This window comes from Xenopus tropicalis, chromosome 7, assembly GCF_000004195.4.
Source record: "Xenopus tropicalis strain Nigerian chromosome 7, UCB_Xtro_10.0, whole genome shotgun sequence".
Classification (NCBI taxonomy): domain Eukaryota; kingdom Metazoa; phylum Chordata; class Amphibia; order Anura; family Pipidae; genus Xenopus; species Xenopus tropicalis.
In genome coordinates, this window is record NC_030683.2 from 77,243,901 (window position 1) to 77,388,079 (window position 144,179).

The 144,179-nt window shown below is 40.6% G+C and overlaps 1 protein-coding gene across 4 annotated transcripts; it reads left to right on the top strand.

Moving 5' to 3' along the window:
- Nucleotides 1-14,392: 14,392 nt before the first annotated feature.
- On the top strand, nt 14,393-71,578 carry LOC100495331 (NXPE family member 1). Of its 4 annotated transcripts, XM_031906152.1 has the most exons (7): nt 14,393-14,464; nt 59,696-60,706; nt 63,419-63,515; nt 63,608-64,290; nt 66,137-66,198; nt 69,501-69,719; nt 70,251-71,578. In XM_031906152.1, exons 3-7 carry the CDS (start codon nt 63,429-63,431, stop codon nt 70,784-70,786), a joined length of 1,587 nt encoding a protein of 528 aa, XP_031762012.1. In that variant the 5' UTR covers nt 14,393-14,464; nt 59,696-60,706; nt 63,419-63,428; the 3' UTR covers nt 70,787-71,578. The 4 variants fall into 4 exon arrangements, with proteins under 4 accessions (XP_031762012.1, XP_031762013.1, XP_031762011.1 ...); XM_031906153.1 differs by lacking the exon at nt 59,696-60,706 and having other exon boundaries at nt 14,413-14,464; XM_031906151.1 differs by lacking the exon at nt 14,393-14,464 and having other exon boundaries at nt 58,696-60,706.
- The last annotated feature ends 72,601 nt before the right edge of the window (nt 71,579-144,179 follow it).

The window sequence follows — 144,179 nt, forward strand, 5'->3', positions numbered from 1 at the left end:
GGTCACAGGATCACAAAAAGGGCTTAAAGGAGAAGGAAAGGCAAAATCTATTAGGCACACTATTAAATAGTACTACTATTGCTGTGTAAAATCGCCATATTCCTGGCCTGCCTAATGAAAGATTTACAGAGATACACATGCTAGAACTTACATGCTTGTTTCAGTGAACGGCGCCGACATCTTATCCAGCGTGTCTCTATGGGCTGAAAAGCACAAGCCGGCTCCCTGCTCCTGTCACAAAGTTTCTGCAGCTCCACAAAACCCCCCCGCTCCTGCCACAAATCCCCCCTCAAGCTCCACAAACCCCCGCTCCTGCCATAAACAATCGGCGCTCACAGCACCAGCCGGAACCCCCCTGAAAGGAGAGAATTCCCTCCTAATTACCAATTATTACCAAATCAGGACCAGGAATCAGGCAAAGTAGTTTATTGCAAGACCGCGGGAGACAAGCCCAACAGACAGCCGTTTGCTTATCCATTCTAGGGGTTGTCTAATTTGCTCAAGCGAGTGACATAGCTTTTATACCTTTCAGGATGTACATTTTGAGCATGCATACATTTCCATATATGGTCTCTAAGAACAAGATGTCAGTTACAGTAAATGGTCACCAATTCTGATATTTGGATAATCTCTTACATTTAAAGTAAATGGTCCCCAATTCTGGTATCTGGATATTCTCTTACAGTTACAGATATTAATAACACTTGTGAGACTTATCATTACGCATGTCCTTGACCACTTGTGAAATGTATGTAACACTAACAAGGTGTCATAAGCTAGATCTTGTGCAGGCCGTTAAACACTTTTGTATACATTCAGGAACTTACATGCAGACTCAAAGTATTAACTCTTTGGTATCTCAATTTCCCTAACACCCCCCCCTTCCCCCTCCTCCTGCTGCTGCTGCTTGTGAGAGAACTCGGCAATGCTGCGTTGCCATGGCAACCGGACGCTTCTGCTCTCTGCCCATGCGCTGCCTGTAGAAACGAGTCCTCAAGTCCTGGAAAAAGCGAGGCATTATGGGAATCTTTTCTACCCAGCTCAGCGTTTTTTTTCTCTGTTTGGCTTCTGATCTTCTGAACGGGTGAAGTATGGGGAGACTTAAGGGCACTATTGAGACAACTGAAGGTATGCCTGCAGCTTGAAATTAACTCTTTATTAGCCTTTCCTTCTCCTTTAATGAACAAGCAACCAGGGGTTTCCAAGTGGAAATAGCGATTAGCTTTTATGTATGCAGGAATATAAATAATAGACTCAAATTTATGGTGGTCAATACAGGAGAAGCCATTAGATTCCTAATTCTGAGACCAAAGAGAGAGCGTAACAGGCAGGACACCCCTATTCTACCTGGACTAATGGGTGTTTGAAAAGAAACCCACAAGAGATCTTTTACAAAGTGTGTCACAGCCGAGTTCTAGAGAGGTTCTGACAGATACTATGAGCTATAGATTTAAGTGTTATTCAGATACAACAGACCCTCAGTTAGTACTGTCATAGGGAACAGTGTCTGGTTAATCACCTTTGCTGTATCCCTGAAGATCTGAAGATGTTCCCAGCTCACACACTCAGTGTCTAGTGTTAGTACGGTATCCACAGTTCACATAATCTCTTGTGAATAGAGCTTTAAAATGCACATATTGTCTCTCATATTGGAAGCATCTACCTTGTTTTAATGATCGTGGGGTTTTTTTTTAGAAATCACCCATCCCTAAGAGGTCAAGAAAGGGTCCTCTCTGTAATCTGACCCACAGGAAGGCATGATGGTATATAAAAAACAAGCAAAATAAAGAAAAAATATGAAATAAAGAACCAAAAATTGTCTACATAAACTGGTATTAAAAGACCACAAGAAATGACAAGATTAGGTTCATGGAAAAAATGCGTAGAGAGTAGAAAATTAATAGAAATAACAAAAGCCTGTATGTTACCCAACCACTTAGATTGTAAGCTCTATGAGGCAGGGACCTCTTTTCTACTGTGTCTCATACCACATGGCACTTACACCCTTTGTATTTATATATATATTTATTATATTTATTTATTATAATACTTGTCCTCCCTGCGTGTAATTTTGTACTTTGTAAGATTGTACAGTGCTGCGTACCCTTGTGGCGCTTTATAAATAAAATTATACATACATACCGAACATACAAAAGCAAATTAATAACAGAAATTGAAAATGTGTAATTATAATGTATATAAATAATGTATTTTCAAAACTAAACACATGGACAGTGAGCTTGGGTAATGACAGTTATGTCATTGTCTGGTATAGGGTGAAAGACATAATGGTGTAGACCAGTGCTTTCCAACTGGCGATCCCCATCTGTGTGACCCCCCCCCACCTGTCTGGCTGCTGTGACTGTCTACCTTTGTGTTAGATTTAAATGGTATCAGTACTGAGATTAACTGTCCTCCTGAGTGGTTCACCTCAGATTCATGCTGTAATCCCCCTGTATTGTTTAAACATGTAGTCCCCTGTGCTGTTCACACCTTTTAGTTTTTGCATTGTTCACCCACTGCATTTTTCACACCTCAGGCTCAGACTGTAAGCACCCATATTGTTCACCTCTTCAAACCTCAGACTGTAGGAGCAGTGCCAGTATTGTGTCACTGTATGCTACCTCTGTGTGCCATACACACATAGGGCAGGCACAGTATGGCACACACAGGAAGCACAGGGGAGGTATAGTATGGCACACACAGGCAGAGTATGGCACACACAGGCAGCATAGGGCAGGTAGAGTATGGCACACAAGGGCAGCATAGGGCAAGCAAAGTATGGCACACACAGGCAGGTTAGGGCAGGTAGAGTATGGCACACACAGGCAGCATAGGGCAGGAAGAGTATGGCACACACAGGCAGCATAGGGCAGGCAGACAAGAAGTCAGATACCTGATGAACATATTTACATAAAAGGTGACACAAAATGCTGTGTTTCTTTTGATAGAGGATACAGTGCATCTTTTCTGTGAGTGCTTATGGCTGTATTTACATGGACTTTTCTGATATAACTTACTTAGTTTTTACCTTTCCTTCTCCTCTAATGTGGGCATGGTCTTGTGATAACATGGGTGTGGTTTAAAAAAGGGGAGTGGTCAAACTGGCTTCCATTAGTGGCCCTCCATTATGTATGCTAGAGAAATTCCAGGCCTCGGCCCCACAGAAGTTGGACAGCAATGGTGTAGACCAAACACTACTGTTTCAATAATGAAAGGAGTAAAACCCCAGCTGATTGTCATATAATGTTTCCAGGAAATTAGATACACAGTGTCATCCTCACATGGGGTGTTGATTTTATATCAGACACCACCTAACATGTACAAGCTTGTGAGTACAATACCATTTCTTTATATTTACTTAAAATTATCAGCACCCAGGTGGTTTATATGCTTTGCATTTGAGTGTTTCCAGAGTATTGCCTTTTAGTATTATCATTTTGAAAGTGGCACATGTAATGGCCCAGTATTCTTTTATTTCATTTTCTATTTTCCAGAAACTCACTTTCTGCCTTTTAATCTCTTTTGTCTTAATCCTGAACCCCTTTGATTCCCCTCTTTATTATAGCATCGACAAAGATTGTGACATGCTAATTGAGGAAGGTCATTCAAGGGAAAAAATCTATCTTTTAAATGAAAAAGAAATATTCCCTTTGAGAATTGATCAAGATCCTCCAAGCCTAGATGAATGGAGGGCCATTTCTGGAAAACATTGGTTATATCTATCTGATAGATGGAGAAAAGCTCAAAACAAAATGCGACGGGACTATGTTGTTGGTAAGATTTTCCCATATTTACAAATGAAAATTATATGTATACAATGCTTTTTACATGGTTGCACAAAAACAGATTTGTATTCATCTTACTTTCTTCTCCTCTAATACTAGAGCATTTCCAGAATCACCCATATGATGAGGCACAAATCAAGCAATTCATTGATCTGCAGCAGTGGAATTTTAACTTACCACGGGTTAAAGACATTGCCAACAAACTAAGAGCTCTATGACATTAAAGAAGGACATCTTGGAGATTGAAGGTTTTTTTGTTTGTTTTTTTCTCCCAGCATAAGAAACAATTGGCTGTTTTGTTTTGTTTTGTTTTCACTCCTTCTGTTGATAAATGTGCATTTTATTATACTTTATATATTATATTTTATCATGGCTTCTCATCATTTTAAATAAGTACAAATGTGTCGGGCCTGAATTCCTGCAAATGTGCAAACTGAGGTGGGAAGGGAGAAGACATGAGGGTTGATTCACTAAAGTGCTATAAGCGTTATCGCATGCTTTTTTGCATTAAAATTTAAGCGAAAAAAACGCACGATTTGCTAAAGTATTATCGCATGCGCTGTCGCATATAGCGTACGTTAAATAGCGTGCATCCAAATGCGTTAATTTTACGCATACCGCATGATCCACAAACACTTAGACGCGCTAAATATCACATTAGTCTATGCGAAAATTAACACCTACTTGGGGCAGGCGGTAATTATAAAAAAGTACAGTTCATGAGCTTTTGGCAACACAATATGGACTTTGCAGTGTGATTTATTCAAGTATGTGTTGCCCCTAGAGTGATGTAGCCTCCAGTTTGCAGGGAAATGGTCATTAGCATATGCTAATTAGGATCGGGAAGGGTTAAAAGTTAGCGCGCGCGCCAGGGCTGAAGATTCCCCCCCCCCCCATTTTAACCCTTTCCAAATACTAATTAGCATATGGTAATTTATGCTAATTAGGATTCGGTTCGGCTGGGACCGTGGATTCGGCCAAAACTGAATCCATCAAAAAAAGGCTGGATTCGGCACGAACCGATTCCGGGATTCGGTGCATCCCTAATAAATAGCACTCGTTTTATCACGCTTTAGTGAATCAACCCTATGGAGTGCAGACACAAGCAGTGCCTAAGTCTAATTGCCTGCTGCAGGTTTAACAAACTACACAAGCTCTACATTAAATACAAAATAGATATATAGATCACGTACTCAGACCTTTATCAAGATACCTTATAGTGCATACAAAACCCCTTTGAATAACCAGCACTAGAGTTGGCACCAGTTACATCAGTGTGATGTCATTCTCTTCCCACAAGTGAGAAAATATTAAGTAAAAGGAAAAATCTAAACATATAAGCAGAAATAGCAATAGACTGCCTTATCATTGCCAACTGCCCATTGCAAAAAAAAGGAACCAGTTACCATATAAAAACTGTCAAGTTAAATGTACAATCACAGTAAGGGGTCTATTCATTATGCTGTATAAAATGAAACGGTGTAAAAAGCTGTGTAAAATGGATGAAGAAGTTTGTCATCTGAAATTTCCCAGGAATTGAGGCCATGGAACCTTCTGCATTTAAAGTAGATACCTCTTGCCAGTTTCAATTTTCTTCTTCAGACACAAACTCAGAACATTTTCAAGGGACACTCCAGATGTAACAGAGGGTGGTAATTTGAAAATGATGAAATATTTTATCAATTATTGAAATAACGGGAACTGGACTTATAGTTACATGATTTACATAAATCAACTTCCAGGGTCTTCTTTGTCCATAATGTTCTTACTTTAGGTAAATTAAATGTGGAATTCTGTTCTAAATAGTGAGACATTTTAAACAAATGTTCATTTGATGTGATGTTACTTGTAAGTTTGAACAGCTACATTTTGAATGAGTTACACTTTTAAAGGGAGAACAAATGGTTTGCTAAATGTGAAAATCAATTAAAATCTTAACAGTAGCTAGTCTCCTTTTAACTAGGGATGCACCGAATCCCGTATTCAGGCTAAATCCAGGCTTTTTTTGAAGGATTCGGTTTCAGCCGAACCTAGTGTCGGACTGGCCCACAGGTACACCGGGAGAAATCCTGTTGGGCCCGGTCCTGCTGGGCCCGGCTTACTTTAAATTACCAGTTTTCCTTCCTGATGGCCCCACTGACGCAGCCACAGCTGCCGCCGCACTCCTTGTCACCTTGCTGGTCCCCCCACCACCCTTAATGCTGTCTCTTTGGTGGGCCCCTGCCTTTGGAGCTGTCATTATGCTGATCCTTCCACCATCTGTCTAGTATGGGAAAGATGGCCGTGCGTTTCACAGAAGAACGCACAACCCTCTTTCCCATACAAGGCAAGCGGTGGATGGCCCAGCAGAGCGACGGCTCCGAAGGCAGTATGGGGCCCAACAAAGCGACAGCGTCAAGGATGGTAGGGGGCCCAGCAAGGCAACTATGTAATGTTTCTTCATTTCTTCTGCCCCCCCCCCACTGCCTGCACAACCATTCTGCATGGCCCCTGCTGACATCCCATTTATTTTGCTTGCCACCCCCACCACTCTCCTTATCACCCTGCTGGGCCCCCCCACTGCCCTTTCTATCACCCTGCAGACCTTCTATTTTTGCAGTGGGTCAGGTAATGTTTTTAATACATTATTTTTCTTGCTCCTACTGGCATGTGGGGTTTATTTGTTTATTTCCATTTTATGAAGTGATATGGCTTGTGTGGAATTAATATGGTCATTACTAACATGGCTAAGATTACGTTTCTCGTTGTTCATTTCTTAGTGGCTTGTCTGGGGTTAATATGTTTTATGGCCATTTCTTACTGGTATGTCTGGGGTTAATTTGCTCATTGTCCATTTCTTACTGGCATTTCTGCAGTTAATGCTTATTATCCATTTCTGCAGTCATTTTATTTGCATGTGTGGGTCATTATGCCTACAGGGTGTGGCAAAGAGCCTAAAAATGTTGGCAACATGTTAAGCACAGTGCATTTTTTGAGGTCCCAAGCTTTATTTTCACTTTAGGCCCCATATTATGATGAGACAGCCCTGTCGTTTATATAAATAGTGTGGGTTGGGTGGCAACAGCAGCAGTCACAGCAGCTGTGCTTATGGGTTTGGTGGACCCCTGGAGTGAGATTTTTTGGTGGGCCCCAGGTACCCCAGTCCGACACTGGCTGAATCCATGGTCCCTGCTGAACCAAATTCGAATCCTAATTTGAATAAATTTGCATATGCTAATTAGCATTTGGAAAGGGTTAAATGGACAGCGGGAAAAATTTCGATCCTAATTAGCATCCGTTAATTTGGATTCGGTTCGAGATTCAGCAGAATCTGTCAGGGTGGGTTTGGCGAAACCCAAAAAAGTGGGCTCGATGCATCCCTACTTAAAACAGAGCAGACTCAAAAAAGTACATGAGGGCTACAAAGACAAAAGGGTTTATAGTTGGTTAATTGGGGCTCCAGATAGATTACAGAGCAAACAGCCACATACGATAATTCAGAAACCCCACTTTAAAGGAGAACTAAACCCTAAAAATGAATTTGTCAAGAAGTAATGATATAGGTTGTTACATTTGTCACAGGAGCTCCCCATCTTGGATTCTTGTATTTCAAAGAAACAATTATTGATTAATTATTATAAAATGCTTTGGGACATGGATGGATTGATTCTAAAACAAATCAATTTTTAACAGTAGAATTCCCTAGCATTCCAGTCATCTACACACACACACCCTAAATCTTTATCAGCCCCTTCTGGGCGTCCGATAGTGTGCCTCATAGGTTCTCTCATTAAACCCCTATAGGTTTATTTGGACACCTACCTACAACCTCTAGCTCTACAAGATTCAGATTTCTTAACCAATTTTATTTACAATGTTCTGGCACAGCAATGGGTGCATCCATAGCACCATCGCATGCCGATATTTTTATGGGTCATTTTAAACAACAGTTTTTTTCTAACCATCCACAGAATTAGTTCTATAAACATTTTATTGATTACCTATTCCTGTCAAGGCATGGGGCACTTATTGACTAATTTGTTGACCAGATAAACAACCAGATATCTGGCTTTCACTTGAGTACAGCAGTGTACAAGTCAATTTTCATGATCTCATCATATTTCTGGTGGACTAACAAATTGGCACTAAACTATTTGGAAAGGACACTGACCGGAACAGTATTTTACATGTATCTAGTTTCCATCCCAGATCTCTGGTTAGAAGAATTCCTTATTCCCAATTTTTGAGTTATGAAATAACGCATCTACTGCAATAGCAATGTGAGGTCATAAACCTTTATTGCATTAGATCTACAGGGCCAGATTTAAAAAATTGTGCGGCCATAGGCCCCTCTCACTGTTGCATCCCCACCCCCCAGCCCACACTTACCGCTGTTCACACTGGTCTCCAACCGCTGCTGCTGCAACTTGCTCTCGCGTAATCCTCTTCACTGGTGACTGGGTGGAAAGGTGGGAAATATAAATATCTTTCAAAATCTTCCACCCAATCCCTAGTGAAGCTGCAGCTAGCAGGTGCCATGCCATCCCCAGATTTCTGCCACCCTAGGCCTGGGCCTTTGTGGCTATATATTATAGACTGTGGCCTGGAAAACACACTAGGCTGGGTGGTGGTAAATCAAAGGGGCAGGTTATTAAAGACACCAATACTATGATTTTCAATTTAAGTCAACATGTGTTCACACAGGGTGAAGTGTCACTTCTCTCACGCGGGCTATCATTTGTGCCTGTTACTAAAAATAATTCTTTTGACTTGAAGGGTGACCTCTTTAGTTTTCAGTGTAAATTGAAGCTAACCCAGTCCATCCCTGTGTAAGTGTATTAATATGTTTATAACAATAGCCTGTGCCTACCTCCATAGCAGTGGGGGTGGGGTAGAGGGAAGTTATAGTACACGGAACAAGCACAGAATTTCCTGTAAGGAAAACAAACAGCCAACATCTAAGTAAATTAGGAGATTACTAACAATAGCCTGCATCTACCTCCATAGCAAGCTGGTGATGGCCAGATGACAACATGAGATCTAAAACAAATACAAAGTCTACAAAATATATTTACTTTGTGTATCTTTGTATGTGTCTAATTTCACCATTACATATCCAGCACTATGAATTTGCAAATGAAGATCTGTATGCTACAAATACATCTATCAGTCAATCTATCATCTATATTTTATCTATCAACATATTATTTCTTGCTGAAAAACTTCAGCCAGATCTCTGACTAAACAAAAGTTCTGTACCCACTTCGATGTCCTTATTTGCCACCAAAAGTGTGGTGTCATTAAAGTGATACTGACACCAAAAAATTTCTTTTAAAAATATGAACCTACTTCCAAACCTACCTATAGGTCATGCTAACTGTTTTTTCCTAAAAGTCCTGTTTCTCTACATAAATCCTACTGAAGATCCTTAACCCGTCTGTCTGTCAAAAGGACTACGTCATAAACTGGGAGGATTCAGCTTGCCGTTTGCTTCAAAGAGTTCTCCATCCCTCCCTCCCTCGCTCCTTGCATTGTGAACTAGATAGCAGGCAGGCTTGACCTTTCCATTGCCTGCCTACTTCAAAGGGCTGCCCCCCCTTTCTGCTCTTCGCACAAAGAATTTAAATAGCTTTCCCATGCCTACCTGCCTGTCTGCTTCTCCCTTCCCCCTCCCCATTACACATAGACAACGGAGCTGAGCTTGTTACTGGCTAAAAGCAGAAGTGGCATTGCAGGTTTGTGATTGGGCATATTTATTCACTTGGGAGGCATTTAAATTAAAACCCGGAAGAGGGGGAACAAACATGGCTGCTCCGTGGGTCTGTAATTCGTGCTACCAAAGGGAAAAAACTTTGCAGATTTAGTTTATAAGGAATTGAAAGCTGATACAAATTAAAACACAACAGCAGGTGTAAAAAAAATTTTTTTAATTGGCTGTCAGTATCACTTTAAGTAAATATTTCATGATGGGTTCAAGGCTTGGATTTTTCTGGGAATGGTTAAATGGTTCCCCCATAAGTTGTCAAAAGTTGACTGTGGCAGGGACAAGGAACATTTTGGGCATTGATGCAAAGTCTTTTGTCCAAGAAGAAGTACAAATACCTCATCAAGTTCTGCTACACTGGCCTCATCAGTCATTCAAAATTCTTGGCTGGAATGACTGACCCACAAACACAGTCTTCTTTTTCAAACTCCTGAATTTTGTACCTTGTTTTGTTCATCAACAATGTCTAGTCCTGGACACTGCTGTGTGTTGGTCCCCTCTTTTCTGGTCATTTCTGGTCTCTATGCAGGATCTCCTACTCTGTAGGGATATGCTTGAACCAGATTATTAGTATGTAGTTCAAGAGGCTGGAGCTTGGCTTTTTGTTCTTGTTATGTGCTTAAATAAAACACAAACAATTTATCTGTACTGATGTATAATTGGACAGGAAAAAAAGATTTTGTTTGCTGCCTCCATCTGTCATAAAAATAGTGTGGACTTCTAAAATCTCTTTGGATTGCTTCAGAGTAGGGCCAGTCATGTCAAGTCACACTGGAAAATTAGTTACATAGTTACATAAGGTAAAAAAGACCTCAGTCCAACAAGTTTAACCCTTCCAAGTGAACCCAGCACACACAAACCTATACTAACCTAAATACTCACACACATAAACCATAAATACCAACATCAATAATAACGCTACCATTAGTGTATAACTCAAATTTATATTATTTATCAAAGTGCATAACTTTGTACATTTAACCTCATTTTCCATTTTGCTGCCTAGTTTTTCAATTTTGTCAAATAGCTCTGCAAAGTGGCAGCATCCTGCATGGAATTTATCGTTTTGCACAATTCAGTATAATTCGCAAAAATAGAAACAGTAGGTTTTATGCCCACCTCCAGGTCATTAATAAACAAGTTAAAAAGCAAAGGACCAAGGATTGATGCCTGCAGTACTCCACTACACTAGCCCAATAAGAAAATGTTTCATTTACCACCACTCTGTGCAATCTATCCTTCAGCAAGTTCTTTATCCAAGTACAAATAATATGTTCCAGGCCAATATTCCTTAATTGTATTATTAACTTTCTTTGCAGTGCTGTTTCAAATGCTTTTGCAAAGTCCAAGTAGACGATATTCACTGCCATTCCAGTGTCGATGTTCCTGCTTACCACCTCCTCATAAGGCAATTAAATTAATCTGGCAAGATCTGGTACGCATAAAACCATGCTGGCACAAACTTATAGTATTGTGATTTGCAATGTATTTCTATACTTATACACCTTCCAAAAGCTTTCCTACCACTGATGTTAGACAAACAGGCCTATAGTTTTCAGTCTGAGAACTGTATTCCTTTTTTAATAACTGAGCCACATTGGCAATTCGCCAGTCGATTAGCACCATGCCAGACCCAGGGCCGGTCCTAGGCCGATTGGACCTATTGCGCCCAATCGTGCCCCACGCCAATGGGGGGCCCCCCACTGCATTAAGAAACAGGAGTTTGTACTCCCCCTCCCTTTCATCCACAGACATTGAGGCTCCAGGGTTCATTTCTCCCCGATGAGTTATTTTAAAAAGAAAACCTGTACACAGACATTTACCTCTTATCTTCTCTACACGAAAGGAGAACTCCTTCACAGGGGGCTGTGCTGAAATGCTGATTGGACACGTTTGCAGGGCATGAACTTTAAACGTCTGCACTCACCGTCTTAAGGTGGCCATACACGCACCGATATTATCGTACGAAACCTCGTTTCGTACGATAATCGGTGCGTGTATGGCATGTCGGCGAGTCGACCGATATCGCAGGAAGCTGCCGATATCGGACGACTCGCCGATCGGACAAGTTTGAAAATTTTGATCGGGCGCCATAGAAGGCGCCTGACCAAAATTCTCCCTTCAGAGCTGAATCGGCAGAAGGAGGTAGAAATCCTATTGTTTCTACCTCCTTACCTGCCGATTCAGCCCTGAATGGTGTGTGGCGGATCTTACGATGTTTCGTGCGACCGATGGTCGTACGAAACATCGTCGGATCGCCACGTGTATGGCCACCTTTAGGGCTCTGGCACACGGGGAGATTAGTCGGACGCGACAAATCTCCCTGTTCGCGGGCGACTAATCTCCCCGAGTTGCCATCCCACCGGCGAACATGTAAGTCGCCGGTGGGATGGCACACGCGGCGGCTCGATTTCGGCAAATCGCCGAAAATGCCTCGCGAGGCAACTTTGGCGATTTGCTGAAATCGTGCCGCGGCGTGTACCATCCCACCGGTGACTTACATGTTCGCCGGTGGGATGGTAGTTCGGGGAGATTAGTCGCCCGTGACAAGGGAGATTTGTCGCGGGCGACTAATCTTCCTGTGTGCCAGAGCCCTTTAAGGTGGCCATACACGTGGCGATCTGACAATGTTTCGTACGACCATCAGTCGCACGAAACATTGTAAGATCCGCCACACACCATTCAGGGCTGAATCGGCAGGTAAGGAGGTAGAAACAATAGGATTTCTACCTCCTTCTGCCGATTCAGATCTGAAGGGAGAATTTTGGTCAGGCGCCTTCTATGGCGCCCGATCAAAATTTTCCAACTGGTCCGATCGGCGAGTCGACCGATATCAGCAGCTTCCTGCGATATCGGTCGACTCGCCGACATACCATACACGCACCGATTATCGTACGAAACGAGGTTACGTACGATAATATCGGTGCGTGTATGGCCACCTTAAGGCAGAGCATGCACATCCCCCTGTGAAAGAGTTCTCCTTTCATGTAGATAAGATAAGAGGTAAATGTAAGTAAAGTCCGTGCACAGGTTTTTTTTTTTTTTTAAATAACACAGCAGGGAGAAATGAGCCCAGAGCTTCAATGTCTATGGGTGGAAGGGAGAGGGGCGTAAAAGCTCTTGTTTTTTAATGCAGAATGGGGCCCCTTATTTGGCATTCTCATTTGATGGATGGCTCTATTAGTGGATAAGGACAATGGTACACGTAGCATAATTTCCACCTTAACTGCAGGAAAATGCGGGAGTAGGAATTTTCCAGTGATTATGCTTTGTATGAGCCATTTCCCATTCTCCTTGATTAAAAGCAGCACAATTCATCAGGAACAGCCCCCTAAGTTTGCTCATAGTCTGTACAGAGAGATACCATAAAACTATGGCAGCATAGGGATTCCCCTGTACTAAGCACAATTCACCAGGAACGGCCCCCTAAGTTTGCTCCATACGACGGCTACATAAACGCTGCTCTGTTCTGCTAGTGTTGGGTGAGTCTGGCAATGGGAGTACACTGCAGGGCAAATTACATTCTTTCCATGGGCATGGCATGGAAAGAATGTCCCATTTTTTGTCCCTATTCAAATTTTTTAAATGTTTGGAGGTATGCCTGCATTAAGCACAATTCAATTTCTGAAAAACTAGAAAACTATGACAGCTTAGGGAGTCCCCTGTACAAAGCATAATTCACAATGTACTAAGGGGCCCGCAAAAATGGTTCCAATTGTGCCCCGCAGTTGGTAAGACTAGTGATGGGCAAAATGTTTTGCCAGGCATGGATTCACGGCGAATTTCCATATTTTGCCATTGGCGGATTGTTTCGCAAAACGGATGAAAAAAATTGCAGCGGAAAAATTCGCTGTGCGTCCAAAAATTGGCACGCGTGTCAAAAGAATAATCGTGTGTCAAAAAAGAATAGTCACGGGCGTCAAAAGAATAGCCGCGGATGACAAAAGAATAGCCGCGGACGACAAAAGAATAGCCGAGGGCAACAATTTTTTTTTAAGCACGTCATTTTTGCCGTTTCGCAAATCTTTTGAAAGATTCGCAAATTTTTGGGCTAAGCGAAACGGGACAGATTCGCTCATCACTAGGTAAGACCGGCCCTGGCCAGACCTCAATGAATCGTGAAAAGTTTTGTGAAGAGGTTTGGCAATCACAGAGCTAAGCTTGTTTAATACCCTGAGATTAATACTATCCGGTCCTAGACCTTTGTTAACCTTTACATGTTTAAGTCTCTTTCAAATTTCCTCCTGAGTGACCTATGCATCAGTAGTTGTATTGCTAGAATAGGGTCTATTAAAATGCCTTGATTAGCTGGCTCCTCAGTTGTGTAGCCTAATGAAAAATAAAAGTTCAAAGTGTCTTTTTTCCTGTTCTCATAAACCAACTGTCTCCCCTGTTTCCTGGTTCCGCACCTTGCTTAATTTTTTTACTATTTACATACTTAAAAATAATTTTGGATTCTTTTTAATCCTAGGTGCAATACCCCTTTCCATCTCTATTTTTACTGGCCTGATAGCTTTTTTGCATGGTTTATTTGCTGCCTTGTACCTGATAAAAGTTTCTGCTGTCCCAGCTAACTTGAATATAACTTGTATATATCAAAGCATGTGCATTTTGGATCACATAAATCAATTATAGAAACACAGATACAAACCCATTGTTAGCAGTAGCACATAGCATATACAGTACTGTGAATCTGCAAGTTCAGAAAGGCTTTGTGGAAAGTTATGTGGATTTTACTGTAAAACTCTCATTTTACAGATAAAAGCAGGTTGACAACTAGGAAACTTTAAAGCAAACAGTGCTCTAGTTCATGTTGTTTAACCTGAACACCACCCACAAATTACTCTGTACTTTAACTAAAGTTGCAACAACGGCAGAGCTATTTGCACTACTGAGAGAACACATTATCTTAGGCAAGTGACACATACATAAGGTGAGTTGTACTTACAATGATCTGTTTTTTTACATTAAGAGATTAAATATTATTGGTAATCTGCAAAAAATAAAAAAATGGTTACTTGACAAAACAGTCTTGAACATACTGTGGTGTATAATTGTGTTATATATTTTACATGTTTTATTTTAGCTCTATTGATCTTACTTATTAATTATGTGGAAAAATATATAAATTTTAAGCATGTAAAGTAGTGCAGGTCAAATGATATATTAAAAAAAAAATTTTTTTCTCTTTGTTTTCCTTTCCCTTTTTTTTCTTCATATTTCTCCATCTGCATTTTTACTTAAATGGAAGTACCATCTCTTGTTTGACAGTTCCAAGATCTGTTGGTCCTGTTTATTTATTTAATTGTCAGTGATATTGAAAATGCTCAGTGTGCTCTGGACTGTTGTTGAGAAGATAAGTTTAAAAGGGACCTATCCCCCAGGCATAAAAAAATTGTATAATAAAAATCATTTTCTTAATTCCTCAGTGATTCAGACTCTCGGCCCCTTGGCCAAAGGATCCATCTGCTCATTGCTGTGACAAGCAATGCCCCCAGTTCCTTCTGGGAGATCTTAACACAGGCAGGTTGCCTTCCTTCTCTGTATGCTTCCTTACATTTTCACTACTATTAAATACCTTTTCACAGGACAGCCTTCCTATGGAGAGTTAGCCAGGCCACTGGATTGGATTGTCTAGCCTGCCTTTTCCTTCCAGAACACTATAGCTTTCAGGGCCAAAGAGCAAAATCATATAATTAAAGAAAACATTCTGTTTAGCATCATCTTTCTTAACGCTTACATCTCCCACTTTGAATAACTTAAAGTGCAAACTCACCTTTTGACACATTTCTTTGGTTTCTCTCTCACTATAGCACAAAGCTAATTGAACTACTGAGAAAGCACATTATCTTAGCTAAGTGACACATACACAAGTTGACTTTCTTGTTTTTTCCAGGTCTGTATGCATGTTTTGACAGTAAAAAGCAATTTCTGAATTGCTTGTTTCGAACATTTGTTTACCTATTACTGAAAAGATTTTTATTCTGCCCAACAATCTATACGCAAAAACATAGTGCAGAGAGGCACACATAGCTTGATACTCCTTCACTTAATAATATATGCATTTCAGTGGTATTTTTAAATAATTATCATTATTATTATTTATATAGCGCCATCAATTTATGCAGCGCTTTACAGAATAGAGGGGTATAAAAGACATAATAGTTAACAAATATAAACAATTCACAAAAATGTTTTGCAGTTACATTGGATGAGGATCGGAGACACTAGGGGGAGGGCCCTGCTCGCAAGAGCTTACATTCTAAAAGGGAGAGGTGAGACATAAGGTCAGGGTAACTAGCATGGCGGAGTTCATGTAGATGTGCAAAGTGAAAGTAAGTGTGGAGTGAGAGGTGAAAACCAGTGTTTAGGTTATAGGCTTGAGTGAAAAGGTGAGTTTTAAGAGCCAGTTTAAAGGCTTGGAGAGTCTGGCAGTGCCTAATGGGATGGGGAAGAGCATTCCAGAGGATTGGTGCAGCACGTGAGAAGTCGTGGATGCGAGAGTGAGAGGAGGTGATGAGTGAGGAGAAGAGAAGGAGGTCAAATGTAGAGCAAAGGTTACGTCTGGGGGTGTACTTGGGGATTAAGGTGGTTAAATAGAGTGGTGCGGCACCAGTGAGTGCTTTAAAGGCGTATACAATGATTAAATATGTCAGTACCACATCCATTCATACAACTCTCAAAAGTAACTTGCTTTTTAACTTGTTTATTAATGACCTGGAGGTGGGCATAGAGAGTACTGTTTCTATTTTTCATGATGACACAAAATTGTGCAAAACTATAAGTTCCATGCAGGATGCTGCCGCTTTACAGAGCGATTTGACAAAATTAGAAAACTGGGCAGCAAACTGGAAAATGAGGTTCAATGTTGATAAGTGCAAAGTTATGCATTTTGGTAGAAATAATATAAACGCGAACTATGTACTGAATGGTAGTTTGTTGGGGGGTATCCTTAATGGAGAAGGATCTAGGGGTTTTTGTTGATAACAAGTTGTTTAATTCCAGGAGGTGTCATTCTGTGGCTACTAAAGCAAATAACGTGCTGTCTTGTATAAAAAAGGGCATTGACTCAAGGGATGAGAACATAATTTTGCCCCTTTATAGGTCCCTGGTAAGGCCTCACCTTGAGTATGCAGTGCAGTTTTGGGCTCCAGTCCTTAAGAGGGATATTAATGAGCTGGAGACGTGCAACTAAACTGGTTAAGGGGATGGAAGATTTAAACTATGAGGTGATACTGTCGAGGTTGAGGTTGTTTTCTCTGGAAAAGAGGCGCTTGCGAGGGGACATGATTACTCTGTACAAGTAAATTAGAGGGGATTATAGGCAGATGGGGGATGTTCTTTTTTCCCATAAAAACAATCAACGCACCAGAAGTCACCCCTTTAGATTAGAGGAACGGAGCTTCCATTTGAAGCAGCGTAGGTGGTTTTTCACGGTGAGGGCAGTGAGGTTGGGGAATGCCCTTCCTAGAGATGTGGTAATGGCAGATTCTGTTAATGCCTTTAAGAGGGGCCTGGATGAGTTCTTGAACAATCAGAATATCCAAGGCTATTGTGATACTAATATCTACAGTTAGTATTAGTGGTTGTATTTATAGTTTATGTATGTGAGTGTATAGATTGGTAGGTGTGGGTTAGGTGTGCTGGGTTTACTTGGATGGGTTGAACTTGATGGACACTGGTCTTTTTTCAACCCTAAGTAACTATGTAACTATGTAACAACTGTCTCTATGCGTTACATGACACCTTAGTAATGTTATCACACTAATCCCACAGCATTCCGTGAGCTTCAAGTGTCACCTCTCTGAGGTGTGGACTTCCCATACCAGTTACTTCAACTCAAGCAGCTGCTCGGATGAGTACTGAAATGTCTCAAATTATTACTCAGCAAGTCCAGTTGCTTTAGATTTATTTATATTAGATATATCATGACCTGGATGAATGAAAATCTTCATAGTCGGTTTTTTTAATGTTATACAGTTTTTTGATATATTCATATTATATTCATTCCACATTGGCACTTACATTTAATTCTAGCAGTATGGCACTTTCACTTTTATCTAAATGCTAATTGAAACTACCTACCAATGATTAGCTTCAGCCAATTTTATACCTTATTAACATATAATTTAATAAGCCTAATAATATGTTTCCATGACATCTCATGTCTTTCTTTTACAGACGCAGCTTTTGCTGCTTTGGCTCTGCAAGAAAGGCATTGCTATGACAATGTGCTTACTGATTTCTTCTAAACAGTGAGCAGTCATTAGCTATGTTGGGATACTGCTTTAACGTGATTTTAAATGCTTGACTAAAACTTGCATTATTTAGGTGTTCAATGGTAATTTATAATGTACACTTCACTATAATACACATATATGTTACATAGTTACATAGTTACATAGGGTTGAAAAAAGACCAGTGTCCATCAAGTTCAACCCATCCAAGTAAACCCAGCACACCTAACCCACACCTACCAATCTATACACTCACATACATACACTATACAACCACTAGTACTAACTGTAGATATTAGTATCACAATAGCCTTGGATATTCTGATTGATCAAGAACTCATCCAGGCCCCTCTTAAAGGCATTAACAGAATCTGCCATTACCACATCACTAGGAAGGGCATTCCATAACCTCACTGCCCTCACCGTGAAAAACCACCTACGCTGCTTCAAATGGAAGCTCCTTTCCTCTAATCTAAAGGGGTGACCTCTGGTGCGCTGATTGTTTTTATGGGAAAAAAGAACATCCCCCAACTGCCTATAATCCCCTCTAATGTACTTGTACAGAGTAATCATGTCCCCTCGCAAGCGCCTCTTTTCCAGAGAAAACAACCCCAACCTTGACAGTCTCACCTCATAGTTAAAATCTTCCATCCCCTTAACCAGTTTAGTTGCACGTCTCTGCACTCTCTCCAGCTCATTAATATCCTTCTTAAGGACTGGAGCCCAAAACTGCACTGCATACTCAAGGTGAGGCCTTACCAGGGACCTATAAAGGGGCAAAATTATGTTCTCATCCCTTGAGTCAATGCCCTTTTTTATACAAGACAGCACTTTATTTGCTTTAGTAGCCACAGAATGACACTGCCTGGCATTAGACAACGTCTGCCTGGCATTAGACGTCACCATTTAAGAACCACCCCTTTAAGAGGCCCAACACCGGGTTAACTATCAGGAGGGTGTGGGTTGGACATGGGGGTGTTTAAGAAAGGGAAAGGGAGGTTGAACTGGGTGGAGCGTAGAAATAGAGCTATACGTGTGAAATGTTTGGGATTCATCTGTTTTCCTGAGACAAAACGGAGGGTTTGAGCAACATACTTATTAGGTGCTAAGTAAGCCAAATTTTATGTATTTTGGGCTGCCTTTGGGACATTTTATTTGTAAATTATACCTACTCTGTTCTGTGGAACTTTTGATTGCTGATTTCTGTTGCCCTTTTTGCTTCTAATGAAGCCTTTTGGAGTTAAAAATAAACACATGCCTCCCAAATGTTGCAATTTTCACAGGATAGTCCCTTTTTTAACAGCTCAACCTGCAGTCCTGGATTCTTACTGAAAAGGCCCTCATTTCTCATTTATTTTCTGCGCTGAATGCTAAAAAACATACAAACTTAATTAAAAAGTAGCTTTTGGCAGAGAGCCCAGAAATCTTAACAAGCTATACCTGCACTTAGATACATTGTTTCCCAAACTTAATTAAATAAGTGGACTTTTGTCAAAGAGCCCAGAAAGTTAACAAGCTACACCTGCACTTAGAAACAATTGTAACTAATTAGCTAAACCGGTCTCTTGGGGGAACTGAGACTTGCAACTTGAAGGGCAATTTCAGCTTTTTTTTAATCAAAACTGTAATAACACATAAAACCTAAAGCTCTGACTGGTCCCAACATGATGGAGTGGGTCACCACAGACCAGGTTCCTCCCTGTTGACCTACAGCACTGGGTGAGTCATGGGGACCCCAGAACTGCAGAGCAGTTGGTAGAGATGGTTGAGCGGTACATAGTGACTGAGGAATTGCTTACTCCCCACAACTGCTGAGAAAACCAACTCAGGAGAGAACCTTGCCACCTGGGGAAAGTCTTCCTCAGTATCCTGGAGTGAGTGTGAGAGAAGGGCAGGTGAAGACAATTCTGCACTAACAGGGGGCACAACCAAGTTCATTCTCCCCACATAAAGAGGGCAGTGTGCAATATTGGAGTTGTCAAGCCTGGGAGCACGCTAAAGCCCATGCAGTGTGGGGCTCTCCAGAAACTTCTGTTATACAAAGAAAGTTTACACTGCCCGCCCTGACTTATCTGAAGAGCAATTTGAGTGTATTGTCTACTTCAGTTAGGCTCTATTCAAGGCTCTCTTGGATTCAGGGAGCGTAGTGACCCTTGTACTGGACAGTGTGGTTGGTGAAGTCGGACCTGCAAACAAATCCCTTTGGATTGTTTGCATTCACAAGATACCAGGTCCTACACACTAGTCCCAGTGTTGATTGCCGTTTCAGGTGGCAATTTTGTGCATGAGGTTGGGGTGGTGAGTAATCTCTACCCCGTTATAGTGGGATGTAACTTTCCTAAATTTTGGGAGTTATGGGAAAGTGTAGGGGAGAAAACCACTGACTTGAGGGTGGAGATGGGGCCCCCAGGCCCACTTGATGTTGTCATTAATATGCCAAGTGATGATAAAATGACTGACAAAATGATAATGTGTCATAGCTCTAACCTCTGAGAGAAAGTGAAACTGTTATTGACAGTCCCAGTCCAAAGACCATGTTGCCCTCTGAGGGGGGGATTTATCCCCATTACAGGTAATGCTGGGTGATGATGGTGAGGATGATGAGGAAGATTCACCCCACCCTGTATGTCCTGGTCTGGGTGTGTCAAGGGGAGGGCACTGCCCAGATGTGGGATCCCACTTTAGTTAATGCCAGGGAGTAAGTTGTGGTAATAAATGGTGTTCCTCGGGACCCTGGGGCAGATAAACCGTGGCCTCACTTTGCTATCAATCAAACTCTATCAGGTCACCAAGATCCGTGAGGAAGTCATTGAACAGCTATTGGTTCCCCAGCCCTACAGGTGGATGGTACTCCATCTTGTGCACACCTAGGGGCAGTAAAGATCAAGGCATGAGTTATGGACTGGTTTTACTGGCCAGGTTTGAAATCCAAAGTAAAAGGCTCCGTCTTCACATTTTTGTAGGCCATTGGTGCCCTTGCCCATTATTGAGGTACCATTTGAGCATATAGCTATGGATTGGGTAGGCTTCCTGGTAAAATGTTCCTGAGGGCATCAGTACATTTTGGTGATTCTTGACTTTAAGGAATGCTTCATCTAAACCATTGCCCATGAGTTGCTCCAGATGTTCTCCAAGACAGGGTTTCACCCCATTTATGTCCAAGGTATGGCAGATGTATGCAGATTATTTCATGTTAAACAGTTATGCATCTCTGTCTACCATTCACAGATGGATGGGCTGGTTGAGTGCTTTAAAAAGACTCTAAAAATCATGCTTAAGCGAGTAATACAAAAAGATGGTAAAGACTGGGATTGTCTATTGCCTGCACTATTATTTGCGATATGTGAGGTACCTCAAGCATCCACAGGTTTCTCCCCATTTGAGTTGGCGCAGGCCCCGGGGACTACTTGATATCATAAAAGAGGCTTGGGAGAGTGAAGCTACTTACCACAAAGGTGTTTTGGAGTATGTTTCCCAAATGAGGGAAAGAATTTCATGGATGATGCCACTGGTAAAGGAACATTTGCGGAGTGCCCAAGTGGTGCAATGCCAGGTATACAATCAGTCAGATAAGATGAGGCATTTTCAGGTGGGGGATAGAGTGGCAGTACTGATTCCCCATGTGGAAATCAAGTTCTTGGCCAGATGGCAGGGCTCATTTGAGGTTGTAGAGAAAGTCAGCAAGGTGAACTACAAGGTTCACCAACCTGGCAAGAGAAAGCCCTATCAAATCTACCACATACTGTACATTTTTAAAACTGTGGAGAGACAGGGAACCAGTGACTGCTCTAGTCGGTACAAGTGAATGGTTGAGGCCAATCATGTTGATACCCAAGCCCAATGGAACTCTGTGATTCTGCAATGATTTCTGGAAACTCAACAAAGTTTCCAAATGTGATGCCTATCCCATGCTTCGGGTAGATGAGCTTATAGAGAGGTTAGGTCCTACCCGTTATATCACCACCTTGTGTTGGATAGATTTAGTAATATAATACAACTTCTAATACAGACATATAAGTGCAGGCTCACTTTAATACAATAGCAGACTCACTTGTGTCTAGGGGTATGATGATAATCTTCAGGCTCATAATATTTTATAAAAGTAAAGTTCAATGAACAGGGTACGGCATAGCTATTACTTAATCCAGGTTCAATTACATATATTAGCACAAAGAGGGAGACAAGATGTTAAACTCTGTTACCCTAAAAACCCTACTAACCTACTAAGTGTAGATATCTAGACATCTATGCTCAAATTGCCTGGAAAAACCATTCCTTCCAGGATAAGCGCAGAGTTGTTACTTGCTTTGATGTTTGATAACCCCAGCTGCTCTATATCCCCCCATGTAAATGTAGTTACCTGTTTGCAATACAATGTGCAATACAACTGTTCGTTCAGTTGTCTAGACTTATCATCTAAGCAACATTTGCTAAATATGCATCCTGGATTACTAATTAATGTATATACAGATTTTACTAAACACACTACTTACACCTTGAACCTCACAATGGGGTACTGGCAAATCCCCCTGACCCAGGCAGCAAAGAAGAATTATCCAGCAAATGGCATTCTCCACTGCCGAGGGCCACTTTAGTATAGGAGAATGCCCTTTGGTTTACAGACAGCTCTCACAACGTTCCAGACGGCTATGGATTAGCTTTTACAACCCCAACAGAGGTACACATCGATCTATCTGGCCGATATTGTAATTTTGATTAGGGGCTGGGAGTCACATCTTCCCAAATCCAGGCAATACTCAACTTCCAAAGAATGGGTGGGTTCATGGTCAACCCAGAAAATGCAATAGGAATGGAGGAGGCCAGGTAACTAGGGTAGATGCTGTCCAGAACTGGCCCTTCCCTAAAACCAAAAAGCAGGTACATGCATTCCTGGGATTGGTTGGGTACTACCGAAGGTTTGTACCCAATTTTGTCACCATAGCGGTCCCATTAACCGACCTGACTAAATGTAAAAAATCTAGGCCTTCCTAGAACTCAAGTCTGCCCTTTGTCATAACCCTGTGCTGGTGGCTCCCAATTTCACAAGGGAATTTATGGTCCATATGGATGCTTCTGATATATACTGGTGCAAAAATGGAGACTACCATCTAGTTTAGGAATTAAGACGATGGGATTGGACCACTCACTGCATGATTTTTCTACTACCCCAAGCTCTAGCATTTAGGGTTCTTTAATTTAACTTTATACCAGGCTCAGTTACAATATCCTATTTTATCACAGTGGTGTGCCCTGGTAAATCATTATTTTGCTTTGCTGCAAAAATCTTTTTCCTTCTGCCTCTGACTTGGCAGCAGGGTCTCAGATTTTTTACCTCTGGTATTAAACTATCTGCTGTTTCTATAGGGAAATTTACAGCAGCTAGAGACTCACAGTCTTTTCAGGGCTTAATTACCTTTACACATACCTCCCAACATTTTAAAAGTAGAAGGAGGGACAAGAACATCTGCTGTGCGTAGTGCGTCAAAAAATTTTCAGGCCATGCCCACTTTGTGGCCGCGTCCCCAAAACAGCCCCATTTTCCACACCTGAAAAGCACAACATACACAAAGTGCACCAGGAGACAGACAGAGTGGCCCCAATCATTTTATGACATATTGTGGCCCTAAGGATTTCATTATGCACTGTGGCACCTGTATATCATGACAGACTTAGTGTAGTACAAGCATCCCATGCTACATATCAGCATCTCTAATACCCATTTCTAAACATTTAAAAACTCAGAAAATCACCAGAGCTGTATGAAGCCCATCAGTACAAAGGACACAAAGACATTGGTATCCAGGGCCCCCTAAAACACTGGTATCCAGGGCCCCCCTAAAACATTGGTAGCCAGTAGTGATAAGCGAATCTGTCCCGTTTCGCTTAGCAGAAAAAAGGTGAAAAATTCGCGGAACGGCGAAAATGTTGCGCATAAAAAAAATTGTCAACTGCAGCTATTCTTTTGTCGTGCGGCTATTATTTTGTCACCCGCAGCTATTCTTTTGTCGCGTGGCTATTATTTTGTCACGCGGCTATTATTTTGTCGCTCGCGGCTATTATTTTGTCGCTCGCGGCTATTATTCTGTCGTGCAGCTATTATTTTGTTGCCCACGGCTATTATTTTGTCGCCCCCGGCTATTATTTTGTCACCTACGGCTATTATTTTGCAACAATTTTGGGACGCGCAGCAAGTTTTTCAGCGGCAAATTTTTTCATCCGTTTCGCGAAACAATCCGCCAATGACGAAATGCGGAAATTTGCCCCGAATCCATGCCTGCCGAAACATTTCGCCCATCACTAGTAGCCAGGTGTTACGTTTTTCATTGGTGCCAGGGCAGGGACCCCCTAAAACATTGCTAGCCAGCCCAGGGCCCCCTAAAACATTCCTGGTCCTCCCCCAGTGTCCCCATACTATGGGCTGCTCCCCACTGCAGCATCCTCCAGCTCCCTCCCAGCGTCCTCCCCAGCATCCTCCAGCTCCCCCCTTAGCATCCTCCAGCTCCCCCCTTAGCATCCTCCAGCTCCCTCCCAGCATCCTCCAGCTCCCCCTTAGCTTCCTCCAGCTTCCCCTTAGCTTCCTCCAGCTCCCTCCCAGCTTCCTCCAGCTCCCCCTTAGCTTCCTCAAGCTCCCCCTTAGCATCCTCCAGTTCCCCTTTAGCATCCTTCAGCTCCCCATTAGCATCCTCCAGCTCCCCCCTATCATCCTCCAGCTCCCCCCCTAGTATCCTCCAGCTCCCCCATAGCATCCTCCAGCTCCCCCCTGGTATCCTCCAGCTCCCCCTAGTATCCTCCAGCTCACTCCCAGCATCAGCCCCAGCATCCTCCAGCTCCCTCCAGTGTCCTCCCCAAGATCCTTTAGCTCCCCCACAACGTTCTTCCGAAACATCCCCCTCCTTCCTGCGGCTCCCCCTGCTCCCCCCACCATCCGCCTACTGTGTTTGCCTGCGTCCCCCGGCTCTTCTTCTCCCCGTGACGTCACACCCACGTCTCTCGGGAGCGCCGCTTCTTCTGCACCGCATTCACCAAATGAACTGAGCGGAAAAAGCAGAAGAAGCGGCGCTCCCGAGAGACGCGAGTGTGATGTCACTGGTAGAAGAAGAGCCGGGGGACACAGCCGAAGGAAGCGGGATGTTTGAAGACAAATCCGGTACTGCGGGACAGGGTGAAAAAATCTGTACTGTCCCGCGTAAAGCAGGACAGTTGGGTTTACTCTTCCCAGGTTAATGCACCCTGTAATTGACGTCTCCTGCCTTTTCTACAAACTCCAAAAGTTTTTGCCATGTTGCTAATAATTAACTTTCTACTTTGGAAACAAGAACTAGTAATTGGATTAAAGGTTCTCACTGTAGCAGAACTATTATACACTAGGGATTGGGCCACCTGATCCACTTGTAAATGCTCTCTTATAATAGGCATAACCTTTTGAATTCTATCCTGCATTTGACTGATATGGTCAATTACACTTTTAAATGTGGTGGCTCCCTGTTCCCAGGTCTCCTTGGCAATATGCAGGAGACCCCTTGTGTGTCTCCCATACATCAGAGAACCCAGTGGAAGCTTGGGGCACCTCTCTTATGACAATCATGAGGAATGGCAACCAGCAATCCTAGTCCTTGCTATCTGTAGACACAAAACTCAAGTCTCCTTGCAAGTCTGTTTAGAGTCTTTCACTGGTTTTGCTACCACATCAGCTTTCTTTTGAATATTTTCTACCCTTTAGTGGCAGGTGCTACTTTACCTATGCCAGGAGCTATTTTTTAGCTGAACAGTCTTGAAGAAAGCTCTCCAATCCGGGCGCCCCGAGGCTGCCGCGTTTGTTGTGCCCCCCTCCCCACACTTGCATACAGAGCAGTGGGGAGAAGTCCCCATTGTTCCAATGGGAGCAAAATTTCAAGTAATTTGGTCCCCCAAGTTTGTGCCACCCTAGGCCTGGGCCTTTGTGGTCTCTCTACAAATCAGGACCTTTACTCAAACAGGGCTACAATTTGATCTGCATCAGCTGGATCAGCTTGGCCTGAAAAGCGTGGTAGCTGCACTGGTAAGGCATGCAGAAAACAATCAAAAACCACTCTTTTCACAATCACTTCAGGGTTTGCGCATCCCAACAGATTTGCCAGATTGTGTGAAGAAGATGGGAGTGTCAACTCTGGTCTGGCGATTCTAGATGAGGCTGATCTCTCTAACAGCCGGGAGACAAGTTTCTCTAGTAGTGGTGGGAAGGAGAGCAGAGCTAGGCCTAAACAGATGGTGGTTACAGGGAATTCGATCATTAGGAAAGTGGATCTGTCAAGCGGATCGCTTCAACCGAACAGTTTGCTGTCTTCCTGGTGCCAGGGTTCAGCATGTGGTTGATTGGGTTGACAAATTATTGGGAGGGGCTGGGCATGACCCGGCTGTCTAGGTACATATCGGTACTAACGATAAAATGAACGGTAGATGGAGGACCTTAAAGAGTGAGTTCAGGGATCTAGGCTCTAAGATTAAGGAAAGGTCCTCCAATGTAATTTTTTCGGAAATTTTGCCGGTGCCACGTGCAAGTTTAGGGAGACAGCGGGAGCTTAGGGAGCTAAATGCGTGGCTAAAGTCTTGATGTAGGAAGGAAGGGTTTGGGTTCCTAGAACACTGGGCTGACTTTTCTTTGGGGTACAATCTATACAACCATGATGGATTGAACCTCAATGGAAGGGGGTCTGCTAAGCTAGGGGTGAGAATGGTTAAGAGGCTGGAGGAGTGTTTAAACTAGACAAGGGGGGGTGAGCTAAAGTTTTATGGGAAAGCTAGTGTAACTAGCAAAGGGTTGTGGGGGAGGAGTGAGGGGGGCATATAGTTTATCAGATAAGGAGCTTCCATTGTTACAAGGGAAACAGACTAATTTTCACCTTAGCTCTAACTCTCCGTTAGCTAATGTGAACATCAGAGGGAGAAGTAATAATCTCCGCTGCATGCTGGCTAATGCATGAAGCTTGCCGGGTCAATTAGGGGAGCTGCAGGCTATTGCATGTATTTAAAATTATGATTTAATTGGTATCACTGAGAACTGGTGGGATGAAAAACGCGACTGGGCTGTGAATTTAAATGGTTATACACTTTTTAAGAGGGACAGAGAGATTAAAAAGGGTGGAGGGGTTTGTCTTTATGTAAAGTCAGATTTAAAGCCATGTAATAAAGACATTACCAATGAAAATGTTGAATCTCTTTGGGTAGAAATTTAATTAGGGCAGAAGGTCACAAAGAAAATGATCATTGGTGTATGCCGCCCTGTATAGATGAAGAGGATGAGATCCAGCTGCTGTTGCAAATGGAGTAGGATTCACAACAGGGTCAAGTTGTTATTATGGGGGATTTTAATTATCCGGATATTGACTGGAGTAATGGGGTGGCTAAGTCATAAAAAGCTAGTAGGTTTGTAAATATGCTAAATGACAACTTTTTATTTCAGGAGGTTCAAGAACCCACTAGGAATGACTCTATTTTGGACCTGGTAATAACCAATAACACTGAACTCGTCTCTAACATTTGTGTGGGTGAGCATTTGGGGAACAGTGATCACAACATGGTCTCCTTTGAGATAATGCTGAAGAGACAGCTCTATAAGGGATTAACTAAAACACTCGATTTTAGATGTGAAGACTTTGCCAGTATAAGGGCATCTCTGCAATGTGTCAACTGGGAAAGGCTTTTCATAGGATTAGACACGAAGGAACATGGAACATCTTTAAAACATTGCTTTGCAGGTATACACAACAGTATATTCCCCTTGTATGCAAGGAGAGGCATCGCAAAGCAAAACCTTTAAGGCTGAATAAAAGTGTTAATGTCGAGGTTGGTAAGAAAAAACGTGCTTTTAAAGCATTCAAGTTAGCTGGGACAGCAGAAACTTTCACCAGGTACAAGGAAGCAAATAAAGCATGCAAAAAAGCTATCAAGCAAGCTAAAATAGAGATGGAAAGGGATATTGCAGCTAGGAGTAAAGAGAATCCAAAATTATTTTTTAATTATGTGAATAATAAAAAAAAGAAGCAAGTAGGGGTGGGAACCTTATTATCACGGGGGGTAAGTTGGTTGATGATAATGAGGAAAAAGCTGAAATGTTATTTTTCATCTGTCTATACATCTGAGGAGCCAGCTAATGAAGGCTTCCATTTTAATACGTCCCGTTCTCAGCCTGAAAACTATAGGCCTGTTAGTCTGACATCAGTAGTAGGAAAGATTTTGGAAGGGGTAATAAGGGATACGGTACTTGAATACATTGCAGTTCACAATACTATAAGGTTCTGCCGGCATGGTTTTATGCGAAACAGATCTTGCCAGACTAGTTTAGTCACCTTTTATGAGGAGGTGAGCAGGAACCTTGATGCTAAAGCATTTGATACAGTACCTCAGCATACAGTACCTCAGACGGTTAATGATTAAACTGAGGAATATTGGCCTAGAACATAATATTTGTAATTGGATAGAGAACTGGCTGAAGGATATATTACAAAGAGTGCTGGTAAATGGAACATTTTCTAATTGGACCAGTGTGGTTAGTAGAGTACCACAAGGGTCAGTCCTTGGTCCTTTGCTTTTTAACTTGTTTATTAATGACCTGGAGGTGGGCATAGACAGTACTGTTTCTATTTTTGCTGGGCAGCAAACTGGAAAATGAGGTTCAATGTTGACAAATGCAAAGTTATGCACTTTGGTAGAAATAATATAAATGCGAACTATCTACTGAATGGTAGTGTGTTGGGGGTTTCCTTAATGGAGAAGGATCTAGGGTTTTTTGTAGATAACAAGTTGTCTAATTCCAGGCAGTGTCATTCTGTGGCTACTAAAGCAAATAAAGTGCTGTCTTGTATTAAAAAGGGTATTGACTCAAGGGATGAAAACATATTTTTGCCTCTTTATAGGTCCCTGGTAAGGCCTCACCTTGAGTATGCCATGCAGTTTTGGGCTCCAGTCTTAAGAAGGATATTAATGAGCTGGAGAGAGTGCAGAGATGTGCAACTAAACTGGTAAAGGGGATGGAAGATTTAAGCTATGAGGTTAGACTGGCGAGGTTGAGGTTGTTTTGTCTGGAAAAGAGGCGCTTGCGAGGGGACATGATTACTCTGTACAAGTACATTAGAGGGGATTATAGGCAGATGGGGGATGTTCTTTTTTCCCATAAAAACGATCAACGCACCAGAGGCCACCCCTTTAGATTAGAGGAACGGAGCTTCCATTTGAAGCAGCGTAGGTGGTTTTTCATGGTGAGGGGAGTGAGGTTGTGGAATGCCCTTCCTAATAATGTGGTAATGGCAGATTCTGTTAATGCCTTTAAGAAGGGCCTGGATAAGTTTTTGAACAAGCAGAATATCCAAGGCTATTGTGATACTAATATCTACAGTTAGTATTAGTGGTTGTATATATAGTTCGTGTATGTGAGTGTATAGATTGGTAGGTGTGGGTTGTGTGTGCTGGGTTTACTTGGATGGGTTGAACTTGATGGACTCTGGTCTTTTTTCAACCCTATGTAACTTTCTGACAAGATGTATTAGGTTATTCATCTGAGACCTTACATATTTGTCAACATCAAATGCCCAGGTGTGTACCTGATGTGCTCTCATAGACATCCTTACACCCAAGTGGGCCAATATTTCTGCTTTCGACTTTAGGTACCGCTTTGTACCGCTATTCAAATCAAAATAAGTCTTTTGGGCTTCACCAGTTAGAAAAGGAGCAATCACTCCACGCACTGATCTGTGGGAAGTTTTTCCCACTCTTTTAAATAGTGTGAGGAAAGCCTCCACGTCATCCTCTGTTGTCATCTTTTGTAATAAGGTGTGCACTCTTTGTAAGGGTTGTGCCCTCCCCACAGCCTAAATTCCTTTCAAAAGCTGACAATTTATCTCCCGCTGCTCCTTTAAGGATATTTGGGCAGCCTCTGCCAGTATTTGATTATTCTGCTGCTGATGAGCATTGGCTTGCTGCTGATGAGCAGTGACCTGTACCAGCTGTTTTATAATTGGCAATTCTTTGGGAAATCACACCAAGATGTCTTTTTAAACTGACAATTTTTATTAGTTTTGTTATCCATGTTGCGTTACATTGTTAGCAAGTTATTCATTACAATATTCTGCATTACTACAGTCATTATTGATTGGTAGCATGAGTGGCAGGAGATTATTGTAAGGCAATGAGCACATGGAAAGAGAAGGAGAATAAAAAGAAAAAGAGAGTTCAAAAGAAATTTAAAAAAAAAAAAAAGGGGGGAGGGAGGAAAGTAAAAAAGAGGAGTAAGTATGAAAACATGAAATCATAACTATTTACAGCAAAGGACAATGTTATAGCGGCTGGGACCTTTTGATTTGGCGGAACAGGGGGTATCTCTTGTTATATTATAATTAGCTATATAACTCTGTGATTAGGCTCTAATAGCCATGAACAGCTGAGGGTCATTTTCATGCAGTAGCCAGGGCATCCAAATTTTGTCGTAGGCTTCCATGTCGTTCTGTAACATATATGAAAGTTTTTCATTGGTGGCTATGCAGATTATCTTTGTTTTCAGGGAATTTAGTGGGAGTCCTGCTTTTTTCCAGTTGCTAGCAATGATCAGTCTGGCAGCCATTAGTATGTGTTGGCTCAGCCTATGTCCTGAGTTTGTAAATCATGGTGGCTTTTTTCCCAGTAGCAGAGTTAGTGGGTCTTTGGGGAACTGTGTGTGGAATATTCTTGACAACATATGGATTACTCAGAATTTCGAGGCAATGTCACAGTTCCACCATATATGTAGCATGGTTCCTAATTCTGGGCATCCTCTGTAGTAGGGATGTAGCGAACATCGCCAAAAATGTTCGCGGACCCGTTCGCGGACTTTAGGCAAAACTCGCGAATATTCGCGAACTTTGTGAACCCCATAGAATTCAATGGGAAGGCGAACTTTAAAACCTAGAAAAGCCATTTCTGGCCAGAAAACTGATTTTAAAGTTGTTTAAAGGGTGCCACGACCTGGACAGTGGCATGCAGGAGGGGGATCAAGCAAAAATTTATCTGAAAAATACTTTGTAAAAAAAACGCCAAAAAATAACGCCAAAAAAAAAACCGGCAAAAAATAACGAAAGAAAAAAAAACGCCAAAAAATAACGAAAGAAAAAAAAAAACGGCAAAAAAAACCGCGGCGAACCCAAAATGGCGAACATCGCCAAAAGTTCGCGAATTTCCACGTTCGCCGGCGAACAGTTCGCTACATCTCTAATCTGTAGCACTGCGGGTTACTGGTTGGGTAAAGTTTGTTCAGTCTGTATGGGACTAGGTACGTTCTGTGGAGGATTTTGATGGAGGTCTCCCTCACTGTTACACAAGTGCTTCCTTTGTTAGCTGCTTCGCTACATTGGGCCCATTGCTTTGTTGTAAGGGTGGTGTTGAGGTCCCTCTCCCATTTTAGCATACTGTTGAGTTTTTTACTGTTTAGTGGTGGTTGATCAGTTTATATAGCAGGCTGAGGGTTCCTGGTTGTAGTGGGGCTTGTCGGCAGATTGTTTCCAATCCTGTGGAACTTATAGTGTTAAGTTCTCCCAGTTTAGCCTGTTGTTGTATAAAGTGCGCTAGCTGTGAAGCTCTGTATTTTTCCTGTGGGGGAGGTTGGAATTTGTCCATTATTTGTACCGTGGTTAGTGGTTTGTTGTGCGCAGTTAGGGAGTGCAGGCTGGTTACTCCTGAGTTGGTCCACCATGCGAATGTTCGTTTAGTCCAGGCGGGAAGTCTTGGTTGTTTATCAGTGGCGTTAATGGGGATGGCTTGGAGATTAAGTGGTGTCTTTGCCGTAGGGTCTGCCATAATTGTAGCATTTCCTTTGTGAGCGGAGAGATGTGTTGCAGACCATTGTAGGGTATTTTCCGGAGCCATAGTATCTGTTGTAGGGAGTAAGGGTAAATGAGGTCGTCTTCGATTTGTACCCATAGGGGTTTGTTATGGCTTGCGTGGGCAGGTGTAATCTGTGCCATTCTGGCTGCCCAATAATATTTCAGTAAGTTGGGGGATGATAGGCCTCCGTTTGTTCTATGCCGATACATTGTCTGCTTTGATTTCCTTGGATGTTTGTTGTTCCAAATGAAGTTATTTATTCTGCTTTGGAGGTTGTGTATGTCCTGAGTGGCTATTCTTATTAAGACATGTGGATGTTTTTTTAAGAATGTGAATCTGCCCACATTCTCAGCCAATTGTGGCTCTTTAGGTAAAGGTGGAAGCTCCTTTCACACAGATAAGAGACAGGTACAATGGGTTTCACAGTGAGATTTGACATGTAAATTGGCCCTTAGGTAAATATCTGTTAAGAAATGGCTTATAGTAGATATCTCCAATCTTTTTAACAAAAAAGGCATGCCACAAAAGTGTAATATTATGATTAAATATGCAAGTGTTAACACCCTATGAATATCAGGGTAGAACTTAGTGTATTTCCTTATAAGGTATGATACCAGTTTTAACATTGAATTTAAAGGTCTACTTGACCCATAGATTGTAGCAATCAATTATAAGCCATATCTTAATGGATATATACCCAAGGGTCAATATACATAGGTGATTGGGGAAGAATCAGCAGTAATGAATATTAGGGCTCTGGCACACGGGGAGATTAGTCACCTGCGACAAATATCCCTTATATATGCTTAAGTATGTTTGACTTATATATCTATGGACTAGAACACTCTGTGGTATAGCAATGTGCATTAACCTGAAAAGTTGAGAGTGGAGAATACTCCATTTTCTCAATTTTTCATATCTTGTTATGTCCATGAGTGCAACAGGATAATGCCTTTGTTTGGTGTGTGTGTATAAAAATAGATAGATAGATAGATAGATAGATAGATAATAGATAATAGATAGATAGATAGATAGATAGATAGATAGATAGATAGATAGATAGATAGATATGAAATAAACACACCACTCACAGGGCTAGATCAAAATGCAAAAATATCCTTTATTGGTGCAAAAAATATATCAACGTTTCGGTCCTGACTCCTGGACCTTTCTCAAGATGCCTCTACTGTGTGAAACCCCTATCTAAATACCTAGAGTTTAAAAAATGGGGCCAAATGACGTCACACCTAGTGGTATATGAAGAAAGTAAAGTGAAGGATTAGATTTAGTGAAGTGAAAAAAATGATGAAAAGCCCCATCAAACAACAGCCAGTCAAGGTGAAACAAATGTCAGAGTAAAGTAACATGTATAGAGAAACCAGCTACTAACATAAACTACAAAGTCGATACATTTAATGACACAAATTCGGTCCTGAGGAGAAGTGCAGAGCAGGATACAGACGATGTTTATTAGAAGACACAATACTAACCAGAAGGAAAGACACCGGCCAGGAAAGCTTCTATGCCCCAGGAACATGTCCCCAAATTTTCATGCCTTGAAGTGATACTGACACTAAAAAACTACTTTTCAAAATATGAATCTACATAAAGTTGCCTATAGGTCACGTTGATCGTTTTTTTGCTGATAGGGCTTCTTTTGTAAGTAATTGTAACTTGATGTCCCCAAACCAGACTGTTTTGCCAACCTGACTGTCCCTTCTCAGCTTGTCAGTTACAGCTTCTAATGCTAACTGACTACTGCTGCACAAATATGGCAGCCCTCTCACAGGGGAACATGGGGGATCAGATAGGTTATGTAAAAGCACTGGACAAATACTTTTAAGATAAATTATAAATAGCATGCAAAGACAATGTTTTGATAGTTGTAAAAAAAAGTTTAGTTTCTGGTGTCAGTATCTCTTTAAGAACAAGCGCGTCTATGTAGAGGCACCAGAGGTAACCAGCCTGGTAACCGTGCAGGAGATAGAGCACGTCATAGTGCCACTTTGAAATTATAGCTGTGGCAGTTCGGGGAAGAAAAGGACCAGTTGGAACACACTGAACGCGATAATAAGTACCTCCCCTCGATACAATCACAGTGCTTGGGGTCTTATAAGGAGAACTGCATCCCCATACAAGTCGACTCTATCCCAAATGAAGAGTTGCGTCCCCTAATATGGGTATGGGTTTATGAAAGTGGCTATAATCATAGTAGGGAGATATGCATCCCCCCGGAAATAAAGATTGAGGGAGGAACGAGCCCCCCTGCCGTAGGTCAATGTAGCACAGGACAAAAATGGTGTGCTTTATATAGCACCATTGAATTAAGGAGAATAGCATCCCCATGGGGTCAAATAAGGAGCAAGAACGGGCCATACTATATAGTGTGAATGGTAGTCAGCAGGATCATCTCTAAAGGGCACTATACGTCCAATAACTCTGCTAATGCACTATATCCGAGGGAAGGCTATAAACATGTTATTTTATATGAAACAATTTAAAGACAAAGTTTCATTCAGTCCTTTCGGACCCACAGTCTGTAAGGTGTAAATCCAGCGTGTTCCTTTTTGTAGTAAAAGTTTATTCCTGTCTTCTCTGGGTAAGGGATGAGCCATTTTCACAAAATGTCTGGTGACTGGTTGTTCCCATGCTTTTTTCTTTTCTTTCTCTGTTTCTTTATCCATGGAATTTGTCTCTTTCAAAAGATTAATGGAGTCCTTTGTAATATCCATGGATTCTTGTTTTGCAATAGCTTTCTTGATTGCTGCCCTGTGGTTTCCAAGTCTCTCTCTTAGTGTAGTTATGGGTTTGCCTACATACATCAGGCCACAGGGACAAATCAAAATATATACAACAAAATCTGACGTGAGCAAAACTACCACCTGTTAATAAAGAATTACGTAAAATACAATTGTTGCATCTGTAACACCCAGGTTTAGCTTTAGGAAGCCATGAGCGGTTTTTAGTGAGAGTAGGAACAATGTTGGTATGTACCAACAAATCCCTAAGATTGGGTCCCCTATGGAATCCAAGAGAAGGGAATTTCATATTACAGAAGGGCAGTTTTTCATCTGAAGACGCCATAGGCCACAACCTTGTAATTGATTTAAGAAGGAACAGACTGCCAGTGTGAAATTGTGAACTGTAAAATAAACTCTGTTCCTGTTTAACCTTGTGTCTTTGATCATGTCTCAGCCAACTTTGTCCAGTCCTTTGTATTTCGTGTTGTAAAAAACCCCAATCATAGCCTCTAGTATTAAACCTTCTGGCCATCTCATCACATTCTATTAGGGCAGTTTGTTCAGAGGTGTTATTTCTGAACACCCTCAAGAATTGGGAGAATGGAATACTATTAAAGGAGAAGGAAAGGCTAATAAAGAGTTAATCTCAAGCTGCAGGCATACCTTCAGTTGTCTCAGTAGTGCCCTTAAGTCTCCCCATATTTCTCCTGTTCAGATGATCAAAAGCCAAATAGGAAGAAAAAACGCTGAGCTCTGTAAGAAAGTTCCCATAATTCATCACTCCTGCACCAAGAGCAAGACCCGAGTACATGCTCAGTTAGTTAAACTATGAGGTAGCTTCCTGTTGATTGGCTCAGATCCACATTCTTAAGGGGGGAGGGAGTTCTTATCATTCTTGTTGGAGGGGGGATCAGAGAGGGGAGAGGGGAGAGAGCTGCGTGTCTCTGGCAGAGGAAAACAGACACAACAAACATTTTGACAGAGAACTAACTCAGTGCAGCATTTCTGTGAGTGCTTATGGCAGTATTTACATAGACCCTTCTGATAAAGCTTACTTAGTTTTTACATTTCTTTCTCCTTTAACCAATGATCTGGGGTGGAAACTAGAAGCATGGAGAATACAATTACAGTCCATCTTCTTACGGTAAAGTTTGGTGCATCAAGAAAATTTACTTGTATGGGGCTGCATACAAGGGATAGTTTGACTTGGTGGAGCAGGTCAATTGAGAACAATCCCAAGTCTATTAAAGACTTGTTGGAACCATGCTAAATCATAAACAGATCATCAATAAAGCTTTTGTAAAAAAAAAATCTGTGGTATGTTGGAAAAAAATCGTTGCTCAAAATTCCCCATATATAAGTTGGCATAAGAAGGAGCCATGAATGCCCCCATTGCCATGCCTAAGCATTGTAAATAAAATTGATCCAAAAATCTAAACATAATTACATTCCAATGTTAGGCGAAGTAATTCAGTTAAAAATTCAGTAAGGGGAGCTCTCTCACCCAATGCGTGTAAAGCCTCTCTACAGATGTCAATTCCAGATTTGTGTGGAATAATGGTACATAAACTCTTGACATCAAGAGTGGCCAAAAGACACTTATCTGGTAATGTTGGTATGGTTTTTATTAATTGTATGAGGTGTTCACTGTCACAGATGTGTCTTGGGCAAGGGGTTGTAAAAACTTGTCCAAATATACTGAGAGGGGTTTTAACAGTGAACCCACAAGTGACACAATCGGGCGTCTGGGGGGGGCTTAAGAGACTTGTGAACCTTAGGTAAATGATGGGAGTTTTTGGGAACTCTACACATAAATATTGTTTCATATTATTGTCAATCCATCCTTGCCATAAGGCTCTGTCCAAGCAATCATTAATAATGCCTTTGAACTTGTTAGTGGGATCAAATGTTAGGAGTGTATACGTGGTGTTGTCACTGAGTTGGCTCACAAGTTCTTTTATATAGTACTGTTTGTCAAGTAGCACAATCCCCCCCACCCTTATCAGCAGGTCTAATTACCAATTCAGTATCTGCTTGTAATGTTTTAATTGCATCTTTTTCATCCCTAGTAAGGTTATAGTTTATTTTAGTCATAGACATTTTGCCATTTTCAATCCTCAACATTTGCCGAAAAGTTTTTAGTTTGGGTGAGTTGGTCCCATGATCAAAATTAGTGTGTGCTTTGTACTTGCCAGGGTGATTACGCTACCTGCATGGTAGTACTCCTTTAATCTTAATTAAATATGTAAATGTATATATAGGTAAAAGCTTTGAAGTGGATCGTTTATCTAATAGTTAAATACTCCTTTCTGCATTTTGGTTTGTGAGCTGCACAAATATCACTCATTCATATCTCCATCCAACAGTGATCACATGTCTCCATCTTTTCATCCCCTCAGGATCTAAGGTCTAATATTGGGGTACCACTGTTATAGTAGTCCTATAGCTTTTCCTTTGTGAAGCTTGAAAATGGTCACTGTGTGTAGCTGCATATAGCAGGAGTCAATTATCTAAGGTCTGATAGTTGCAACTTGAACTTAGCATTGCTAATGAGATAAGACTTAGCTTATACATACTGTATATATAGAGCAAATCAATAGGGGTATAAATGAAGGGAACTACAGGTTTAGTTACCCTTTATTCAGGCAGCCTTCTACAGTTATGGACAGCCCAATGTAGTCCTAATATATATTTGGGTGGAGGAAAGTATTTTCCTGGCAGTTCAGTAACTATGCAGTAGATGTTGGTGTTCTATTCTATAAAAGGGAAAGTCAACATATGATTGGCCTCTTTGGATCCCACTTGTTAAAAAGGGTGGATGGTATTCTGAGCCTTGCCAGAGGCTAGAGTATACCTTACTCTAGAAGTGAGAGTTAGTTTTATGGTAGATCATGGTGAGCAGCCTGATGCTCCTACAAGGTAAGCAGAAGCATTAGGATCCTTGATGTGCCACCCTCAGTATAGGAAAGCAACTGTACTTATCTAGGTGTATATGTGGATCCTCCTAGGTTTTACTTGGAAGGCTGCTGCTTTAGGCTGTACAAGTACAAGTAGACTTGATTACACACTGATTACTGGCCCCTGATGGTCAAACACTTCTAAAAGTTCCATTCATGAGTATATGCTGAATAACTACTAACAGGCTGGTGGCTGGTTGAAACAACTTGCTTATTCATTTCAACAAAAAATGGATAAGTATATTTTATTAACTTTATCCATAATAATTTTGTTATTTAACTGTTGGGTTTAATTCTTTCAAAAGTATTTGCTGTTTATGGTGCTAAATAACAAAGCTTGGTGAACTATAAGGCTTACAGCAGGTTTGCCAGAAGTTACATTCCTTTGTAATTACCCTCAGTTTGAGGTGGGTGGGGTTTCATTAGTTCACCTGAACAGACTGTATAAATAGAACCACTGGCACTCCAGTGGAGCTTGTTCTGGTGGTTGGTGCTCTTTAAGTAATTGCTCTGTAAGTGGAGTTATAAACCACAGGAGTTTAATTGTTTCTATAACTGGGAGAATGATCAGTGCACAGCCTGCTGCATGTATGTGGTTGTGGAACAACAGTTCCAAAGTGAATACCTCTGTTGTGGATGTGAGCAAATTGCCACTTTAGAGGTTTGCGTTAAAGCCCTAGAAGAACAAGTTGCAACACTGCGTTCAATTGTCTTGAGAGGAGTCTCTTGCTCACTGAGCAGGAGCTTGTGGGGTTAGATAGTTTGGGGGGAGGGGAGCAGCGAAAGGATGATAAGGCAGTAAGCTGGGTGACAGACAATCTAGTGTGGGGAAAAGGAAGAGGGAAGCTGCACCAGGGTTTGCGCATCCCAACAGATTTGCCAGATTGTGTTAAGAAGATGGGAGTGTGAACTCTGGACTGGCAGTTCTAGATGAGGCTGATCTCTCTAACAGCCGGGAGACCAGTTTCTCTAGTAGTGGTGGGGAGGAGAGCAGAGCTAGGTCAAAACAAATGGTGGTTATAGGGGATTCAGGGACAGGGTAATCTGTCAAGCGGATCACTTCAACTGAAAAGTTTGCTGTCTTCCTGGTGCCAGGGTTCAGCATGTGGTTGACCAGGTTGACAAATTATTGGGAGGGGCTTGGCATGACCCGGCTGTCTTGGTACATATTGGTACTAATGACAAAATGAACAGTAGGTGGAGGACCTTAAAGAGTGAGTTCAGGGATCTAGGCTCTAAGATTAAGGAAAGGAAATTATAATGGTGCCACATGCATACTAACAGGCTGGTGGCTGGTTGAATCAACTTGCTTTCATTTCAACTAAAAAGGGATAAGTATTCTTTACTAACTTTATCAAAACCATTGTGTTTTTTTAACTGTTGGGTTTTATTTATTTTTTTCATAAGTAATTGTTGTTTTTGGAGCTAATTTACAAAGTTTGTGGGATCCATAGGCGTACAGCAGGTTACATTCCCTTGTAATTACCCTCAGCTTGAGGAGGGTGGGGTTTGATTAGTTCACCTTTACAGACTGCATAAATAGAACCACAGGCAGTCCAGTGAGCTGCTTACTAACAGGCTGGTGGCTGGTTGAATCAACTTGCTTTCATTTCAACTAAAAAGGGATAAGTATTCTTTACTAACTTTATCAAAACCATTGTGTTTTTTTAACTGTTGGGTTTTATTTATTTTTTTCATAAGTAATTGTTGTTTTTGGAGCTAATTTACAAAGTTTGTGGGATCCATAGGCTTACAGCAGGTTACATTCCCTTGTAATTACCCTCAGCTTGAGGAGGGTGGGGTTAGATTAGTTCACCTTTACAGACTGCATAAATAGAACCACAGGCACTCTAGTGGAGCTTGCTCTGGTGGTAGGTGCTCTGTAAGTGATTGCTCTTGAAGTGGGGGCTCTGTAAGTGGAGTTATAAACTCAGGGAGTTAAACACTAAGGGAGTTAAAAACAAGGTAAAACAAGGTATTTACTACAAGTCCTTACACCTTTTTTTGTTTAACTGTTCTTGTCTATGAAGATTCTCATTCATCCAGGTCATGGTATACAGTATCTAGTAGAATTAAGTCTAAAACAACTGGACTTTTCTGAGTTTTTCTTGAAAACGTTTCACCACTCATCCAAGTGGCTTCTTCAGTTCAAATGACTGGTAGGGAATTCCCCGGTATTTAAACTCTTGATGGTAGTAGAGTCACAGACATCCAATCAACAGGGAGGAAGGAAGATGAAAACAAGACATGCCAGAACATCAAGGATCTGTGGGTAAAGAATTTATCAGACAGGGAACTCACAGAACCAGAGAAGGATGTCTTAGCCAAGGGACTGAACTTTGCAGTGGCCCCACGGTATGTACCAGTGGTAGACTTCATCACAGCCACAGAATCATCCATCCACAACAATAAGATACCAGTGGATGAGGCTGAAAACATCCGGTTAAAAGTATCAGCAGCCCTAGCTAATGCTAAAGCTCCCCCTTCCAACCTAAGTCTGCAAGAGAGGAGGGCTCTGACATCACTTGCCAAGGACTCAAGTGTCACCATCCTGCCTGCAGATAAAGGAAGGTGTACAGTGGTACTGAATACATCAGACTACCATGCCAAAGTGTCCACACTGCTCAACGATTCAGACACATATGAGCAACTCAAGAGAGATCCAACAAACAACTACAAGAAGAAGGTTATAGACTGCTTGCAGCACCTTGAGAAGGAAAAGGTCATCAGTCCAGCTTTGTACCGTCGCCTTTACCCAGGTGAAGCCACTCCATGCCTATATGGACTCCCAAAAATACACAAAGAAGGAGCCCCTTTGAGGCCAATTGTCAGCAGCATTAACTGTGTGACTTATAACATTGCTAAATACGTGGCCAACATCTTAGCCCCCTTAGTTGGAAACACAGTACACCACATTCAGAACTCCATGGACTTTGTCAAAAAAGTGAAGGAGTTAAAGCTGGAGAATGATGATACAATGGTGTCCTATGACGTAACATCTCTGTTCACATGCATACCCACTGCCGAGGCAATTGATACAGTGAGGAAACGGCTGAAACAAGACACCACCCTCAGCAGCAGAACAAAGCTGACCCCAGAACAAGTTTGTTCCTTACTGGACCTATGTCTCAATACCACTTACTTCAAGCATAAGGAAGTTTTCTATAGACAAAAACATGGCTGTGCCATGGGTTCGCCTGTGTCTCCAATTGTAGCGAACCTTTACATGGAAGAAGTGGAAAAGAAAGCCCTGGACACCTTCAAGGGAACAACACCAAGTCATTGGTTCAGATATGTGGATGACACCTGGGTCAAAATTAAAGAACGCGAGGTTCCAGCCTTCACCAAACACATAAACTCGGTGGACAAAAACATCACGTTCACAAGGGAAGATGTGAAAGACAGCAAACTGGCTTTTTTGGACTGTGCTATAGTTATCAAAGAGGGGAGGGACCTGGATATTGAAGTATACAGGAAACCCACCCACACAGACCAGTACTTGCTGTTTGATTCCCACCACCCTTTGGAACATAAACTGGGTGTAATTAGGACTCTACATCATCGGGCTGAAACTGTGGCATCCAATGCAGAGGCTAAGGAGAAAGAATATAAACATCTAAAAGGAGCTCTGAAAACTTGTGGGTACCCAGACTGGGCCTTCATCAAAACCAAATCAAAGACCAACAGAAAGACCAGACCTACAAACAGAAGGGAGGAACACAGCAGGCGAAACAACATAGTCATCCCATATGTTGCTGGAACATCGGAAAAACTTAGGCGAATTTTCAACAAACATCGCATTCCTGTGTTTTTCAAACCCAGCAACACCCTGAGACAAAAGCTGGTGCACCCGAAAGACCCAACACCCAAGCACATGAAAAGTAATGTGGTCTATGCTGTCCAGTGTAGTGAAGAGTGCTCAGACTTATACATTGGGGAGACAAAACAACCTCTCTGTAAGAGAATGGCCCAACATAGGCGGGCAAACTCCTCAGGACAAGACTCAGCAGTCTATCTACACCTCAAAGAAAAAGGTCACTCTTTTGAGGACAGTAACGTGCATATTTTGGACCGAGAGGACAGATGGTTTGAAAGAGGTGTGAAAGAGGCCATTTATGCCAACCTGGAAAAACCATCCCTGAACAGAGGAGGGGGCCTGAGACACCGCTTGTCACCAACATACAATGGCGCGTTGACATCCTTACCCCGGCAGTTTCACAACAGTTCACACTTCCAGTCATGTACTTTGAAGGATTAACACCTTCATCAATGAGAATCTTGGTACCATTGTGATTGGATCATACCTTCTTACACCTGTCAGTTTCAGCTAACACCTAACTGAACAAGTTCAATGGAACCATTGTGATTGGATGTCTGTGACTCTACTACCATCAAGAGTTTAAATACCGGGGAATTCCCTACCAGTCATTTGAACTGAAGAAGCCACTTGGATGAGTGGTGAAACGTTTTCAAGAAAAACTCAGAAAAGTCCAGTTGTTTTAGACTTAATTCTACTAGATACTGTTTAACTGTTCTTGTAACTGGGAGTATGAGTTGTAGCAACATTGAAGGTCTGACACCGTGCACAGCCTGCCACATGTATGCAGTTGTGGAACAACAGTTCCGAAGTGCATACCTCTGTTGTGGATGTGAGCGAATTGCCACTTTAGAGGCTCGCGTTAGAGTCCTAGAGGAACACGTTGCAACACTGCGTTCAATCAACAATCTTGAGAGGGGTCTCTTGTTAACTGAACAAGAACTAGTGGGGTCAGATAGTAGGGGGGGAGGGGAGCAGCAAAAGGATGATAGGGCAGTAAGCTGGGTGACAGTTAGAAAATCTAGTGTGGGTAAAAGGAAAAGGGAGGCTGCTCCAGGGTTTGCGCATCCCAACAGATTTGCCAGATTGTGTGAAGAAGATGGGAGTGTGAACTCTGGATTGGCGGTTCTAGGTGAGGCTGATCTCTCTAACAGCCGGGAGACCAGTTTCACTAGTAGTGGTGGGGAGGAGAGCAGAGCTAGGCCTAAACAGATGGTGGTTATAGGGGATTCGAACATTAGGAAAGTGGACAGGGTAATCTGTCAAGTGGATCGCTTCAACGGACAGTTTGCTGTCTTCCTGGTGCTAGGGTTCGGCATGTGGTTGATCGGGTTGACACATTATTTGGAGGGTCTGGGCATGACCCGGCTGTCTTGGTACATATCGGTACTAACGACAAAATGAACGGTAGGTGGGGGACTTTAAAGAGTGAGTTCAGGGATCTAGGCTCTAAGATTAGGCAAAGGTCCTCCAATGTCATTTTTTCGGAAATTTTGCCGGTGCCACGTGCAAGTTTAGGGAGACAGCGGGAGCTTAGGGAGCTAAATGCGTGGCTAAAGTCTTGGTGTAGGAAGGAAGGGTTTGGGTTCCTAGAGCACTGGGCTGACTTTTCCTTGGGGTACAATCTATACAGCCCTGACGGATTGCACCTCAATGGAAGGGGGTCTGCTGTGCTAGGGGAGAGAATGGTTAAGAGGTTGGAGGAGTGTTTAAACTAGACAAGGGGGGGGTGGGTGAGCTAGAATTCCATGGGAAAATTAGTGTAGACGGGGTAGGGGGACTAGCAAAGGGTTGTGGGGGAGGAGTGAGGGGGGCATATAGTTTATCAGATAAGGAGCTTCCGTTACAAGGAAAGCAGTCTCATAATTGCCTTAGCTCTAATTCTCCCTTAGCTAATGTAAACATCAGAGGGAGAAGTAATAATCTCCGCTGCATGCTGGCTAATGTGCGTAGCTTGTCGGGTAAATTAGGGGAGCTGCAAGCTATTGCATGTATTGAAAATTATGATTTAATAGGTATCACTGAGACCTGGTGGGATGATAAATGCGACTGGGCTGCGAATTTAAATGGTTATACAATTTTTAGGAGGGACAGAGAGATTAAAAAGGGTGGAGGGGTTTGTCTTTACGTAAAGTCAGACTTAAAGCCATGTAATAAAGACATTAACAATGAAAACGTCGAATCTCTTTGGGTAGAAATTTCAGTAGGGCTGAAGGTCACAAAGAAAATGATCATTGGTGTATGCTATAAACCACCCCGTATAGATGAGGGGGATGAGGCCCAGCTATTGTTGCAAATGGAGGAGGCTTCAAAACTGGGTCAAGTTGTTGTTATGGGGGACTTTAATTATCCGGACATTGACTGGAGTAATGGGGTGGCTAAGTCAGAAAAAGCTAGTAGGTTTGTAAACATGCTAAATGACAACTTTTTATTTCAGGCAGTTCAAGAACCCACTAGGAATGACTCTATTTTGGACCTTGTGATTTCTAATAATAATGAACTCATCTCTAACATTTGTGTGGGTGAGCATTTGGGGAACAGTGATCACAACATGGTCTCCTTTGAGATAATGCTGCAGAGACAGCGCTATAAGGGAGTAACTAAAACGCTCAATTTTAGACGTGCAGACTTTGCCAGTATAAGGGCATCTCTGCAATGTGTCAACTGGGAAAGGCTTTTCATGGGGTTAGACACAGAAGGAAAATGGAACATCTTTAAAACATTGCTTTGTAGGTATACACAACAGTATATCCCCCTTGTAAGCAAGGAGAGGCATCGCAAAGCAAAACTTTATGGCTGAATAAAAGTGTTTGGGGCATGCTTTTAGGGCATTCAAGTTAGCTGGGACAGCAGAAACTTTCATCAGGTACAAGGAAGCAAATAAAGAATGCAAAAAAGCTATCAAGCAAGCTAAAATAGAAATGGAAAGGGATATTGCTGCTAGGAGTAAAAAGAATCCTAAATTATTTTTTAATTATGTGAATAGTAAAAAAATGAAGCAAGAAGGGGTGGGAACTTGATTATCACGGGGGGTAAGTTGGTTGATGAGAACGGGGAAAAAGCTGAAATTTTGAACTCTTATTTTTCATCTGTCTATACATCTGAGGAGCCAGATAATGAAGGCTTCCCTTGTAATATGCCCAGTTCTAGTAATTTAGCTACTGGCGCATGGGTCACTCGGGAGGAAATTCAAAAGAGACTTGAACATGTAAAGGTAAACAAAGGTCCAGGGCCGGATGGGATTCATCCCAGGGTATTAAATGAGCTGAGCGCTGTGATTGCCAAACCTCTTCACTTTAATTTTTCAGGATTCATTGAGGTCTGGCATGGTGCCGAGAGACTGGCGGATTGCTAATGTGGTGCCGTTATTTAAAAAGGGATCCCGTTCTCAGCCTGAAAACTATAGGCCTGTTAGTCTGACATCAGTAGTAGGAAAACTTTTGGAAGGGGTAATAAGGGATAGGGTACTTGAATACATGACAGTTCACAATACTATTAGTTTGTGCCAGCATGGTTTTATGCGTAACAGATCTTGCCAGACTAATTTAGTCGCCTTTTATGAGGAGGTGAGCAGGAACCTTGATGCTGGAATGGCAGTTGATGTCATCTACTTGGACTTTGCTAAAGCGTTTGATACAGTACCTCACAGAAGGTTAATGATCAAATTAAGGAATATTGGCCTAGAACATAATATTTGTAATTGGATAGAGAACTGGCTGAAGGATAGAGTACAAAGAGTAGTTGTAAATGGAACATTTTCTAATTGAACCAATGTGGTTAGTGGAGTACCGCAGGGGTCAGTCCTTGGGCCTTTGCTTTTTAACTTGTTTATTAATGACCTGGAGGTGGGCATAGACAGCACTGTTTCTATTTTTGCTGATGACACTAAATTGTGCAAAACTATAAGTTCCATGCAGGATGCTGCTGCTTTGCAGAGCGATTTGACAAAATGAGATAACTGGGCAGCAAACTGGAAAATGAGGTTCAATGTTGATAAGTGCAAAGTTATGCACTTTGGTAGAAATAATATAAACGCAAACTATCTACTGAATGGTAGTGTGTTGGGGGTATCCTTAATGGAGAAGGATCTAGGGGTTTTTGTTGATAACAAGTTGTCTAATGCCAGGCAGTGTCATTCTGTGGCTACTAAAGCAAATAAAGTGCTGTCTTGTATAAAAAAGGGCATTGACTCAAGGGATGAGAACATAATTTTGCCCCTTTATAGGTCACTGGTAAGGCCTCACCTTGAGTATGCAGTGCAGTTTTGGGCTCCAGTTCTTAAGAGGGATATTAATGAGCTGGAGAAAGTGCAGAGACGTGGAACTAAACGGGTTAAGGGAATGGAAGATTTAAACTATGAGGTGAGACTGTTGAGGTTGGGGTTGTTTTCTCTGGAAAAGCGGCGCTTGCGAGGGGACATGATTACTCTGTACAAGTACATTAGAGGGGATTATAGGCAGTTGGGGGATGTTCTTTTTTCCCATAAAAACAATCAACGCACCAGAGGTCACCCCTTTAGATTAGAGGAAAGGAGCTTCCATTTGAAGCAGCGTAGGTGGTTTTTCACGGTGAGGGCAGTGAGGTTATGGAATGCCCTTCCTAGTGATGTGGTAATGGCAGATTCTGTTAATGCCTTTAAGAGGGGCCTGGATGAGTTCTTGATCAATCAGAATATCCAAGGCTATTGTGATACTAATATCTACAGTTAGTACTAGTGGTTGTATTTATAGTTTATGTATGTGAGTGTATAGATTGGTAGATGTGGGTTAGGTGTGCTGGGTTTACTTGGATGGGTTGAACTTGATGGACACTGGTCTTTTTTCAACCCTATGTAACTATGTAACTATGTAACTATGTATAAGGAGATAGCGGGAGCTTAGGGAGCTAAATGCATGGCCAAAGTCTTGGTGTAGGAAGGAAGGTTTTGGGTTCCTAGAGCACTGGGCTAACTTTTCTTTGGGATACAATCTATACAGCCGTGACAGATTGCACCTCAATGGAAGGGGGTCCACTTATGGGAAAGCTAGTGTAGACAGGGCAGTGGGACTAGCAAAGGGTTGTGGGGGAGGAGTGAGGGGGGCATATAGTTTATCACAGTGCTGTCCAACTTCTGTGGTACCAAGGGCTGGAATTTTTCCAGCATACATGGTAGAGGGCCGATAATGGAAGCCAGTTTTGACCACTCCCCTTTTTATACCACACCCACTTGAAACCACACACATGACCATACCCATAATAATGGTGGTAGTACAGCAAAAGCCTGCCATACTCTGCCTGCCCTATGCTGCCTGTGTGTGCCATACTCTGCCTGCCCTACGCTGCCTTTGTGTGCCATACTCTGCCTGCCCTACCCTGGCTGTGTGCCATACTCTGCCTGCCCTATGCTGCCTGTGTGTGCCATAATCTGCCTTCCGCTTGACACATACAGGCATAGGGCACACATAGTATGGCACACACAGGCAGCATACAGTGGCACAACGCTGGCACTGCTCCTACAGTCTGCATAATAACTATATATTAAAAAAAACTTTTTAATTGCAGTACCACCTCAGTATATGTTTTTTATAGTGTGCAGGGTTTATTTGTGGGTTTCTACTGCTCCTGAGGTTTGAACTGGAGAACAATGTGGGTGATTACAGTCTGAGCCTGAGGTGTGAACAATGCAGAGAGTGAACAATGTAGGGATTAAAAGGTGTGAAAAACACAGGGGATTACATTTTAAACAATACAGGGGGATTACAGCCTGAATCTGAGGTGAGAACCATGCAGGGGGCAGTTAATCTCAATACTGATACCAGTTAAAGTTTACATAAAGGTAAGCCATCAGAGCAGCCAGACAGGTGAGAGACCACACAGAGTGGGGTCGCAGGCCGCCAGTTGGACAGCACTGGTTTATCAGATAAGGAGCTTCCGTTGTTATAAGGGAAACAGACTAATATTCGCGTTAGCTCTAACTCTCTGTTAGCTAATGTAAATATCAGAGGGAGCAGTAGTAATCATTACTGCATGCTGGCTAATGCACAAAGCTTGTCAGGTAAATTAGGGAAGCTGCAGGCTATTGCATGTATTGAAAATTATGATTTAATTGGTATCACTGAGACCTGGAGGTATGAAAAATGCATATAGGTGGGGGGGATGAGGCCCAGCTACTGTTACAAGTGGAGGAGGCATCACAAATGGGTCAAGTTGTTATTATAGGGGACTTTAATTATCCGGAAATTGACTGGAGTAATGGAGTGGCTAAGTCAGATAAAGCTAGTAAGTTTGTAAATATGCTAAATGACAACTTTTTATTTCAGGCGGTTTAAGAACCTACTAGGAATGACTCTATTTTGGACCTGGTAACATCTAATAATAATGAACTCATCTGTAACATTTGTGCGGGTGAGCATTTGGGGAACAGTGATCGCAATATGGTCTCCTTTGACATAAAGCTGCAGAGACAGCTCTATAAGGGATTAACTAAAATGCTCGATTTTTGACGTGCAGACTTTGCCAGTATAAGGGCATCTTGTGTCAAATGGGAAAGGCTTTTCATAGGGTTAGACACAGAAGGAAAATGGAACATCTTTAAAACATTGCTTAGCAGGTATACACAACAGTATATTCCCCTTGTAAGCAAGGAGAGGCATCGCAAAGCAAAACCTTTATGGCTGAATAAAGGTGTTAGTGTCAAGGTTGGTACGAAAAAAAGTGATTTTAAAGCATTCAAGTTAGCTGGGACAGCAAAACTTTCATCATGTACAAGGAAGCAAATGAAGCATGCAAAAAAGCTATCAGGCAAACTAAAATAGAGATGGAAAGGGGTATTGCAGCTAGGAGTAAAAAAAGAATCCAAAATTATTTTTTATTTATGTATATATATTGTTATCATGAGGGGGTCATTTGGTTGATGAGAACAGGGAAAAGGCAGAAATTTTGAATTCTTATTTTTCATCTGTCTATACAGCTGATGAGTCAGCTAATGAAGGTTTCTCTTTTAATATGCCCAGTTTTATTAATTTAGCTACTGACGCATGGGTCACTCGGAAGGAAATTCAAGAGAGACTTGAACATGTAAAGGTAAACAAAGGTCCAGGACCACATGGGATTCATCCCAGGGTATTAAATGAGCTTAGCATTGTGATTGCCAAGCTTCTTCACTTAATTTTCAGGATTCGTTGAGGTCTGGCATGGTGCCAAGAGAGTGGCGAATTGCTAATATGGTGTCGTTATTTAATAGCCTGAATAGGTCTGTTAGTCTGACATCAGTAGTAGGAATGTTTTGGAAGGGGAAATAAGGGATAGGATACTTGAATACATTGCAGTTCACAATACTATAAGTTTGTGTCAGCATGTTTTTATGCATAACTGATCTTGCCAGACAAATTTAGTCGCCTTTTATGAGAAGGTGAGCAGGAACCTTGATGCTAAAGTATTTGATACAGTACCTCAGAAGGTTAATGATCAAATTGAGGAATATTGGCCTAGAACATAATATTTGTAATTGGATAGAGAACTGGCTGAAGGATAGATTACAAAGAGTGCTGGAACATTTTCTAATTGGACCAGTGTGGTTAGTGGAGTACCGCAGGGGTCCTTTGCTTTTTAACTTGTTTATTAATGACCTGGAGGTGGGGATAGAGAGTACTGTTTCTATTTTTTGTGATGACACTAAATTGTGCAAAACTATGAGTTCCATGCAGGATGCTGCCACTTTGCAGAGCGATTTGAAAAAATTAGAAAACTGGGCAGCAAACTGGAAAATGCGGTTCAATGTGAACATGTGCAAAGTTATGCACTTTGGGAGAAATAATATAAGCGCAAACTTAGTTTGTTATGGTAGTTTGTTAGGGGTATCCTTAATGAAGATAGCAAGTTGTCTAATTCCAGACAGCGTCATTCTCTGGCTACTAAAGCAAATAAAGTGCTGTCTTGTATATAAAAGGGCATTGACTCCAGTCCTTAATAAGGATATTAATGAGCTCTAGAAAGTGTAGAGACATGCAAATAAACTGGTAAAGGAGATGGAAGATTTAAGCTATGCGGTTAGACTGTGGAGGTTGGGGTTGTTTTCTATGGAACAGAGGTGCTTGCAACATGATTACTCTGTACAAATACAGTAGACGGATAATAGGCAGATTGGGGGTGCTTGTGCACGTGCGCTCGCTCGCACCCCCCTCCTGGACGTTTCTGCTTTGCTCAGCACGGCCATGTGTGTGCTTCGCTGTGACTACCCCTCCCCCTTTGCCGCCCCAGCAAACAAACTAGGCGCGCATCCTAAATACTAATAACACTAGCTACACAATCGTACGGTTAATTAAATAGATAAAAATGTAGTGATGAACATCAAGGGCTTCAATCAAAATAGACAATCCATACCGAATAAATTGGTGAGGTCTGGGTGTATATACCCCGGACCTAATACAGTGCAAAGTGTTCTTAAAAGCCCATAAAGTTATGCAGTTAATATAGAGTCAGAAACCGCTCACCAGAATCCAAGATTGGTCCGGGTGCTCAGGGCCCCGAACCCGTAGCTGGAGGGAAAATCTGTATACAAGACAAAGGAGCTCCAAAACACCTCCGGACAGATAAAGAGTTGCTAAAAGCAGACATTTATTGATCCATCTAAAACCAAGTGCCTGACGCGTTTTGTGCTCTTGCGCACTTACTCATAGGCATACACATACAATAGTAGCAGGGATTTAAATAGTGCTTTAAATGATTAACATACAATTAAGGTGACATAAACCCCACCCCTGTAATTTAAAAAAAAAAAAACACGATGGACTGAAAAAACCTGCTTACAACAAATGCAACAGGCAAAACTTCATAAGTATTAATAGGATATACACCTAATAGTTAATAAACACATATTCAATGCAGTATCAAAATTTAAAAATGAAGTCATGGCAATAATTAATAGCAGTACATTAATTGCAATAATTGAATAAATAAGTAAATCAAAATAAACTAACAAATGTAAAATAAGTTAATAATCAAGTGAATCATACATAACAGCTGATATCAAAAATAGAATTAAGGCCATCAGGATGTTGTGTACATAGGATAAATATCCATTTAACCTCAGAACGCAAAAGCCTTGCATACAAGTCAGTACTTCTAACATCCGGAAAAATTATATCTATTACCTGAATCTGTATGAACGATACATCAGAATGGCAACAATGTATAAAATGCCTAGCCACAGGACTATTGCTATTACTAGCAACAATGTGTCTTATATGTTCCCTCATCCTACTCTTAAGGGAACGGGTTGTACAGCCCACATACTGTATTTCACATTTCAAACAAGTTAATAAGTAGACAACATGTCGTGTATTGCAATTGGCATAAAAGTATGTATCATATGATGCCCTAGTCACTGAACTGCAAAAACTAGTAGATTGTTTAATATGGGCACAGGTTACACATCTACGTGCTCCGCAACGGTAAGTGCCTTTAACATTAAGCCATGTAGTTTTAGGGGATTGGGACCTCCATAAAGTGGGTGAGAGTAAATTGCCCAAAGTAGGGGCCTTTCGTGCAACAACATTATGGCCACCCTGTAAAACCACTGCCAAATCAGGGTCATTATAAAGAACCGGAACAAGCTTATTCACTATTCGCCTAATTTGATAAAATTGATTAAAGGTGCCGCCCGACAAGCACACACACTGTACAACCTTGCATATGGTTATCTTATGTTGGATTCGCCTCATTTTCCAGCCCATACCTTGGGCCTGATTCACTAAAGTGCGATAAAATGTGCGCTATAAATTTTACCGCGTCTTAATTTTGGCGATTTATCGCACGATTCACTATAAGCATACTCGCGCTTTTTTACGCGCGGTATTTCAATGCAATAAATAGGGTGCGCGGTATTTTCCGCATGCAGGCTATTTATAGCATGCGCTAATTGTCGCGACAAACCTATCGCATGAAATACGCGACAATCGGCAGCATAAAAATGGCGACATTTTGCCCTGGGAGAGCACAGAGTGCTAAAGAGGTGCTGTATAAAAGTTTATTTGCAAAAAAAACCCCAAAAAATTATAAAAATCTAAGTAAGAAAAAAAAGAAGTGCTTAAAAGAAGTTTTACTATTCAGCAAAATGGGCTAAAGGCAAAATTGTTGGCAGAATATTTGCAAACATTTAACCCATATAGCATATTGATGCTGTTACTGATAAATGTAAGAGTGTAGGGGAAACTACATGAAAGTATAGAATACCATATCAAGGAAGGATAAATAATGAGACATTACTCAGTTCAAAAGTATAAAACTAAAAACTTTTACTTAAAATAAAAAAAGGGGGGGGGAAACTTAGGGCTTGCTGCCCTTGAGTTCCTGAAAGTCCCTCCTGAGTTCAGCAACTTCCCCCTGGAGCTTGGCCAGCTCAGCCCTCACATTGTCCAGGTCCTCCTGCATGGACCGATGTTATGGGCCTTCCTCGGCAGGAGAACCTGGTGGCTGGCATCCGGGGGGCTGGGGGGGGAACCCAAGGGCCGGGGAAAGTGGGCTCAAACTGGGGGAGGAGTAATGGGGGGGGGGTGTCCGGGGCCTCCATGGCCTCCATGGCCTCCTCCGCCTCGGCGGCCTCCTCCGCCTCGTCAGAGTCTGGGGCCTGGCTGGGTCCTGGGTCCTCTGGGGCCTGGCTGGGTCCTGGGGCCTCTGGTCGGGGCTCGGGGGCCGGTGGATGGGCCTCGGGGGCCGCAGGTCGGGCCGCTGGGCCAGTAGAGGCTGGAGGGCCTGGGGTTGGGCCTGGGGAGGAGGCGCCAGATGAAGTTCTGTTAAATAGTATTGCAAGATGTTATTTTGTGTAATATATTATATATATATACATTCATACACCATCATAAATAACGGGGCACCTCACAACAACATTTTTTGGGGGCCCCTCCTCCCACGCCCCCAATGGCCCCTCCCCCTGTGAACCCTCACATTAATACAAAGGACACAAAGACATTGTCAGCCAGGGCCCCCTAAAACATTCGTGGCCCTTCCCAAAATGACTCACACTATGGGCCGCTCCCTGCTGCTTCCCCCCACACCATAAGGAACAATAATACCTGGGTGCCTGTGGCAAAACAAAATCTAGACAGGCATGGGGTGACAGCACACACAGGATTTTGACAAGGAGTCACAAAGATGTGAAATAATATTCAGAGGTTTATTGTGAGCAACGTTTCAGTTCCTCACTGGCATTATGGTTGAACGTGATGGACGTATGTCTTTTTTCAACCCAACTTACTATGTTACTATGTTACTTTCATCATCCCTGACATTTCTTACATTTGTACCTTTAGTTCAAATTACTTGCTAAATCTTTTACTGAACGTATACTGTAAAAGCATAATAAAGTACAATACTTACCTTCTCTAATTTCAGCGACCAGTTCTGGGCTCCTGCGCTTAAGGTCGGACCACAGACGCCGGAGCTGGCGGGGGTCCACATCAAGGGCAAACCCGGTGAGCAAACCTTCTCTTAGCTCAGCCAGGATTGCCCTCTTCCTCTCGTGGACCCCTAAGTCCCCCGGCGGTGGGTGGTCATATCCTGCACACAGGAGCACGCTGATAATATAGCGCCTCTCCCCTGGTAGCAAGTCCGAAACCCCAGGCATGTCCTCTCAGTTTGGTGGCTGCAGGCTCGTTGACACAAAATGGCCCCAAGTCGCACATGTCACTAGATTAAAAAATCGCCACAAAATGTCCGCAAGTCGCATGATTACAAAATCATGAAAAAAAAACAGCCAAAATATACATAGTAATGTATTTTGCGCGACAAAATATTCACCGCTATAGTACTGTATATTTTGGCGAATACATTTTTACCGCTATAGTACTGTATATTAGTAGCGAAATTCCATACATGCCAAGACTTTAGTAAAATTGAGTAAAAAGACACATACTTGAATAAATAACACTGTAAACTGAATTTTATTGCAAAAACTCATTTACTGTACTTTTCTATAATTTTTCACCTGCCTGTAGTAGGTGTTAATTTTGAGTAAAATTGAGTAAAAAGACACATACTTGAATAAATAACACTGTAAGTCCATATTTTATTACCAAAAACTCATTTACTGTACTTTTCTATAATTTTTCACCTGCCTGTAGTAGGAGTTAATTTTCGCATAGCCGAATGCGATATTTAGCGCGCAAAAGTTATAGTGAATCATGCGATCGTATTCTTTTCAGCGCGGAAATTAACGCATGCGGTAAAACTAGCGCGAGAAATACTATGGTGAATCGCGCGCAAATTATCGCGTCATTTTTACCGCAAAAAAGTGTGCGATAATTTTTATCGCACTTTAGTGAATCAGGCCCCTTGTGTTTATTAATATGGTAGTCATGTAAGCACTTGTGAGTGTCCTTTTATTAAATAATTTGATTATTGAAACTTAGCAGTAGCGGCTGCATTTCCCACCCTAGGCTTATACTTGAGTCAATACGTTTTTACAGTTTTCTTAGGTAAAATTAGGTACCTCGGCTTATACTCGGATTGGCTTATACTCGAGTATATACGGTATATAGTTTAGACATAATCATGGAGAGGAATTTGCACATCAAAACAAAAGTTTGAAAAAAATGAGGTTTATTTTTGTCCAACATTTCAGTTCCCTATTGGAACTTTCATCAGGGACTCCAACACCGCACCATAATACACACACTTATAAAGCTGGCTTGGCGCCAAAATCGTTGCTAAGCAACCAGTGTAAACAATGAAGACAAAGACATAAATAAATAAACAAAAACAAAAAATAATAGATAAAGGTGTACAAAGAAAAAATAAAGAGAGAATATATTAATGAGAGAGCTTAAACAAAGAAGCGAATAACACGGACCTCACGTACTGGCAAGCATATCATCAGCCCGGACCGCCGGTAAGTAGACCGTCCTACTTGGACCCCAGCAGTGATGCGCCCCCCTATTTTACGTACAGCCTGGTGCAGGAAGGGAAAGTACCCCTACGCGTTGCTAGGCAACCCCCTGGAAGTGAGCGGACATTCATGTCCGTGTGCTACGGCAGCCACTTCTAATCTCCTGCATATGTACGGGTGCCAGACCGTGTCAGGGGTTTAATCCATACACCGAGCACCACAGTCGATAGCATCTGGATGCCGGTGCTCAGGATTTATTAAAGATATATCCCCCAAATTCTGCATATGCGGTCATGGGGCAGGGGACTTAAGTATGCTCGCGGTGTTGCCGGGTGCAGCACTCACGCGGGGGGAGGTACTAGCATGACCAAGGGGTATGGGATGTGTGGCACCAGGCATAGCTGAATGCTGGAGGGGGCCTGAAGCGGGATACACTTGCTGTCACCATTATAGTGTCCATCCGAGGGAGCACGCTAGTAACCCCAAGCGGGGTAAATTCCAAAGTATCACCAAATGGGGGTATACATAAGGGCACGCCTATTGCCCGGTTATGGGTCGCCATTCTGTGAAAGCTATGTATCCGCATCAGAAGTATGTAAGGACCAAGCAGGGAGAGAAATAAACTGTGTGGAGAGGGTCAAAAGTATATAGTTTATGTATGTTATTGTATATATTGGCAAGTATAGATTGTGTGTGTTGGGTTTATTTAGAAGGGTTGGACTCTGGGTTTTATTATGATGACCACTTCCATTATACTATCATGCTTACATTTGGCACATCCAATGTTACAGTTACATAAGGTTGAAAAAAGACCAGAGTCCATAAAGTTCAACCCTTCCAAGTAAACCCAGCACACACAACCTATCCTGACCTATCAATACACTCACATACATAAACCATGTACACCAAAATCAATACTTAGGGGCCGATTTACTAATCCATGAACGGATCGAAATCATCCAAATGCATTTTTTTTCGTAATGATCTGTATTTTGCAATTTTTTCGTTGTCGTTGCGACTTTTTCGTAAATTGTCATAACTTTTTCGTAGCCGTTACAACTTGAGCGAATTGTCGCGACTTTTTCGTAGCTGTCGCGAAAAAATTGGAAAGGTTTGCCCGCCTTTTACTAGCGCTCAAAAGTTGCGACAATTCGTGCAAGTCGTAGCGGCTACGAAAAAGTCGCAACAATTCACGAAAAAGTTGCGACGGCGACAAAAAAATCACAAAAAATACGAAAAAGTCGCAAAATGTTTGTTTACAATCCGATTTTTTCCCATTCGGTATTCGGATTCGTGGATTAGTAAATCAGCCCCTAAATGTAGAATTGTCCCCTCGCAAGCGCCTTTTTTTCCCAGAGAAAACAAACCCAACCGTGACAATCAAACCTCATAGTTTAAATCTTCCATCTCCTTTACCAGTTTAGTTGTACATCTCTAATCTCTCTCCAGCTCATTAATATCGTCTTAAGGACTGGGGGCCAAAACTGCACTGCATACTCAGAGACCTGTAAAGAGGCAAAAGACAGCACTAGTAGCCACTGAATTAGATTGCCTGGAATTAGACAACTTGTTATCTACAAAAATTGCCAGATTATTCTGTTAAGGATCCCCCAAAACACTACCATTTAGCGTATAACTTATATTTATATTATTTATACCAAAGTGCAGAACTTGTGCTTGTCAACATTGAACCTCATTTTCCATTTTGCTGCCTAGTTTTCCAATTTTGTCAAATCACTCTGAAAAGCAGCAGCATCCTGTATTGAACTTATTGTTTTGCACAATTCAGTATCAGCAGCAAAAGTAGAAACAGTACTTTCTATGCCCATCTCCGGGTCATTAATAAACAAGTTAAAAAGCAAAAGACCAAGGGCAGACCGCTACTGTATTCTACTAACAACACTGGCCCAATTAGAAAATGTTCCATTTACCACCACTCTATGCAAGCTATCCTTCAGCCAGTTCTCTATCAAAGTACTAATATTATGTTCCAGGCCAATATTCCTCGATATTATCATTAACTTTCTGTGCAGTATTGTATCAAATGCTTTAGCAAAATCTAAGTAGATCCCATCCACTGCTATTCCAGCATGGAGGTTCCCTTTTTAAATAACGGCACCACATTAGCAATTCGCCAGTCTCTCGGCACCATGTCAGACCTCAATAAATCCTGAAAAATTAAGTGAAGAGGCTTGGCAATCACAGTGCTAAGCTCGTTTAATACCCTGGGATGAATACAATTCAGTCCCGGGCCTTTGTTTACCTTTACATGTTCAAGTCTCTTTTGAACTTCCTCCTGAGTGAGCTATGCATCAGTAGTTATATTAATAGAATTTGGTCTATTAAAAGGGAAGCCTTGATTGACTGGTTCCTCAGGTGTGTAGACTGATGAAAAATAAGAGTTCATAATTTCTGCTTTTTCCCTGTTCTCATCAGCTTGTGCCTTTGACATTTTGGTGCTCTCACAGAGTTAGTGTCTGGTATTAGAGAACTGCATGTTATTTACCTACGTGTAGAGAGACTCCAGCAGTAGGAATCCATGTGTTAGGGAATCACATATAATGGTTGAGTCACCCAAGAACAGGCTGAATACACCCTCACTCAATCTATATAAGGTGGTGCAGAGGTGCAAATTACTCTGTGCATTAGGAGAAGGAATATGAGAGGGTGTGGGGGTGGTCGTGTTTATGCTACCCCACAACAGGCCAGCTCACGTTGTACCAGCTCACAAATGCAGCAGACAGAAACAGTGGTAGATTGGCTCACCCAGACTACCTCATCTGCTGCAGGCACAAGTGAGTGGCAGGAGGTGGCGTCACCTGTCAGCTCAGTGCTAGGGGACACCCCATCTCCATTATTACTTGATCCTGAGGTGGACTTGGGTCTAGACATCCAGGATATTTTTGAGGAGCAGACAAGAATGGGGGTACATACTTGTCAGATGAGGAGGAGGTAGAAATTGTGGCACAAACAGAACTATCTTCATTGCACACCTATAAATATAATACATTAACTGCAGTGGTGGTGCAAGCCTTCAGTGGGACTGGAAGGGTCCCTACCTTGTAACAAAGCTCATTTATTGTGAACACATTAGATCAACCTTTCGGAAGGGATACACCCTCCCTTCATCAGGATATTTTTGAGCAGAAGACAGGGATGAGGGGTGCATTCCTGTCAGATGAGGAGGAGGTAGAAAATGTGGCACAGCCAGTAGCAGTAGAGGATGTTGGGCAGGGTTCCTTAATGGCAGGTTGGCTGCTGGTGTTGAGGGTCAGGCTAGGACAGACCCCGTGTGATGGCTCAAGAGGATTACAACAGCAATTCAGAGGGTGAATTGTGTGTTGTTGATGATGGAGAGCCGCAGCACGGCTAGGGTGGAAAGGCAGAGTGGTAGCGCTGCACCATCATCCAGTGGCTCGAGCATACAGCTGGAGACCAATAGCCTTTGGCTCCCCAGCCCACCAAGGTAGGCAAGGTTAATTTCCCATATTAAACAGCTCTGTGCTGCATCGCATTGTCAGTGGAAGCGCTGATGTCACTTTTAGCACCAAATTTGAATTTAAATGCTGTTTTCACCTTGTTTCAAGTGCCCAAGCTGGTTCTATGTTTACTGATCTTTGCTAAAGCCTTGTTTTGTTTGCCTTGTTGGTTTTTTACTTTTGCCTGAATATTGACTCCCAAATCTCTGCTGCCTGCCACCAACTTTTGCCTGACTTGACTTCGCCTCCGCCTGATCCCTTTTGTACATTGGAATTCTTCGGCTGTGTGTCCCAATCTGCTCCACCGCAGAAAGTCCAGGGCCCCAAAAGAGAAAATTGTTTCATACTTACCGTAATTTTCTTTTCCTGGCCATCCCCGTAGTAGCATCTCAAAACCCCGGGCTATTCCCTCCTCCCGCAGTGATGACAGAAGGAAAACACCAATTTGCCCTATAAAGCCTCCTCCTCCTTCCTGCTCCATGTCTTAGTAACAAGCTTCTCGAATATAAACACATGGTTAGAACATACAAGGGTCAGGGAGATGCTACTACGGGGATGGCCAGGAAAAGAAAATTAAAAGTATAAAAAAATGTTCTCTTTTCCTGGCCATCCCCTCATAGCATCTCAAAACCCCAGGGTAAGTACCCGAGCAATACAACAGGGGGGGGGGGGGGAAAGAATTAATCACACTAATCAAATTGCTGCATCAAATTTTAATCATGAAGAAACGGCCTTTAGCACGTTTTGGCCAAATAAAGACTCATTATGACAAAACATCAAGTTTGTAATGTCTAAGAAAAGTATTAGAAGAGCTCCAAGTTGCTGCTTTGCAAATCGACTATGGAGCTGCCTGTGCCGCCGCTGCCAAGAAGGTTGCCATACACCTGGTCGAGTGAGCCCTCACCCCTTCCAGCATAGCACAACCTTTTTCTTTGTAGGCTGTCGTTATAGCGGTGACAATCCATCGTACAATGGTTTTGGTAGTAGCTGCCTGACCTTTATGACTGCCTGCTGGAACCACAAACAGGTTCTTAACCTCCCTGACTGACTGACCGAGTTCTGATAATATAGGTTTCCAGACAGTCTCTGACATCTAGACTCCGGTCCAAAGATCTATCTCCACTAGGAGTTTCTGGGTGAAAGGAAGGCAGAATTATAGACTCATTGAGATGAAATGAGGAGACAACTTTAGGTAAAAATTCTGGCATGGTTCTGAGGACAGCTTTCTCAGGATAAAAAACCGCTGATTCTCCTTGCTGAAGTCACGGCTGCTATGAAAGTCATTTTCAGAGTCAAATACCATAAGGAAATTTCTTGTATAGGCACAAATGGTTTAGCTGTTAGAGCTCTTAGAACAAGAGGTAGATCCCAAGGTGGAGCCCGTATCTTGATTGGAGGATGGATTCTTTTGGCAGCTGCCAAAAATTGAATGTCTAAAGGCTCCTCTGCCCATCTCACATTTAGCACTGTAGAAAGGGCTGAGACTTGCACCCGAAGGGAGCTCCATGACAGACCTCTATCTAGACCCGACTGAAGAAATTCAAAAATGTTGCTTATAGAAGGCTGCACTGGATTAAAACCTTGCCGTTGTGCAAGGTAAGAGAGTTCCTCCCCCCAATCCTGGGCTAGGGCATTCACTGCCTCGGCTTGCAGTCATGGTACTCTTGAGAAGAACCTTGCCACCTTTGAGTTCCGTGGGGTTGCCATCAGATCTATGGCCGGAATCCCCCATGTTATCAAATTGAAGACCTCTTGATTCAGTTCCCATTCCATGTAATCTAGAGGACGCCTGGAAAGAAAGTCTGCAGTGATGTTCTCCATGCCCGGAATGTACACCGTGGTAAGATCTTGTAGATTTTCCTCTGCCCACTGTAGGATGGGTTCTATTTCTCTGAGGAGCTTTTGACTCCTTGTGCCGCCCTGCCTTCTCTCATAGGATACGGCCACAACATTGACCTTCTCATCTAAGAACGCTCTTAGAGCCTGCTCTATGGCCCTTAGCTCTAAAATGTTTGAAGGGACATGCCCTAAGTTTAAATGCCAGACACCTTGTGCTGAGTGGCCAAGGCAATGTGCTCCCCAGCCTTCTGCTGAAGCATCTGTGTAGACTTTGATCCAAGTTGGTTCTAGGATTGAAAACCCGTTTAGCAAATTTCTTTCTTCGTTCCACCAACAAAGACTTGTTCTTATTCTTTGTGGTAGAGGAATCAACTGTGACGAATTCTTTTGGTTTCTGTCCCACAGGCTCAGGAACTGGAACTGTAAAGGCCTCATCTTCCACCTGGCCCACCTGACTAGGCCAATGCAGGATGCCATCAGACCCAGAACTTTCATCATGTGTCTTACAATGACGTGAGTTTGCAGACAAATTTTGGAGATCTCGGCTTGTAACTTTACAACTCTCTCCTGGCTTAATTGGATTAAGTTGTTCTTTGTATCTATAAGAGCCCCTAAAAACATTAGAGTTTGAGAAGGGAGAAGATTGCTCTTCTTGTGGTTTATTAACCAACCCAATTCTCTGAGCTTGGATATTGTCAGATCCCGATTCTTCACTGCTTGTTCTCTGGACCAGGATACCAGGAGAAGGTCATCCAAGTAATGGTAAATCCCTAGACCTGCCTATCTGAGCCAAGCTATGGCCACCACGAGAACCTTTGAAAATGTCCTGGGGGACGTTGAGAGACTGAAGGGGACAATGTGAATTGAATGTGCAATGTTCAACAAATTGAAGGTGCAACGTTCTCCAGGCAAATCTCAGGAAGGACTGGTGTTCTACCAATACTGGCATGTGCAAATATGCATCCTTCTGGTCTATTGAAATTAACCAATCCCCACAATTGACTGTTGGCCTAATGGTAGCTAATGACTCCATCCTGAAGGACTGCACCTTTACAAATTTGTTCAATCTTCCCAAATCTAGGATTGCCCGAAGATCTCCAGTTGTTTTTGCTACAAGAAAAAGTGGGGAATAAAATCCCTTTGTTTTCTCCAGGGTTGGAACCCTGATGACTGCCTCCTTCAGGATCAGTTGTTAAACATACTCTTCCATGGTTTGAAAATCTTCCCTGTCCTTTGGGACTCGCAAAAATAGTTTCGAAAAGGTTTTGAAGAAAATTCTATTCTGTAGCCCCTGAGGATTATGTCCAGGAGTCAGTCGTGATTCCTGCCCAGGCCTCTCTGAACTGTAGAAGTCTGGCCCCTACTTTCGAAGACTGAGCAGGCCCCATCTCATGCAGTTTTGTTCTGAGCCTTGGGGTATTATTATTATTATTATTAACATTTATTTATAAAGCGCCAACATATTCCGCAGCGATGTACAATAAGTGGGTTTCATACATTGGACATACAGAGTAACATATAAAGCAATCAATAACCGATACAAGAGGTGAAGAGGGCCCTGCCCAAAAGAGCTTACAATCTACAAGGAGAAAGGGTTGAGACACAAAGTGTGGGAATGGGCATGACCAGAGTTGTGAGAGGTGTGGCACAGGGTATTGCTAAACTAGATTAGGGTAAGCTTCTCTAAATAAATGTGTTTTTAGAAATCTCTTGAAGGCAGAGAGATTGGGAGAAAGTCTGATAGTTTGTGGGAGCGAATTCCAGAGATGGGGGGCAGCCCTTGCAAAGTCTTGTATGCGAGTGTGTGAGGAGGGAATGAGAGAGGAGTTGAGGAGCAGGTCAGTAGAAGAGCGTAACAAGCGGGTTGGATGTTCCTAGAGATGAGTTCAGAGATGTAGGGTGGGGCAGAGTTCTGAACTGCTTTGAATGAGTTATTAGAATCATTAGTTTGAATATTATCCTGGATGTTAAGGGAAGCCAGTGCAGGGATTGGCAGAGTGGCATGACAGAGGAGGAGCGGTTGGAGAGGTCTATGAGCCCGGCAGCAGTATTCATTATGGACTGGAGAGGGGACAGTCTTTGGAAGGGAAGGCCAATTAATAGGGAGTTACAGTAGTCCAGGCGAGATATTATAAGAGAGTGAATAAGAATTTTGGCAGCATCTTGGGTGATAAATTATCGTGTTTTGGAAATATTTCTTAGATGAAAGTGACATGATTTGATAAGTGACTGGATATGATGAGTGAAGGACAGGGCAGAATTAGTAGCGAGTAGTGTTTTTTAGCTTTAGTCGATAGGAGGTAATTTGTTAGTCGGGTTAGAGCAGTTTCGGTGGAGTGTTGTTGTCTAAAACCAGATTGTAGGGGATCCAGGAGGTTATTGTCAGAGAGGAATAGCGTCAGTTGGTTGTAAACTAGGTGCTCAAGTAGTTTGCAGATGAATGGGAGCAGAGAGATGGTTGGAGGTTACTATGATTGGGGGGATCAGAATAGGAGTTACAAGTGCATGTTTCTGTTGGGAGGGAAAGATTCCAGTAGAGAGTGAGAGATTGAATAGATGAGTTAAGGCTTTGAAAAGAGGTTGGCATTGTGTAGAAGTTTGGTAGGAATGGGATCAAGTGGGCAGGTAGTAAGGTGAGAGGAAGCCAAAAGTTTTGAGACTTCCTCTTCAGTCATTGAGGAGAAGGAGCCAAGAAGAGATTGGGTAGCATGTAGGGAGGGAGGTGAATGGTTATGGGGATTAAGTTGTGCAATGTCACTTTGGATGGTGTCAAAAGGTAGAGAAGAGTTGTGCAGGTTTTTTAGAGAGGGAGTTAATGAGTGCAGTGAAGTAGGTTTGTTTAGCTTGGTGGAGGGTGGTATTATAGGAGAGCAGAGCAGATTTGTAGCTGCAGAAATCTGATTCTGACCTTGATTTGCGCCAGCAGCACTCAAGTGTATGTTTTTGGAGGGCTTTGGTATGGAGGGCCAGGGTTGCAGTGGGACCTGTTATCCAGAATGCTCAGGGCCTGAGCTTTTCCGTAATTTGGATACCTTAAACCTACTTACAAATCATTTAAATATTGTTTAAACCCAATAGGATCATTTTACCACCAATAAGGAGTAATTATATCTAAGATGGGATTATGTACAAGATACTGTTCTATTATTACAGAGAAAAGGGAAATTATTTTTAAAACTTGAATTATTTGATTAAAATTGAGAGATGGCCTTCCTATAATTTGGATAACAGGTTTCCAGGTAATAGATCCCATACTTTGGCATTCATTAGTTTAGTATATTTTTGGACTAGTACTAGTGTGTGAAAGGGGTGTTCTTTAAGCCAGAGTTCAATCATTTACACCTTAACATTAATGTTTTTGTACAGCAGCATAATCTGTATAAAGTCCTGGGATAAAAACTTTTTTGCAGCTTATTGAGAATCTCTCTGTATAAACCCCTTGCTTTCTGTAGATGCAAATTTTGTTATGCTTTGAAGGAGGGCTTGTCAGTGGACTGCTTATTTATTTTGTGCACATAAGGATTTGAAGCAGAATAAGACTTAAGTTTTAACATCCCGTTTTAACACATTTAGGGCAAGAAGTGACAAAAACTATAAATATATCCTGGTTGTTAAAACAAAGGGGCACATTTACAATCCACGAACGTCCAAAAAGCGTCCTAATGCGTTTTTTCCATAATGATCTATATTTTTGCGATTTTTTTCGTCACCGTCACGACTTTTTTTGTGAATTGTCGCAACTGTTTCGTCGATGTCACAACTTTTTTGCGAATTGTCGCGGCTTTTTCGTCGCCGTCGCGAAAAAAAAATCGGATTGGTTACAATTTGCTCAATACAAAAAAATCACAACGGCGACTAAAGTCCCGCAAAATACGATAGTTGTGACAGCAATAAAAAAATTGTGCAAAATATGAAAAAAACGCTACGGCGACGAAAAAGTCGAAAAATTTTCCAATCCGATTTTTTCCTATTCGGGATTTGGATTAGTAAATGTGCCCCAAAGAGTATGTTCAGCAGTAGCTTTTTTCATTGAACTAAGGTACCACATAAGGAATATTTCTTGCTCTCTGTATTGAAAAGTATAACAAAAGATATTTGTTGGAACTTAATATTGCTTTGTTTTTTCAGAACCTTCAGAATGTCCAAGACTAAAGTCTGTAGTACCCTTTTGATTTTTGTAGCAACTTTTATTATTAGCTTCACTCATTATCGCATATTATTCAAGGTACGTTCACTATGTGCTACATAGATTACAACTGTTAAGTGATCTGATTAATTAAAATATTGATTTTAACAGTATTATTGCTTTTTGATCAGTCTCTGAAATTTCATTATCAGGATGTAAAATACTCCAAGCAACCTGTTACACCTAGTGACCATGAACAAAGAATAATAGACATATTCAGTTCTATAAACAACAAAATCCCCAGTGTTTCATTCATAAATATTAACCATACAACCAGTGCTAAGAAAAGCAAAGCTTTCATTTTAGATCACCCGAAAGAGTACTGTGTTGGAGACTCTTTAACTATCCAGCTTGATATGTTTGATTATATTGGTAAAAAGAAGACTTATGGAGGAGATTACTTAAGAGCAAGAATTTTTTCACCAAAACTTGGAGCTGGAGCTTCTGGAATAATAAAAGATTTTAAAAATGGAACATACCATGTGCAGTTTAAACTGTTCTGGGAAGGGAACGTACAAATATCCATATTGCTGATGCATCCTAGTGAAGGAGTGGCAGCTTTATGGAGAGCAAGAAATTCAGGTTATAAAAACATTAATTTCAATGGAAAATTTCTTAATAAGTCTAAGGAAGTACAGACAGAATGTGGATTTCATTTGGACTCACAAGAAGAAAAATGTGAATATGTTGCAGCTGAAGAATACTTTTACTGCATCAAACCCTTTGGAGTACCATGTGACGCATTCATTTCAATGAACAGCTACAACCGACCCCACGCTTACCTCACTGAATTGGAGAAAAGTCTGTTTATTAGGTAACTTTTCCCTTGCGTAGTATTTATTTTATTTATAATTAAAAGTACAGTATAAGGTGAGCCCAATTTTTAAAGCATTCAATAATACTTTTACACAACTTTGGCTATTTTTTTTTAACCTCACTATATATATATATATATATAATATATATATATATATATATATATATATATATATATATATATATATATATCAGTCCTGATGGTGTCTGCACTCCAAGGCTTTTAGTATTCTGTGGGGTGCACAGCCAAAATCTGAGTATTTAGCATGAAATAATCCATGGCCAGCACACCCTTAAAATTCAAAAAAAAATTTTATTGAAAACTCATTGTTTAAAAACCAACGTTTCGGTCCTCATTAGGACCTTTATCAAGGACCCTTGATAAAGGTCCTAATGAGGACCGAAACGTTGGTTTTTAAACAATGAGTTTTCAATAAAAAAAATTTTTGAATTTTAAGGGTGTGCCGGCCATGGATTATTTCATGCTATATATATATATATATATATATATATATATATATATATATATATATATATATATATATATATATATATTATATAGAAAAAGGCTGAGGCACACACTTATAGGGATTGCAACCTGGGTGCAAATCAGATAAATAATGTAAATATGTAAAAAATGCTGATGCACACCAGGAAAATTTAATCAAAAAAAGATACTAATTTTATTTAGATTGATGTTTCGGTCCTCACCCGGGACCTTTATCAAATATATATATATATATAAAGAACTTCCATTCGTATATAGTGAAAATGTTTAAATTGTTTGGATTTTATCATTTATCATTTTTTTTCATGACTTTTCTATATGTATAACACAATAAAACAAAAATTGCTTAATGATCATTGTTTAATATCTGTGCCTGGTAATGTCATTTGTATTCTAAAAAAAAAATATATGTAAATATAAAAGCTGAGGATAAAGACGTTTTGCCTTCATATAGTCTAATTTCCTTTTATTTTACAATAGCAGTTTGAAAAGAATGTAAAAATAAAGAACTTTTTTTCCAACCTGCCCATGACTATTACACATAAATGTTACCAAACCTATGCATAACAATACAATATAGAGATAACATATTTATAACTATAACCCTCAATAACCATTAAAATCTACCTGTCAATCATGGAACAGCATAGTGGACAGTCACAGAAATGTGGCATGGGAGACATGGCTGATGGAGTGCATCATTCTTCCTATATAATGACTATTGATTGGATATGAGGAATAAAAATATCTGGAAAATAAAAAACAAGTTTGAGGTTGTTCTGAGAGGTTGATATGATGGTCAGCTTATGGGTCAGGTATGGGATCCCTAATCCGGAAACTCATTATGCAGAAAGTTTAGAATTATGGAAAGGCAATCTCCCATAGACTCCATCATAAGCAAATAATATAATTATTTTTAATAATAATAAATTGACTTCCTGGAGGAGAGGGAAGCATCTAAGTGCTACTGTAAAGTTCTGAATAATAAAACTATTTGCATGCACACTTAAAATGTGTCTATGATGCATTTTATTGTTGAAGTAGACAGACAGCATTGGGTTAAAAAAGGTAAAAATATGCACAACAGATTACTTAATGTTTAGGGGATATGACAAATAATAATAATTCTGAACTTTAAAAAGGTCACTTTGTCCAGATAGTAAAGGGCTATCAATAAAAATTTTGGACGTAACACTACATTGTTACCAACACCCAAACATGGAGGTAACTTTCAATGTGAACAATGTACACTGTATTTGCTTATTCATGCATTTTGTACTGAGATATATATATATATATATATTAATTTTTCTTTTCTATTAAAATGTTATGAAAGATCAAACATTGCTGCAGAAATTCCACAGAAATTTGGAAGCATTGATGTTTTAAGCTGTCAAAGTAAGTTATATTCTTTACTGGCTTTAACAAAGTATAGTATTTAGCAGGGCTGAAATTTATCACTTAAGGACAGGTTAAAAAATGATATAGAACAGTGTTCACAGCTACCATAGTATGTATTGGGGGGTAAGAGTCATTTATATGACTATTATAAACTTTGTTTAACATGTCTGTTCATCATATTTTAACATCAATAAACTTTGTTCAACATGATCAACATTGCTGAACTATGGTACAGGGACATTGTGACTGCTATACAGGTATGGGACCTGTTATCCAGAATGCCCAGGACCTGGGGTTTTCCGGATAAGGGATCTTTCCGTAATTTGGATCTCCACAATTTAAGTCTGCTAAGAAACTTTTAAATACTGAACAAACCCAATAGGCTTGTTTTGCCTCCAATAAGGATTAATTATATATTAGCTGGAATCAAGTACAAGCTACTGTTTTATTTTTACAGAGAAAAAGGAAATCATTTTTAAAAATTAGAATTATTTGCTTATAATGGAGTGTATGGGAGATGGCCTTCAGAACTTTCTGGATAACGGGTTTCCAGATAAGGGATCCCATACCTGTACCAGTTTTTGTATATATGTCATTAATGTACATTTTCCAGTTTAGATGTGGGTAAGAATGTTTAAGAATAAGTTTACTTATTAGAAAAACTATTAAAAGGTTAAATAGAAAAAAATTAAAAGGTGACTAGAACTCTCTGCCTTTACATTGTGCCAAAGAGCAGAATAATATTTTTGATTTACAGTCAATGATCATTGATCACATCCCTCCTGTTAAAAGGGGTGATGATTGTGAAATAAGGGCACTACAATATGAGAGCTTTTGGATCTAAATTGTGTCACCCAAGGGGTTCAATGCCTTGTTTTTCCTTTTGTTTTTTAGAAAATGGTAATAATATTGATCATGTGGGATATTAATAGGGCTGGGTTTTGATGTTTTAAAACCATTTGAGGTATTTTGTGATTTTATTTTGTATACTTTGAGGAATGTAAATGTTTTAAAATGACAGTTTTGACATTGTTACATGAGTCATGTTGTCTAAATATTATTTTCTATAATATCTGTAAAAGACAGCACTTTTTTTCTACCTCTGCTGGCCAACATGGCAAAATGTTAAAAGCCATGTGGAAACCTAGATCTAAAATGCTAAAGCATTTAAACATTAGTTGTTTCTCCTAGGAATTAAGCCATTAACTTGCCACATTCCAAATTTATATTCTGTGTTTTATAAGTACTGATAAGTATATTATAATTATTTAGGAGATGAAAATTTGTTGGATTTTGTTAGGCTCTACACATTGTGCAATATATCACTACACATTTAATATAGCAAGTAAACCTTCACCTTTTTCCATGGCGAATTTTCACAGAAGCTTCGCAAAACAATTTGCCAATGGCGAAATTCGCTGTGAATCCATGCCTGCCAAAAAAATTCGCTCATCACTAATGAGTAGTAGGCACCTCTTTGAGCTCATCATAGTCAGAGAGAACTCTCAGAAAGCAAAAGAAGACAGGGCTTCACACTAGACAGCTGCTTGTAATAGAGGAATGAATTAGGCAGGGAGAAAGGTATGTTATTCTGTGGCTTGTAATTTTAGAGATTAAAAAAAAATAATTAAAAAAAATGTTGTCAATTATGCATATAAAGACATAATTTGCACTTATTGTCTTATTGTTATACTTAAAGTTATATTGTCATACTACAAATTTACTTTGAAACTGTAACTCTTTACCTTCCACTTAACATGTATGCAGCCAAATTGTATTAATTTTTATGAAACATTCTAGGTTTCTCTTCTCTACATGATATTAAATGGGGATCCACTCCCTTTGCAATTTGTTTTCTTATTGTATGAATAATAAATAATGCTTGGACTTCCTAAACAAAATGCTATATTATTATTTTACTGTCCCATATAAACTCACAAGAGTATTATGAGAATTTTACTTGTGGTTTTCATCACCACAGATGATTTTTTCCATAATTAATTAAGCATCTTCATCATATGTTTCTGTTTACTTACAATTTTATCAAGCCAGTCATTTTCTAATCAGTTAAATAATGTAAATACCCATTTATTGGTGGTGGGTTTAATATATGTACTTAATTATGTACTCTAATTACCTATCTTACACTGAATAAACATGGAGTAGCTTCAATTTCCGTAGCTGATCACCAATTATTTATGTATTATATTTGTTATTTCTTGGTGATTAAAGGGGTTTGACAACTCAAAGGGCTATGGGTAATTTATTATATTAAAACTTTTAATAGGACTCTTGTAGATTACAACTGGGATAATATGTGGTTGCAAGAGTGATGGTCTGGCACATTTACCATATGTACAGATAAAGACACTTGGATTTGTGAGTTAAATGCGTCATGACTCGCGATAAACTGAAGAAATTGTGTTATCTTAAGTCGTGTAAACCTATTTAACACATTTATCCTTTCAAAGAGCACCATTGTTTACTTAAGGCAACTCCTTAATTAGACGGGACTTGTGATGCAAATTCCTGTGTTAAATAGGATATGTGAGTTTAGTTTTGCTGTATTAAAGGAGAAAGAAAGGTAAAAACTAAGTAAGCTTTATCAGAAAGGTCTATGTAAATACAGCCATAAGCACTTACAGAAACGCTGCACTGAGTTCTCTGTCAAAAGATTTGTTGTGTCTGTTTTCCTCTGCCAGAGACATGCAGCTCTCTCCCCTCTCCTGCTCCCCCCTCCCTCAAGAATGCTAAGAACTCACTCCCCCCCCCCCTTAGGTATGTGGATCTGAGCAAATCAGCAGGAAGCGGATTCATAGTCTAACTAACTGAGCATGTACAGTACACTTGGTCTCGATCTCTGTGCAGGAGTGAGGCATTATGGGAACTTTCTTTACACAGCTCAGGGTTTTTTCTTCCTGTTTGGCTTCTGATCATCTGAACAGGTGAAATATGGGGAGACATAAGGGCACTATTGAGACAACTGAAGGTATGCCTGCAGCTTGAGATTAACTCTTTATTAGCCTTTCCTTCTCCTTTAAATACACAAACCAAAGTGGCTTCATCTGTATGTGTATTTTAATCAACACTGAAGTTAAAGTATTTGGCTTGAGTGTTAATGCATGTATGGATTTTTGGGACCAGCTGGTGATTGTTATTGCTTCAATTAAGCCTGCATTATATGTTCTCCATACAATATCATAAATGTCACACTTTGCTACTTTACTCACATTTAAATATCTGTTAAAAATTGTTATAATGAATTTATTTCATGCTATGATTAAATTTTATTCTTTCAGGAAACAGTGGAAAAGTAAAGCCAAAATGTTCAGTTGGAATGTATCCACCATTCCCAGGTGGTTATTTTTTTAACAATGTTTGGCATCCTGTGTTCTGCAACCTTTCCACATATGAACCACACTCTCTTGTGGACAAATGTTTGTCTGATAAACTAATTTATCTTATGGGAGATTCAACCATTCGACAGTGGATTGAATATTTACCAAGCATTATGAAAGGCAAGTATTATTAGTTGCTTTGAATGAGATTCCGTTTCATTTACATAATAAAGAAAACTACTGATAGTAATACAAACTTAGAGTTAACACAAATAGTTACATATCCAATGGTTTATTTAAATTCATTATCAGTCTACTTAAAGGCTATATTCACACAGATTTAAATAGACAACTGTTTTGATAATACCAACACTAGTACTATCAGTCTCAACTTTTTTCCATCGTGTTAACAGCATTGGTTTTTAATGGTACCTGTTTTGTCCAAGATGGTCCAAAAAATGTTGAATGCAACCACATATGTAATAAAAGGCACTACATTTGCCCAGGTGCAGAAAATAATAGCAACCAAGATGTTTGAGGTGACCAGTAAAGGTTACCTGCTTAATGGTTGCTGTAGGTAACTAGATCAACTGCAAACTTTTCCCCAATTATTACGTAACCCCAAAGTGTTGTATAACAAGACCATAGAAAAAAAGCATACTGTAATCAGATATCACACCCTTAATGTAAATAAAATCTCTCTTTTTACAGGTCTGAAATTTTTTAATCTTCATGGAATAGGCTGGCATAAGACCCATTTAGCTCTGGACATGAACTTAAATACTTATATTCAATGGAAAAAGCATGGACACCCATTTGTAACTATGAGCTTCTTTACAGTAAAACATTATACTTCTGTCCCTCAAGAAATTGACAGACTTGCAGGAGGCCCATACACTGTTATTGTCATTGCTCTTGGACAACACTTCAGACCTTTTCCTATTACCCTGTTTATCAGAAGACTTCTTAATGTGCGCAAAGCCATAGAACGACTTTTTGTTCGTAGTCCTGATACAAAGGTCATAATCAAATCTGAAAACACTAGAGAAGTAAACACAGATGTGGAGAGATTCAGTGACTTTCATGGCTACATCCAATATCTGTTGGCAAAGGACATCTTCCAAGGACTGAATGTAGGAATCATTGATGCATGGGACATGACAGTTGCTTCAGGGTCTTTTGATGTTCATCCAGCATCATCAGTTATTAAAAGTCAAATAAACATGTTTTTGGAGTTTTTATGTTAATAGGTCAATAATTCAGCAGTTTTATTTATTTTGATATAAAAAATTCTGAGGCTAAACAGCATTTGTAACTGTAAACACATAATATAGATATGTATGTGTTTAGCGTAACTCAACCTTAATCTAATATGTCTTTATATTTTAAAGTTATTATTATATTGCTATTTTAAAAAAGTATATTTTGCTTTGTCTTCTAAAGATTTAGAAACATGCAAAATATGTATCTTTTTAAAATGTTTATCACATATATATTATTTCCTTACAATGGATTTTAATAATATGCTGTTTTTGTTCCAAAGAAATTGAACATTTATCAATTACTGTGGGCTAGATAAAGAAGAATTTAGAGGAACGCTTCTAAACGCATGGATAATGCAATGCAGTAAAGGCTTCAAACATATTTAAACAACCCCTAATCCTATTTTTTTTCCCTCACAGGAACAGATTCACTTTTTCAGTATTGGTAGGCCTGTGTTCTCTGCTGCTTCCCTTCAAACTGGCATACCTTACCAGTGCCGCAGAAGCAGATTAATAATGGTTGGTGATGTCCCTTGTACCCATATTACCTTTTGAAATGTTCCCATACACAGGAATTCAACATACAGCAGAGGGCCTGGGACCCAAGGCCTGGGCTTATGTGGTCTTCTGATAAGTTGGGCTAATTACTGCCTTCCTAAATAAACTATAGATTTTATAGTAAGACTAGTGTTTAGGCAGTCCCAAACTTTAAAGGAGAAGGAAAGGCTAATAAAGAGTTAATCTCAAGATGCAGGCATACCTTCAGTTGTCTCAATAGTGTCCTTAAGTCTCCCCATATTTCTCCCGTTCCGATGATCAGAAGCCAAACAGGAAGAAAAAACGTTGAGCTGTGTAAAGAAAGTTCCCATAATGCCTCACTCCTGCACCAAGAGCAAGACCAAGGGGCTGATTTACTTACCCACGAACGGGTCGAATGGAGTCCGATTGCGTTTTTTTCGTAATGATTGGTACTTTGCGATTTTTTCGTATGTTTTGCGATTTTTTCGGATTCTTTACGAATTTTTCGGATCCAATACGATTTTTGCGTAAAAACGCGAGTTTTCCTATCCATTACGAAAGTTGCGTAAAAAGTTGCGCATTTTGCGTAGCGTTAAAACTTACGCGAAAAGTTGCGCATTTTTCGTAGCGTTAAAACGGATACGAAAAACTCGCGTTTTTACGCAAAAATCGTATTGGATCCGAAAAATTCGTACAGAATCCGAAAAAATCGCAAAACATACGAAAAAGTCGCAAAATATTCGTTTTCAAGTCGGAACTTTTCCAATTCGGGTCGGATTCGTGGGTTAGTAAATCAGCCCCTAAGTGTACATGCTCAGTTTGTAAGACAATGAGTCAGCTTCCTGCTGATTTGCTGATAAATTTAATTGAATGTATCAATTTAGAGTGCTCTGTAGCAAGCAGTGATTATTTAATAGAAACTCATTAACAAAACAGTTCCTTGTATGTATGAAATGGCACAAAGTTTGTACATGCACAATTCCCAAACTTCTCAGCTTAGAAACGACCCTAAAACCTAGAGATTTAAATAGTGACTGTCACATTCTATTTTTCATAATATCTCCCAGAACTTTAAATTAGTGCTTTGAATACTGTAATACTGACTAATTTATAGGCCTGGCTAATCTTCTTGAACACAGGACTCCTTTCTGGGGTTACATTATTTCCATATTTGTTTTGTTTGTTTATTTGGCTTTCTATAGTTACCTTTATGTTTATGATTTAATTTGAGTGGCTACTGACATATGCAGATAAATTGTTTTTACACAGCTGCTTGCCGTATAGTTACTTTAATTTTGATGTTTATTAACAGATAGTTTGTTCTGGAACACTGTTAGATATGTTAAGCAATTTGATTGGTGGGTGTGTAGAGTTGTTTTATTTGTCACAGCCTTCTAAAAGGAAATGTAAAAGGATGCTGATTATCCAATAAGTAAGTTTCACAGGCACATGCTTATATGACTGTTCTATTAAATATTTGTATTATACCAAATTAATGAAGTTTATAGTGATATGCCTCTTTAGACTTTTTGATTCATTGATTTTCCTGTATTCTGTTTTTTTTTTTAAACTACTGCAAAAAAGGTTTGTTTGTTTTTTAAATCTTAAAAAACCATTTGATTGGGCTGCTATGCATATAGGAATAGGTATATAAGTGTCTTTATCCCAAAAAACAAAGAATGGTGCTTAAAGGGGTGGTTCAGCTAACTTTTCATATATTGCAGAATGAATAAGTCTAAGCAACTTTGCAATTGGTCTTCATTATGTATTTTTTGATAGTTTTTTAATTATTTTCCTTCCTTTTTTAAATCTTTCAAATGGGGATCACTGACCCCAGCAGCCAAAAAACTATTATTTTGGTTACAGTTTTATTTTTATTGTTACTTTTTATTACTTATCTTTCTATTCAGGTCCTCTTCTATTCATATACCGGCCTCGCATTCAAACCACTACCTGGTTTCTAATGTAAATTTAACCCTAGCAACCCGATAGCTGCTGAAACGCCAATATGGAGAGCTGCCTAACAAAACTTGAAAATATTTAAAAAACTGAAAAAAAAAAAAAAAGACCAAATATGGAGAGCTGCCTAACAAAACTTGAAAATATTTAAAAAACTGAAAAAAAAAGACCAAATGTAGATTGTCTCAGAATATTACTCTCTACATCATACTAAAAATGAATCTATTTGGATTTTGCCAAAGCATTTGATACCATTCCCCACAAACGACTGCTTTCTATTGGTCTTAGTGAAGTCGTTTCCACATGGATAGAAAACTGGCTACAGGATCGGGTCTATGAATAAGTGCTTTATCCACATAATGCATAAGGCTATGTCTTTTGCTAGCCATAAATAATATTTGCATTTCTTTTACACAAGCCATGGGTTGTCCATGGGATCCATGAACACCTGCTATCTCAGTTGTGGTATGATCCTTTTCTTGCTGTAGGTCTGAGGCATGTGCACGTGGACCCCACTTATACTTTGGTGAGAAATACTTATACACCTATGAGATTATAGACTAAAATGCTTTAAATAAAATAATATTTAAAAACAACAGACTACATTCACTTTACATTTCAGGATGAACTCCTCATCCCACACTTCTCAAGGTATATGACTTTGACTGTACATAATATAATTGGATATATTTCAACATTTCTGCTTGTTTTGTGAGCAGGTTGAAATTTTGAACAGTCTGGGTGGAGGCACCTAAAAGCACCGAACAAGTATTTGATTGCATACCACATCTACCTGAGTGCTGGCCACCAGGTCAGATATATTCTCCTCTTTTATATGCTATATACTTAACATATTAACATGTACACATACAATTTTGAATTATTTTATACATTATTACAAAGAGTAAACTATTATTTTACCAGACTTTATGGAAGTTATATTTTTCATTCTACTACAAAAAAACAGGAGGCCGGATAGTAAAAACAGAAAATGTTACCCTTGTACTAGTCTCCTTACCCCTCTAAAGCTTATTGCTTAAGTAAAAAAAACTAATTCTTACTAAAAAGTAAAATATAGTCTTCCTCTGCTTCTTGGCTATTTTAAGCCTTATGAAACCTTTGCTGTATTTCCTGCTTGTAAAAAGTTTTACTTCTTTCTAACAGGCTGGTGGCTGGTTGAAACAACTTGCTTATTCAGTTCAACAAAAAAGGGATAAGTATATTTTATTAACTTTATTCATTATCATTTTGTTGTTTAACTGTTGGGTTTAAATCTTTCAAAAGTATTTGCTGTGTTTGGTGCTAAATTACAAAGTTTGGTGAACTATAAGGCTTACAGCAAGTGTGCCAGAAATTACATTCTTTTGTAATTACCCTCAGTTTGAGGTGGGTGGGGTTTGATTAGTTCACCTGAACAGACAGTATAAATATAACCACTGGCACTCCAGTGGCGCTTGCTCTGGTGGTTAGTGCTCTTTAAGTGATTGCTCTTTAAGTGGAGTTATAAAGCACAGGAGTTACAAACAAAAGGAGTTAAAACAAGGTACAACATTTGTAATTACTCCAAGTCTTTTTCCTCTATTTTTGTTTAACTGTTTCTATAACTGGGAGAATGAACAGTGCACAGCCTGCCACATATATGCGGTTGTGGAACAACAGTTCCAAAGTGGATGTGAGCGAATTGCCACTTTAGATGCTCACCTTAGAGCCCTAGAGGAACAAGTTGCAACACTGCGTTCGATTGACAATCTTGAGAGGAGTCTCTTGCTCAGTGAGCAGGAGCTAGTGGGGTCAGATAGTTTGGGGGGAGGGGAGCAGCGAAAGGATGATAAGGCAGTAAGCTGGGTGACAGTTAGAAAATCTAATGGGGGGAAAAGGAAGAGGGAGGCTGCGTCAGGGTTTGCGCATCCCAACAGATTTGGCATATTGTGTGAAGAAGATAGGAGTGTGAACTCTTGACTGGCGGTTCTAGATGAGGCTGATCTCTCTAACAGCCGGGAGACCAGTTTTTCTAGTAGTGGTGGGGAGGAAAGCAGAGCTAGGCCTAAACAGATGGTGGTTATAGGGGATTCGATCATTAGGAGAGGGGACAGAGTAATCTGTCGAGCAGATCACTTCAACTGAACAGTTTGCTGTCTTCCTGGTGCCAGGGTTCGGCATGTGGTTTATCGGGTTGACAAATTATTGGGTTTGGTTGGGTATGACCCAGCTGTCATGGTACACAGGGCCACCATCAGAAATCACGGGGCCCCTCACAACAAAATTTTCCGGGGCCCCCTCCTCCCACGCCCTGGCCCCCAATGGCCCCTCCCATCAGTACAAAGGACACACAGACATTGTTAGCCAGGGCCCCCTAAAACATTGGTAGCCAGGGCCCACCAGCATCCTCCAGTTACCCCCCTCCTTGGTCCTCCAGCTCCCGCCCCAGCTCCCACCAGAAACCTCCAGCTCCCCCCCAGAGTACTTCCCAGCATCCTCCAGCTCCCACTAGAAACCTCCAGCTCCCCCCAGAATACTTCCCAGCATCCTCCAGCTTCCACCCCCCCAAGCATCCTCCGGCTTCCCCCCAGCTCCCACCAGAATCCTCCAGCCCCCCCCAGAGTACTTCCCAGCATCCTCCAGCTCCCCCCCAGCTCCCACCAGAAACCTCCAGCTCCCCCCCAGAGTACTTCCTAGCATCCTCCAGCTTCCCCCAGCTCCCACCAGAAACCTCCAGCTCCCCCCAGAGTACTTTCCAGCATCCTCCAGCTCCCACCCCCCAAGCATCCTCCAGCTCCCCCCCAGATCCAACCAGAAACCTCCAGCTCCCCCCTCCCCCCAGAGTATTTCCCAGCACCCTCCAGCTCCCACCCCCCCAAGCATCCTCCAGCTCCCCCCCAGCTCCCACCAGAAACCTCCAGCTCCCCCCGTCCCCCCAGAGTACTTTACAGCATCCTCCAGCTCCCTTCCCCCCAAGAATCCTCAGGCTTCCCCCCAGCTCCCACCAGAATCCTCCTGTAGCTCCCCCTAGTATCCTCCAGCTCCACCCCTAGTGACTTCCTCCGGCTCCCCTCCCTCCACTTCAGCTACTTCCTCTGACTCCCCTGCGGCTTCTTCCTCCCCCCTCCACCCCAGTTACTTCCTCCAGCTCCACTGTGGCTTCCTCCGGCATCCAGCACCCCCACCAGTGACTTCCTTCTCCTGCGTCCTCTTGATATGAGCCGGCTCCCCGCTGCATGTAACACTTAATAAGTTTGCGCACCGTGCGCAACCAATTAAATTTCCCACTGCCCACCAATGAACCAATGACAGGGCCCGGAGTTCTTTAAAGGGGGCCCGAGCTAAAAAACTGTATCAAGGCCGGGACCCCTTTAAAGCAACCATCATCCGGGCCCAGGACAACTGCCTCCCCTGTGCCCCCCTGATGGCAGCCCTGATGGTACATATTGGTACTAATGACAAAATGAACGGTAGGTGGGAACCTTAAAGAGTGGTTTCCGGTATCTAGGCTCTAAGATAAAGGTCCTCCAATGTCATTTTTCAGAAATTTAGGCGGTGCCACATGCAAGCTTAGGGAGACAGCGGGAGCTTAGGGAGCTAAATGTGTGGCTAAAGTCTTCATGTAGGAAGGAAGGGTTTGGGTTCCTAGAGCACTAGGCTAACTTTTCTTTGGAGTACAATCTATACAGCCGTTTTGGATTGCACCTCAATGGAAGCGGGTCTGCTGTGCTATGGCTGGAGGAGTGTTTAAACTAGACAAGGAGGGGGGATGGGTGAGCTAGAGTTTTATGGGAAAGCTATTGTAGATGGGGCAGTGGGACTAGCAAAGGGTTGTGAGGGAGGAGTAAGGGAGGAATAAAGCAGACTAATATTCGCCTTAGCTCTAACTCTCCGTTAGCTAATGTAAATATCAGAGGGGGAAGTAGTAATCTCCGCTGCATGCTGGCTAATGCATGAAGCTTGTCGGGTAAATTAGGGGAGCTGCAGGCTATTGCATGTATTGAAAATTATGATTTAATTGGTATCACTGAGACCTGGTGGGATGAGAAATGCGACTGGGCCGTGAATTTAAATGGTTATACACTTTTTAGGAGACAGAAAGATTTAAAATGGTGGAGGGGTTTGTCTTTATGTAAAGTCATATTTAAAGCCATGTAGTAAAGACAAATCTCTTTGGGTAGACATTTCAGTAGCACTGAAGGTTACAAAGAAAATGATCATTGGTGTATGCTATAAACTGCCCGGTATAAATGAGCGGGATGAGACCCAGCTACTGTTGCAAATGGAGGAGGTTTCACAACTGGGTCAAGTTGTTATTATGGGGGAATTTAATTATCCAGACATTGACTGGAGTAATGGAGTGGCTAAGTCAGAAAAAGCTAGAACGTTTGTAAATATGCTAAATGACAACTTTTTCAGGCGGTTCAAGAACCTACTAGGAATGACTCTTTTCGGATCTGGTAATATCTAATAATACTGAACCCATCTCTAACATTTGTGCGGGTGAGCATTTGGGGAACAGTGATCACAACATGGTCTCCTTTGAGATAATGCTGCAGAGACAGCTCTATAAGGGATTAACTAAAACACTCGATTTTAGACGTGCAGACTTTTACATAGTTACATAGGGTTGAAAAAAGACCAGAACCCATCAATTTCAACCCATCCAAGTAAACCCAGCATACACAACCCACACCTACCATATTATACACTCACATACACACTATATATACAACCACTAATACTAACTGTAGATATTAGTATCACAATAGCCTTGGATATTCTGATTGTTCAAGAACTCATCCAGGCCCCTCTTAAAGGCATTAACAGAATATGCCATTACCACATCTCTAGGAAGAGCATTCCACAACCTCACTGCCCTCACCATGAAAAACCACCTACGCTGCTTCAAATGGAAGCTCCGTTCCTCTAATCTAAAGGGGTGACCTCTGGTGCGTTGATTGTTTTTATGGGAAAAAAGAACATCCCCCATCTGCCTATAATCCCCTCTAATGTACTTGTACAGAGTAATCATGTCCCCTCACAAGCATCTTTTTTCCAGAGAAAACAACCCCAACCTCGACAGTCTAACCTCATAGTTTAAATCTTCCATCCCCTTGACCAGTTTAGTTGCACGTCTCTGCACTCTCTCCAGCTCATTAATATCCTTCTTAAGGACTGGAGCCCAAAACTGCACTGCATACTCAAGATGAGGCCTTACCAGGGACCTATAAAGGGGCAAAATTATGTTCTCATCCCTTGAGTCAATGCCCTTTTTTATACAAGACAGCACTTTATTTGCTTTAGTAGCCGCAGAATGACACTGCCTGGAATTAGACAACTTGTTATCTACAAAAACCCCTAGATCTTTCTCCATTAAGGATACCCCTAACAAACTACCATTCAGTAGAAAGTTTGCGTTTATATTATTTCTACCAAAGTGCATAACTTTGCACTTATCAACATTGAACCTCATTTTCCAGTTTGCTGCCCAGTTTTCCAATTTTGTCAAATCGCTCTGCAAAGCGGCAGCATCCTGCATGGAACTTATAGTTTTGCACAATTTAGTGTCATCAGCAAAAATAGAAACAGTACTGTCTATGCCCACCTCCAGGTCTTAAATAAACAAGTTAAAAAGCAAAGGACCAAGGACTGACCCCTGCGGTATTCCACTAACAACACTGGTCCAATTAGAAAATGTTGCATTTACCAGCACTCTTTGTAATCTATCCTTCAGCCAGTTCTCTATCCAATTACAAATATTTTGTTCTAGGCCAATATTCCTCAATTTGATCATTAACCTTCTGTGAGGTACTGTATCAAACGCTTTAGCAAAGTCCAAATAGATGACATCAACTGCCATTCCCACATCGAGGTTCCTACTCACCTCCTCATAAAAGGTGACTAAATTAGTATGGCAAGATCTGTTATGCATAAAACCATGCTGGCACAAACTTATAGTATTGTGAACTGCAATGTATTTAAGTACCCTATCCCTTATCACCCCTTCCAAAAGTTTTCCTACTACTGATGTCAGACTAACAGGCCTATAGTTTTCAGGCTGAGAACGGGATCCCTTTTTAAATAACGGCACCACATTAGCAATTCGCCAGTCTCTCGGCACCATGCCAGACCTCAACGAATCCTGAAAAATTAAGTGAAGAGGCTTGCCAATCACAGCGCTCAGCTCATTTAATACCCTGGGATGAATCCCATCCGGTCCTGGACCTTTGTTTACCTTTACATGTTCAAGTCTCATTTGAATTTCCTCCCGATTGATCCATGCGTCAGTAGCTAAATTACTAGAACTGGGCATATTAAAAGGGAAACCTTCATTAGCTGGCTCCTCAGATGTATAGACAGATAAAAAATAAGAGTTCAAAATTTCTGCTTTTTCCCCGTTCTCATCAACCAACTTACCCCCCCGTGATAATAAGGTTCCCACCCCTTCTTGCTTCATTTTTTTACTATTCACATAATTAAAAAATAATTTTGGGTTCTTTTTACTCCTAGCTGCAATATCCCTTTCCATCTCTATTTTAGTTTGCCGGATAGCTTTTTTGCATGCTTTATTTGCTTCCTTGTACCTGATGAAATTTTCTAGGAATATTGGCCTAGAACATAATATGTTAAAAATGAACGCACGATTCACTAAAGTATTACCGCGTGTGTTAAGTTGCACATCGGATGCGTTAATTTACGCGCAACCACATGCGTTAATTTTAATGCATGCGTTAATTCACGCGCCGTGATAACAATAGCGCATGATTCACAAACACATAGACAGGCTAAATATCGCATTAGTCTGTGCGAAAATTAACACCTACTTGAGGCAGGCTGTAATTATAGAAAAGTACAGTTAATCAGCTTTTGGCAATAAAATATGGACTTTGGAGTGTTATTCATTCAAGTATGTGATGGCCCTAGAGTGATGTAGCCTCCAGTTTGCAGGGAAATGGTCATTTTCAGTACAGTGACTATTTATATGCGGTGACTATTTATATGCGGCTACTATTTATATACGGCGACTATTTATATGCGGCTACTACTTATATGCGGCGACTATTTACTGTATATGCGGCTACTATTTATATGTGCCTACTATTTATATGCGGCGACTATTTATACGCGGTGTGTTGATTAGCGCATGTACCATCAAATACCGCACGAAAATAGTCTTCGTGACTAAAATAACGCATGCAGTATCGCGCGTAAATGAACTCAAGTATGCTTTTAGTGAATCGTGCATAAGTCGCGAAAATTTCGACACAATAAAAATGTTACCGCATGCTATAAATAGCGCACATTTTAACGCACTTTAGTGAATCGGCCCTAATATTTGTAATTGAATTGTAACTGGCTGAAGGATAGATTACAAAGAGTGGCGGTAAATGGAACATTTTCTAATTGGACCAGTGTTGTTAGTGGAGTACCGCAGGGGTCACTCCTTGGTCCTTTGCTTTTTAACTTGTTTATTTATGACCTGGAGGTGGGCATAGAGAGTACTGTTTCTATTTTTGCTGACGACACTAAATTGTGCAAAACTATAAGGTCTATATGCAGGATGCTGCCGCTTTGCAGAGTGATTTGACAAAATTGGAAAACTGGGCAGCAAACTGGAAAATGAGGTTCAATGTGGACAAGTCTAAAGTTATGCACTTTGGTATAAATAATATAAATGCGAACTATCTACTGAATGGTAGTTTGTTGGGGGTATCCTTAATTGAGAAGGATTTAGGGGTTTTTCAGGCAGTGTCATTCTGTGGCTACTAAAGCAAATAAAGTGTTGTCTTGTATAAAAAATGGCATTGACTCAAGGGATGAAAACATAATTTTGCCTCTTTATAGGTCCCTGGTAAGGTCTCACCTTGAGTATGCAGTGCAGTTTTGGGCTCCAGTCCTTAAGAAGGATATTAATGATCTGGAGAGAGTGCAGAGACGTGCAACTAAACTGGTAAAGGGGATGGAAGATTTATGCTATGAGGTGAGACTGTCGAGGTTGGGGTTGTTTTCACTGGAAAAGAGGTGCTTGCGAGGGGACACGATTACTCTGTACAAGTACATTAGAGGGGATTATAGGTACATAGGGGGTGTTTTGTTTTCCCATAAAAGCGATCAACGCACCAGAGGCCACCCCTTTAGATTAGAGTAACGGAGCTTCCATTTGAAGCAGCGTAGCTGGTTTTTCACAGTGAGGGCAGTGGGGTTGTGGAATGCCCTTCCTAGTGATGTGGTAATGGCAGATTCTGTTAATGCCTTTAAGAGGGGCCTAGATGAGTTCTTGAACAATCAGAATATCCAAGGCTATTGTGATACTAATAGTTTATGTATGTGATAGTATAGATTGGTAAGTATAGGTTTGTGTGTGTGCTGGGTTTTCTTGGAAGGGTTGAACTTGATGGACTCTGGTCTTTTTTCAACCCTATGTAACTATGATAGAGGCAGGTGTCTTTGCTCTTCTGTTCTCCGTTTGCTAATTAAAATGTACATTGTTTTTACTGAAACATTTGTGTTTCAGTGATTCTGGTTAAAGATAACTTTTATATTACATACAGTCTTGCTTTTGCATTTTAACTGTTTCTATTTACATGAAATATTCTATAAGCTGAAGCCTGTACTGATCAGATTCTCAACTACAAACCAGTTTTGCCTTATTTGGGCTTACTAACAGGCTTGTGACTGGAAGTGATGAGCTAATTTTTTTGCCAGACATGGATTTGCAGGAAAACTATGAATCTTTTCTCAAAACTGTGGCAAAAATTCACTGCAACAAAAAAATCACCAAGAAAACATACCCATTGAGTTTAATTTACTTGGAGTGAAAAAAAAAATTTAGCATGTATAAAATAAAGTTGCGCAGTAGGAGTGAGAAAAGTCACCCATTGACTTTAATGTATTTGGAAAAAAAACTCTGGGACTTTTGTGGATATCCACTATGTAAGCTCTTAAAATGGGGTCTCTGTAAGTGGAGTTAAAAACAAAGAATTAATGGGATCTAAGTAAAATGGAGTTAAAAACACAGAAGCTGCAAACAAAAGGAGTTGAAAATGAGGTAAAAAGGTTTGTTTTAACCCTTTCACTGCCAGCCGATTTGGTGCTTCTGGAACCTTTATTGCCAAATTGTTTTTGAACATTTTGTGCTTTTTCACTTTAGGGGAACCTTTAGTTTACCCAGAAAAACCATTTATCATTCAAAATATGCTAGAATTTTTGTCTAATTTTTTTCTATAACAAGATAAAGGCTTCTAAATATGTAAAAAATGAAAAAATGTATAATTTCCATAACACATAAGTGTGGCGAAACGAAATTCGCCGCAAATCCATGCCTGGCGAAACATTTCGCCCATCACTACAAATAAATATTCTCGCCTGCCAACTCAGCTTTTGCAAACATGACCGCATATTGGGCCTGATTCACTAAAGGGCGATAAAACGTGCGCTATTTTTATTGTGCGCTAAAATTTTTACCGCCGCTTAATTTTGGTGATTTTTCGCACGATTCACTATAAGCATACTCGCTCTTTTTTACGCGCGATATTGCATGTGTTATTTAACTCGCGAAGACTATTTCAATGCGGTATTTGCTGGTACATGTGCTAAATTACGCCCGCGAATATTCGCTGCATATGAATGGTGTATATAAATATTAGCCACATATAAATGGTAGCATATAAATGGTATCATATAAATAGTAGATACTTATAAATAGTAGCCACTAGTGATGAGCAAATGTGTTCTGGTTATCTTTAGTGAAAAATTAGCAAATCTTTCGAAAGATCCACGAAACGGCAAAAATGTTGTGCGGGCAAAAAAATTGTTGCTGTGACTATTATTTTTTGACGCTTGTATAAATTTTTGTATGTGCGGTGAATTTTTACGTGGCGAATTTTTTCATGCGTTTTGCCATTGGCGGATTGTTTTGAGAAACGCATCCAAAAATTCGCTGCGAATCCATGCCTGGCGAAACATTTCATCACTTGTAGCCAAATAGAAATAGTCGCGCAAATGAACGCACGCCATGTTAGCCATACACGCCAATACTTGCAGAAAATTACTGTATTAAAAATGAACATTTCGCTGCAAACTGGCGGCTGCGTCACTCTAGGGGAAACACATACTTGAATAAATAACACTGTAAGTCCATATTTTATTGCAAAAAATCATTTACTGTACTTTTGTATAATTTTTCGCCTGCCTGTAGTAGGTGTTAATTTTCGCATAGCCGAATGCGATATTTAGCGCGCAAAAGTTATAGTGAATCATGCGATCGTATTCTTTTCAGCGCGGAAATTAACGCAAAACGGAAAAACTAGTGCGAGAAATAACCCATGCGAAAATGGCGATTTATCGCACGCGATAATACTATGGAGAATCGCGCGCAAATTATTTTGCGTTTTTTAACGCAAAAAAGCGTGCGATAATTTTTATCGCCCTTTAGTGAATCAGGCCCATTATGTGTTGTAAGACTTCCTAACTGTACTGAAAAAAAAAACATATATCTTTGGAAAGTACACATTTTTATTAATTCAAAATTGGTAAAGACATCTTTTTACACCAAACTACAAAATGGCTTGTCTAAGCTTAGCAGTTTTCATTTTATTAAATGCTTTAGTAAAATCTAAATAAATCACATCAAATGCCACCCCATTGTCTAGGTTTCGACAAACCAATTACATTTGTAAAACAATGCAGACATAAACTCAAAGTATTGTAATTTTAAAAATTTAATAGAAAATACAAAAGACTCCAAGTCTTAACCAGATTTTTCTTTTTACTTGCACAATCAAACACCTCATAGCAAATAGTTCTGCAATTTTCATTAACCCTCTCTCTCTGTGCTTTTTCTCATTTCTACTTACACTTACACTCCTAACTTTCTCTTCCTTTTTCCCTTCTGGAAACCTGCCACATCTTTATCAAGACATAACATTAACAGTAATCCTTCACAAACACCCCTTACACTTTTGTCTGTGCATGTATTTACAATTATATGCTCCAAAGAGCAAAACCAAATTAATTTCCTAAACCAAAAATCACATTTATAAACACGCAAAATATAAGCTATTTTATATTGGGAAGGCAAGGCAAAAAATGTACCAATTAACTAGTTGAGGCTATCTCTGAATATTCAGTCCCAATCTAATGAATAGCAGTAGATCACTTTGAACTCAAGGAAATCAACAGTGTATTATTGACTTGGGGGAGGGTATTATGAGTAATGTATCAGTGTTTGCAGATGACACAAAACTCTGCAGACCAGTCAATTCTATCCAGGATGTGAAATCCCTGCAGCAGGATCTTGACCAACTGGCAATCTGGGCAGCTAAGTGGCAGATGAGATTTAATGTGGATAAATGTAAGGTCATGCACCTGGGATGTAAAAATATGCAAGCCCCGTATACCCTTAATGGGACTGCACTAGGCAAATCCATAATGGAGAAGGACCTTGGAGTCCTTGTAGATAATAAACTTGGCTGTAGCAAGCAATGCCAGGCAGCAGCTGCAAGGGCAAACAAGGTCTTGAGCTGTATTAAAAGGGGTATAGATTCACGGGAGGAGGGGGTTATTCTTCCCCTTTACAGAGCACTGGTAAGGCCCCATCTAGAATATGCTGTTCAGTTTTGGTCTCCAGTGCTCAAACAGGACATTATTGAGAGGGTCCAGAGAAGGGCAACTAAGCTGGTAAAGGGTATGGAAAGTCTCAGTTATGAAGAAAGACTGGCCAAGTTGGGTCTGTTTACACTGGAGAAGAGGCGCTTAAGAGGTGACATGATAACTATGTATAAATATATAAGGGGATCATATAATAACCTTTCTAATGTTTTATTTACCAGTAGGTCCTTCCAACGGACACGAGGGCACCCACTCCGTTCCATTTAAATATTCGGAAAGGATTTTTTACTGTGAGAGCTGTGAAGTTGTGGAATTCCCTCCCCGAATCAGTTGTACTGGCTGATACATTATATAGCTTTAAGAAGGGGCTGGATGGATTCTTAGCAAGTGAGGGAATACAGGGTTATGGGAGATAGCTCTCAGTACAAGTGAGGGAATACAGGGGGTATGGGAGATAGCTCTTAGTACAAGTTGATCCAGGGACTGGTCCGATTGCCATCTTGAAGTCAGAAAGGAATTTTTTCCCCTCTGCGGCAAATTAGAGAGGCTTCAGATGGTTTTTTTTGCCTTCCTCTGGATCAACTAGTAGTTAGGCAGGTTATATATAGGCATTATGGTTGAACGTGATGGACGTATGTCTTTTTTCAACCCAACTTACTATGTTACTATGTTACTATGTTACTATGTCTAGTAGTGGTCCGGGTACTCAGAGCCCCGAACCCGCAGCTGAAGGGAGAAATCACCAAATGTTGAAGGAACCTTGTGCATGTATTTACCCTATTTAAATCATATCAGCCTAAATTTACCTTGGTTGAACCACACACACAGAAGGCATAAGAGGGGTATATTGTGCTAAAGAGCCTGGGAGCTGAAGGCATCAGTACAGAATTGAGCATTAAGGTAACCCAAGCCTTAGTAAAGTTGGGGATGTAGGGACCTCTCATCTGGAAAAACAGGCAAGGACTATTTTTTTCTCAAATAACATCAGTTTCTCTGCCACAGAAGCACGCCAAATCAGATTTTAGCATTCCAACAGGTACATGTAACATGTAACTATTTGTTTTCAAAGGTTTTAAGATGGGTACTGACAACCTTTAAAAAGTTTCTGCAACTGTATATCATACTCATATTGTAGGGAGGACTAGGGAGTGGAGTGCTTGAGTGCTGTCCACCCGTACAAGATATATATATGTGTGTATATATGTGTGTATATATATACTGTATATATATATATATATATATATATATATATATATTGCATGCTTTTAATTATAATTTCCCAGAGATGTTCTGAAGTTCTGTACCGAACATGTCATTTGTCCAAATAAAATGTCCATTTTAGCTTCAAAAATGACTTTCTGTATACAACAATATAATGGTGTACAGGCAGGATGATGATGTTGATGATGTTCAAAGTAACCTTTTACCTTTCAGTTCAAAAGAATGGGGATAACTGTATATAAAATACCTTACATCTTCCTTAATTGTGTGAAAATGCAAAGGCCCCCAATTCTCTAAATTAAGTGGTATTTTGGTCCCGTTGTCATCTGCAGGGGAGGCAATGCCTTTTGGGTAACAAATTTAATTGCTCTAAATCATTATCGCAATAGCTCTAAACTCTTGAAAAAAAAATGCAAGATCTTTATAGTATCATAATTAAATCACCCTAACATTAACAGAATAACTGCTTATGGACAAGGGGCCTATAGTACAATATAAAAGATAGAAATTTATAGCACCAGTGTTATCTCAGTATTTGCAAATTTAATGGCTGATTAACATCTTTATATTGGCGTTGGCCAACTTTATATAGTTCACTGTAGTACCACCATTGTAGTAATATCTCAAGTAAGGTTTGTAGATGATTGTTAGGCTCCAATGTTTTGTCTTCTCCTAGCTGTAATATTGCACCAGCTAGCTGATAGCAGTATCTTAATGATGTGGTTAATTATAGTTTAACTGCTACATAATAGGAGCAACCAAGTGTTTCAGCTAAAGTGTCACTAAAATCTTATGAAAAAAACGTAATACGTAATACAAACTTGTGCACCAGTGACAAAGGAATTTAAATATTCCCCCTTAATGTCCTATAAGAGGGGAAGGAACTTTAAATGTATTCTAGTCAAAAAGACATTGTTCCACAAATAATAAATTTTGGCATTACGTCTTATCCCAGATCAAACCTGGGAATTCACTTGCAAATCCTTTTTTTTATTTTTGTTTTAAAAATCTTCTTGGGGACTAGCATATGTTGGTGAAACATAACCAACTGTAAGGTGAGGTACATTTTGGTCAAGGGGTCTTATATATATCCCTATCTAATTTATTAAGAAGATTTACATTTATGTTCTGTTTTAGGTAAAGAAGTATCCCGTGTAATATATTTTGTTTTGAACAATGTTCCATTTATTTTTTGAAGATTTCCAATATGTGTAAGAAATGGTGCCAGATTCTCGGAATGCTTTCAAACTTTGCTTGCTAAGCTCGTATCCTATATGTGCTGGCAGGAGGCTCTAGTATCTAATACATGACCATGCATCCACCTACACTTGCTCACCTTACTCACCAATAAAAACTGCGTGACAATATCATTGTTGGAAATGATAATGGCCACAGCTTTATTTATAAATACAAACAGTGCAAGAAATTGAATACAGACTTATAACATGTTTAAATATAACAATACATCAATGTAACAAGTGCAAACATTGCCAAACCGAAAATACTGACCCCGAGCCCCTTGCCAGTCTGCCCTTCCACAACCACCTTGAGCCGTGCTATCTTCCAGCCGCCAAATCCCTAGCTCAGAGGATAACTGCCGCCACTCCGGGACCTAACTTGTCCCCTTTCCCAATTAGCCATGTTCAGTACCCACCCAGCGCTTTTTAGCGCACCTTTCTTATTCCATCCGCCAATGGCCACCCACCTTAGGGGTTAAACCATCCACTCTACCTGATCTGGCATACCAGAAAAAGCTTTCCTCCCTGGCAGACTAACAAGGACCCGCCATAGTATGCAGAGCTGGACTCCTTCAGCTCTGCATACATGCCATGACTTCCAAGCCAAAGTAATGGCTTCCTGTAAATTAAAATTAAACAAATCCAACCCAACTTCATTCAGGTGAATACCATCTGTGCGAAAGAAGGCCATGTTATTCTCTAATTCCCTATGCCTGACCACTAGCCCATCATTCTTCTATACGTTGTTTGCCACTGCCCTATTTACTTTTATTCTAGCCTTGTTGATGGCCCTGTGTGAACGTGCCCCCCTCCAGTGTGCTCTGGGAATTATTTCTGACCATATTATGATTAACCCTTCGAACAGTGATCTGAGCCTAAAACAGTCTGTCCTAATGGTTGTGATTAAGGCTTTCATGGGACACATACCTAGGTTGTTACCCCCTGCGTGGAGCAATATGATGCTAGGCGGACCTGACTCCTTTGCTTTCTGTACTGCCCTAGGCATTATCTCGGCCCTCTTCTACTGACCCATTGTAGTTTCACCTGAGACACCGGGAAACCCCAATTGATGGTTGGCATGGTGAACTGATGCCCTCCTTTCCTCCCAGTGTATGAAGGAGTGTTCCATTAGCCATACTTTGCACTGAAGGGTATCTGGGGAAAACAAATGAACACACCGTGGAACTGTAAATATTTTATACTTTACAACCCTCCCCGCTACTTATCTCTCCACTCTTGCGGGTCTAATATAAGCCTTGAACCTGTTGGATTCCCATCTGCCTATTTTCCTAATCATGTCTGCCCCCAGGCCCCATCTTGCTGCTTCTGTGGTGGCCCCAATCCTGAAGGAGTAGCTACCATACTCCTTCGCGGCCAGATGTAGCCCTTGCAGAGCCTTTTTGAGTATGGCTATGAACTGATAACGGGACAATGAGGAGCCGTCCTGGTGGATCATAAAGTTGCCCTGTTGGTCAGGCCTGACCCTGTTATAGTTATCAAAGCAACTAACCGGACAGGTGTGATGACCCTCAATCCCATATAGCTCTACCCTGAACCCCTTCCCCTGTTTGTCCATCTTGGAATCTGTAATTAAAATGGATACGCTCCCTTCTATCATAATGACCTTGCCAGGATCCCCCCGTTCCCCACCTTATTGTGGCTAACCAGCTCTGATATTTGAAAGGCCCCGAAGAAAGCCCATGAAAAGGCCAGTTTGAACAGTGTTACTTCAAATGGCGAGTTGGCCAACTCCCCTATCTGGTCAAATAAACCCCCCAGTATGTTAAACGTGATTGGTCTCCTATGATCTGTGGACCTTTTCCCTTTTTTAAAGCCTTTTACTGCCTGTTTAATTGTGAAGTCCTTTGTAAAATCTGTCCAGACCCTGAATTTGAATAGGAACGCTAAAGCCGCCAGTTTTTTCTCAACTACACTAATCGACACATTGGCCTCGAAGTCCTTGGACAGTTGCCAAGCCAGTAAGCCTAACTTTTCTGTACTAGTCTCTGCTCCCCCCATTTCTTGTTCTAGTTGAAACCATTCTTCCCATATTCTGTTATAATCATTCCATGTTTTTGGGGCTACCTACCGCCTTACCCATTCCATCATACCTGAGGCACCAGATTCCATACGAGGTCTGGGCACTGCTCTCCCTCCTGCTCCGCTGCCTACGCTAGCCCCCAGAACCTGTCCCACTGAAACCGAGATAGAGCATCAGCGATCTCATTAATTTCACCCGGGATGTGTTTTGCTCTAAAATTGATGTTAAGTTGTAGGCAATGTAGTACCAGGTGCTGTAGTAGGGCTAGCACCAGGTGCTGTAGTAGGGCTAGCACCGGCGTGAGGAGGAAGTTAGGTTGTTGACCGCTAAGACCATTGCAATGTTGTCTGAGCGGAACAAAATGGATTTGTTGGACAGCTCCCGGCCCCAAAGTTCCACCGCTACTATTATTGGGAAGAGCTCCAAAAATGCTAGGTTACCTGTTACTCGTGGCCCACTCCTGGGGCCACCCTGCTGCGCACCATTTGCCTGCAAAGTATGCCCCAAAGCCTGTCGCCCCCGCTGCATCAGTAAATAAGCTGATCTCGGGGTTCTCTATTACCTTTTCTGCCCATTATACTTTCCCGTTAAAGTCCTGGAGGAATGTGCTCCAGACTGCTAAGTCAGCTTTGTGTTCTGAGTTAAGCCTTATAAAATGATGGGGGTGTCTGATGCCTGCTGTTGCTAAGGACAAACTTCTAGAGAACACCCTCCCCATGGGGATAATACGGCACACCAAATTGAGCTTTCTTAGGAGGGATTGAAGCTGCTTTAATGTCACCTTCTTAGCCTGCCTCGCATACCCTACTTCCTCCTTTAGCGTTAGCACTTTGTCCGTGGGTAGCCAGCATTCCTGCCTAACCGTATCGATCTCAATGCCCAGGATGCTCAGGCATGTGATAGGGCCCTCAGTTTTTTCCTATGCTAACGGTACCCCAAATTTCTCCGCAACCTCCTGCAGTGTCTCAAGTAGCACTGCGCACAGACTAGAGTGTTGGGGGCCAACACAGAGAAAGTCATCCAGGTAGTGGATGACTGAAATAACTCCTGCTTTCTTGCGAACTACCCACTCTAAGAATGTGCTAAAGGCCTTGAAATATGCGCAGGATATGGAGCAACCCATGGGCAAACTCCTGTCCACGTAATAGTGCCCCTCAAAGTAGCAGCCCAGTAAGTGTAGTGACTCCAGATGTACCGGCAGGAGCCGGAAAGCTGACTCTACATCCGCCTTGGCCATCAGGGCCCTTGTCCTGCCCTACCTACTAAACGTATTGCTTCATCAAAGGAGGTATAAGAGACCCTCACTAAGTCCTTATCAATCTCGCCATTAACTGAGCTGCCTTTGGGGTGTGATGGGTGCTGAATAAGCCGGAATTTGCCGGCTTCTTTTTTTGGCACCAGGCCTAAGGGAGATGTTCTAAGATTGGGTAATAGCGGTTCCTTGAAAGGGCCTGCCATGCGCCCCCCATTTACATTGGCTATCTTTGAATGCCCAGCAAACTCCTTTCTTGTGTGCTCCAGCTGGGCTGGAAGACTGCCTGCTGGAGCTACTTGGAAAGGGCTGCTGGCCCGCCCCCCCTGGACCCCCGTACCCTTGGTACCCCTTGTTGTTCATCAGCCTCATCCAGAGGCCGATGTCCCGGTGGTCCCATCTGACATCCTGTCTCACTGCCATCCTCTGACGAAATTGCTCATCATACCGTAGCCAGGCTATGCCCCCGTAGACCCTGTGTGCCTCCCAGATTCCATCTAGGTAGCAAAACAGGGCTGAGCAATGCTCGGGGTGTTTTTCCCCCACTACACTAGCCAGGATGGCAAAGGCCTGTAGCCAGTTGCCGAATGTCCTGGGTATGAGCCTGAAGCGGCACCTATCTTCATCCTCCTCCTTTCTGTGTTCTTTACCTTTTTCAAATTTTTTGATGTTAAACCTCTCTAATGGGAGCTGTAAAGATGTAAAGATATCTACGTATTCCCGTTTCCAGATCTTTTCCCGCACCTCTGGCTTTAGGTATGAACCTAAGGGGCCTTCAAAACTGCTGCATTTATAACAAAGCAAGGAAAAGGCAAGGACATAAATAAATCAAACAAAAGAAAGCATATATAACAAAAAACTAAATAAGAAAAGCTATTTCAAGATTCAAGAAAACTTTAGTGTCAATTCAACTGTACAAAATATTGAAATCATGTTTCACTTTAGCCCCTCTTAGTGCCAGATACAATAGAAGATATATAAATATAATTGGAAAAAAAGGAGTAAAAAGAGTAAGAGGAGAAGATGTAATAGTCAAATATGTAGCTTAAAATGAGAGATGGCACACAATGATTTCCTGTTATTAAACATTTTGTAAAGGGATCTGTCCTTTGGCCTATGAGTAAATGCCCCAATAGGCTATTTTTCCATGGCCTAATAAATGAATTTCAACTTTAATTTACTACTGCATTGACTTTTTGAGTGTAGAACTGGCCAGACCAGGGATGACATTGATATAGTTGGCTAGCTTGAATATATTGCAATATATGGACAAACAATCCTTTTTTGTTTAAAGGAGAGGGGGCATTTTTTACAGCACAAAATGTATTAGTGTCCTTAATTGATATTAGTGTCCCATTAATATTGATAATGAGAGAGTACAGATGATCTCGTCTTGTGTATATATTTAGAAAAACTTGATTTTTTTAGACACCTAAAAGCCTACAGGTATATCCTGAAGTAAAATTACACAAAAATTCCAGCATATTTTGAAAGCTTAGGTTTTCCTGAAAAAAGACAATGATATATAGTTTTCATGGGTCATAGGTAAGCTAAAAATAAACCCCAGGAAATGCCCTAAATGTTCAAAAACTGTCTGGCAATCAAAGTACCAGAAGTGCCATATCAGCTAGCAGAAAAAAATATAAGGAAAAGGAAACTTTCCTATACAGGGAAAAGGAATTGGATGATTTATTTTTACAATTCAAAGTTAATATATTTATCCTGAAGGACTATAAACTGTATTTAGACTTGTTAATTTAAGTGGACTTCAAATTGCACCTGTTTTTTGTACTATGGGGTTAGGGTGATTTGGTACACTCACTCTGTGGAGGGAAGTAGCTGATGTATAACTATGCAGGCTTAAAAAGGGGCAGGATAAAGCATGAAACGGACCTGTAATTTTGACCTAATGAATTCACCTTATCAACTTTCCAAAAGGGAATTGCTGCAGCATTTTCTTTCAGCAACAGTACCTGGACTGGGACAGGGACTGATTGTGAACAGAAACTCTTTGTATAACAGGGTACAGGCCTCATGAACCTACAAAGTTTCTTAGTGATGCAGTTAGCTGTAGTTTAACTAGTACATAAACAATGTAACAATGTATTTCAAGTCCTGACACTCAAGAAAGTTTTCATATGTGGAAATACTATGGAACAGCTTGGAATCAGTTAAAGGGGATGTTCATAATTTGCAAAGTCCTACCACAGTGTTAGGACTTTGCAAAAGAAACACTTTTCCAAATACAATAACATACCCCCCAACTGTCCCGCTTTTCGGCGCAAAGTCCCGGTTTTTATAGCGCATCCCGCTGTCCCGGATAATTCAATGAATGTCCCGCATTTCTGTAATAGGTTACGGAAATGCGGGACATTAATTGAACTATCCAGCACAGCAGGAGGCGCTGGCTGGAGCTGCATGCTACGGCTTCGTCTGCTGGTTTACTTCTTATGCCGATCCTTGTGGAGCGCGACAGGCCCTTTTATAAGGTTGCGTCCCGTGCGTACGTGTGACGTCATTAAGCACGGGGCGCAACCTTATAAAAGGGCCTGTCACCGCCTCATAAGAAGCCAAGCAGCAGAAGAAGCCGGAGCGCCTATGCAGGGCACCTGTCTATGGGGGCACTGTGTATGGGGGGTACGGTCTATGGGGGCACTTTCTTTGGGGGCATTGTGTATGGGGGGTACTTTCTATGGGGGCACTGTGTATGTGGGCTACTGTCTATGGGGTCAATTGGGGGCACTGTCTATGGGGGGTAATGTCTATGGGGGCACTTTCTATGGGGGGTACTGTCTATGGGGGGTACTGTCTATGGGGTGTATTGTCTTTGGAGGCACTTTCTATGGAGGGTACTGTTTTTGGGGCACTGTGTATGGGGGCACTGTATATGGGAGTACTGTCTATGGGGGCACTGTGTATGGGGGGTACTGTCTATGAGGGCACTGTGTATGAGGGGTACTGTCTATTGGGCCATTGGGGGCACTGTGTATGGGGGTACTGTGTATGGGGGGGCAAAACTGGTACATAGTTATAACTCACTTATAACTGGCTGCCTTCTCTCTATATTTGTATTTTATATGTAGCAGTTGCTATAATGTTTTCCTTAGGTAGTACAGTATGAGGGTATAGCACATTTTGTGTCTGATCCCACCATTTCAACTATATGAAAGGAGTATTTTTTTTTTTTAAATGGGGTGTGATAATTGGAGCGCGGGCACAAAAATCGCCGTGCTGTGTGCGCCAAATCTTTTTGTCCCTCTTTTCATTTTTCAAATGTTGGGAGGTATGCAAATACAAAAAATGATCCATTACTAACGGCAGTTATCAGCTTTTCAGATCTGTGGATTATGGAGCAATAAACTTAATCTACCATTTGGGCCTGAACCAGGGAAGATGTCTAATTCAGAAGGAGAAATAAGAACATGGTTAGAAATGCTTTATTTTATATACTATACATACTGTACCAACCCAGATGTGCACAACTCTAAAACAGTAATGATCTTTGAAGACTTAATATATAGTTTCTGCTGAGGTTACTTGGTCTGCTGTGGATGTCCACAACAATGCAAAATGCAAAATTTCTTGCCTAATTCTTTCTCCATTATAGAGAGAAATTGCAGCTCAAGTTGCTCATGCTTTATTTGATTGCAAACAAGGCCGGTCTTAACAACTGCGGGGCCCCCTTAGTACATTGTGAATTATGCTTTGTACAGGGGAATCCTTATGCTTTCATAGTTTTATAGTTTTTCAGGCTGTTCCTGCTGAATTGTGCTTAATACAGGCACACCTCCCAACATTTAAAAAAATTTGAATAGGGACAAAAAGGTCTGACAATTTTTTTTTTGCCATGCCCATGGAAAGAATGCAATTTGCCCTGCAGCGTACTCCCATTTCCAGACTCACCCAACACTAGCAGAACAGAGCAGCACTGAGCAGCGTTCATGTAGCCGTCATATGGAGCAAACTTAGGGGGCTGTTCCTGCTGAATTCCTCTTAGTACAGGGGAATCCCTATGTTGCCATAGTTTTATAGTAACTTTCTGTACAGGCTATGAGCAAACTTAGGGGGCTGTTCCTGCTGAATTGTGCTTAGTACAGAGGAATCCCTATGCTGCCATAGTTTTATGGTATTTCTCTGTAAAGGCTATGAGCAATCTTAGGGGGCTGTTCCTAGTGAATTGTGCTTAGTACAAGGGAATCCCTATGCTGCCATAGTTTTAAGGTATCTCTTTGTACACACTATGAGCAAACTTAGGGGGCTGTTCCTGCTGAATCGTGCTGCTTTTAATCAAGGAGAATGGGAAATGGCTCATACAAAGAACTATAAGCAGCAATATAGCATAATCACTAGAAAATTCCTACTCCCACATTTTTCTGCAGTTAAGGTGGAAATGGTGCTACGTGTGCCATTGTCCTTATCCACTAATAGATCCATCCATAAGATGAGAATGCCAAATAAGGGGCCCCATTCTGCATTAAAAAACAGTAGCTTTTACTCCCCCCTCCCTTCCACCCATAGACATTGAAGCTCCGGGGCTCATTTCTTCCCGCTGAGTTATTTTAAAAAAACCTGTGCACAGACTTTACTTATATTTACCTCTTATCTTATGTAAACGAAAGGAGAACCTTTTCATGGGGGTCTGTGCGTGCTCTGCCTTAGGACGGTGAGTGCAGAGATTCAAAGTTCATGCCCTGCAGATGTGTCCAATCACATTTCAGCACAGCACCCTGTGAAGGAGTTCTCCTTTCGTGTTCAATTTCGGCGCAGCGTATGCCAGTGGGATGGCATTTCAGGGAGATTTTTTGCCTACGACAAAGGAGGTTTGTCGCAGGCAACTAATCTCCCCGTCTGTCACGGCCCTAAATGTAAGTTAAGTCTGTGCACAGGTTTTTTTTTTAAATAACTCAGCAGGGAGAAATGAGCCCCAGAGCTTCAATGTCTGTGGGTGGAAGGGAAGGGGGAGTAAAAGCTCCTGTTTCTTAATGCAGAGCGGGGCCCCCATTGACGCGGGGCCCGATTGGGCACAATTGGTTCAATTGGCCTAGGACCGGCCCTGATTGCTAAAATTTTCAGGCTTCGTTCAGATCAGGTACACAGCTAAGAACTTTTCAGCAAATAGTGCTTTAGTTAATGTCGTTTAACCTGAACCCCACCCAGATATTTCTCTGCACTTGAACTTGTAATTATTCTTATAACAAGTTGTGACAAAACTTATACACAACTTGTAACAGAGAAAGTACAATATCCAAGGCAAGTGGCACATATATAGGGTAAGTTACACATACAAAACCCCCTGCGTGTTAATTAGTGCAAGTACAGTAAGTAACCCCCTTAAGGGCTGAAAATTAAAAATAAACTGATTTTTTTCTTGTGATAGTTCATATGTGATCTATTGTATCAAGTGTCCATGCGTATCAGCCTATATAGGGCAAACTAGCGGGCTGGTAAAGGTTCCCTAAAAACACAAATCTACCATCCGCAATTAAAAACCCATGAACGAGGATGAGAAATTAACAATAAAAATACCAAATGGTGAGAATTACACAGACACCAAAAAGAATAGAAAAACTACTTTAGCAAAACACTTTTTTGAGAAAGGCCACAGAATTTTCCAAATTCTGCGACATATTTAAGAGGAGACTGAGGTGAGAGCAGGTCAGGATAAGAAAAAACTCCTGTTGCAACATGAGTCCTACTGGATCTGGGCCCTTCGAACAAGGTACCCATGGGGCCTCAATGAGGAATTGAGTTTATCACGCTTTTTATAATTAGGTGTATAACACTTGTTTTTTTATTCTTAATTCATTCCTTTTGTTTTTTGTTCACAGAGATGATTAATGAAAACATTATATCCAGGGATAGATCCTTCTACTCGTTGGATAGGGTAAGGCAGTATAAGTTGCTGCAAGTATCTCTGGACATGAAAATTTTTTTATTTGTTTTGATCTAAATGATACTTGTTATTGTTGCAGTTTACACTTTATTGCTGCTGTTGTACTCATGTATCATGTGGATGAAATAAGGATGGATTTTTTTCACAGACTAATGAGAAGTACCTGGTTATAAGGTTAGAAAGAGAGCCCCTAAGGCTGATGCCACACGAGGCGTAGGGCTGAAATTTTCGGCAAGCGGAAAAGCGCTTGCCGAAAATTCAGCCCTACGCTTGCTACTTGTGCCTGCACCCGAATGAATGGGATACGCTCGGGTGCAGGCACATGTAGCCGATATACGCATGAAAACACGAGAGAATGCAAAGCCTAAAGTTTTGCCAGCCAGAGAGAGAGAGACCAGATCCAGAGTAAGTAACCCACCACTTGCTGTGCATTGAGTTTCAGACCATAGAGAGGAGTCTGCTTGGTTGCTGGTGACTGCTGTTATCTACGTGTGAATCTCCAATGTGTGCCCCCCCGTATGAGGACAGGTGTTGATCGTGTGCCTGCTACGTGTGAGCAAGGGGGAGGGGAAGTATTTTGGGACAGGTAGCGCTACCTGGGAAAACTAAAGAGCTCTAGGGAAGGGACTTCACCAGAGACTGAACTGGGCAAAGGTATTTCCACAAGGAGTGGATTGTGGGACTGTGTTCTTGGAGAGACTGAGCCAGAAGTGTGTTAAATCAATGCGGGTTTCCCAAAGCTGGGTTATATTACTGCATTCTACAGTTATTGCCTTTTTTCTAAACTGTTATATAGTGTATCTTTGCTGCAACACTCTGTGTGATTATTTTCTAGTGGAATCCCCCTAAGGTGTGCTCCTGAGTGTCCCTAGGTGGAGGCACTGTGCTGTAAATCCCAGTTTCCAGTATCCTTCTTATGCAAGGGGAACTCGGCCTTCTGAAAAAGCAAAGAAATACAGCCCAGAGAAGTGAGTGTAATCCAGTTTCTGTAGGAGTGTGCCAAGAAAGGGTTACATAAATAACTTTTTGTAAAAGACCAGGTTTCACATAGGGTCAATGGAAATCATCATAACCCCACCAGACACTGGGGGGCACATTTACTAACCCACGAATCCGAATTGGAAAAATTCCGATTGGAAAACAAACATTTTGCGACTTTTTCGTATTTTTTGCGATTTTTTCGGCGCCTTTACGACTTTTCGGAAATTGTCGCGACTTTTTTGTTACCAATACGATTTGCGCAAAAAAACGCGAGTTTTTCGTAGCCATTACGATGTATCTTGCCGCGACTTTTTCGTATTGAGCACTCGTAAGCGGCGGGCGAAACTTTCAGACTTAGCATGATTTTGGAAGCCTCCCATAGGACTCAATGGCACCCTGCAGCTCCAACCTGGCCCAAGAAAAGTCACCATACTGAAGCTTGAATGAATCCGAATCTTTCGTACTCGGCGCGAAGGCTACGAAAAAGTCGCAACTTTTCGCGCAAGTAGTAACGCTACGAAAAAATCGCCAGATTTTGCGCAACATTCGGAATGGCAACGAAAAAGTCGCGACAATTTTCCAAAAAATTGCCAAATACCGATCATTACGAAAAAAACGCAATCGGACGCATTCGGCCCGTTCATGAGTAAGTAAATGTGCCCCTAGGCATCATTTCTCTTTGCAAGGCAGGGTGTTATGTGCAAAAAGTTATCTATCTTCTCCCCATGAATGCAGTGCTGCCTGCAGTCAGCAGCACTGTATTCAAGAGCGGAAGAGCGGGGGTGGGTGGAATGTAGGCATCCTGTACCCTCCCCCTATCTGCTCCTCCAGACCTAGACAGTGCAGGCCTCTCTGAATGAGAATTAATGGTAATGTGTTATTATCAATAGTCCTGATACACTTCTTTCTTAAGGTGACAGTACATGTGCAGATTTCAGGTGCCAATTCGGGTCCTTTAGACCGATTAAGCAGCTTATCTGCCAATGTATGGGGACCCCCAACGCCCTACTCAACCTTATGTGGTATGGATCTTGTGGTGTATGGTCATCTTAAGTAAATGGCCCCTACCAAGGATACGTCTGTCATAGAAGCTGGTGCTACAGACTGAATAGCTTGCTTTAAGTTAATAGCAATTCATCAAGTATTATCAACTTTCTTTACTTCAAATCGCTCACTTTCAAGAAGGAAAAAAACAGAGGGGAAAAACAAAGAAATAAAAATTCCAAGCAGAGGAGGAATGAGACGGAGCAAACAAAGAATAATTGTGTGAGGCTGTGTTTTGTTCACATTCTGTAACCTTAGTTAAGCAATACAGCCACTTAATTCCATCTATCAGTCACTGCCCATTGCATTGAATATATGGCACTTACTGATAAATTACTGCACAGGTTTGTTTGCTTATAAAAAGTGCTCACCCTTTTAAGCATCTATAACTTTACTCTACTCATGTTAAATGTATCTTTATTACACAGAAAGTTGTGCTATTAACATATTACAAAACTGACATTCCATATCTCATTGTTAAAATGTAAAACTTGCATAGGTAAACAAAAGACACTTTTTGACAATTGATCACTTAGCATTAAGTACAGATGTAAAATGCTCAGAATAGGTAAATAATCTGAATTACTGAGCTTTTTAAAATGGAATGACGCAATTAAATATAACCAGTTACATAGGGTTGAAAAAAGTCGAGAGTCCATCAAGTTCAATCATTCCAAGTAAACTCAGCTCACTAACTTATACTGATCTATACACTCACATACAAAAACCATATATACCAACATCTATACTAACTGTAGATTGTAGTATCACGATAGTCTTGGATACTATGCTTGTTCAAGAACTCATCCAGACCCCTCTTAAAGACATTAACAGAATCTGCCATTATAACATCACTGGGAAGGGCATTCCACAACCTCACTGCCCTCACCATTTTTATGGGAAAAAATAACATCCCCTATCTGCCTATAATCCCCTCCCTGAAATGTCACTTAAAATGTGCAGTAAATTCTCATCTCTGACTTTATTGATGCAATGAGTTATTTTTCTATAAGCCATCAATTCCACTTAAATTATGATTTGTGGGTTTATATCAACTCAAACAGCGAAAATATTATAAAGATCTGGTGAATCAAGTTCTAAGTAGAAAATAATAAGTGATTGTGATCTCAAAAATCTCAAAAAAGGATAATACCTCTACAGGTACCTCTACAGGAGAACATCATGATATTGTTTTTTAGGGAATGAGCTCCCCACACTCAGGAAACCAATAATAAACAGGTTAGGTTATGATGCTCCTCTGCACAGTGCGGGCAAGTTATGTTCTAATATACTCTAAATAACACTGTAATGTTTCAAATGAGTCAGACTGGTGGAAAAAATGTAAGATGTCTACTTTATATACTTTATATTTGTATCTGTATGTACTTATGAATACATGTGCAGTCAGACTTAACGCATTTTTATCTTTAATAAATGTTGTGTCCCACATACATGTGTTATGATGTTCATCAACTAGTTTGCCTGTAGCTAGTTTGTCCCTCTCTCTTCCCTGTAGTTTGGTTCCTCCCATTTAGTCTCCCCTCCCACAGTCAGTATTTTTCAGACAAGTATCTGTAAGCATGTGCTGCATCCATCTTTCTGTATCTGGTAAAGTTACTTCGTTTTGACCTATGGATTTGTCACTGTAAGATCTGCACTGCAAGATTAAACTTCTTCAAGATCTTCACCTGTGTTTTCCATTGAGTCGCCTATCTGTGGATACTGCCCTTATGTAAGTTATTGCTATTCCATTGGGACTTGGGACAGTCTAGGGATCAGTAATTACATAGCCACAGCAGCTGAAACAGAATAGTCAAAATGAATAGAAGGCCATACAGTCATCACTGTGACGTTCAGCAGCCTGAGAGCCCTGCTAGTCACACTACAGATTGCAGTATATTGCATCCGGCATATTACAGAACTTACACAGTATCTCAGTCAGAACTACTCCTGCTACACTACAGTTATCTGTGAAAAGGCCAGTAGGAATATAAGCTGTGTGTCTGCATTATAAACTGTGTTTCTACATTATAAATTGTGTGCATTATAATCTGTGTACTCTCAATACTGCTTATCAGCCTGCATTAAGCCAAGAGAGGCAGCATTTCTACCTGCAGAGCATCCCCCCTGTGCCTGCCCTCTGCAAACTGTTACATTGTTTCAACCCACGCGCAGCAGCTCCCTGTAACCTGACACTCATGGCTGAGCAAGTCTCCCCTCTGAGCCAGGCTGAAAACACTGAAGATCAGCAAATGGCTGACACTCTGCTGCAAGAGGAAGGTGCAGATAATCTGACAGAAGCAAGTGTCAAACCCAAACGTATAACCAAACTTTCTTGGAAATCTAAAGAAAACTTTGAGATTACCATGGAAGAGTTCTCAGTTGATCTAGCACATCGCTGGGAGAGGACTGTACACTACATGTCTGAAGTCACACAGCCTAGCCAGAGAGTACTGCAACTAGAGGGCGCTCTCTTACGCTTCAAGTCTGTATATGAAACTTACCAGAAGCTCTGCACTAAGTACATGTCATTCCTAAAGAGCACAAACACAGAAGAATCTTTAGAAGAACTGAAAAGGTTTGAACATCTGAACCAGGAGAGAAGTAAAAAGGTGTCTGAAACCAAAGCTAATGTAGAGGCAAGAATTACACAGCTGCAAGAAACTGCATCTCATCGCTCCACATCTACTAGGCACTCTAAGAGATCTTCGAGATCATCCCATTCAAGAAGTTCCACGCTCAGTGAACTTATAAGGGCTCGTGCAGAGGTAGAGGCAGCCAAGGTGCGAGCTGCCTTCGCAGATAAGAAAGCAGAAATGGAGGCAGAAGCTGCCTGTAAGAAAGCAGAGATGGAGGCAGAAGCTGCCCGTAAGAAAGCAGAGATGGAGGCAGAAGCTGCCCGTAAGAAAGCAGAGATGGAGGCAGAAGCTGCCCGCAAGAAGGCTGAAATTGAAGTCTTAGACAGAAAATGTGATCAAGCTACAGCAGAAGCAAAATTAAGAGTTTTAGAACAGGCTGTTGGAAGTGATTTAGACAGCGTCAGCATGGCAAATTCAGAAGATGCCATGGAGCGCACTAAGAACTATGTCCTCAACCAGAACAGCAATTTCTCTGCCACTTCTGAGGCTCCTGATGACACATACACTCCTTTAAGACATCAGCTTTCTGAAAATATTGTGACCACGCAAGACCTCAAACCTTCTGGTCCCTCTGCCCATCAAGATGGGCCCTCAAGCCATACCTCGCCTCACAAGCCCCAGACTATTAAGTATCAGTCTGTCAACCCAGGGGTCAACATCCTGGCCAAGTTACCGTCACCTCTTCCAGTTACTGGTATGCTTCCTGATAACAACATTTCTTCTGAATCACATCCTGCCAAAGCAATGAACTTCCAACCCGTTCCTGGCTTAAACCCCCATGCAAACCCATACTACCCTAGGCCACCATGTGCCGATGTGTCAGATCTTGCTAGATACATGGTTCGCCGTGAGCTCACAAGCACTGGCCTCGCAAGCTTCGATGACCACCCTGAAAATTATAGAGGATGGAAGTCTACCTTTAAAGCTGCCATAAATGACCTTGGAATACCTCCTGGTGAAGAATTTGACATGTTAATAAAGTGGCTAGGTCCTCAGTCAAGAGAACGCGTGAAGCGACTGAAAGCTGTCCACGTTGACAATCCATCTGCAGGCCTACATGCAGCTTGGGAACGCCTAGACCAGAGTTACGGTAGTCCGGAAGCTGTAGAAAGTGCTCTGCTTAAAAGATTGAAAGACTTCCCCAAGATATCCGGTAAGGATAATCAGAAATTTCAGGAACTGAGTGATCTTTTGCTTGAACTACAGCTTGCTAAGGCAGATCCACACCTCCCAGGCCTCAGCTATCTTGACACGGCCCACGGTGTGAATCCAATTGCCGCAAAACTGCCATATGGAATACAGGAGAAGTGGGCAACCATGGGCTCAAAGTACAAGAGAGAGAAACATGTTTCCTTCCCACCATTCTTCTACTTCTGTGACTTCGTCAAGAACATCGCAGAAACCAAGAACGATCCAAGCTTCCTTTTCAATGAGTCAAACATCTCAGGTCCGAATTTCGGTAAAGACAAATTTGCTCTGGATAAACCCAGGAGTCATAGGGGCCCCATGTCAGTTAAAAAGACTAATGTGCTACCTGATCCTGTTGCTAAACTTGAAAGGGGCGGACAAGGAGAGAATACAGAAAATCCCAATCGCCAATGTCCAATTCATAAGAAACCACATGCCCTTAAGAACTGCCTTGGGTTCCGGAAAAAACCACTGCAAGAACGCAAAGAAATCTTAAAGAAACTCGGGATTTGCTTTAAGTGTTGTGCTTCAACAGAACATCTCGCAAAGGATTGTAAGGCTGAAATCAAATGTAAAGATTGTGGAAGCGGTACCCATGTACAAGCACTCCATCCACTTCAGCATACCTCTTCTTCTGCAGATTCTGATCCTGCCACAAATCATGGCGGGGAGAAAACAAATCAGACAGCAAACTCTACTTCAATTTCTTCTACATGCACTGAGGTTTGTGGAGAAGATCTTTGCGACAGATCTTGTGCAAAAATATGCCTAGTCAGAGTGTACCCCAACGGACAGCCTGAAAGAGCCATGAAACTATATACGATTCTGGATGATCAAAGCAACCACTCGCTTGCCAAGCCAGAATTCTTTGACCACTTCAGGGTTAAAGGAGATTCCCTACCATACACACTTGGCACATGTGGAGGTGTTACAGAAGTGTCGGGAAGAAGAGCTAATGGATTTACGATAGCTTCTCTTGATGGTATTGTAGAACTGCCACTGCCTACCCTTGTTGAATGCAACAAGATTCCTTCCCACAGAGAAGAGATCCCTACTCCTGAAGCTGCCTTTCATCATGCACATTTAAGAGCTATAGCTGAACACTTACCACCACTTGATAAAAATGCAGAAATCCTTCTTTTGCTCGGCAGAGACATTCTAAGGGTGCATAAAGCACGCCAGCAAATAAATGGTTCCCATGATGCTCCGTATGCCCAGCGACTTGATCTTGGCTGGGTTGTCATTGGCAACGTGTGTATAAACAGAACGAAAAGAGCTACCAATATTTCTTCTTGCAAAACTTACATGCTACCTAATGGACGCGAAACCCTTTTCGAACCATGTCCTTATCATTACAGTGTAAAGGAGAGATTCAACAGCACCAGAGACTGGCAATCCGCCACCAGTGACAGTAAATCCACCTTTAATCACCTGGAGGATTGCATTGGTGACACAGTATTCATTTCAACTAGTAATGATGACAAACCAGCACTTGCCATTGAAGACAAAGAGTTTCTCAAGATCATGGATAAAGATTTCACTCAAAACCAAGAAAACAGTTGGGTAGCCCCTCTACCCTTTCGTACACCTAGAGAGAGACTGCCAAACAACCGTCAGCAAGCAGTTTCCAGATTTGCTTCATTGAAACGTTCCTTTGAGAAGAAACCAGAGATGAAGAAACATTTTGTATCGTTTATGCAGAAGGTTTTAGAAAATGATCATGCTGAACCTGCTCCACCATTGAAGGAAGGTGAAGAATGCTGGTATCTTCCATCCTTTGGTGTATACCACCCCCGCAAACCTAGTCAAATTAGAGTAGTATTTGACTCGAGTGCTCAATATCAAGGAGTCAGTTTGAACAATGTTCTCCTTACTGGGCCTAATTTGAACAATAACCTTATAGGAGTGCTCATCCGATTCAGACAAGAGCCTATAGCAGTAATGGCCGACATCCAACAAATGTTTCACTGCTTCATTGTCCGTGAACAGGACAGAAATTACCTTAGGTTCCTATGGCATAGGAACAATGACTTGAATGACAAGGTTATAGACTACCGCATGAAAGTGCATGTATTCGGGAACAGTCCTTCACCTTCAGTAGCAATCTACGGGCTGAGAAGAACCGCCCAAGAAGGGGAACAAGAGTATGGAACTGATGCTCGTCATTTTGTGGAGAAAAACTTCTATGTGGATGATGGCCTTAAATCCTTTCCTACAGAGGAAGAAGCCATTGACCTTCTACGAAGAGTCCAAGAAATGTTGTCTGTGGCCAACCTCAGACTCCACAAGATCATCTCCAACAGCAACAAGGTAATGAAGGCCTTTGACAAAGATGACTACGCTACTAACTTAAAGGATCTTGACTTAGGGTCTGAAGACCTTCCCATGCAGCGCAGTCTCGGCTTGCTCTGGGATATCAAGCAAGATACATTCACCTTTCAAGTTTCAACCTGTGATAAGCCCTTCACAAAAAGGGGAGTTTTGTCAGTAGTCAACAGCATCTACGACCCTTTGGGATTTGTAGCTCCAGTCACAATCCGAGGAAAGTTTCTGCTGAGGCAACTTACTTTGGAGAAAGTAGACTGGGACACTCCACTACCTGATAATAAGCTGAAGGCATGGAAAACATGGAAGAATTCCTTAAAGGCACTCCAAAATCCCCAAATCCCACGCTGTTATACACCTATCTCCCTAGCTTCCGCTAAAAGAAAAGAAATTCACATCTTTTCAGACGCATCTGTTGAGGCAATTGCAGCTGTAGCCTACCTTCGTCTTACTGGACTTGATAATAGGCCTTCTGTGGGATTTCTCCTTGGTAAGACTAAGCTGACACCGAAGTCTGGACACACTGTTCCAAGGCTTGAACTCTGCGCAGCTGTGTTAGCTGTAGAAATGGCAGAAACCATAAAGAGTGAAATGGACACTGTGATCGATTCCTTTGACTTCTACACTGACAGCAAAGTTGTACTCGGGTACATTCACAACCAAACCAGACGGTTCTACGTGTATGTCAGCAACAGAGTAGAACGTATCCGTAAGTTCTCCACACCACAACAATGGCACTACATTTCAACTAATCAGAACCCCGCAGACCATGGCACTAGGGCATTACCAGCAAATGAACTTGCAAGGTCAAACTGGCTTTTGCCCCCGGATTTCTTATATGATCAATCTGAGTCCAGCTCTACTGATGTCTTCAACTTAGTGGGTTCTGAAGTTGACAAGGAAATCAGACCTGAAAGTATCACTCTTTACACGACCATACATCAGAAGAAAACACTTGGATCACACCGCTTCCAGCAATTCTCCACATGGTCATCTATAATCCGTGTCGTTGCACGACTGAAACATATTGCTTGCTGCTTCAAGGGTAATTCTGGAATGCCACTTGAGTGCCGTGGTTGGCACATTTGTAAGAATCATCCCACCGTTGAAGAAATCTCTCATGCTGAAGAAATTATACTTCAATGTGTGCAACAGGAGATCTACACAAAGGAGATCAACCTTATCACAGAAAACTGCAAAGTTCCCAAAAACAATCCTCTTCTAAAATTGAATCCAATTATTGATGAACATGGGTTGTTACGAGTAGGAGGTAGGATTGGAAAATCCAACCTTTCTAGCAAGGAGCAAAATCCTGTTATTGTTCCTGGCAGTCACCATGTAGCTGTTCTTTTAGTTCGGCATTACCATGAACAAGTGAAGCACCAAGGCCGACAGTTCACCGAAGGTGTTGTCAGATCAGCAGGTCTTTGGATCACCGGCATGAAAAGATGCATTTCTTCAGTGATTTACAAGTGTGTTAAGTGTCGTAGGTTGAGAGGAACTCATCAGCATCAGCAAACGGCTAATCTCCCAATAGACAGATTGAGCACTGACCCACCTTTTACCTATGTTGGTGTAGACGTCTTCGGCCCATGGTCGGTCTGTGCACGCAAGACCCGTGGTGGCGTGGCTAATAACAAACGCTGGGCCGTACTGTTTACCTGCCTAAGTGCAAGAGCCGTGCATATTGAGGTAATTGAATCTATGGACTCCTCCTGTTTCATCAATGCACTTCGCAGGTTTTTCGCCATTAGAGGTCCCGTCAAGCAACTCAGGTCTGACTGTGGAACCAACTTTGTTGGAGCCTGCAAGGAACTGCAACTTGATAATTTCTTGAAAAACAGTGGATGCTCATGGGTTTTCAACCCTCCTCACTCTTCCCACATGGGAGGTTCCTGGGAACGCATGATTGGAATTGCAAGGCGAATCTTAAATTCCATGTTGTTAGACTCAGGTTCTCGACTTACCCACGAGACATTGACTACTCTTCTAGCTGAAGTTTCTGCGATAATTAATGCAAGACCACTTGTGCCAGTGTCCTCAGATCCGGATTCTCCAACAATATTGACTCCTGCAACTCTTCTCACCCAGAAGGTTGGCAACATCCCACTACCACCTGTGGACTTGGACTGCTCTAATATTCACAGACGTCAGTGGAAGCAGGTCCAACATCTGGCCAACGTATTCTGGAGCCGTTGGAGGATAGAATATCTGCATACCCTTCAAAGCCGCCATAAATGGCAAGAGACTAAGCCGAATCTTCAAGAAGGAGACCTCGTGCTACTGAGAGATAAAGAAGTTTCTCGCAATGACTGGCCAACTGGACTTATTGTCAAAGCCATTCCCAGTGAAGATGGGAAAGTGAGGAAGGTCGAAGTTAAGACTACCAAAGGAGGTACAACTAAAATCTTCTTCAGACCTGTTACCGAGGTGGTGTTGCTTCTACCTTGTGAAAAACATTCTTCAGGTCAAAGCAAGACTCCTGAGACCTGAAACTGCTTATCCCTTGGATTACAATTGTGAGTCAGCTGAGATTTGACATATTGTGGCCTCTCTGACTTGAAGATGGGTTGTTCTTTGTGTGTTACAAGAAACTTCTTCAAGCAACAAGTTTGCTATGTTTATTGTTGTTTGCTTTATTTTTCAGGTTCAAGGACTGATTCGTTGAGCTATGAACTTAACATTAGACTAATGTTGGTATAATATTAGTGAAATCTAAAGATTTCAGGCGGGGAGTGTTGTGTCCCACATACATGTGTTATGATGTTCATCAACTAGTTTGCCTGTAGCTAGTTTGTCCCTCTCTCTTCCCTGTAGTTTGGTTCCTCCCATTTAGTCTCCCCTCCCACAGTCAGTATTTTTCAGACAAGTATCTGTAAGCATGTGCTGCATCCATCTTTCTGTATCTGGTAAAGTTACTTCGTTTTGACCTATGGATTTGTCACTGTAAGATCTGCACTGCAAGATTAAACTTCTTCAAGATCTTCACCTGTGTTTTCCATTGAGTCGCCTATCTGTGGATACTGCCCTTATGTAAGTTATTGCTATTCCATTGGGACTTGGGACAGTCTAGGGATCAGTAATTACATAGCCACAGCAGCTGAAACAGAATAATAAAGCTTTTTTGAAATTTTATCCGCTGTCCTGGAGTCCGACAAGTGCATGCTGTTTTGTGCTGGCTATTGAAGTTGAATCTCCCCATGCTGCGGGTCTGGGGCATGGCACCCGGGCCACCAAAAGGAAGCGGTGAGTGAACATCCTGCATTTTGAATTTACATATGAGCATATACTCCCCAGAACGAAGAGAGAAAAAAGTGATAAGCGAAAAGTTCGGGGCATAAGCACCCGAGCCTATTATTTAATTGGGTGAGCATGAGCGCTAATTGAAATATAAATCAGTTTCTTATCTGTAGTGGGAAGGACTGTGAGCCCCCAAACAAACAAAAAGTACAGGGACTTTATATTTGTATCTGTCTGATATATTTAGGGAGTAAAGATTTTTCATCTTTACTTTAAAGGAACAGTAATCCGAAAAAATAAACAATAACATTTTTTTAAAGTAGTTTTAAAATAGTTTATATAAATCTGCTGTAAACTATAGAAAACAAGCTGTTTTGTAGTCAGGGGAATGTTACTAGTGCAGGGCAACAGTACATTATATTTTATTTATTTTCATTTTTGGTGTTACTTTTCCAGACTAGGGTAGACCTGTTCATAGTTGGGGGTGGGAATAGGTTTCCCTTTTCAGGTTTCAAGATTCAAGTTTCTCTGGTGTCCCAACTTCTATATATGTGACATTTTTATCTACCCATGAATGGGTGGGCAAAATAACTCAGAAATGATTACATAGAGAATGCCAGTGCATATACAAACTTTATAGCCCCAATTGCCTCTTAGCCCTTCTTGGACCAGGTCTTTACCCAAAAAAAGGTTTGTTATTAGCCACATAGCCACATCCCCAAATCAGAATCTGTAGACTACTACAGACTGCTATCCTAAATGTCTACAGTTTGTGGGATTTAGGATAACACTTTTTTTCTTTCCATCAGTAATGCAGATATTGTGAATATTGTGAGCAACTTTGCTAGATCCATAACCCAATAGTGCAGAAGCATCTTAACCGAATGCACACTTAAATACCCTGATTTTTTAATTGACGAATGGGATCCATATAGCAGAACCCCAGGGTATTTAAGTGTGCATTCGGTTAGAATGCTTATGTACTATTGGGCTATGGATCTAGCAAAGTTACTCACAATATTCTGGGATATGGATCATTCTGATCACGATGTGGTAATGTCTGGTACAGCAATTGTTTTTTTACCTAAGTTTGTTTTTGTCCACACTTTATGAGCCAAGTGCTCACAGATGGTGGACTACACTGGGGTGGGGCTCCATGTAAGATCTCACCTCGTGGGGTATCACTGATGATAAGAAAGGTGAGGAATCAGCCCAGAACTACAAGGGAGGAGCTGGTCAATGACATGAAAAGAGCTGGGACCACAGTTTCAAAGGTCACTGACGGTAGAACACTACGCCGTCATGGTTTCAGATCATGCATTGCACGGAAGGTTCCCCTGCTCAAGCCATCACATGTCCAGGCCCGTCTGAAGTTTGCCAATGACCATCTGGATGATCCAGAGGAGGCATGGGAGAAAGTCATGTGGTCAAATGAGACCAAAGTAGAACTTATTGGTCTAAACTTCACTCGCTGTGTTTGGAGAAAAAATAAGGAGTTGCACCCCAAGAACACCATCCCTACTGTGAAGCATGGGGGTGGTAACATCATGCTTTGGGGGTGCTTTTATGCGAAGGGGACAAGACGACTGCACTGTAATAAGGAGAGGATGAATGGGGCCATGTAGTGTGAGATTTTGAGCAAAAACCTCCTTCACTCAGTCAGAGCATTGAAGATGGGTCGTGGCTGGTTCTTCCAACATGACAATGACCCAAAGCACACAGCCAGGAGTGGCTCCGTAAGAGGCATATCAAGGTTCTGGAGTGGCCTAGCCAGTCTCCAGACCTAAATCCAAATGAAAATCTTTGGAGGGAGCTGAAACTCCGTGTTGCTCAGTGACAGCCCCAAAACCTGACAGATCTACAGGAGATCTGTGTGGAGGAGTGGGCCAAAATCCCTGTTGCAGTGCATGCAAACCTGGTCAAGAACAACAGGAAATGTTTGACCTCTGTAATTGCAAACAAAGGCTTCTGTACCAAATATTAACACTGATTTTCTCAGGCGTTCAAATACTTATGTGCAGCAGTGCAATACAAATACATTAGTTAAAAATCATACAATGTGATTTCCTGAATTTTTTTTTTAAATGCTGTCTCTCACAGTGGGAATGCACCTACAGTGTGAATTTCAGACCCCTCTATGATTGCTAAGTAGGAGAACTTGCAAAATCGCAGGGTGTTCAAATACTCACGTTCCTCACTGTAAATGGTGCACTCTAAGATGTTTCAGGACCTCTATAACATGAAAGCAATGCTGGTCAATTTTTTCAGAAAAGACCAGGATGTCATACTGACACCCATACATTTAGACACTAATTTATCAAAATTGGAGATCAAGAAAAAAATTGCTGGCATGTAAAAACAGCTTCTTTTCCTTGAGTACTAGCTTATTTAAGGTGGACCTTGTCACCAATTTTTTTCTTTTGTGCTAGTCAGGCAAAATAAACTTTACTTACACTTTACTTCCTTCAGTCTTCGATTTCACAATAACTGCTATTAGGTTGGTGCCATTTTGTAAACATTTTTATTAAGACAAGCTATGTATGCATCATTCCAAAATCTTGTGTATGTGCCAGAATGGGGGACCTAATGCCCATGCCCATGCACAGATACACAATTATAGACCATGAAAAGGAAGGAGAAATTAGAGGGCTGCAGTGACATCTAGAAAGTGCTCCTGTAGTGTCAAACAATTCCTGTTTGTTGTTTGTAGAGTGGCAATTGACTGCTGCTCCGCCTTTATGCCTGAGGCAAAGAGATTGGGAAAGCAATATCTGAATGACAGCTGGAATCTTTAAATACTTTTATAAGAGACATTTTTATTTTCATTAAAAAATAATTTGGGTCCCATGTTTAATTGAAAAAGGACTTTTATTATCAGCTTTTTTTTGACTGGGTGACAGGTCCCCTTCAGGAATAAACTTTTTTCGTGGAAAAATCATATTTTTCCATTAATTTTCAATGTGGCTAAAAGCTTAAAGGTTTTGATGAAAAACATAAAGAAATATTTTAAACTGCTCAAGATTATTTCCAATGACTTCTACAAAACCTCTTCAGCTTTTATTTGCTGGTTTTTCTTAGCACCTTTTAAAGTTCTTTTTACTTTTATAAATCCTGACTCTTTAAGGTTTAAGGTTTTTAGAAAATATTTGCAGGTGCATTTGTGTCTGCTTCTTTTCTGGAACCAAGAAAAAAAGAAAACTTGATTTAATAAATAACCCCCTTAGTGTCTGGCAGCACAAAAATATTAGCACCTGGTAGGAGTTTGCAATGAATCCTAAGCTCCTGTAGTGTCAGAGAAACCTGTTTGTTGTTTATAGAATGGAAGGGTGTATTTTTGTATTTTTAAACAAAACTAGCCAAATTAATGCCCATTGGGGTATAATTTCTGTGTGTTTTCTTTTGACAACAGCAACAGTATTTCTTTCCAGCAAAATACAGGTCTAAAGCCCTATGGACCTAGGGGTGGGCTTTGCAACCGGGTCCTACACACCACTTGCCACTTGAATTTCTCACTCACTATTCATGCAATGCTGCACACCACAGAGTCCTCCCACTGGGCCCATGGGGGACCAGGTCCCACAGACATGCCAGTTTTAACATTTCAAAGCAGAAAATGGTTCTAGAATATTGCATTAAAGTGGTTGTTTACATTTACATGAACTTTTAGTATTTTGTAGAGAGTGATATTCTGAGACAATTTGCTATTGGTCTTAATTTTGTTTTTTATTGTCTTAAGTTGTTGAACTATTTAGCTTTTTGCTAAACTCTGCAACTCTGCAGTTTGAATTTTAGCAGCTATCAGGTTGCTAGCATCCAAATACTCATAGCAACCAGGCAATGGCTTGAAAGAGAGAGACTTTATAGAAATATAAGTGAGAGGGTCTTTATAGAAAGATAAGTAAAAACTAACAATAACAGTAAAATTCTAGCCTCGAAGAGTAAGTTTTTTGGCTGCTGGGGTCAGTGACTCCAATTTGAAAGCTGGAAAGTCAGAAGCAAATAATTAAAAAAACTATAAAAAATAAAAACTGAAGACTAATTGAAATGTTGCTAAGAATGGGGCATTCTTTAACATGCTTAAAGTTAATTTAAAGGTAAACCATGCCTTTAACCCCAGGCATGCCAGTTTGAACATTGCAATAGAGAAAATGGATCCAGAGTAGTAATGAGCGAATCTGTCAACAATATTTGCGAAATGGCGAAAAAATTTGCGAAGCATGTTTGTCACACAATTTTTTTGTTGTACACATCTTTTTTGTCGCCCCCACACCAATTTTGAAGCATCTGCACCCTTTTTTGATTCGGCCGCAACTTTTTTTGGATGCAAGATGATTAATTTTTCGGCTGCAAATTTTCTCGGAAATATCAAGAAACAATTCGCCAAGGGTGAAATGAAAAATGAAAAAAAAATTGCTCATCAATAATCCAGACTATTACATGAACTCCAGTGCTCACTGCTCATTAACTTAAATCCTGTATGTGTAAACATGAATTGTTACTGTATACTTCATACCCCAAAGGAATAAATATTCAGCATTGTGTAATGAAATAATATGACATTTATTAAACAGAGCCAAAACAACCACTGAGCTCCCATTACCACTTTACTGCTGTCTTATAGTCGTCCCCTTTGCTCCTGCACCCCTTTAAAAGCTGCCATTCAGTCTCATGACAAACAGTTATAAACCTAGACACACGTGAACTAAAACAGGATCATACTCTGTCCTGGCTATTCCCTTTTCCTGTTCCCTTACATAGCAGTGGGTACTACTGGGTTAATTCCCTATCACATAGGGAGCAATCAATAAATTAGGCTCCCCACCCCCAAGCATCCATCTCATTTCCTGTCATGTGAGCTCACCCCAAGGACCAGCAGGGTCTCTGGTTTCTGCCTGCTGAAGCTCCAGGTCCGGGTATTTTTAACTATGTGAGTTCTGTGAGGGTCTGATGTGGACCATGGCCATCCATTTCCACGCATCGCAATAAGCTGCAAAGCCTTTTTAGAGCACATGAGCACTAAGTCTATATTACATCCATGCAGTAACTGGAATGTATATGAGGGTTCTCCTTACTGTGCTTTCTGCTGGATTGCATTTCACTGAAAGGACCATGTTACTTACAAAACACAAGCTATCAGTTACGTATGGGCAATTTCTGGTGCCCCAAAGTGCTTTTAGTTCATTTGTCTCCCCTGGTGCAGGCTGCAAGGCAAGTGAGTATTGGAGAAGAAGGAGTGAGTAAAGAAGCATCAGAGTGCCTGTTTGGAGGGAATAAATTCAACTTTAAATTTTCCACAAGTGTATCTCAGTCAGTGTCATTAACTATGCACATTATTTGCAGTTATAAATATTTATACAGTGGTGTGAAAAACTATTTGCCCCCTTCCTGATTTCTTATTCTTTTGCATGTTTGTCACACTTAAATGTTTCTGCTCATCAAAAACCATTAACTATTAGTCAAAGATAACATAATTGAACACAAAATGCAGTTTTAAAATGAAGGTTTACGTTATTAAGGGAGAAAAAAAACTCCAAATCTACATGGCCCTGTGTGAAAAAGTTATTGCCCCCCTTGTTAAAAAATAACTTAACTGTGGTTTATCAATTTCAATTTTCAATTTCAATATCAATTTGTGTAGTCACCCCCAGGCCTGATTACTGCCACACCTGTTTCAATCAAGAAATCACTTAAATAGGAGCTACCTGACACGGAGAAGTAGACCAAAGGCACCTCAAAAGCTAGACATCATGCCAAGATCCAAAGAAATTCAGGAACAAATGAGAACAAAAGTAATTGAGATCTATCAGTCTGGTAAAGGTTATAAAGCCATTTCTAAAGCTTTGGGACTCCAGCGAACCACAGTGAGAGCCATTATCCACAAATGGCAAAAACATGGAACAGTGGTGAACCTTCCCAGGAGTGGCCGGCCGACCAAAATTACCCCAAGAGCGCAGAGACAACTCATCCGAGAGGCCACAAAAGACCCCAGGACAACATCTAAAGAACTGCAGGCCTCACTTGCCTCAATTAAGGTCAGTGTTCACGACTCCACCATAAGAAAGAGACTGGGCAAAAACAGCCTGCATGGCAGATTTCCAAGGCGCAAACCACTTTTAAGCATTATGGCTCGTCTTAATTTTGCTAAAAAACATCTCAATGATTGCCAAGACTTTTGAGAAAATACCTTGTGGACCGACGAGACAAAAGTTGAACTTTTTGGAAGGTGCATGTCCTGTTACATCTGGCGTAAAAGTAACACAGCATTTCAGAAAAAGAACATCATACCAACAGTAAAATATGGTGGCGGTAGTGTGATGGTCTGGGGTTGTTTTGCTGCTTCAGGACCTGGAAGGCTTGCTGTGATAGATGGAACCATGAATTCTACTGTCTACCAAAAAATCCTGAAGGAGAATGTCCGGCCATCTGTTCGTCAACTCAAGCTGAAGCGATCTTGGGTGCTGCAGCAGGACAATGACCCAAAACACACCAGCAAATCCACCTCTGAATGGCTGAAGAAAAACAAAATGAAGACTTTGGAGTGGCCTAGTCAAAGTCCTGACCTGAATCCTATTGAGATGTTGTGGCATGACCTTAAAAAGGCGGTTCATGCTAGAAAACCCTCAAATAAAGCTGAATTACAACAATTCTGCAAAGATGAGTGGGCCAAAATTCCTCCAGAGCGCTGTAAAAGACTCGTTGCAAGTTATCGCAAATGCTTGATTGCAGTTATTGCTGCTAAGGGTGGCCCAACCAGTTATTAGGTTCAGGGGGCAATTACTTTTTCACACAGGGCCATGTAGGTTTGGATTTTTTTTCTCCCTAAATAATAAAAACCCTCATTTAAAAACTGCATTTTGTGTTTACTTGTGTTATCTTTGACTAATAGTTAAATGTGTTTGATGATCAGAAACATTTTGTGTGACAAACATCCAAAAGAATAAGAAATCAGGAAGGGGGCAAATAGTTTTTCACACCACTGTATGTATTGTGATTGAGAAATGCAAGAGCTTAAAGGAGAAGGAAAGGCTAATAAAGAGTTAATCTCAAGCTGCAGGCATACCTTAAGTTCTCTCAATAGTGCCCTTAAGTATGCCCATATTTCTCCTGTTCAAATGATCAGAAGCCTCATAGGAAAAAAAAATTGCACTCTGTAAATAAAGTTCCCAAAATGCCTCGCTCCTGCACCAATAACAACAAAAAAGCATTGGCACTCAGAGCTGCAAAATGGGACAAGGCCTTTAAAAATCTTTATTGCGGAGGTCCAACATTTCTCTCACACAATTTCTTGCATACAAAGGCAAATCACCCCAAATAGTAACACCAGAGGTCTACTGAACAGTTTGATGCCCTATATGCATAGATTTACCAAACTATGCAGAGTACAGGGTCACTCAAAAAAAAATAGTGCATATGAATTTTCGCATATAACGCTCCGGCTAGTGCAATTTTTGCACCCGGTATGTGTACTATGTGCTATAAGACCCCCTAACAGTAAAGAGACCCTAGAAAACCATACATTTTCCAAAAGTACACATTCTGACAAAACAAAAATAGGTAAATACATCTTTCTACTGCAAACTACAAAGCTATGCTAAACAGAACGGTATTTATGACATTTCTGAAAATCGTCACAAAACTTGCATTTTACCTCATTATGTACCCCCACAATTTGTAACGTATCAACATAAAACACTCTAAATATGAACGCCAGGGGTCTACTCAACAGTTTGATGCCCTATATGCATAGATTTACCAAACTATGCATATAGGGCAAAATGCAAGCTTTGTAAAGATTTTCAGAAATGTTATAAAAACCATAGCATAGCTTTGTAGTTTGGTAGTTTGCAGTAGAAAGATATATTTACCCATTGTTTTGTCAGAATGTGTACTTTCGGAAAATGTATGGTACTACCGTACAGGGGCATCCAAATGAAAATAGTGCATACGAATTTTCACAAATGACGGTCCGGCTCGTACAGTTTTTGCACCCAGTATGTGTATTATGTGCCATAAGACCTCCTAACAGTATGGAGACCCTAGAAAACCATAAATCCAATATCAGGAGGGAAATACTGATGACTCCTTTTTGACTCATGTAACTGGTGTGGACGGTGCAAGCTTTTTCTTTCCCTCTACCTAGCTTTTATACACCCCCAGTATTATGTCAACATGTTTAAATAACCCAGAAGCTAAATCAGGATGCTTTTCGGTCAAAATGCTAGCATAAATACAGAAAGCTTGGAGTCAATTTGAAAATGTTCTGGTTACAGGCCTTCTGCGATCTTCATCATTGTCCCAGTTCTTCTCACATAACTCATATACAGCATGCGCATGAGTTTTGGTTTTTTAACAACTTGAGCCCAAACACCTTAAGTATACAGTAACTGAGCGTGGCATAAAAACATTTAAGTAATTGCATTGGACACTGCATGGACTAAGTGCAGACAATTCTTTTGCAGACAGTGGACATTACTCAATTGAAATCTGGATCAGGACATAACGATACAAGGGACCAAATCAGGTGCACTTTAAGATCTACTACCTGGGCAAATAACAACTGCTGACTAAATCCCAATGCTATTAGTATATGAAATGTTTCTTTTTTATGAGATGTTGATTATTAATATAAATTCTATTTAATGAAATTTTTTTATTTAATTGTAAGGTATATAAATAAATGAACTGTTTTCAATACTGATTATGTCCTCCACCTACTTGAATCATGAATTCATTGAGACTTATAATCAAGTGCACTATAGAGGGTGCTGCTCTTCTTAAATTAACTAAGTTGAATTATATAGCCTGGCGCACCACCATAAGTGGCTGAATTAAGTCTGTTACAGCAGGAATGCTCAAAGGCAACAAACATAGAGTAGCCACATTAGTGCCACCTAGAACAATATATTTATTCTGCAGAAAACATTACCATACCTGAGTAAACAGCTCTAGAAGCTTTCTCTGTTTGCTTAAGAAAGCAACTGCCATTTTAAGTAGCTTCCTGCTTGCAGCTGTAGCTGTTATAGCTCAGATCACGCAGGGGGGAGGGAGTTCTTAGCATTATTGTGGGAGGGGGAGCAGGAGAGGTGAGAGAGGAGAGAACTGAGCAGACTCTGGCCCAGGGAATTAAGGATTTTTCTTAGAGAGGAAGTCAGACACCCAAACATCATAGAGGATAGAGGACTCGGTGCAGCGTGTGTTTACGGCCACATTTACATAGACCTTTCTGATAAAACTTACTTTGTTTTTACCTTTCCTTCTCCTTTTACACTGTGTATCTCATTATTATCATATTGCTACTAATCAGTATGCTGATACTGTGTGCAATCCAGCATTTCTTCTATAATTTACATGTTAAAGCCACACAGGTTTTGCAATGTTTGGATCCCACAAGTTACAACTAGTCAGTATATTAATACTGTGTGGGTTAAGGATATTTAGGTAATGGGTTGTGCATTTCTGTAGCTGTTCATTAAATTTGAAGTTACAACTACTTGCTAACTGTATTAGTGGTTCTTATATCTCATTATTATCCTGCGATACAAATAGTATTTTAATACTGTGTTTATATATACAGTTCTGCATTACCATGTTGCAGCTTTTTAGTACAATTAATATGTGTACCTATGCAATTCATATAACCTTGAAGCAACTACTAAGAATACTGATACTGAGTCTTTCTTCAGATCTTTACCAGGTCAGCTACATGGTGTATTAATAGTATTTATACATCTGCACCTCTTAAATACCTTTTTACAGTATATAATTAATATGTGTGTCTGTATGCTAAGTTAAGGTCCCCATACACAGGCCAATCCACTCGCTTGGCGACATCGATCTTCTCCCGATGCGGTCCCCAATCTGACTAGATTTTTTAACCTGCCCGGTCAAGATCTGGCCGATTTCAGGCCAGATATCGGTTGGGCAAGCCTGTCGTTAGTGCCCATACACGGGCCGATTAGCTGCCGAATCAGTTTAAGGGACCGATATCGGCAGCTAGAATCAGCCCGTGTATTGGGGACCTTTACTTAGCAATTAACATTATCATTTTACAGCTTCTCAGTACATTAATACTATGTACATTTCTGCAGATTACGATTATCATTGTTGCAACTTTTAAGTATATTAATACAGAGTATTTTCTCCATATCACAGTTTTCCGTATATTAATACTTCAGCAGATCACCTTTGTGGCAACTGTTTAGTGTGAGTATACTGTGCATAATTTCCTTGTTTAATTAATTTGTGTATTAATACAGTGTACACCTCTATAGTTGATAATATCATGTCTCAACTACTTAGCATACTAATATTATGTGCTTTTCAGCAGATCGTAATTATCTTACTGCATCCACCAAACATGTTAATGCTATGTGTAGTTGAAGTTACTTCCATGTAATTATTACTATTCTCAGCTACATGGTATGTCATAGTTAAACAGTATACTAATACTGTGTACAACCATAATGCCTATATATAACCTGCCTAACTTCTAGTTGATCCAGAGGAAGGCAAAAAACCCCATCTGAAGCCTCTCTAATTTGCCGCAGAGGGGAAAAAATTCCTTCCTGACTCCAAGATGGCAATAGGACCAGTCCCTGGATCAACTTGTACTAAGAGCTATCTCCCATAACCCTGTATTCCCTCGATTGCTAAGAATCCATCCAGCCCCGTCTTAAAGCTATATAATGTATCAGCCAGTACAACTGATTCGGGGAGGGAATTCCACAACTTCACAGCTCTCACAGTAAAAAATCCTTTCCGAATATTTAAATGGAACCTCCCTTCTTCTAAATGGAGTGGGTGCCCTCGTGTCCGTTGGAAGGACCTACTGGTAAATAAAACATTAGAAAGATTATTATATGATCCCCTTATATACTTATACATAGTTATCATGTCACCTCTTAAGCGCCTCTTCTCCAGTGTAAACAGACCCAACTTGGCCAGTCTTTCTTCATAACTGAGACTTTCCATACCCTTTACCAACTTAGTTGCCCTTCTCTGGACCCTCTCTAACTCAATCATGTCCCGTTTGAGCTCTGGAGACCAGAACTGAACAGCATATTCTAGATGGGGCCTTACAAGCGCTCTGTAAAGGGGAAGAATAATCCCCTCCTCCCGTGAATCTATACCCCTTTTAATACAGCTCAAAACCTTGTTTGCCCTTGCAGCTGCTGCCTGGCATTGCTTGCTACAGCCAAGTTTATTATCTCCAAGGTCCTTCTCCATTATGGATTTGCCTAGTGCAGTCCCATTAAGGGTATAAGTGGCTTGCATATTTTTACATCCCAGGTGCATGACCTTACATTTATCCACATTAAATCTCATCTGCCACTTAGCCGCCCAGATTGCCAGTTGGCCAAGATCCTGCTGCAAGGATGCCACATCCTGGATAGAATTGACTGGTCTGCAGAGTTTTGTGTCATCTGCAAACACTGATACATTACTTATAATACCCTCCCCTAAGTCATTTATGAACAAATTAAACAAAAGTGGACCCAGTACAGAACCCTGAGGGACCCCACTGAGAACCTTATTCCAAGTAGAGAATGTACCATTAACAACCACCCTCTGTACCCGATCCTGTAGCCAGTTTTCTATCCATGTGCAAATGACTTCACTAAGACCAATAGACCTTAGTGGGGAACGGTATCAAATGCTTTGGCAAAATCCAAATAGATTACATCTACTGCATCCCCACTGTCCAGCTTCTTACTTACCTCATCATAAAAAGCAATTAAATTGGTCTGACATGACCTGTCCTTCATAAAGCCATGCTGATTACTGCTCATAATGGCATTCTCCAGTACATAATTCTGTATGTGATCCCTTAACAAGCTTTCAAATAACTTGCCCACCACGGATGTCAAACTTACAGGCCTATAATTGCCAGGCTGAGAGCTTACTCCGTTTTTAAATATAGGAATGACATTCGCCTTCTTCCAATCCCTAGGTACCATACCTGATGAAAGCGAGTCTGAGAATATCAGAAACAAGGGCCACTGAAATTCTGACCCTAGCTCTCTCAGTACCCGAGGGTGTATTCCATCTGGCCCCGGTGCCTTGTCTACATTTATCTTGTGTAACCCTTTAAGCACCATATCCTGTGCCAACCACTGTGTAGTTGGAGCTGAGGCAACAGTGCAGCAATTGGGTGGGACTTGGCACTCTGGCTCCTCTACTGTATACACAGAAGAAAAGAACTGGTTAAGCACATCTGCCTTTTCTGTATCCGCTGTAACCATATTGTTACTATAACTCAATGGGGCCACACCCTCAACCTGCATCTTTTTACTATTAATATACTTAAAAAACTTTTTGGGGTTAGTCTTGGCCTCTGCCGTGATGCGCTCCTCATTTTCTATCTTTGCCTTCCGGATTGCTGTTTTACAACACTTGTTATAGTGTTTATATTCATTAAACGCAGCTACTGTTCCCTCTGACTTATATTTCTTAAAAGCTTTCCTTTTTTTCCCTATTAACTTCTTTACCTCAGAGTTAAGCCACATAGGGTGATTCTTAACACTTCTACTTTTTTTATTAATGGAATAAATTGAGAACAGTAATGATTTAATATAATTTTAAATGACAACCATTTCTGCTCTGTGTTTTTATCAGAAAACATAATGCCCCAATCTATGCCCTGAAGCGCTGAAGTAACATCAAAAAATTTAAGTGTTTTAAAGTAATTAAAATATAATGTGCTGCTGCTCTGCAAAAAACTGGTGTTTTTGCTACAGAAAAGCTACTATATAAATAAGCTGCTGTGTAGCCATGGGGGCAGCCATTCAAGCTGGAAAAAAAGGAGAAAAGGCACAGGTTACATAGCAGATAACTAGTAGATAAGCCCCATATAATGGGGATTTATCTGTTATCTGCTAAGTAACCTGTGCCTTTTCTTCTTTGAATGGCTGCCCCCATGGCTACACAGCAGCTTACTTATATAAACTATAGTAGTCTTTCAGAGGCAAACACACTGGTTGTAGCAATGCAGGGCAACAGTACATTATATTGTCATTACTTTTATACACTTTAATTTTTTGGTGTTACTGTTCCTTTAAGGAGCTAAAATTTGCCTTCCTAAAATTCATTGTCTTTGTTGCCCCCGTGTAAATTTTTTTCCTGCACCAAACATCAAATGAAATAACATTATGGTCACTATTACCCAGGGGTTCAACCACTTGCACATTTGCTATACGTTCTGGGTCATTAGAGATCACTAGATCTAGTATAGCATGGTTCCTGGTTGGCTCCTCAACAACCTGTGACATAAAGTTGTCATGCAGCAAGTTTATAAACTTGTTCCCATTTATTGTCCTGGCAGTACTATGGCTCCAGTCAATAACATGATAATAATAAAATCCCCCATTATTATCACTTGCCCCAAACTAGCAGCCTTTTCTATTTGCAACAGGAGCTGGGCCTCCTCCTCCTCACATACATTAGGGATGTTTGTTCTTGCAGTTCTTCATCTCTGTTGCATTTCTACAGTCATACAAACATAAAAATGTTAAAAGGTTACTATGTTTATTATAACAAACCTGGGTGGTTTTGTACCTTCTTCACAGATATTGATGGTATTATTTTTATTTTCTTTTTACAGTTGATTGTACTCCCATGGTGTTGCATTGGCAGGACAGCTTTTCCTTTGAAGCTATTAGAGGGAGTAAACAACAAAGACAATCTGCACAAATACTCTAGTATACTACAGCATTATCAGTAATTAAATCTGTGTACACTACACTTCATGAATGCAAGTTTCAGTACTATACTGTTTCCATTTATAATTATTCCCCCCAGTTATATTGGCTTAATTATCTGGTGTGGAACACAGTTATCATGGCTATCATGCTGAGACATAAATAATACTTAATAGCAACATAGTGAGTTAAGTGCAGATAGATGCATGTCTGTCAAGTTCAGCCTTTTATTTATGTGTGTGACCTGCTTGGCTGCTAGATGATCCAGAGCCTTTTTATGCCTCCCTAGTTGCCACAAAGGGGCATTTAATCTTGATTCCCAGATTAAATATTATGTTATTTTTATTAACAGAGTATAACTATCATACTCTGTGTACTACACTGTTGTATATGGGGGATGTAGTGTTTAGTACAGGATTTTGGTTGACAGGTTACTTTTCCATAAGATGGTTTCATTATGTGTTATTGCTTCAGGGTGTATGTATTCACGTTTTAGCAGTTAATTTCTAGATCAATAGCAGGCATTTATTCACTTAATGATAAACCATTGATTATGTTCTGGTTCTGTTATTTATTTTACCCAATACCCTATTCTATAATATATATTTGTGGCTGCTTCAGTCAGTATTAGAGGTCTTTTTTAGATAAACTTTCAAATTACTTGCTATTGTGAAATTTTGGTAAATGACACGCAAACACTTTATAATGAAAATACCATTATTTCTTATCCTTTTTATATAAATGTATTTGCTTATAGTAACAGCACCAGTACCAATTAAGGTCATATATGCTATTTGAAACTTGCTATTGGCTGATGTCATATCCTTTATGTAACTTAGCAAATGTACAAAAGATGTCACATGTGTTTGATTGGGAATCATTATACCTGGTGATCTATCTGATATTCCTGTGACTGACTTCACAGCTGTGTAATTAAAGGGGACCTCTAACCCTAAGGCTGATGCCACACTGAGAGTATGGCGAGAGTATATCACCATACGCTCCTACCTGTGCCTACATGCTGAAGATACGAAGTCTTGCGTTTTTTTGCAGATATCGGCTACATGTGCCTGCACCATGAGCGTATTTCATTCATTCAGGTGCAGGCACAAGGTAGGGGAAATACAGTGTAGCGGGGCATATTCTTGGCAAGCGTTTTTTGGCTTGCAGAGAATACACCTGTCTGGCATCAGCCTAAAATTTAAAAAAAAAACTATTGTTTCCCTATCCGGAGTGCAGGCTCTGTTAGCCCACCCCTTTGGTGGAGGAATTAAATTAAGAGTGATAGGTGCCCTTTAAGAATCCTGTCAGTTGCTCATGTTATGTCATAAATTCTAGGTTACACAATATATAAAAGCTATATAAAAACATAATACATTTGAATATAGGCAGCAGTATTTTCATGTAACTATTGTTCCTGAATTACCACCCTCCCCCCCCAAACATTAACCCCCAATCACCTTTAGCCAAGAATTTCTACACTCCTAAATGGCTTTTTCTTTGTAGCACACTGACAGTTTGGATGAAAATGGCCAAGCTACTACTTTTGAGAATACAAAATGAAAAAAAAAAATTAAATATATATATATACAGTATATATATATATATGTCTATATATAATGTGCTTTTCTAATTCTGTAAACGTTTAACACAAAAAAAATTGTGTTTGCCTGTTCTATTTTTCCAGTTTATACCTCTAGATATTCTTTTCACACTCCACAAATATATGCTTTAATTCTGTTTGCGTATGAAAGCTTTTGTTTAACAGGTGATCACAGTATCTTTGTCAGTATCCTTTGTGTCAGTATGTAAACCAGATTTTTTTTCAAAAGGACTTGCATATCCGGAAATGTGGTTTTCACATCCTGAATCTGTGTTTTCTCTTCACAAAAGTAATGGAAAAAGATTAGTATTAGTGTCATACCATGTAAGGCATTCAATAAAAGGTTATTGTTCCATTTGTGAGTGTAATCAAGGTTGTCAATCAAAACCCTGTCGATCCATTAAAAATCAAATGTTTCCATGAGTTGGGATGTTAAAGTGATACTGACACGAAAAAACTACTTTTTTAAATATGAATCTACATAAAAAGTTGCCTATAGGTCATGTTGATAATTTTTCACTGATAAAGCTGCTTTTGTTAGTAATTGTTACTTGAAGTTCCTAAACCTGACTGTTTTGCCAACCTGACTGTCCCTTCTCAGCCTGTCAGTTACAGCTTATAATGCTAACGGCCTCCTGCTGCACAAATATGGCAGCCCCCTTATAGAGGACCATGGGGAATCAGATAGGAAATGTAAAAGCCTCAAGAAATACGTTTATGGCGAAATTCTAAAGCTCATGCAAAGACAATGTTATGAAAGATGTAAAAAAAGGTTTAATTTCTGGTGTCAGTATCACTTTAATGAACTGCATAAGCACAGCTGTTAATCAAGATTAACTGCAAAACTCCATTAACAAAATGCATCGTGTACACTCTAACTAATATAATACATAGCATACCGTATCAAAGATATTTGTTTCAAACAGGACTTTGTGAAAGTTGAAAAGTTTAGCACAGAATTAATGTGTATATATATATATATTCTCATTTGAAGCAGCATTAGTGGTTTTTCATGGTGAGGGCAGTGAGGTTGGGGAATGCCCTTCTAAGTGATGTTGTAATTTCAGAGGGGCCTGGATGAGTTCTTGAACAAGCATAGTATCCAAGGCTATTGTGAAACTAAAATCTATGGTTAGTACTGGTGTTGGTACATATGGTTTGTGAATGTGAGTGTATAGATAGGTCAGTATAGGTTTGTGGGTGCTGGGTTCACTAGGAATGGTTGAACTTGATGGACATGGGCGGAGGGTAATTTTCGTGTTTGGAGAGGCTACTTAACCCCTTCCTTGCTAGGACATTTTGGTTTTGCATGTCTGCTTATGTCCAGTAAACATATGGCATGTCATAAATCAAAGAGCATCTACTATGCTGGCAGTCAAGTTCCTAATAGCTAACACTCTAGAATTTAATATTTGTGTCAGGTAAGTGAGTTAAAGCAGATGTTCAACTTTTTATGAAAACCTTCTTTTAGTACTCCAGTAATAAGTAAACAAAATGCTAGGAAATGCTAGGGAGGGCTAAGCCTCTCCATATTCACCTGACGAAAATAATAGAGTCAATGTGTCACGGAGTCAAGGTGTAATCAGGCCGTGTATGATAAGTATGTAAGTTTGTAATCAGGCCATTTATGATTATCTCATCACTAATTTTAACAGTTCTTAAGAGCTGTACAGAACTATCACCAACCAGTTGATTTTGTATTATATGTTTATAAATAAATAATGAATAAAACCCAGCCTTTATATCAGCATAAAGTGTTTTGGTGTTCTGTTGCACATTGCCACTTTTAAATTAGCTCCTAAAATATTTGCTCCTCTGTCAGTTAAATGGGGGGGGGGGGTTATTTAAGTGTTTTTGCGTTACTTCCTATGTCCTAATTTGCCCAGTATTTATAAATGAGCCCCACTAATGCAACTTTTTGCAGTCCAATAAGATTCTCCGCTTTTGCTAATTTAGTTATATATGCAGTTGTATTGCTGACAAGTCATTAATTGTTAATGTCACATAGAGCAAATCACATTCAGTTATTTTTATGTCTGTAAGTTGTTTTTGACCAATGCAACTGTTAATGATGGGCAGCCTAACCACTTGACAAAATACAATGTTTTTCCTTTAGTTTTTTCCTTTTTCAGTATTTTCTTTATTCTGTAGATACAGGTCTTTTAGTTTATAAAGTTTTTTGATGCCATTATTTTGTATTGAATATATCATCAGTGGTCATAACCATTACTAATGGTGCCCTTAAGCCATGCAATTTTAACATGGCCCAGTTTTTAGAGCAGTTTTTTTATCTTTTTATAGTTTTATAATAGGAATAAATAATTCTCCAGATAACTATCGAACGGTCAAAGGTCATTTCCAAGAAAATACAGAACAGGAAATTTTGCAATGCTCACTCAGAAAAGAAAATTTATTGATGCGGTGCACCAAGCATAGAAGAGCAGTACAGCATTCATCAGCTTCTCACAAATTTGTGTGTCACCCTCTTTGTGACATAATTTTTTATACCTTTGAATAAATATTATTAGCATAAGTAATTACGTATTATTGCTGTAATTTCATTGGTTAACACATTAATATACAGAATAAGACAATTATTTTATTGGATAACCCTTTTACTGCCAGCCATTTCGGTCAAAGCGGAACGTGTATTGCCATTGAACATTTTGCAATTTATGGGCCTTTCCTTAGGTGGACTTTTAGTTTACCCAGGAAACCTATATATTGTTTTTTTCAGGACAACCTAAGCTTTCAATTCCAATTCTGTAACAAGATATAGGCTTCTAAATGTCTAAAAAATGTAAAAAAAAACACATTTTTCATAATATAAACACATATACCAGAAACAAAAATAATTTTATGCACGAAAATACAACTGATTTGGAAATTGCCATGTCTTCTGAATGTGCCAATACCAAATATATATAGTTTTATGGGGATTTCTCACTTGTATAGGCCAAACACACCCAGCAGTACACTACCAAATTTCCAAAACACTGCTCCAAAAAGCTGCATACTTTAGATTTCAAGGCCAAAACTTCCACTAACAAAGTTTATCCCAAAAAATTATACATTTTTGGAAAGAACAGATTCTGGGGAATCCAGAATAGGTAGAACTATCTGTCTACTCTAAACTACCAAGTTGCAATGCTTTCCTAACGTTATAGGTTTTTATCAAAATTTGTGACTTTTTTGAAAAATCGCTTCAAAGCTTCCAGTCTATAGTATCTATCTCCTACAGGTCATAAAGTAACCAGATAAAACACCCTAAATTTGAACATCAGGGGTCCACTGAACAGTTTGAGACCAAATATGTATAGGTTTACCTAACCATGTGGCATGTAGGGGCCCCAATGTGTAGATATCCCCATAGGATCTATCATTTCTGTAATTTCAACTCCTGCAAAATCAACACATTTACATCATTTTATGTAGGATAAAGCTACAAAAAAGTACGCTCACCCCAGAAATCCATATATTTTTGGAAAGTACACATTCTCCTGAATTTAAAATGGGTACCCATGTCTTTCTACTCCAAAGTACCATGCTGCAAAGCTTTCCTAAATTTGGCCATTTTAATGACATTTCCAAAAATCCCTGCAAAGCTTCCACTTTGCAGCATCTTATCTCCCACATAGCATTAGATACCAAGATAAAACACCCTAAAATTGAACGCCAGGGGTCCACTGGTTTACCTAAGTATGTGGCATGTAGGGGCCCCAATGGGAACATACCCCATGCAAGCTATAATTTCTGTCATTTCAGCGCCTGCAACACATTTACATCATTTTATGTGGGATAAAGTTACAAACATGTACTCTTACCCCAGGTTTTTGGATTCCTTCAGCTGACCAGCCGGGAGTTCGTCCTTTTTCTGATAATTTGAAATCCATTAGAGTGAACCCTCTGTTGGTTGCTGAAAAAATTCAAAAGGAAGTTGCTTTGGGTAGGGTTGTCGGTCCATTCATTGAGCCCCCCTTTTCAGATTTAAGGGTTTCACCATTGGGTTTTGTTCCCAAAAAAGAAGTTGGTGCTTTTAGGTTAATTCATCATTTGTCTTTCCCATCTGGAGGTTCGGTTAATGACGGCATTGGCCGCGAGTTGTCCACAGATTCTTATGCTTCTTTTGATAGTGCCATTGCCATAATACAATGTTGTGGTCAGGGAGCTTTAATGGCTAAGAGTGATATAGAGGCTGCATTTAGGCTACTGCCAATTCACCCTGAATGTTACAAACTGTTGGGGTTTCATTTTGATGGGTATTTTAACTTTGACCATTGCCTCCCGATGGGGTGTTAATTTTCTTGTTATTACTTTGAAGCATTTGCCAGTTTTTTGCAATGGACAGTGGAATTCGACACTGGTTGCACTACATTGGTACATTATTTGGACGATTTTTTGTTTGTTGGCCCAGCTCACTCTTTTTTATTAGCCAACTCCTTGTTGGCTAATAAAACGGTAGAGCCAACTACTGTTTTGCAATTTCTTGGAATAGAAATTGATTCGGTGCATAGAGAGTTCAGTTTGCCAGCAGATAAGCTCAAAAAATGGAAGAGTTTAATTTCAACTACTATTTCTGCCAAAAAAGTTAAACTGAAACATTTGCAGTCTCTTATTGGTCACCTCAATTTTCATGAGGCGCTTAGTTTCTATCATTGCAGATATCTCTAACCCCAGCTGGCACATCAGGGTGCCAGTTGAGGTTAAGCATGATTTAAGGATTTGGGACCAATTTCTCTCAGATTTTAATGGCCGTACTTACTGGCAGGGTGATTTTAGGGATAGCACAGCGCCTCAGCTCTACACAGATGCAGCAGCCTCTGCGGGTTTCGGTGCAGTTCTGAATAATCAATGGTGTGCAGATTCTTGGCCGATGCATTGTCTCGGTTCCAGTTTCACAGGCTCTGGGGATTGCACAGCAGCCTGGATCATCAGGGGACTGCCTGTCCTGGATATCTATGGGACCTAGCGCTGCCAGAGTTCAGCAATGGTTAAGCTGTTCATTGGCGGAAAAAACTTATATATACAGAGTTATATACAGAGTATATATATATATACAGAGTTGGAGTGACTGGATGGCATTCTGGGATTACATTCATCAGGAATTTGGCTTGGATGATGAAGAAATCATTATTTGGTATGTGCTGGAACAAGGTCAAGCTCAGCAGTCGGCTGGAGCAATACAGAAACGGTTGGCAGGAATTTCGTTTTGGCTCAAGTTGTTAAATAGGAGAGATATCACAAAATCCTTCTTGGTAAAGCAAATTATCAAGGGTATTGGCAGGGTCAGAAGACCTGCCGATGGCAGGAAACCAATAACTCTCTTAATACTAAGTAGGTTAATTGCTTTGTTGCCACAAAATTGTTATTCTTTATATGAGCAAGTGCTGTTTAGAACTGTGTTTGTTTTTGCCTTTTTTGCAGCACTGAGGGTCAGTGAGGCGGTTTCTAGCAGTAAAAAGTTGCCAGGTGGCCTTTACTTAGAGGATGTGCAGGTTGTTAAGGAAAAGCTCAGGGTTTTGATCAGAAGATCTAAAACGGACCAGTTAGGGAAAGGCATGATTATTTGGTTGGGTAAGAGCAAGATTAATAGTATTTGCCCGGTCCTTGCTTTTGAGGCTTTTTTAGCAGTTCGCTCATCTGTTCTGGGTCCATTGTTTATACACGCCGATGACACCTATCTTACAAAATATCAGTTTTCTAAAGTCCTGCATGATTGCATTTGTTTTATAGGTTTGTCGCCTAATGAGTTTAAAACTCATTCCTTTCGTATCGGTGCTGCTACCCAAGCATCCATCCTAGGGTTTAGTGATGTTTCTATAAAAAAGTTGGGCAGGTGGACCTCTAGGTGCTTTCAACATTATGTTAGGCCAGCTTTAGTTGACCAATAATTTTATCTTCTTTTCCAGTTTCTCCACCACTCATTTGGTTTATCGGCCATTCATTTGTTCACTGGGTAAAGAATAGAGCTGAGTCTCGTAATTACTCTGTGAATTTTGGTTTGAATAATGTTAAAATCATTTGGATGGGTATTCGGGGTTTGAAGTGGGTATAACTTTACAAATGAGAGCCAGGTGGGGTTTCCCAGCGGTTATTGTTATCCACCTGGGTGGTAATGACATTGGTAAGTGCCGAACTATTGCTCTAATAAGGGTAATGAGGCGGGATTTGGCGCAAATCCATTTCATGTTCCCGCATAGTGTCTTAGTTTTGTCTGAGGTTATACCGAGATTATTATGGTTACAAGAGGGATACCACCTTAGGTGAAATTTGCTAAGATACTGAATCTTATGGTACATAGACACCATGAATTGGAAAATGGTGGGGAATGTCTGTATGCAGTGGACAGGATACACTTGCCCAATATAGGCTTGGACATTTAACATGGGTATTCAGGATGCGCTTAAGAGGGCTTTGTTTGGTGGAGGAGGGCCAAGTCCAATGTAATGGATTAATTGGCCTTGGCTTGGAGGGTAATTGTTACATGGATAAGGTGGCCTGCTGTGGATGTGGTTATCAGGGGCTGGCTGGTACAATGGGTTTGTTTGATACGGTAACAATTTGCCAGTTATTTTCATTATTGTTATACATTAAAATTAATAAAGCTGCTGCGGCCTTTTATCCCCACCAATCAATGTGCATGCCTCATTTATTCTTTATTGAAAGGTTCTGTCTATGCTTCCCATAGAACCTGTGGGCTATGAGCCTGCAGGGTCATGGGAAAGTGACAGGCAATAAAAGGTTAAAAGTAGTGCAGTACAGTCAGTTACTGGTTAAGTACAGTCACAGGGGCACGCTATTTATAGTAGATTGATTGGTCGTTAAGGAGGTCAGCTGTTAGTAACAGTCTAAGCCCGGGAAAACTAGGTGTATAAAAGCTGGAGATATTGTGGAATACTTACATTCGGTGTGGGACAGCTTCCTGAAGATCCAGTGAAGAGTCCGACCCGCCCACCCACCCACCCAATTTTATTGTTAAGTTTTAGTAAAATGTTTATAAAAAAATGGGTATTGTCACAGCAATATGTTTATTGTAACTGGAATTTGTGCTTGGAGGGTAATTGTTACATGGATAAGGCGGCCTGCTGTGGATGTGGTTATCAGGGGCTGGCTGGTACAATGGGTTTGTTTGATACGGTAACAATTTGCCAGTTATTTTCATTATTGTTATACATTAAACTTAATAAAGCTGCTGCGGCCTTTTATCCCCACCAATCAATGTGCATGCCTCATTTATTCTTTATTGAAAGGTGCTGTCTACGCTTCCCATTAAAGAATTGTGTTAGAATTGTGCAAACATGGTGTACTTTATACAGCATACAAAGCTGTTTAGTTTGTTTATTTAGAAATTCTCTACCACAATCCACTGTATCTGCTTTCTTTAAATGTCATTTCAAAAGCTTTTGACACAGGCAAACCAGTCTTGTTACAGAGTGAAACACACCTTGCATAATTTGATTGTATATTGTCAGGGTCAGAAGATATTTTATTACATTGTTAATTTGATCATTTCACACAAGAAGAGCTTGCTATAGCATATCAGTGTCTGAAACAACAATCTTATTTCTTATACATGTTTTTTTTGCAGGCTTGTGCAGTGTGTAAGCATCTTATTGATTTGGCTTGTGCCTCACTTTGTGGATTCTTGGACTGTGGATAAACACATGCTGATAATCTGCCCCTGTGCTCCAAACAGATTTTTGACTGCTGATTTTGCCTGTACCCAAAGCCATTGTGTCGGCCCAGGTTAATGGAGTGGATTTCAGCACCAAAATGCATAGGCAAGCATTTCTGCACCAAAATCTGGTGAAAAGGCACAGGTTACATAGCAGATAACAGATAAAACAGCATTGTATTGTACAGAACTTATCTGTTATCTGCTATGTAACCTGTGCCTTTTCTCTTTTAAATGGCTGCCCCCATGGCTACACAGCAGCTTCATTTACTAAACTATAGTAATGTTTCTAAAGCAAATACACCAGTTGCACCAGTGCAGGGCAAAAGTACATTATATATAGTTACATAGTTACATAGGGTTGAAAAAAGACCAGTGTCCATCAAGTTCAACCCATCCAAGTAAACCCAGCACACCTAACCCACACCTACCAATCTATACACTCACATACATAAACTATAAATACAACCACTAGTACTAACTGTAGATATTAGTATCACAATAGCCTTGGATATTCTGATTGATCAAGAACTCATCCAGGCCCCTCTTAAAGGCATTAACAGAATCTGCCATTACCACATCACTAGGAAGGGCATTCCATAACCTCACTGCCCTCACCGTGAAAAACCACCTACGCTGCTTCAAATGGAAGCTCCGTTCCTCTAATCTAAAGGGGTGACCTCTGGTGCGTTGATTGTTTTTATGGGAAAAAAGAACATCCCCCAACTGCCTATAATCCCCTCTAATGTACTTGTACAGAGTAATCATGTCCCCTCGCAAGCGCCTCTTTTCCAGAGAAAACAACCCCAACCTCGACAGTCTCACCTCATAGTTTAAATCTTCCATCCCCTTTACCAGTTTAGTTGCACGTCTTTGCACTTTCTCCAGCTCATTAATATCCTTCTTAAGGACTGGAGCCCAAAACTGCACCGCATACTCAAGGTGAGGCCTTACCAGGGACCTATAAAGGGGCAAAATTATGTTCTCATCCCTTGAGTCAATGCCCTTTTTTATACAAGACAGCACTTTATTTGCTTTAGTAGCCACAGAATGACACTGCCTGGCATTAGACAACTTGTTATCAACAAAAACCCCTAGATCCTTCTCCATTAAGGAAACCCCCAACACACTACCATTCAGTAGATAGTTTGCGTTTATATTATTTCTACCAAAGTGCATAACTTTGCACTTATCAACATTGAACCTCATTTTCCAGTTTGCTGCCCAGTTATCTCATTTTGTCAAATCGCTCTGCAAAGCAGCAGCATCCTGCATGGAACTTATAGTTTTGCACAATTTAGTGTCATCAGCAAAAATAGAAACAGTACTGTCTATGCCCACCTCCAGGTCATTAATAAACAAGTTAAAAAGCAAAGGCCCAAGGACTGACCCCTGCGGTACTCCACTAACCACACTGGTCCAATTAGAAAATGTTCCATTTACAACCACTCTTTGTACTCTATCCTTCAGCCAGTTCTCTATCCAATTACAAATATTATGTTCTAGGCCAATATTCCTTAATTTGATCATTAACCGTCTGTGAGGTACTGTATCAAACGCTTTAGCAAAGTCCAAGTAGATGACATCAACTGCCATTCCAGCATCAAGGTTCCTGCTCACCTCCTCATAAAAGGCGACTAAATTAGTCTGGCAAGATCTGTTACGCATAAAACCATGCTGGCACAAACTAATAGTATTGTGAACTGCAATGTATTCAAGTACCCTATCCCTTATTACCCCTTCCAAAAGTTTTCCTACTACTGATTATACTGTAGTTGCTTTTATACACTTTGATTTTTTGGTGTTACTGTTCCTTTAAGAGACACAGCATATGGGAGGCCCCTGCCTCAAACAGCCTATAACATAAATGGGTAGGTAACAAGTTATAATAGTGTGTGGTCATTCACAGTAACATATGGTGGCAGTATTCATTCTGGTGTGGTGCTAGTGTGTTTTAGGTTGAAGGATAATAATTTGGATTCAACATATAGAGCATAGTTGCCAATTTCACTAAAGGTCGATGACGCTTATCGCATGCTTTTTTGCATTAAAAAGCATGCAATAAATAAGTATTGATTTTGCATGCGATAATCCGCATATCGCATGTGTTAAATATCACATTGTGGTAATTATCGAATGGAAAGAATACTAACGGATGATTCACAAAAGCACATGAAGCGTTAAACGAACTAAATATCTCGAGAAGCTGTGCGAATATTAACACCTACTTAGGGGAAGTGGTACTTAAAGAACATTGCGCCTCGTAAGCGTTTGGCAACACAACGTGGACTTTGCAGTCAGATTTTTCTTGCGTTGTGAAGAAGAGGATCAAGTATGTGATTGTCCTAGAGTGATGCATCCTACAGTTTTCAGGGAAAGATCAACTTATTAACAGAGGAGGAAATAGTGAGGCGCTATAGGTTAAATAGAGCAGCAGTCAATGGCCTGTATGAGGTACTGGAGCCTTATCTGCACACTTTTAAAAAAATGCTCTTAATGCACTTAAGGCTCATGTCCCTTGGAGCTGGTGAGTCCCCCCCCCCCCACAACAAATAGTAAAAAAAGAGAAATGTTTCATTACATAGCACTAGAATCACAAAGGACTAATGTTTGCATCGGTCTTGCATTATCATCAATAATAAACCTCTTTTCCATTTCAGGAGATTGTTCTCTGTGGAGCTGTCTTGCTGACTTTACAACACACTGACCTTTTTGATGTTGTTGGAAAATATTGTTGTTGGATATATTTTTGCCAGTCCTCTAAATGATGATCATCATGACATGAAACATACAACTTCATGGACAATAATGTAATTCTGGTATTTTTGGACATTACAAAGTTCATGTGAAGAAAACCTTTTTACAACAACCACCTCCAGTTCCAGACTTATACAAAATATATGAATGCTTTTATTGTGTTGGCTTCAATAAGCACAACATAGTGATTTTTTTTCTACCCATTGTTGCCCAAATGAATCCCTTTCCTCACATTGTAATCAATAGAATACTAAGGTGTGCTCTGACACTAACCCTACTAAACTACTGCAACTTGCTACTAACTGGCCTCACTAACTCCCATCCATCTCCCTTATTTTCTGTATTAAACAATGCTTCCACAAAGATCCTCCTTCATAAAGGGGCATAACAAATAACAGGGCATTAACAAGTTTTGGGAATGTTATGTTAATGACCCCCTATTTACTGTAGAAATACTGTGAAGTTCCTCACTTTCCACTTCACTTGTTTTGTCTGGATGATAATCTTTATATGTACCTTCAATGTCAGAGAATTGTTGGCTGCTAATGTAGCCAGGCCTCTCATCCTCACTGTTGGCCAAATGTGAAGGTGCACATGTTTTTTTGTTTTTTATGTTGAGTTTGTGTTCTGTCATATTTACTAACATTTGAACTGTCACTGCTGTCATTAACACAAATAGGTTTTTCAATTAACATTTACTAACACTTGCATGTTTGGTGGTTTGGGCTAAATCTCTGATCCAGAAGATGCTTTGTTTAGCGATGAGTGAATCTGTCCTGTTTCACCATAAAATTTGTGAAACGGCGAAAAGTTAGAGAAACGCATTTGTCACACGTTTTTTTTTTTTTGCCTGCCCGCGGCTATTTTTTTGTCACACGCCCTTTTTTGACGTGACCACGCCCTTTTTTGACACGCGTCAAAAAAAATCAGCGCAACGAATTATTCTGCGTATTTTTACTGAAGTTTCACAAAACAATTTGCCAATGGCGAAATGCGGAAATTCGCTGCGAATCCATGCCTGGTGAAAAAATTCGCTCATCACTAGCTTTGTTCCTTTCTGTTTTCAATTGTGTGTTTTGTGTATTGTGACCTCTGTTTTTTTTACTGTGTTGTTTGGTATTTGACATCTGTGAGCACTCATGCCTCCTTCATGTTATTCACTTGTTTTTTACCGCCACTACTGTGTACAATACCGCTGTTATCCTCACCAAGGGTTTATTTGGTCGCTCCACAGGTGCTAATTGCACATCTGCACCTTCTTGGTTCTCCATCTCAACCATCACAGCAGAACTGCACAAAATGGCAGAAGTCATGTGGTACACAATGCGTAACGCTTACTTGCAGAATATCACGCGGTAATACCACATGCGAAATATATCGCACATGGCGGAAAATAGCACTTTGGAGAGTAGTAGTCAGCACCAAGCCTTGTGATTAGTTAAAAGTAGTGCAGGTTCCCCAATGGCCACTTTCCATCGGCATATCCTGGTACAGAAGAACAGGAACAGCACCTCTTGTCTTTGTAGATTAAAATGCCTTTATTGCAAAGTTTTTGGGGGCAAACAACAACAGCAGCAATGTTTCAGGTCACATAAGACCTTTTATCAAGCTAATTGGCAATTACACACAGCACCTTTTATCCCCTGTGCACCCTCTAGTGGAGATGTTCCTATATTACAACAATGTATCAAACAGCAGTGTAGCTAAGTAGACACTCATGTGTTACAATTAAGTGATCAATGTGTATCTTCAAGTGTTAGTTGAACTGCAACACAATACCCTTATAAATTTTAAAAAACATAAAAATGAAATACCACTTGAAAATGTGTTATCGCCAGATAAATAACAACAATACAATCTCTTCTTAATTATGATGAATGTCCTTTTAGTGAATTGAGCGTTAAGTCGCAAAAAATAAGAAATGATGAAATTTTTAATGCATGCTATAAATAATGCTCATTTTATCGACCTTTAGTGAATGAGCCCCATAATGTCTACCAAAGACAGATTACAAGGTTACAGAGGCCTTGTTAAAACTCTGTTTTAAAAACTCTTCCAACTCATTAAATTGAGGGTTTCGTCATTAATGGGAGAGGATTTCAAAACTATCCAGTATGTCAGGCTACGCCATGTTTCTTTAGTTTACAGATGTGATTGCCTTTTGGTAAAATTGTTATGTTCTTAAATGAATATAGTTGTGATGCAAAAAGTAAGACCAAATGACTTTGTCTGGCTCACAGGGGGTTCATCCAGACAATTACAAATCAAATTTAGGAGGGCAGGGAGAGTCCAGGACTATACTAAAGGTAGAACGCTTTCCAGAGAAGCCCAAAGGGTAGGCAGAAAAGTTTTTTTCTCTTAAGGACATTTTGCTAGTCATCCGACTGTTTATCTCAATTTAGAATGACTTGTACAAAAATCTTTCTGGAATAAAATACCCTGGAAATTTGCTCCAATTAGCATAATCTGTTTAGAATAACCAGCATGGGGTCAGAGACTTTATAGAGGTAAAATTGAATTAGCATGATTAAAGTTATGAGGTGTTGTTAAACCATCCAAAGAGAAGTGCCAAAGCAGCATTGTATGTCAATAGATGTTGAACCTGTCCAACCCTATTCAAACTTGTTTTTTCTGTTTTTACATATATGGCTTCATTAACACCTCTTTTGAACCAGTCCTCCTCCCTATCCAAAATGTGAACTTGGCAGTCTTTAAACATGTATTGATACTGGGTCTTTCTGCAGTTCTTAACCAGGTCAGCTACATGGTGTATTAATACTATTTATATATCTGCACTTCTTAAATACCTTTTTACAACTTTACAGTATATAATTGATATATGTGTCTGTATGCTAAGTTACTTAGCAATTAACATTATGTACTCTTATGCAGATCATAATTATAGATATATATTTTCCTACATATGGATACTGTGAACATTTCCTCAGTGTATTGCCATGTACACCTCTTTTTTTTAATTACCATGTTACAGCTTCTCAGCACGTAATACTATGTAAATTTTTGCAGATTATGATTATCCTTGTGGTAACTATAAGGTATATTAATAGAGTATTTTCTCCATATATCAATATTGAGATACTGTGCATAATTTCCTTGTTATAGTTAATTAGTGTACCTCTGATACTATCATGTCTCAACTACTTAGTATACTAATATTATGTTCTTTTCTGTAGATCATAGTTATCTTACTGCAGCCACCACCCCTCCCCTAGGGGGAGCCACAGGTGCTACCATGACCAGGTTTCGGCAGGAACTGTCTGAATAACTCTCACACCAACCATGGATCATACATATCAGTGTGCTTGACCCAGGTACATTTCTGAGGACCAACATTTTTCCAGTGGATGAGGTAGAATAATGAGCCTCTGGTGAATCTTGAGTCCAGGATTTTCTGTTGCTGACCATCTTTTGTCTTTGAAATTAAAATGCCTTTATTGCAAATTTCAGGGGCAAACAACAGCAATGTTTCAGGCCATGTGTGGCCTTTTATCAAGCTTATTGGTAATCACACACATCTCCTTTTTAAAGAATTAGAGGAGAAATATAGGAGAGGGGATATTCATCTATTACCAAACAATTTGACAAATGCTGAGAGCCAAGCCCTACAAGGTTTAATAAATAAATCAGAAATTATTATCAAGGCGGCAGATAAGGGAGGTGCCTTGGTAGTAATGAATAAGGAGGATTACGTCTCAGAAGTGAGGCGGCAATAAATGGATTGTACAACCTATTGTAGGGTGGATAAGAATTCAGTATTTGAAATAAGTAGGAAGATAAAGGTATTAATACAGGAAGCTATAAATCTGAAAGTTATGAGATGAGAAATTGGCATCTTATTTACAATCGCTATTTTTGTAGACAAAGTTATTAGACCATATGTTTTGTCACATCAGTCACATTGACTGAATCAACTGCTTTTTCAATTCAACAAAAAAAAGGGATAAGTATTTTTTATTAACTTTATTCAGAATCATTGTGTTTTCTAACTGTTGGGTTTAATTTTTTCAAAAGTATTTGCTCTTTTTGGTGCCAATTTACAAAGTTTGGTTAACTATAAGGCTTACAGCAGGTTTGCCAGAGTTACATTCCTTTGTAATTACCCTCAGTTTGCGGTGGGTGAGGTTTGATTAGTTCACCTTAACAGACTGTATAAATAGACCTACTGGCACTCCAGTGGAGCTTGCTCTGGTGGTAGGTGCTCTATAAGTGATTGCTCTTTAAGTGGGTGCTCTGTAAGTGGAGTTATAATCACAGGAGTTACAAACTAAAGTTAACTAAGAGTTAAAACAAGGTAAAAAAAAATTGTTGTATTTATTTTAAAGCCTTTTTCACCAATTTTTCTGTAACTGGGAGAATGAGTGGTAGCAACATTGAAGGTATGACACAGTGCACAGCCTGCCGCATGTATGCAGTTGTGGAACAACAGTTCCAAAGTGCATACCTCTGTTGTGGATGTGAGCGAGTTGCCACTTTAGAGGCTCGCGTTAGAGCTCTAGAGGAACAAGTTGCAACACTGCGTTCTATTGACAATCTTGAAAGAAGTCTCTTGCTAACTGAACAAGAACTAGCGGGGTCAGATAGTATGGGGGGAGGGGAGCAAGGAAAGGATGATAGGGCAGTAAGCTGGGTGACAGTTAGAAAATCTAGTGTGGGGAAAAGGAAAAGGGAGGCTGCTCCAGGGTTTGCGCATCCCAACAGATTTGCCAGATTGTGTGAAGAAGATGGGAGTGTGAACTCTGGACTGACGGTTCTAGATGAGGCTGATCTCTCTAACAGCCGGGAGACCAGTTTCTCTAGTAGTGGTGGGGAGGAGAGCAGAGCTAGGCCTAAACAGATGGTGGTTATAGGGGATTCGATCATTAGGAAAGTGGATCGCTTCAACCGGACAGTTTGCTGTCTTCCTGGTGCTAGGGTTCGGCATGTGGTTGATCGGGTCGACACATTATTGGGAGGGGCTGGGCATGACCCGGCTGTCTTGGTACATATCGGTACTAACGACAAAATGAACGGTAGGTGGGGGACCTTAAAGAGTGAGTTCAGGGATCTAGGCTCTAAAATTAAGCAAAGGTCCTCCAATGTCATTTTTTCGGAAATTTTGCCGGTGCCGCGTGCTAGTTTAGGGAGACAGTGGGAGCTTAGGGAGCTAAATGCGTGGCTAAAGTCTTGGTGTAGGAAGGAAGGGTTTGGGTTCCTAGAGCACTGGGCTGACTTTTCTTTGGGGTACAATCTATACAGCCCTGACGGATTGCACCTCAATGGAAGGGGGTCTACTGTGCTAGGGGAGAGAATGGTTAAGAGGCTGGAGGAGTGTTTAAACTAGACAAGGGGGGGTTGGTAAGCTAGATTCTTATGGGAGAGCTAGTGTAGATGGGGCAGTGGGACCAGTAAAGGGTTGTGGGGGAGGAGTGAGGGGGGCATATAGTTTATCAGATAAGGAGCTTCCATTGTTACAAGGGAAACAGACTAATTTTCACCTTAGCTCTAACTGTCCTTTAGCTAATGTAAGCATCAGAGGAAGAAGTAGTAATCTCTGCTGCATGCTGGCTAATGCGCGTAGCTTGTCGGGTAAATTAGGGGAGCTGCAAGCTATTGCATGTATTGAAAATTATGATTTAATTGATATCACTGAGACCTGGTGGGATGAAAAATGCGACTGGGCTGTGAATTTAAATGGGTATACGCTTTTTAGGAGGGACAGAGTGATTAAAAAGGGTGGAGGGGTTTGTCTTTATGTAAAGTCAGATTTAAAGCCATGTAATAAAGACATTACCAATGAAAACGTTGAATCTCTTTGGGTAGAAATTTCAGTAGGGTTGAAGGTCAAAAGAAAATGATCATTGGTGTATGCTATAAACCACCCCGTATAGATGAGGGGGATGAGTCCCAGCTACTTTTGCAAATGGAGGAGGCTTCAAAATTGGGTCAAGTTGTTATTATGGGGGACTTTAATTATTCGGACATTGACTGGAGTAATGGGGTGGCTAAGTCAGAAAAAGCTAGTAGGTTTGTAAACATGCTAAATGACAACTTTTTATTTCAGGTGGTTCAAGAACCTACTAGGAATGATTCTATTTTGGACCTGGTAATATCTAATAATACTGAACTTATCTCTAACATTTGTGTGGGTGAGCATTTGGGGAACAGTGATCACAACATGGTCTCCTTTGAGATAATGCTACAGAGACAGCTCTATAAGGGAGTAACTAAAACGCTCAATTTTAGACGTGCAGACTTTGCCAGTATAAGGGCATCTCTGCAATGTGTCAACTGGGAAAGGCTTTTCATGGGGTTAGACACAGAAGGAAAATGGAACATCTTTAAAACATTGCTTTGCAGGTATACACAACAGTATATTCCCCTTGTAAGCAAGGAGAGGCATCGCAAAGCAAAACCTTTATGGCTGAATAAAAGAGTTAGGGTCGAGGTTGGTAATAAAAAACATGCTTTTAAAGCATTCAAGTTAGCTGGGACAGCGGAAACTTTCATCAGGTACGAGGAAGCAAATAAAGCATGCAAAAAAGCTATCAGACAATCTAAAATAGAGATGGAAAGGGATATTGCAGCTAGGAGTAAAAAGAATCCAAAATAATTTTTTAATTATGTGAATAGTAAAAAAATGAAGCAAGAAGAGGTGGGAACATTATTATCACGGGGGGGGGGGTACGTTGGTTGATGAGAACGGGGAAAAAGCAGAAATTTTGAACTCTTATTTTTCATCTGTCTATACATCTGAGGAGCCACCTAATGATGGCTTCCCTTTAATATACCCAGTGCTAGTAATTTAGCTACTGATGCGTGGGTCACTCAGGAGGAAATTCAAAAGAGACTTGAACATGTAAAGGTAAACAAAGGTCCAGGACCGGATGGGATTCATCCCAGGGTATTAAATAAGCTGAGCGCTGTGATTGCCAAGCCTCTTCACATAATTTTTCAGGATTCGTTAAGGTTTGGCATGGTGCCGAGAGACTGGCGAATTGCTAATGTGGTGCCATTATTTAAAAAGGGATCTCGTTCTCAGCCTGAAAACTATAGGCCTGTTAGTCTGACATCAGTAGTAGGAAAGCTTCTGGAAGGGGTAATAAGGGATAGGATAGTTGAATACATTGCAGTTCACAATACTATTAGTTTGTGCCAGCATGGTTTTATGCGTAACAGATCTTGCCAGACTAATTTAGTTGCCTTTTATGAGGAGGTGAGCAGGAACCTTGATGCTGGAATGGCAGTTGATGTCATCTACTTAGATTTTGCTAAAGCGTTTGATACAGTACCTCACAGAAGGTTAATGATCAAATTGAGGAATATTGGGCTAGAACATAATATTTGTAATTGGATAGAGAACTGGCTGAAGGATAGAGTACAAAGAGTGGTGGTAAATGGAACATTTTCTAATTGGACCAGTGTGGTTAGTGGAGTACCGCAGGGGTCAGTCCTTGGTCCTTTGCTTTTTAACTTGTTTATTAATGACCTGGAGGTGGGCATAGAGAGTACTGTTTCTATTTTTGCTGATGACACTAAATTGTGCAAAACTATAAGTTCCATGCAGGTTGCTGCCGCTTTGCAGAGCGATTTGACAAAATTGGAAAACTGGGCAGCAAACTGGAAAATGAGGTTCAATGTTGAGTGCAAAGTTATGCATTTTGGTAGAAATAATATAAACGCGAACTATCTACTGAATGGTAGTGTGTTGGGGGCATCCTTAATGGAGAAGGATCTAGGGGTTTTTGAAGATCACAAGTTGTCTAATTCCAGGCAGTGTCATTCTGTGGCTACTAAAGCAAATAAAGTGCTGTCTTGTATAAAAAAGGGCATTGACTCAAGGGATGAGAACATATTTTTGCCTCTTTATAGGTCCCTGGTAAGGCCTCACCTTGAGTATGCAGTGCAGTTTTGGGCTCCAGTCCTTAAGAAGGATATTAATGAGCTGGAGAGAGTGCAGAGACGTGCAACTAAACTGGTAAAGGGGATGGAAGATTTAAGCTATGAGGTTAGACTGGCGAGGTTGGGGTTGTTTTCTCTGGAAAAGAGGCGCTTGCGAGGGGACATGATTACTCTGTACAAGTACATTAGAGGGGATTATAGGCAGTTGGAGGATGTTCTTTTTTCCCATAAAAACAATCAGCACACCAGAGGTCATGGCAGAGGTGATGTGGTAATGGCAGACTCTGTTAATGCCTTTAAGAGGGGCCTGGATGAGTTTTTGAAAAAGCAGAATATCCAAGGCTATTGTGATACTAATATCTACAGTTAGTGTTAGTGGTTGTGTGTATGGTTTATGTATGTGAGTGTATAGATTGGTTAGTGTGGGTTGTGTGCTGGGTTTGCTCGGATGGGTTGAACTTGATGGACAATGGTCTTTTTTCAACCCTATGTAACTATGTAACTATGTAACTATATATTAGAGATACAAGTGATTTTCTATTGAAATTGTTGGAAGACACCGATAACATTAAGAAACTCTGGTTAGTTACACTTGATGTGGAAAGCCTCTACACCTCCATCCCACATGATGGAGATGTGGAGTCTGTCTTAGTGGAACTGACAGAGGATGATTCCATGGATGGCTCCCAAAAGAAATTTATAATCCAATGCTTGACATTTCTCCTATATAATAACTACTTTCAGGATGAATTCTATGTGCAGGTACGAGGTACAGCGATGGGGTCCAATGTGGCCCCTGCCTATGCAAACATCTTTATGAATCAATTTGAAAAAAGGTTTGTTTATACAAACACATTATATTGTAAATACTGTAAAAAATGGATGCGCTATATCGATGATGTTTGCATTATGGGCGGGGCCACATTGGACCCTAGAAACGTTTGTATAGGAAATAAATCGTGCACTCCCCTTTTATTAGATTTTCTTTTAACGTTAGCTCCAATGAAATCCCTTTTCTGGATACAAGAGTGTATAAAAACGATGATAGGCTACTTACTGATAAATATGTTAAACCGACAGATCGGAATCTGTTACTAAACTTTAACTCTTTTCATTCTCCACAGCTGAAAAAAGCTTTACCAAAATCACAATTAAGTAGAGTAAAGATGATAGTTACCTCTGAAGATAAGGTGGATGAGAGATTAAAAGAAATGTGTAACAAGTTACGAACTAGGGGGTACCCGAATTACTTATTACAGAGACAATTGGATGATATTCAAGCACAAGATAGGAGAGAGATGCTCCAGACATGGCCAAAAAAGATAGAGATAATTTGACACATATAAAAGAATTTGATAGGCCCCCAGTTATTGCCTATAAAAAGGGAAAGAGTGTGGGCAGTTACTTAGTAAAGTCTGATTTAGGAACAAACAATGTACCTATAGATAACATAAAAAGGAAACAAGGCACTTTTCCGTGTTATAATTGAAATTGCTGTTCGAATGTACAAGTGGGAGAGGTGATTTACCACCCTAGAAAAGGTAATGCAATTAAGATACGCGGAAGATTCTCATGTTGCTCAGTGTATGCAGTGTATGTCATCAAATGCCCATGTGGACTGGCATACGTTGGGCAAACAATGAGAATGGTCCGTGAATGAATAAGGTAACATAAGTCAGCAATAAACACAGGTAAAACTGATCAGGCTGTTGCAGGCCCTTTTATTGAATGCGGACATAGAGTGAATCAACTTAAATTGAAAAAACTTAAACGCTTGAGTTAAAAAGGAGAGGTGGAAATAGGTTGAAGGAATTGTTATACAGGGAGGCCTTTTGGATAAACAAATTAGAAACATTAAGTCCCTTTGTACTAAATAAAGAATATGATCTGAGACCGATGTTTAGATAAAAAAAAGTTTATTTTTCTCCCCCTCCTTTTTCCTCTATATGATTTTTATAAAAACATTTTTTCATGGTTTTCATGTTTTAAGTAACTGAGATTTTAAGATATAGACTTGTGCTATGTTGCATTTTAACTAACTCTTAAGGATATATAATATGTAATGATCACTTGATTGTAACACATAACTGCTTGTTCTGATACATCGTTGTTTGCTACATTATTGTATTTGAAACTATATCCACTAGGTGGTGCACAGGGTATAAAAGGAGATGTGTGTGATTGCCAATTAGCTTGATAAAAGGCCACACATGGCCTGAAACATTGCTGTTGTTTGCCCCTGAAATTTGCAATAAAGGCATTTTAATTTAAAAGACAATGGGCCTGATTCACTAAAGGGCGATAAAACGTGCTCTATTTTTATTGTGCGCTAAAATTTTTACCGCGTCTTAATTTTGGCGATTTTTCGCACGATTCACTATAAGCATACTCGCGTTTTTTTACGCGCGGTATTTCAATGCGCTAAATAGCGTACGCGGTATTTTCCACATGCAGGCTATTTATCGCATGCGCTAATTGTAACAATCGGCAGCATAAAAATGGCAACATTTTGCCCTGGGAGAGCACAGAGTGCTAGAGAGGTGCTGTATAAAAGTTTATTTGCAAAAAACCCCCCCAAAAATTATAAAAATCTAAGTAAGAAAAAAAAGGAAGTG

What these genes read in the sequence shown, in the direction of transcription:
- LOC100495331 (XM_031906152.1), top strand. Translation starts at nt 63,429, where the DNA reads ATGTCCAAGACTAAAGTCTGTAGTACCCTTTTGATTTTTGTAGCAACT. An exon ending in GAGAAAAGTCTGTTTATTAG is followed by an intron (nt 64,291 to 66,136) that starts GTAACTTTTCCC and finishes ATGTTATGAAAG; the next exon opens with ATCAAACATTGCTGCAGAAA. An exon ending in TGATGTTTTAAGCTGTCAAA is followed by an intron (nt 66,199 to 69,500) that starts GTAAGTTATATT and finishes TTATTCTTTCAG; the next exon opens with GAAACAGTGGAAAAGTAAAG.